This window comes from Myotis daubentonii, chromosome 2 (genome assembly GCF_963259705.1).
Source record: "Myotis daubentonii chromosome 2, mMyoDau2.1, whole genome shotgun sequence".
In the NCBI taxonomy this organism is placed as follows: Eukaryota; Metazoa; Chordata; class Mammalia; order Chiroptera; family Vespertilionidae; genus Myotis; species Myotis daubentonii.
This window is the reverse complement of record NC_081841.1, coordinates 54,439,898-54,559,678: the sequence shown is the minus strand read 5'-3', so window position 1 is coordinate 54,559,678 and position 119,781 is coordinate 54,439,898. Positions and strand designations below refer to the sequence as shown.

Below are 119,781 nucleotides of genomic sequence, written 5' to 3'. Positions count from 1 at the left end.
AGGGCTACCTATTTGGAGCTACAAAGTGATCCGTGGTTGGTAGTTGCCTGTCTTGCACTTGGATGCACATGGGAGGGCCCACACTGTGAACCAACGCCAGCTGGCACCAGTCTTGGGCTTGGGGGAGGTCATCAAGAGGCCCAAGGGAGCCTGAGACCTGCTGCCACTGAAAGCATCAGTCAGTTCAGTATGGGAGCTGAGTGAGGCGGGTCTCAGGGAGTCACGAGGGTGGGCAAGTGCTGTTCGCCAGGTTAATACAGATTCAAATTTTGCACCAGTGTTTGGCCCTGAGACCACTCAGCAAAAGTCTCAGGGTACACCAAGGCCAGCTGACACCGCCGGGGGCCTGCAGACCTTTGTGGTGGGGCAGGGTTTTATAGAGTCATCAGGGTGGAGCTAGTGGAGCCAGGCTAAGGCAGATTCAGATTTGGTCATGTGGTGGGAGGGCTCACAGGGACAGTGCAGCTGACCCTCCAGCCCTTGCCCTAAAGCCACACAACTCAGTCTCTCCTTGCATATCTCTTGCACACCCCCAACCTGAACCTGACCAAAATTGCTCAATGGTTTTTTAAAAAGTATTTTGATACAGACCCAGGCTGGTGGCCACCAAAGAGCCTCAGGCCATGCACTTGGGATAGGACTGGGTCTCAGAATCATCAGGATGGAGCTAGTGGAGTTCACCAGGCTAATGTAGATTCAAATTTAGTCTTGTGGACAGAGGGCTCACCCACAGGGACAATGGCAGCCATCCCTCACCCTGGAGCCACACAACTCAGTTTCTCTCTGTATTTTTACGATGGCCCCTGAGCCACTGTCACTCCACCCAAGGTGAGTGCTGACAAGTGCGAGTTTGTGTGTTGATCCTTTAAGAGGACTCCTGGGTTTCCAGCAGCCTTCCATCTTACCTGGACAGACAGAATCCCCACTGGTTATCACAGCCAGATGTTATATGAGTTCCTCTTCCCAGCACTGGTGTTCTGGGCTGGAGAGCCTGGCCTGGGGCTGAGACCCCTTGCCCCTCAGAGGGGACCACTGCAGCTGCGATATCCCTCCAGATTCTCAACTGCTACAGGTGGATGCAGGGCCATTCCATTTTGCAGCTTCACTTCACATCTCCATATGGCTGCTTCTTCATATCCTTGGTTACAGGACTTCTGTTTAGCTAGTCTTCAGATGGTTATCCAGGTTGATTCTTCTATAATCTGGTTGTAATTTTGATGTAATCACGGGAGGAGGTGAGTTCAGCATCCACCTTCCCCACCATCTTGACTGGAACTGTTCATGAGTTATGTTGTAATTATTTTCTAAATGCCTGTATAGCAAGTTTGTCAAACTCTCGGTCCCACAATGAATATTTTTGCGGCCCAGGCAATATAACAGTATGTAAGTAACATTTTAATAAAAATTTTGTAACTTAATTTTTACAATATCCTGTTATACATAATTATTAATAACGAATTATAATGTTTGCTAATGACTGATTACTATAATTTTGTCGTATTCATTTCCCTTACAAGCCTTACGTGCAGTCACCCCATTTCTCTCCACTGATACTAGCAGCGAATATTTTAGCAGCTGATTTCCACATCATTAGTCTTAGACTGACTTGTTTGGTGTGCGCAACGGGAAATATTTCACTTTAGGAAAACAAGAAAAATAGGTTTATTTGCATTACGCTTATTAATCTGTGCAGTTTTGAGTGTCTGGTAAGTTAATGTTCAAAAAATATATTAATTATTATTAAAATGTTCTATTATTTTATGTTAACGATTACTCATTTATTTCAGCCCTTTGTATTCAGCATGTCTCTATCGAAATAAACCTACGTTTCTATGAAAATGGAAGCTTTTGTTTTTTTGCGGCCCACAGAACCTTAAACCTTGTTTATTTGGCCCATGTTAGCCTTTGAGTTTGACATGCTTGCTGTATAGGATTTAGAATAGGAAACAGAAGCCACTCTCAAAATCTCAATATTTTTAAGCATAAAGGAAATTTAAGACAGAATTATTAAGTGCTTACAAAACCATTTGAGTAGCTGGAGGAGCAGGTATATAGGAATGACTCTGTAGTACACTACCGAATGAATCCACCAAGGGAGAGCCAGCCTCTGGAACACTGAGTTTAACATGGCACCATAGCTACAGTCAGAGATCAGGAAGCTGCCACAAACAATCCCACAACATATATCAGACTTTTTGCAGAGCTACTGCATGGTCTGCAGAGAAAGGGAAAAGGAAACTGGATAATCAGTACCTGGAGCATTGAGAGTTTGCTCGAGTGTGTTGTGGTTTTTGAATATTTGTTTTTGTGACAAGATTGAGGTCAGCCTTTTTTTTTTTAAGGAAATAAGTTACTTTCAAAGTTCACAGAAAAAGGTACCATTGCCAACCACCCCACGTGCCTCCCAAAAAGCCAAAAATGTGTTGCTATAGTACCTGCGTACTAAGTAGTCATGGGCAGGCAAAAACTACTTGAGAAAAGTGGTTATGAAAGCAGTTAAGAGAGGTAACATTAACTAGGAGTTTGACAGGCTTATCTTGATTCTAAGAACAGTCCTGTGACATTGGGTACGTCATTTAAGCTTTCTGTACTTCATTCCTCTCTTCTATAAAGTGAGATTGAACTAGATGACCTCCGTGGTTTGGTCCAACTGGAAAATTTTGTTTTTCTAGTTATTCAATTGGAAAAAAAAAAAAAGCATTTTTAAAGAGGATGAGGATTATGCAATCATTTCTAGGGCTTGCTTTGCTTTTGATCATTCTGTAAAATTTTCCTATCAGCCTGAAACTATTCTCAGAGACCATCCAGCTGAGGTGAGAGAAGCAGTGGGGGAAGAAAGGAACCTAGAGAGGAACAGGGTTTTTGCCTTCCCCATATTGAATCGAATACAGTCTTTTAAAACACAGGGAGCAACTTTGGAAGCTTCCTAGTTTCCCATTTTGGGGTTTCGGTTAATTTGTCCGCAGGAGTTAAGGGAGAAGAAAAATTTTCAAAGAACCATCACTGATTCTAGGAGCTAGAAGGCTCTTCACAACCTCAGAAGCCAGGCTTGTTATAAAAAGTGCATTAAAGGCGTCCTCTAGGCTGTTAGCAAGGCTGGGGATTAAATAGTTTTCCACCGGGTCCCTGCAGCCTCCTCCGGGCTATTTGAGGTGCTTGCTATATTTTTTGGCCCAATTTTTTTTTTTCCTTTCTTTCTTAAGATTTCTCCTTCATTGTCTTCTCTGATGTAAACTGCTTTTCAAAACATCAATTCCAAACAAACCCAGGGTCGCTTTGCCAATACTGTTTTTTGTTATTTCCTTCAGAATAGGAAACAGCCAGCAGTGACTGGTGCTGTCTTCAGAGAATGCTGTGGTGCAGGAGCTGCGTGCAGCCCTTCATTTCTCCCCACGAAAATGCTCTCTTCGTTTGCTTCCAAGCTTGTTTTGCAACTCTAGCTTAGCCCCTGACTCTCCTCCCTTTACCCTGCCCGCTGCATTGTGCATTTCAAAAGGCAGAGAAAAATAATACTATTTTCTGCCCTCTTCAGTGAAGACTGAAGAATCACTAAAGCCAACATGTGAAAACTGTACAGCCTTCATCAAATCTTTGCACAGAGATAATTCAAATTTTTAAAAAACCACTTATAACATATAACATAGCCTCTTTTCTAAGGGCCTCTAATAGATAGGGCTGCCTCTCCTGGGTGAAAAATATATCAGAGTGACTAAGCAGTGTTTAGTTCTTAGCCAAGGATGATACAAACCCCAGTGTTACATCTATTGCTACATGCAGCCAAGTTAAATGGGATGTACACATGAATATTTGTTATAGTTATAGTCCTACTTTCAGGCCATTTATATTCAAAGACAGTGTTTTTCAAAACATAATCCATTGCCAAAACCGGTTTGGCTCAGTGGATAGAGCGTCGGCCTGCGGACTCAAGGGTCCCAGGTTTGATTCCGGTCAAGGGCATGTAACTTGGTTGCGGGCACATCCCCAGTAGGAGATGTGCAGGATGCAGCAGATCGATGTTTCTCTCTCATCGATATTTCTAACTCTCTATCTCTCTCCCTTCCTCTCTAAAAAATCAATAAAATATATAAAAAAAAAAAAAACATAATCCATGAAACGGCCCTGGTGAGGTTGAAATGGCCCCGGTGAGGTTGAGATGGCCCCGGTGGGGTAGGGACGGCCCCAGTGAGGTCGGGATGGCCCCGGTGAAGTCAAGATGGCCCTGGTGAGGACGAAACGGCCCCGGTGAGGCTGGGACGGCTCCAGTGAGGTTGGGACAGATAATGGGGACCAGTATAGACTGATGAACAGGGGTAGATGCAGAGGCAGAGCAGCATTGAACAGACTGTCAAACTACAGGGGGAAGCCTGGGGAGGGTTTGGCGGGGGGGGGGGGGGGGGGGTCGTTAAGAGATCAACCGAAGGACTTATATGCATGCATATAAGAATAACTAATGGACACAAGATAGTAGGGGGTAGGGGCCGGGGGAATGTCAAAGGGGGGAAAAAAGGAGACATATGTAATACTCTTCGTAATACTTCAAGCAATAAACATTATTTTAAAAGAATATTAAAAACAAACAAACATAATCCAAATATCACCTACATCACAATTACTTGGGGACTTTTTTTTATGACTTATTTACAAAAGTTTACCACATAGCTATCTTTAAGAAAGGAAGGAAAGGAAAGGAAAGGAAAGGAAAGGAAAGGAAAGGAAAGGAAAGGAAAGGAAAGGAAAGGAAAGGAAAGGAAAGGAAAGGAAAGGAAAGGAAAGGAAAGGAAAGGAAAGGAAAGGAAAAAGAAGGAAGGAAGGAAGGAAGGAAGGAAGGAAGGAAGGAAGGAAGGAAGGAAGGAAGGAAGGAAGGAAGGAAGGAAGGAAGGAAAAGAAAAAATAAAAGAAAAAAGACAAGACAGCATTGGACCTATAAAAGGCCATTAGGATAAACTGTTAAGCTTACAAAAGTTGCCTTAGTGCCGCTGTTCTCGGGCATATTATTGTTAAAGAAAATCTAATTCCAAAGCCCACATGTAGTTTCTAATTCTGATTATACTCAGTCATTTTGAAGCACAACCGAATTAGATTAACAGGGGACAGTGGAGGACGCACACAGTCCTATCAACCTCTATAAGAGGTACTTGGGTGCTAATTTTAAAATGCAGATTCCTGGGCTTTAGTCCAGATTTCCTGAATCGGATTATCTACAAGTAGCACATTGGAATCTATTTTTAGCAATACACCTTATATAATTCTGATGCATCAAGTTTCTACAATCACATATCACTTTGAATAAAGGCTTTTTTAAAGGCATTTACAAGGAAGATAATTACACTGAGTTTTTAAAGACCCAAATAGGTCCTTTAAAAATCTACACACTAATCACAAAGTAAAGGGTATAGCATAGTAGTGATTAAGAGCAGGAGGATAATAAAGGTACAGTACCTCAATCATACGATGATTTAAAGGTATAAGTGGGGGAAATGCGTTAAAATTTTTAAGAGGGTTAACACTAAGCACTCAATACACATCAGCTCTAATGAATAAACTGAGGGTACCTAACACCGAAATGACATGAAATACATGCAGCATAAGATTGCCCCCGTATACTGTCTTAACTCCTTGACATCTTCCTTTTAAGACAAAACTAGAGACATTTAAAGGGTATTTTCAATCAAGGTTAGGCATCCAAAATTTTTTTTTTAATGACTGCGTTTTACTCAACGTGGATAAGTCAGAATGGAGAGTAAATTTCTGGATCTGATTTGTTTTCCTAGCCCTGTAACCTCCATGGATTGATGTTGGACATCCTGATCAATTTTAAGGGTGTTTATTGACATTGTCCCATTTCACCAAAAAAAAAAAAAAAAAAAAAAAAGGTATTAATTTGAGAGCTTTCCCTGCCGAAGATGACCTTCACTTCTGAAGCTGTAGCCCCAGGGAGTCTCAGGATTCCTGGCCCATGGTTTCAGCATGGACTGAACCACTGCTAATGGTTCTAAAGGAATGGGAAGAGGAGAAGAGTAAGTATGAAAAAAATGTAGGCTCTCCCATATCAGAAACAGATAGGGACAGAGATAATAAAAGTAATTGCTTCTCCTTCCCATAAGGCTAGCAAGAATCCTGTGATCTATGTCCAAGTAAAACATCACTACCTGCTGCTTCTCTCTGTGGGCGTAGTTAACCAGGATGCGGAGGGGCATAGATTTCAACCACCCTACACCTAAAGCAACGGAAGCAAGGAGGTGAAGTGCTAGCCTCAGAGATGTTTTGAAAGGGAAAGGACCCCTGGAAGTTATAGCCAGGTCTCCCTACATTCAGTCTCCTGAAAAGGCAGTTTCCCAAAAGAGAAAACTGTAACCTCAACAGATTCTGAGAAGGAAGAATTTAACCTTGAAATGAAGGTGGAGTAGTTTTTTCGTCTGTTAAAGAAAGAGCTGAGACAGAGCTGTTGGTCTCTTGGTGACCAGCAGGTGGAGTTACAGTCTAAGGCTGCCTGGGACTGCAGTGGAAATGGCTACTTTCTTTTTTTTTTTTTTTTCTTTTTTTTTTATTAGTTAAGGTATTACAAATGTGTCCTCATCCCCCCCATTAACCCCCAACCTCCCCCCGGAAATGGCTACTTTCGTAGTCTTCTGAAGCCTGTGGGAGAGTAAGCAGGGTACTTGGCTGCTTCCTAGTCCCCACGCATCCTAACCCACGTATGCCCATTTCTCTTCCTTCACTTTCTTAGAAACTTTGGCCTGAGACTGTCACCTGTCAGCTTCTGGTTTCAGGCTAGGAAGAGTGATACAAAGAACTCTATGGTGGAGGAAAGATGAGAAGAGGAGGGGCACTGCTGAGACATTTGAAGCACTTCCCTGAAGTCCAGGGGGTCCTGTGCTGTTTATCAGAGATTCTAGGTTGGCAGTGCCAATCAAGAAATGCCAGTGTCTCAAATCCATGGAGGGACCACCCTCCTAAACACAAACAAATCTAAAAGTGACACAAACCAGGCCCAGCCAACCGGGCAAAATGCAGCATAGGTATCCAGCCAGTCAGCCGTCTGGCACCCACAGATGCCAGGCATCAAGTTAAAGCATGGATGGGAATCCGCCCTGCCAATGGGCACTAGGCCATGACCACCAGTTGGGTACAATTAGCCTGCCAACATGGAGGGCATCCCAAGGCATTGTGCCCATCAGCTTCTCCGCCACAACTGAATGGAGCCCAGAACTTCTGAGAATCCTCCTGTGTATGGAGAAATAGACTCAGTTCCTCATTGAGAACAACAGGAGAAAGGGAGACAGGGAAAAGGAGTAATGCTCTACCTAAAAACAAAACAGAAGCTTTTTACCCTTCCAATGGGGGGGAAGGGGGGGGATAGTCTGGAAATGGACCTTCCTGAATGAGACCCAGAATAAAGTTGGTAGTTAATGGGATAAAATGGAATATATAATGAAAGTAAAGTGAAGGTAGCCCTGGCCGGTTTGGGTCAGTGGATAGGGCATCAGCCTGCAGACTGAGGGGTCCCAGGTTCGATTCCAGCCAAGGGTACATGCCTGGGTTGCGCGCTTGATCCCCAGTGCGGGGGCGTGCGGGAGGCAGCCGATCAATGATTCTCATCATTGATGTTTCTATCTCTCTATCCCTCTCCCTTCCTCTCTAAAATCAATAAAAATATTTTTTTAAAAAAAGCAAGTAAAGTGAAGGTAAGTGTGGATGGTGGAAAGAGCTAACTGGGAATAAGGACACCTGGATTATATCCCACATTGGCTGTATGACCTTGGGCAAGGCATTTCTTTTCCCTGAGCCTCAGTTTCCTTGTCTATAAGATAAGGACATTGGGCTATCCATAATATCTTCCTTCTCTAACATCTGCTATTCAATTTTAAGAAGTGACTGACTTTCTCTTGTTGAGGGTTACCAGTATAGCACTCATAGAGCCCCCTGTGACCCAGGCATAAGCTATGTCCCAGATAAGGGAACCATGTACTAGACGAGGGGGGAAGTGAAAGGTTCTGAGTTCACAATGTCCCTACTCCCACTGTCTCCATTCCCACACGAGGCACCCACCACCACAGGGATTTGAAGGTCAGAGGTCCAAATCTCTTAATCTTCTATACACTGAAAGGCTGGAGGCTCTAGTCAACCTTGTAACTAAAAGAATCTAAAGCTACCATGTCAGAAAGGAAATGATGCTCATCTGGGTAACATCCATTTATTACCCAGTAGAGTTTGGGTTTAACGTGGTTCTGTCTCTCATCTCCTCTTCATTGTCCCCAGAGCTGTCCTTCCTTACTCAGGTCCCTTCCTGCACATTCATATCCACAGTGGATGACTCTGTTGGTTCGGGGTGCCAGAGCGGTGTTTACCTGATCCCTAAGAAAGGACTGGTGCCTGAATTATCCTGTGAAGAGAGACATCCCTTTACTTTCCCTCCAGGCATCGTCGCACCCCCTTTGCCTAGGTGAGTTTCCGTAGGCTCTTGAAGATTCCCCATTTACCAAAGCTTCCCTATACCCAGGCTTAAGAGAATATTCCACTTAATAACAGAACAGAGAGTTTTGGGAAACTCCAAAATGACAAATAACAATACTCACCTGAGTTCTATTCCCTTTTCCTCACCTCCACCCTGGGGGATCTTAAAAACCCTCAGGGAAGAAAACAATGGTCAGAATATTCTGACTGATTAACATCTTGTGTTTTTTCATTCTAGTTGTATTACGCTGAATTTCAAGGGCAATGTCATTTCACCTCTCATATTCCACCAGATGTTTAAATATGCTTTAATCTCCAATACAGGGGCAGGGAGATGGTTGATGCAATAACTTGAAGTAAAGTAAGTATAAAACAAATGCTATTTTCAAGGAATTTATAGTCTATATTAGTTATCTATTGATGCATAACCAATTATCCCCAAAATTTAGTGACTTAAAACAACAATAAATTTATTCTCTCACAGTTTCTGTGGGTCAGGAATTCAGAAACAGCTTAGGTAGGTGGCTCTGGCTTGATGTCTCTCATGAGGTTGTGGTCAAGGTATCATCTGGGGCTACACTTACCTGAAACTTGATGGGTTGGCCACCTTGTCCTGTAAGATGACTCATGTAAGTGAACTCAAACTGTGGCAAGTTGGTATGGCTTTTGGTGAAAGAAAAGGCCTCAGTTCCTCTCCACTCGGGCCTCTCCATAGGGCTACTTCAGTGCCATGGCATGGCAGCTGCCTCCCTCAGAGCAAGTGAACCAAGGGAAAGACCAAGATGGAAACAGCAGTATCTTTTCTGACTAAGCCTGGGATGTTACCCGGATGAGTATCGTTTCCTTTTTGTCGTGGTAGCTTTAGATTCTCTTCCACAGTATTGTGTTGATCACACAGGCCAGCCATGATTCAAGGTAGTAAGGGAACATAGAAAAGGCATGAATACCAGGAGATGAAAATCACTGGGCCATCTTGGAGATTGGATACTACATCATCCATCTTGGATTTCAAAGTTATCATATATAAAAGATTAGGCTAAATAGAAGAGATAGGATGTTTGTGAACCTGCAAGAAATTTGAATATGCTCATGCTAGAACAAATTTCAGTTTTCACTAGACTTTAGCAGATTCTATTTTCATTGAAACTTGGTTCGGTGTTGTTTTTTTAAGACTTTTCTTTGATTTTTAGAGAGGAAGGGAGAGAGAGAGAGAAACATCAATGTGAGCGAAACATTGATCAGCTGCCTCCTGCACACTGCCCTCCCCCTCTGCCCCCCACCTTACTGGAGATGGAGCCCACAACCCAGGCATGTGCCCTGACCAGGAATCGAACTGGCAATCTTTTGCTGCACAGAACGATGCCCAGCCAACTGAGCAATACCCGCCAGGGCTCATTTTGTTTTTGAGCTCCGTGAAAACATTCTTCAGAGTAGGCTAACAGATACATGGTGATCTTAATCTTTATTCAAAGAATGTAGTCCATGTCGCTATAACAAAGAGCTCCACAAATAGAGGGTGGTTCAAATAAAGTGATAGTTCAGAAGTAGATGGTCCTTGGCTAAGAGAAAAGGCTTGCATCTCTTGGTTTAAGGTGGTTTCCTTAATTTGTCACTGTGCCCCAGCAAGCAAAAGGAAGAAAGAGGAAGTAGGGGCAATCAACTTTCCCTTTTAAGAACTTGACCCAGAAGTTACACACACAACTTCACTCACATACCATTGACCAGAACTTAGTTATTTGGCCACCCCGTACTGCAAGAGAGGCTGAGCAGACTAGTATCTAGCTGGCAGCCATGTATCCTGGTAAAACTCAGTATGTGGGAGACAGGGTGAAGGGGTCATATTTACTAAACAGAAGAAGAGGAGACGATGCTGGAACATGGGTCTCTGCCACACCTATAAAATATAGTTCTATAGGGACTGGTCAGGTTAACAAGTAATTGGATCACATTTCCAGATACATTTCAAGAATTGCATGGACATTAAAAGCATGATAGCAAGAGATGCTATCTTGCTAGAAGACTCTCTTGCTAAATAAAAAAACTAAAATTCTTCATCATACACTTCAGAAATCACTGTGCTATGTTTACATTGCTTTTTTAAGGCTCAATTTATTCAAATAATATTTACTGATGTAGGCAATATGCTAGGCAATGGAAAAACAGGAGGAAACAAGATCCTTAGCTCACAGAACTTAGTCTAGTCTGGAGATACATTAAACAAGAAGATACAATGCAGTGGGATAAATGCTATGACTAGTGAAATCTGGGTACTGGGAGGAGATTAGGAAGGCTTTTAATGTCTGTGCTCAGAACTGACCTATAAAATACATTCCATTCCATTTGAATAGATTTCAGATTTATCAGACAGATTGAATGAGGCTGTAGTATTTGCAGTCAAGCACTGTGGTAGGTAATTGTACATTTAGTACATTAGTTTAATTCTCCCAACAAATCTGTAAGGAAGGTATTATCTCCATTTTACAGATTAAAATACTGAGACCCAGGGAGGTTAAGTAACTTGCCAAGGTCACATACCTATCAAATGAGAGAGGCAGCATTCAAGCCCAGGTCTTCTTTCCAGTATAACACATACTCTTCCTGTGCAAGTTAAAAGCACATTAACAAAAAGCAAACGTTAGCATTAAAAATTTTATGGGCTATGCTTTCATAAAATATTTATAGTTGCTCCTATCATATGCACATCCAAATGTATTCAGTTTCTAAGTTACACAAGGACTTTATAAATACCCTGTTATAATTAAGTGTTAGACTGTCTAGTCCAGACTATGAATGCAGGAATTTAGAAGAGTGGGACATTACGGAGAGTTAGAATGAGCTGGAGAAATGTATGCAGGGCTTGGGTGGGCCTTGATGAATGAAGACAGTGCATTCTGGATGCTGGATTCTCAGGAACCAAGTGAGACTGGGCATATCAGTGAGACAGTACTCAAACACTGGGACTCACGTGACTGCAATAGAGGGTGTATTTAAAAGAAGCCTTTTCTGGTTTGGCTCAGTGGATAAAGCATCAGCCCGCGGACTAAAGGGTCCCAGGTTCAATTCTGGTCAAGGGCACACACCTCGGTTGCAGGCTTAATCCCCCAGTGGATATGTCTCTGTCACATTGGTGTTTCTCTCTGTCTCTCCCCCTCCCTTCCACTCTCTCTAAAATTCAATGGAAAAAGATCCTCAGATGAGGATTATTAACCAAAAAGAAGAAGAAGAAGCTTTTTCAGGTTCTCAGAGGTGGGAGAGCAGGGAGGCCTTGGTGTCAGTTTACCTCCATTTCAGTGGCCCACCCCCTCCCCCCTCCCCTTTTCTTGGAAAAAATATATTTGAGCATTCCCAAGATCTTTCCTCCTCCAGTATTATTACATTGTCTCTTTGCATATCAAGAAACGTGTACAGCCCTAGCTGGTTTGGCTCAGTAGCTAGAGCATCCACCTGTGGACTGAAGGGTCTCGGGTTCGATTCTAGTCAAGGGCACATGCCTGGGTTGCAGGTTCGATCCCCAGTAGGGGGCGTACAGGAGGCAGCTGATCAATGATTCTCATCATTGATGTTTCTATCTCTCCCTCTCCCTTCCTCTCTGAAATAAAAATATATATATATTTTTTTAAAAGTGTATAAGTGAGGCAAAAGTAGGTTTACAGTTGTGACTATGGGAGACAGTTTATTCCTGTATTATTATTTATTAACTAGAGGCCCAGTGCCTGAATTCGTGCACGGGTGGGGTCCAGCCAGCCCCAATCAGTGGATCAAGCTGGGCCTGTTGGGAGGAGGGCTGATTAGGGCCAGCCTGCTGGGGGAAGGGGCCGCGGTGATTGGCCAGCCGCCCTGCCCCTGAATTGGTGTGGGGGGGTGCCAATGGGGGGCAGAACTGGCCTGGGGGAGGGGCCTCGGGCCGATCAGGGTGGTGAGGGCTGATCTGGGGTGGGGCCAGCCGTGGGGAGGGGCTGTGGGTAGTGGGCCAGCTGGCCTTGCCCCCAAATGGGGTGGGGGCTCTGATCAGGGACCAGCAGCCTGGAGGAGGGGCCATCTATGGGTGGTTGGCCAGCAGGCCCTGCCCTTGATCAGAGTTGGGGGAGCCAATTGGGGGTGGAGCTGACTGGGTGGAGCATCTGCAGGAAGTTGGCCAGCAAACCCCACTCCCTATTGGGGGGTGGGGGGGACGATCAGGGGCGTGGCGGGCCAAGGGGAAGGGCTTCGGGCTGATGGGGTAGGGTGGCTAATTGGGCCATTCGCTGGCCACTGTGGGCATCATAGCGACTGGTCGTTAAGGTCGCTGGCTTTTTATATAGAGAGATTATTGAATTATTTTCCATAGGAACAACTGTAAACCTACTTTTGCCCCTCCCTGTATTACTTTCCTAATGCTAGTCTGGGGCTGCGCCAACTGACACACACACAATTCTTGTTCCATTAAAGCTTCCAGTCTAATGGGGATGTAAGCAGACAATTCAGAGAACAGAATGGGCCAAACTTAGCCAAAATAAAAGCATCATGGTTCCTATTAGATGTCAGATGCTTATAGTTATACCATGATGGGGCCATGACAAACTCCCTTCCATGGAGGAGAACACTAGGCAAGGGCGATGGACCCAGGCTGGATGCCTGCAAGTCCCTGTAGTCAATCCAGAACCGTCACCTGGAAAAGTGCTGACAGAAAGGGTGCCTGTCCTCCAGAGGAACCCTTTCTCTCCTGTCTTACCCCCAAAATGAGCACTGAGTGTGAAGCTGACCAAAGAAGGAAGTAGGAGGGGCTATTAGGGTCAGACAAGACCCAGCAGCCTGGACCCAAGCCAATGGAAAATATCATGGAGTAGCTTTCTCAACTTTCTGCCCTCAATGCCCCACCCAACATGCATATTCCATCTCAAGCCTCCTGCTCCTCCTCCTCCATCCCTGTGGTTCAGATGTACTGCACACCAGGAGGACAATAGACCGCTTTCTCCTGAAGTGCAAGGGAAGGTCATCCAGACCTGTCCCAGGGGGAAGGGCAAAAGAGATGATATAGTACAGGCCGGTTAGATCACTAGAGCAGTATGTCTCTGGTTTTGTTTGTTTGTTTGTTTTTGTTCATCTTCAACCAAGGATATTTTTCCATTGATTTTTAGAGAGAGTGGAAGGTAGGAGGAGAGAGACAGAGAGAAACATCCATGTGAGAGAGACACATTGATTGGTTGCCTCCCACTTGCAACCTGCAACCAAGGTATATGCCCTTTACCTGGATCAAATCCAGGACCCTGTCCACTGAGCCAAACTGGCTAGGAGGAGGAGGAGGATGTTTCTTAATGAAAATCCAGGATACCTATCCCTTTCAACTCCCACTCCTTTTTCCTAGTGCAGATTGCTGCTCCAGAAGATATGGGGGTTTCTGGCAAAAGTGAGCAGCAGTTGGATGAGGGAAGAGTAGGAAGTGTGTCTATGTAGTTGTCTGTGCCTCTAGGCATGTCTCAGCGGTTTTGTTTGTAGGAGAGAATTCAGCAGACTGGGTGTGGCTGTGGGTGTGTCCCAAGGGGATGAGGAGCCTACAACCGGGCTCCTCGTCCTACCAGCCCTGGCCCTGAGCCCATTTCATGACACCAAGGAGACCAGATTTGTAGTCCCAGCTAATTCCTACTAATTCTAGTTTCCAACCACTGGCTTCCAGCATCTTGGTCCCTCCCCCATATCCACACACTCCTCTGGCAGGATAGCTGGGCTTTTGGCTGGGAACTGAGCTCAAAGAGGAAATGGGCAGTTGGGAGGCATGATTTATGTCTCTGACTTCACCCCTGGCTGGAGCCCAAACACATGGACCCTCCCCCCAAGTGCCCTTTTGGCAAATTTCCTCAGAAATCTCAGGCTCTTCTAACAGGTCAGAGGTCAACCAGGGAAACCATCTCCACTACCATCCCCTTCTCCACCATCACTAGCACTCACACCTCCACCTCCCGCTGAAGAATGCCTTTACTCGACAATCACTGGAGGACTCAAAATCCTCCCATCAGCCCCAAACAATAGGGAAGCCCCACTACTATTTAATTTCCTTATCTCCTTCTGTTGGTGGAAACAAAGGTAGCTAGTTGAATCAGAATTCTGCCTCTGGCCTTTCAAGATCCTTTTGCTGATTTAAGGTTCCTATCCACCAACTTCTCAGAAACATTCTCAAAGATATCAGATTGCCATTTTCTTCTGACTTGGAGCAGTCAGTGACGTTAGTCTACATCTTCATCTCCCAGCTGTCAAGAGCTGGAAAGCCAGCACACCAACCCTCCCTTCAGCTAAGCCGATTCTGAACCCAGAGTCAGAAAAGATCTTCCCCTTATTAACTTTAGAGGGTTGTTGTGAAGACCAAATAGGTAAATTGGTGTGAAAGATATGTAAAATGCTGCCTCATAGGTTTATTTCAAGGTTAAATGAGGTAATATATGTAAAATGCTTAGATCTGTAACTGGTACTTGTCAGGTGACATTGGTGCATATCTTTACATGCTAATTTTTCTCATAAAACTTCAAAAATTAGGGAAGGGACCTGAGAGTTTGCCTTTCCTAGACATCTAGAGCTCATACTCTCATAAGTCCCTGAATGGGAAGTTCAGGTTCCTAGATTTTAATTTCTGAAGGAAGAGTTGAATGAATGAATGAGTTTTGTCCATTCACTTTTCTGGAGTTGGGCCTTGCCTGGCCTGGCTTCTTTCCCATCACCCCCTTCAGAGCCTTTCCCCAGGAGCCCTGAGCTCATCCTAGTTACCAAGTGTTTGTTTAGTCCTGGCCCCACACAAGGACTCCAGCCCCCACTTGGTTTTCCCCACGGTGATCCTATGTAGGAAGCTAAATGTGTTGGAGATGAAACCTCAGGGGTCGTCTAGTTCAATTCCTTCAGTTTAGGAAAGACAAAATTGAGGGTCAGAAAAGGGCAGAGTCTTACTTAAGCTGGAACTTCCAAGTCAAGTACCTAGATCCACCCCAGGGGGTCCCTGTCTGCCTCAGGACTAGGAGAATTCTCAACCCCTTCTTCCTTTCTCCCCCTCGCTGGGAAGAATAAATCACCATTTTTAACCGCCTGGAACATAAGAAAAGGCTGGAAAAGGGCCCACGAAAGTCCCTCCACACACTCCTGTAGTTTTTTCTTCATTCTCCCAGCTCGTCCCTAACTCTTATTTTGGCCTCTTCTTTCATCCCTCCCACCCGGCTCACTTATTTGGCTTCTGTGTTAGCCTGCATATCGTTTGCATGTCACTCAACAACAGATTTGTTTTTGTTTTTTTAAACATGGGTCAATGGCTCTCTGGGAGTGTTTAGTCTAAATCCATGCAAACACCCAAGGGTCCGTAGTGGGTCACATTTGAGTGGCAGCTTCTGTGAGCATCACCACCTTATAAGCCACTTGGGCATTCCTTATGCCTCCAACAGTGAGGATCAAGTACTCCATAGACAAAGCATGTGGGTTGATTTCTCCTAAAGTGAAGCCAAATTGCTTGGATTTGAATCCAGCTTTTCCACCTGCCCTGAGCAAGTTTCTTAACTGAATCGCTGTGCCTCAGTTTCCTCATCTTACCAGATAGGTCAATAGCACCTCCCGCATAGAGTGGCAGTGCCAATTAAATGAGTTAATACACATGTAAAGCTCTTAGAATACATAGCATGTATTATAATCTGTGTAATAACATGTAAATCCTATATAATAAAGAGGTAATATGCAAATTGACCATCACACCATGGCACAAGATGGCCGCCCCCATGTGGTCACAAGATGCCTGTCACTAGGTGGCCGGCAGGGGAGGGCAGTTGGGGGCAATCGGGCTGGCAGGGGAGCAGTTAGGGGGTGATCAGACAGACAGGCGAGCGGTTGGGAACCAGCAGTCCCAGATTGTGAGAGGGATGTTCAATTCCCTGTGAGATCGAGCCTAAACCAGCAGTCAGACATCCCCCAAGGGGTCCCAGATTGGAGAGGGTGCAGGCTGGACTGAGGGACACCACCCCCCCTCCCCCATGCACAAATTTTGTGCACTGGGCCTCTAGTGTATAATAATATGTATAATATATATATATATATATATATATATATATATATATATATATATATTATAGTATGTATAATAATAGCATAAGCTATTATTATTATTATTGTTCAAAAAATCATAACTCCAAGAAGCTGTGTCTCCATCCCCACCCCTGTATACCTACATGTGGCCTTATTCCCCTCTCTTCCTGAGATCCCATTACCCTTCTCTAAACCTTCCCATATGGCCCCTGTGCAGTCTTACCCTCACCCAGCCCCTTCTCTCCCCTGGGGCCCAAACCTAGGTGTGGGGGATGAAAGAAGAAAGGGGAGAAGGAAAATGTGGCCATTTTAGGGCAGAGGAGCCGTTACAGGGGAGAGGGAGTGGGGGCAGCAGGGGACTAGACCCAGAGTTGGGAGGCTCCTTATTGGGAAAGGCCCCTGTCTGATTCTGTGAGACAGAGGCCAGGCCTGGGCACTCAGCCAAGTCCAAAGAGCAGGCCCTAGGCCCTCATTCTGGCCCCAGAGCCAGCACCGGTGAAGAGACTAGATGCTCTGTTGTTTTGGGTCCTTCTCCACACACTCCTCTACTTCAACCCCAGCCCTTTTGCCTAAACCTCTGTGGCCATTCAAGTAGCTACAGCCAGGAGTATGACCTCCTTGTGCATGTGTATTGGGGAGCGGGAAGGGCTGCTGCTTTGGCTCTCTCTAAGACACTGTCCACCACCCACACCCCCCACTACCTCCCACCCACGTCCAACTCTGTGAGCTCCTCCTACAGGAATTCAGCCAGTTCTGGGGAGACGACTGCTGGTGAGGGGGGGCCCAAGGGTGAGTAACGGTTCCCTTGGGGATCGGGGTGCCCATGACTAATCAATGAGAGAGTGAGAGAGGAAACTTACATTCCTTGACTTGTAGGGCAGTGGATGGAGGTGGGAGGTGGGGCAGGGGCAGACTGAGGCAAGGACAGCCAAGTAGGGACACAGAGAGGGGAGTGAGGCCAGGGTGAGGGAGGGTGTCTCCCCAGTCTGTTCTCTCCACATCCAGGCTGAAGGAGAGGAGTCCCCAGGTGACCAAACACCTGGGTCCCTGCGTTGCTCAGAGCACCTCCCATCAGCTGAGCCACTCCATAGCTCGTTCAGGCCTGGGCTGCTGACCTTGAATGGGATGGAAGGGCAGACTGGCCTCTCATTTGCTTCCTCAGCCCCTATTCCCACTCATCCAGGGCTCTCCTTTCCCAGAAGAGCCAGCTTGGAAAAACTCCTCCATGCCAGACTAGGAGCTGTGCTAAGGGGCAAAGAGTGGAAATGAGCTGGGAGCCAAGGTACCACAGGGAGGAAGGAAGCCAGTCTGCCGCCACAAAGGAGTCAGGAAAGAGAGGGAACAAACAGCCAACGCTTCCTGCCCACCCCTCCCCTGCCTCCCGCCTAACACTCCCTACCAAGCTCCTCCTCTGTCCCAAGATCTCAGGGTCTGGGGGAGAGGGGAAAAGGGGTGCAGAGACCCATGCTGGACACCCTCTAATGCTTCCAGTTCAGTGGCCTTCGTGACAGGGGCCACAGGCTACTCTCACTGCAGCCCCTGCATCCATTCCTGGGGGTAAGAGGGACTCTCATCTCAGCCGGTCCAACTAGCCCCTTGCCCCAATTTCTTCTGGAGAGGATAGAGACCCCTTCCTCTCTCTGTTCTGTGGCACTTTCTCTGGCCCTCCTGTTATCTGTGGTTGAGAGAAGGCCATGGGTTAGAGAAGTGATGGAGTGGTGGGGAGAGCAGGCAGCTGTCTCACCTCCCCTGCACTGGGAAGAGAGCAAGGCAATCACACACACACACACACACACACACACACACACACACACACACACACAACTTTGACCTATTGACCACTCTGAACATAGATGCCCCCACCCACGCATGCATGCACACCGTCAGAAGCATGTTCAGATGTTCGGACCACACACAAACACATGTGTTTTTACCTCACATAAACATTCACATCACACAGTATCTTTTCCCAGCCCGGCCAGCACAATGTTGAACATTCATGTGCAGGGATAGAGAAACCTGTGCCAACTGGGGCCCAAAAGCCATCCCAGCTTTGGCTCTTCTCCAGCCCTGAGTCTCCTCTGTGCAGGGCTTCCCTGCAGAGCACAGCAGAGGTGCGTGACAGCACCTGAGGGCTCCTTCCCGAGCCTCAGACTCCTTGTGAAACTGGTCAGCTCTGTCTGAGTTCCTGGAGCCCAGCCCTCCCTGAGGTGATCACATGGAAAATGTCCAGCTGTGGTTGCTTGGAGAGATGAGCTCAGCCAGTCTGACAGGGGCTGGGGGCCTGGACTCAGCGTCAGACTTTCCACCTCGGACCTTACCCCTCCTCCCACCCTCAAATACCACCCCAGGGATTCAGGAGCAGGAAAGAGGCCAAAGGGACTTCAGACACAAACATCTCAGCCCTGGACCAGTGTGGTGGAGGAAGAGAGACTCTGAGTTGAGAGCAAACCAGAGCTGGAAACACCTCCACTCTGTTTCATCCCCAAGCTCCCAATACTGGGAAAGAAACCTAGAGAAGAGGGACAAGGGAGACTGGCCTGAAGTGTGATGAGCAAGGAGGAAGTTGCCTTCAGAAATCTGTACATAAGAGGTGAAGCCAGGGAGGGCAGGGAACCAGAGAAGGAAGAGAGGCAATTCAAGGACCCAAAAATGGCAAAGGGCACAGAAAGCTGGATCCTAAATGGGAAGGGGGTGGGGAGCAGACCCAGTGGCCTGCAGGCTTCCTGCCCACTTCAAACTGCCTCTCACTGGCCAGCAAAGAGTTTCCAACCCAGCAGGATGAAAGGATTGCCCGCCCCCCCATTTCTATCCATCTCCTACACTCCATGACCCCATATTCCATGACCTCACACCCCTGCCTGCCTCTCTCTCTCCACATCCCCGCCTCTATCCCCCACTGAATTGGGTCAGTGGCACTGCTTATGTGCCTTGGTGCCGTTCTAGGCACTTAGGAGTAGACAGAACTTTATTGGTTAAAAAGGATGGAGCCATGGAAGGTTTTGAGCTGAGAACATCATCAGAGCCTTGGTTTAAGATTAATTTGCCTGCACTGAGTAGGGTGAATTACAGAGAAAACAAACCCTCTTTTTTATTTCTTCTTGCCCTCTCCAACTGTGTGGGGTTTCTAAAAAAATACATTTTTTATTGATTTCAGAGAGAGGAAGGGAGAGGGAGAGGGAGATAGAAATATCAACGATGAGAGAGAATCATTGATCAGCTGCCTCCTGCACGCCCTGTACTGGGGATTGAGTCCAAAACTTGGGCATGTGCCCTGACCGAGAATGGAACCACGACTTCCTGATTCATAGGTCCACGCTCCTCAGCTGGGCCACACCAGCTGGGCATTCCTCTCCAACTGTTTATCTCCCACTCTTCATCTTCACAGACTTGCCAACCTGACCACCCTTCCATGAATCTCCCCCTCCTTCCTTCAGGTTTTCTTCCCTGTACCCCCTATCTTCCCTTTCTCCTTTCAAACCCCACCCCTTTTTTCAGAACATCTGTAAACAATCGGCTTGGGGGATAGGGTTGAGAGCTCTTCCCAATGCAGGCTGGGTGTGAGGGTGTGGTCTAAAGAAAGGGCTGAGCTGGTAGTAAGGGTTTAGAGCTCCATCCTACCTTTCCCTCCCCCAGCCACTCAGCTCTCTTCCCAAACCCCAAACTTCCCAGGCCAATCTCTATCACACATTTCTCCTCTATCTTAGAGACCTGAAGGCCCCAGCCCTACAATTGTGTCAACTGGGACCCTCTAGCCAAACCTATATCAGAGACTGGGACAGAGAGGCCTCTGGCCTCTGAGCTGCTGGACAGCTATTGAAAAGGCTCTAAGCCAAAAGGTCAGAAATCTCCTCCCCTTGGTTTCACTCCTTGGGGTTTTTGAAGTCCAATCAAGGATTGAGGCCAGAGATGATAAGAGATGGAGGCTCAAAAGGCATAGCCATTCAACTTTCGCTGCAGGTAAGGCAGGAAACCCAATTTTGGTAAATTTGACCCAGAAATAAAACACTTGTGCCCACCCAGTGTGGCTCAGTGGTTGAGCATCTACCTATGAACCAGGAGGTCACAGTTCGATATGGGATCAGGGCACATTCCTGGGTTGCAGGCTCGATTCTCAGTAGAGGGCATGCAGGAGGCAACCATTTGATAATTCTTTCTCATCGTTGATGTTTCTGTCTCTCTTTCCCTCTCCCTTCCTCTCTGAAATCAATGAATATATGTATATATATATATATATATATATATATATATATATACACACACACATTTTTTTTTAAGACTCTTTTAAGGCTTGGTTCCCCCCTCCTCAAGCTGTAGCTGTGGAAGAAAGAGAGAGAGAGAGCTTTGCTCCTCAAGAGTGCTCCATATCACTGAGCCTGAATCTCAGCCCCAGAGACTTTCCATCTTACCCTGAGGGGGTGGCTTCAGGGGATCCCTGGATCCCTTGCAGAGGCCACTGTACACCCATTTACCTCCTAATTCTGCACTCCAAATGGTTAGATCTCCCTGAGGGGAAGGGCAAGAGCGTGGACCTATTCTTAGCCCTGGGTATGATCCCTGGAAAACGAAGTGCTCATTACAAGGTGATGATGGACAGGGAGGAATTTGCAGCTGAAGGAGGAGTATGTGTATTTGTTTGTGGGTAGAAGGGTGAGAAGTGCCAGAGGTCCAGAGAACTCATGGGAACTCATCGGGAGGACTTAGGCCTTTTCATGAAAAGCAAGGGGGGGACGTGCTGGTTCCCATCCCCAACCTGATGCCATAGCAAATATATTATTGTGTTAAGGACAAATGGCACACTTAAGCTGTACACACACACACACACACACACTCACACCCTGGTCCCTATCTGATCAGAGATGCTGTCACTTCTGTAGAGTCAGAAAGAGATGAAGCTAGTGAAAAAGTATGTCTGGATTTGGGTCAATCCCTGGCCCTCTTGCCCTCCTCCTGGCCCTTTCCAATGCCCTAACTTCCTGTCTAGGATTGGTAATCCTTCCTATGAGAGGACTAGAAATGGCAGGCAAATTTGTGGGGGTGAGTGGGAACGCCTGTCTCATCCTCAGAGCCTCACAGCCTCGATCAGATGTGTATTGAGAATCCTGATGCTCCAGGTCCCTCCCTGATGGGCTCCAGATGTGCTTACATCTGTGAAGACCATCCCAGGAAACTGATGCTCTGGCCCACAGCTCCCACCCCGGAAGATCTCTCCTCCAGTTTCCAGGCCCTTGAGTCCAGAAGCTCCAGACACTCGTTTCCTCTCCAAAGGTAGGTACATGGCCGCCAAGCGGAGAAAAAGAACAGAAAGCAGTGAGGGTGGGTGGATGAGCAAATCAAATGATGTCAGCGTTAGGACACCCCAGAGAATCCTATTTCCCTTTTAACTTCCTATCTGGGGTTGTTACATTCTATTGCTGAATTCTATTGCCAAAAAAGAAAAATAGAAAAACTGAAGAGGGTTTGGAAGAGCAGGCACTAACTGGAGTAGGGGAATTCCTTCTCATTGATCTGCTTGTTTTGGACCCCTGGGTCTTATATTTTTTTACCCCAGTATCCCCTTAGCCCTGCCCCGCTCCAGTCAGCGCCCTTCCCCCAATCCCTGTCCTCCCGTCCCTCCCTAGCCTAGCCTAGCCCAGCCTGGAAACACTCCCCATTTGGTCCTTAGAGAGATGTCAGAGTCCTGGAGCACCAAGTGAACCCAAGCATCTCATCCCCCAGGCCTGATCTTGTCACCCTGCAAGATCCTTCATCCATCCCTCCAGTGCTCTGAGCAAAGTGGGGGTGGGAAGGGGAGGGAGTTCGGGGTTATTTTAAGTCTGGGACATGGGGTCAGACAGGAAGTTTAAGTGCTGGGTGGTGACTCACATATGATGGAGCCATCAGTTTCCCTAGACTGAGACCTTGAGTCAGGGCAGCAACAGAGCCCCAGGGTTCAAATGACCCACTCCTGTACTTTCCAATTTCTCTCTCTTAGACACACTCACACACACACAGCACTGCCCCAGCTTTAGCTGGCTCTGGACCCAGACTCCCGGGATAACCGGGCTCTTGTTCTCCTTCCAGGAATCCCCTTGCAGCTCTATAATCTTCCATTAGTATCCCTCCCTCCTTCCCTCTTCCCATTCATCACCCCACCACAGGGCAGGAGTGGGACCCCAGGCCCAAAGCCAGGAGCCACAAGCCAACAAGCCCCTCTGGCCCCTTTGTCCAGCGAACTCTTCCCAGTCATTTTTACATCATATCATATTGACGTCATATCTGTACCGTCCTCTGGAATGAGCAGGAGAGGTCGCTCTGGCCAGAAGCCACCAGCCCCGGCCGGCGGCTTTGGCCAACTGCAGGGACTGAGGGGATTGGCGTGATCTCAGCGCACCTACACCCTATTTGCGTAGCTACCACACACCCGTTGGGAAGTTTAATTTCATGAAGATTTCACTCAGCTAACGCCACCAGCCAGGCTTTTTACAGGCTCAACAAGGCTCAAGCCTATTCCTGATGTCAGGACATCCAGCCTCCGAATTTCCAGGCATTTGAGAATCTAAGAGAGGCAATCGAGTCTCACTCCAGAGAAATCACGGTACATACACACACAAACTTCCATCCAGTTCCAGAGGCTGAGTGGATGATGCACCCAATCTTCCCTCCACCCCACACTGGGAATAATGGACCTGGGTAAAAGTCTCTGCTCCACAATCTTCCCCCTGTAGAAACCCAGCCTAATTTAGAGGACTAAAGTAACAGTGCACTGGGACAAGCAACAGGCTTTGGAATCAACTGGGAATGAATTTGGATTCCACCTCTGCCCCTTTATTTCTGTTGATCTTGGCTCAGTCACTTTATTATCTGGGACTCAGTTTCCTCACGGTAAAATGAAGATCCTAATATTTTTAGTGCTAGATAGTTGGGAAGATTAAATGAGATAAAGGCAGGTTACATGTCAAGGCCAGAGCCAGGCATATGGCATATGCTAAATAACATTATTAATACTCCCACCCTGTTGAAACTCAGCATGGCTCCTGGCTTTAGAATTTGCACCTCTATGGAAATCTCTATGGAAATTCACTCTTCTGGTTCTAAAGCTCCAGCCTTCTGGGCAGGCAGGCTGGTGACAGCAGGAGCCTGGTGCGTGTCCCGCCCTTGCCCTTCACCCCTTCTGCTCCTCTGTCAAGCAGACCATGATTAATAATAGTCTGTCATCACAGCAAATCATTCCTACTGAGAGATGAAGAGACAGAGGGTACCAGAGAGGTCATGTCCTAGAAAGAAAACAGAGACACTTGGAGACACACAGGCTGGGTCAGAGACAAGCTGAGAGATACACAAGACAGAAAACACTGAGAGAAGATGGAGCATTTCGAGGGCAGTGAGCTGAGAGGAGAAGGCATTGGGCTGAGAATCCAAACACTTAGGTTCTAGACTCACCCCTAACTGGCTAGCCATGGGACCTTGGACAAGTCACTTAATCTTTCTACACCCATTTCCTCCTTCTGAAGCTGGGCTGATGACCTCTAGGGGCCCTCCTGGCTGATGTTTCTCGGCCAGCTTCCAGACCCGGAGGGCTATGCCGAAGCAGCTCCAACTAGGAGGAAACCCCAAGTTCAGGCCTGGCCTGGAGCAGGCATGGGGAGAGGGAAGGCAAGAGGTGTTGGGGCAACTGGGAGAGGACTTATAAGGGCAGAGAGAGCCAAGAGAGGAGGGATATTGGAGAGGGTGGAAAAGCCAGCCAGAGAATGACTAAGGGGCTACCCGTGTAAACAGGAGCAAGGAATGGACAGGGAGGGGGCCTGTTTGAGTTGGCCAAGGCTGGGGGGCGGTGGAGTTGGGAAGAGGACTGGAGTAGGACGCTATGTCCCCTGTCCCCTACCAAGGCTCCTGGGAGGGGCTGAGTCACACACCTCCCTCCTTGTACCCCTCCTTCCTCTGCCCCAAGCTCCTAAATCCTGGGAAAATCTAAAGAGCTTGTGCCTAGGCTGAAAAAAGGAGAGAGCTGGGTTCCCACTGGACTGACTATACAGCAGGCAGGCCTCCGCTCCTCTCCTCCCAAAGGGGGTTCTCACCCCTTGGCTTGAGTAGTTTTTGCCTAGAGGTTACCTTTGTGGTAGGGCTGTGCTTAAGATCCTGACCCAGAGATTGCTGGGGTGCCTCACCTAAGAAAACATCAGGACCTGCAGATGTGAGAGTGGGCTGGGGGCCAGCGTCATCCCACAGTCTAACCAGCTGGCTTCTCCCTTGGACTGCAGCTGGCTCTAGAGACGGGCTTTTAAAAAGGGGGGGTTGGGGGGAAGCTGGATGATTTGGGACAGAAAGTAGAGTAGCAGAAGGAAACTCAAAGCGAAAGAAAAAGCATTGATTATGGGCACTTTTATTCTGAGTCCCTGCGGCAGAGTGGGGCAGGGGCCTGGGGAACAGAGGGAGCAGGGCTTGATTCAGAGAATGATTGTTCTGGAGGGAAAGAAGTCCTGGAGAGAAAAGGCCGGATGGGGGCTGGAAAGGAGAAGAGGTTAGGAGAGAATCTAGGCCCCTAGGTCCCCCTCCCCCAGACTAAGATAAAGACTAGAATCCTGAAAGGTGATCTCATTACACCGAGCCAGGGTTGGAGGAAGGGGTGGGCAGGGGGTTACTGCCTTCCCTTGCTAGGGAGTTCCTTCCTCAACATCCGCAGGGGGTCTGGGAAGAATGGGGTGGCCCCTTTGCAAGATAACAACCCCATCCCCCCACCCCATGCTACAGTTCTCCAGGTTTATAGGAGTCACGTGGGTTTTATCAAGAAGACACTGAGGGGCCATAACACCACCCTCCCTATCACTCCCAGGCTCTTGGTCAACTGCCAGATTCTAGGACGGAGCTCAACAGAGGTTTCCATGCCCTACAACCGAGAAGGCTGAGACCGGGCGCAGAACCCTCCTGGTGAGTGACCCCAAACGACTTGGGGTGAGGGGCAGCAGAACTCGAGGAGCCTGTGGAGGCCCTCTATCAGATCGGGACCACTCTGTCCCTCAACTCCTGAGTCCCAAATCCAGCTGGCAGGCACCCAGGCACCCGGTGGCCCCTGTAAGCAAGGGGGAATCCCAGCTGGCCAGACGCCAGAGGTGTCTCCTGTCTCTTTCGACCCAAAAGTCTCCTCCCTGGAGAAGTGAGGGCGACCCCACACACACGCGCAGGCTCCCTCCGCCCTCCAGAGGTGATTCTTTTCCTCATTAGGAAATTCTCGGCTCCCTTTTTCCGACTCCTTTTCCGAGCGTTTACGTTGTACATCTGGAAAGGAGGGGGGAGGAGAGAGGGGGAAGCCGAGGGAGGAGGGCGAAGAGCCCAATCCCGCCCAGTCTGACCCAGTACAAACTACCGGCCTCCAGCTGGGGCTGGGAGAGGGGAGTGGAGAGGTGCAGCCCCCCCACGCCCCTCCGGGGTGGGGGGCTCGGGTTCAGCGTTCCAAGGACCCAGGAATGCCCCCCCGCCCACCCCCCTGGCGGGCGGGGGGAGGGCTCAGCCGGGAGTTTGGCAAACTCCTCCCCGCGTTGAGTCATTCGCCTCTGGGAGGTTTAGGAAGCGGCTCCGGGTCGGTGGCCCCAGGACAGGGGAGAGCGGGCGCTATGGGGAGCCGGACGCCAGGGTCCCCTCTCCGCGCCGTGCAGCCACGCTGGGGCCCCCGGCACCGATCCGCGCCGCTGCCGCTGCTGCTGCCCCTGCTGCTGCTGCTGCTGCCGCCGACACCCGGGGTCGGGGGCTTCAACTTAGACTCGGAGGCCCCAGCTGTGCTCTCGGGGCCCCCCGGTTCCTTCTTCGGCTTCTCCGTGGAGTTTTACCGGCCGGGGGCAGACGGGTGAGTAAGGAGAGTTGGCGGCGGGATGGAAGGGGTGGGGGGGGACGCCTGGAAAGTGGGGGCGCGGCTGAAGTCTGGAGGGGACCGAGGCTTGAGTTGGAGAGGCGGAGTTTGGAAGGACTGGGGCTGGAGTTGGGGGCCCACGCTGAAGTTGGGGGCCTGCGCAGGACTAGGGAGGAGACAGGGGCCGGCGTGGAGGGGGCCTGGAGTTGGAGATCAGTGGAGAGACATGTGTGGGGTGGGGAGAGGACACGGAGCTGGAACCTGGAGAAGTCTGGGCAGGGGGCTCGGGGCCAAGGGAGAGGCGGGCGCGTGGACGGGGAGCAGAGGGTCTCCGGCTGAGACCTGTGAGCCGCCGGGACCCGGGCGGATGCGGGCGCAAAGGGGGCGCGGAGGCCGGGAAGGGCTTTTCCGAGGACTGGAGGACCTCAGGTCCGCAAGGGCCATTGTGCGGAGAGGAAACTGGTCGAAGCAGCATGAACTGTGTGTAGTGAGAGGGGAGTCGGAGCCTGAGAGGGCCCAGAGGTTACACGGGGGCCAGCCTCATCCTCCCCTCCCCCCTCAACTCGGGCTGGGAAAGACCCGGGAGCGGACGGCGGCTCTCTTCCCTTTCTCCTTGGTCTCCTACTCGCCTCCACCCCCATCTCTGTTCTGATGAGGGGATCCTGGAACTTGGGGAGAGTGCCGGAACCCTGGCACTGGGGGCGCCGGGGCTGGGGGTGGGCTCCGCCAAGGGCGGTGCTCGGATGTGTCGGGAGGGGTGTGTGTGCGCGCCTGAGGGGGGTGGGCGGTTTCCCTCTTCCTCTGGCTCTGGGGAGGAAGAGAAAAGCTGGTTTCCTGTAGCTTGTGGGCTGGAACTGAACTGAGACCGGAATTCTGGGGCTGGGGTCGGAAGCTGGGGAGGCGCGGGCTCGCTGGGCCCAGGAGCGACAGACACAGGGCATCAGAGATGGGGGGAGGCTCAGAGGAGGACCCCCATTCCCAGCTCGGCAGGGCGACCCTCAGACCGGACCCTGCGCGCCTGGAAAATGGGGAGACATGGGGGAACCGAAGCTGGAGCTGAGGCAACATTGGAACTAGGGCTTTTATTTAAATGTCCGGGGTTGGGAAGAGGGGAAGGTAGCTGTGCCTGGGCAGCATCAGGGACTCCCAGATGCCGGACTCCTGATCCTCCACAATGAGCCTCTCTGGGCTCTGAGCTTCCCACGGCCCCCCACCACCACATTCAGGGTTTGATAGGACCTCTGCCGGAGGTGAGCTGTTTTTACACCTGATACAGTTAACTGATCTCTACTCATTTTCTTTAATGTTTGGGGAAAAGGATTAATCTAGCTAATTCAGTTGTGGGGGGAGGCGGGGACAGGGGTAAGTTTCTCTATTGTCTAGAGGACGTGGAGATGGAAAAAAGGTAGTTAGGCCCTAGCTGTTGGTTCTGGGCTATTCAAGGTCCCCACCCAGCTCCCACCCCACCCCCCTGGCCTCTTGCCCAAACCCCATTGCATCACCCCTGCCTGGAACTTCTGCCAGATCTGGCCTCCCCCAAGGCCCCCTTAAACCGCTGCTTACCACATCCCTAATGGAGTCAAGAAGAGGAAGGGAAGGAGAGGTGGGGATCCTGCCCCATACCTGGGTTAACCTTCCTCTTACCCTGCCCCACACCTAGCAAGTGTCATCTCCCTTTTCAAAGACTCCTCTCAAACATCTGGGCTTTCACATACTTCCGGTTCCCTAGGTGTCTGCCTGGCCCCTGGCCTGATGCCGCAGTCCCTAAAGCCCTCTTCTACAATAGGACCCAGCATTTTCATCCCTCCCCCCTCCCCCTTCTTGTCATCTTTCCTTCCAAGAGAGCCAGGTGTCTCGCTCGCACTCCTCCCCCTCTCACTTTCTCTTTACAATACCCTCTTAGAGTGGGACTCTGCACATTCCACCTCCCCATGACCTCCCTTCCACTGCAGCTAGACCTTCAACCCCCTCCTACACCCAGGGACCAACATAGCCCTCGCCTGGGGCCATCGCTGGAGAGGGAGGGCCTCTGTGTTCTTGGTCCCTCTGCATCACCTCTCACCCTGGACACCAAAACAGCATCAAAGGGCAGGGTGAACACAAGAGAGTCTGCAAGGTAGGCAAGGGCCAAGCCTTAAGTCAGGCAGAACTGGGTGTGCACCTGGCCCCTCACTTGCTCTCTGTGTGACCTGGGGCCTGTTCCTTAAGGTCTTAGAGCAGTGGTTCTCAACCTTCCTAATGCCGCGACCCTTTAATACAGTTCCTCATGTTGTGGTGACCCCCAACCATAAAATTATTTTCGTTGCTACTTCATAACTGTAATTTTGCTACTGTTATGAATCGTAATGTAAATATCTGATGTGCAGGATGTATTTAGGCGACCCCTGTAAAAGGGTCGTTCGACCCTCAAAGGGGTCGCGACCCACAGGTTGAGAACCGCTGCCTTAGAGCCTGGTGTTCTTATGAAAGTCAGACACCTAACTTATGAGGCTGTTCTGAGGACTAAATGAGATGATACAGATAAAAGGCACCTGGTCCATGGGGGGTGATCGATACCTGGCAGGCATGATTTGTATGAGGTAACTGTTTTTCTGTCTCTGCTTCTCTCCTAACCTAGATACCGTCTAGTCCTTTTTCCAAGTTTTCCCCCATTTCTTACTTGCTTTTAATATTTGCTTATAGCAGTTTTAGTAATAATAGTCCCTCACATTCCTTAGCACTTTCATATCTGTTTTTTCATTGGATCATTACAAAATCTTTGCATAAGGCAGAGGAGGCATTATTGCTCCATTTTATTTTATATGTATATATATACTGAAGCTTCAGGAGGTACAGAAGTTTAGAACTAGAGTTTGTTTCAGGGACCATTCAAGGGCAACCCATGACTTTATGGGTAGAGAATCCAAGGCTTGGGAGGGAAAGTGACTTGACCTAGGACACAGACTTAAAAGGTGCACTAGCCTTAGCCCAGCTCTTTATTCCTTTCGGATACTTAGTTGGCATAGGTAGAGGCAACTCTCCCTCCCCCACCAGCCAGGCATTGTCTTTGAGAATACACTGTAGGACCAGAACTAGGTGTCCTTCTCTGGCCTGGCCAGGGCTGCTGTCAGACCTGCAGGGTCTGGGCCCTGGTCCACTTGCTTCTCTCCGCCCCCGACCTTGTCAGGCCAACAGAGTCAAACAGTAACCATATATTGAACAGGATCCTGGTTAATCAGAAGCCTGGCTGGGGGGATAGTGGAGAGGAGAGGAGATAAATTGGCAACGGGGTAAGCCAGAACACTGGCCTAGGAATCAGGATTCCTGGCTTCTGGTTTTGTGGAGAAGGATTCAGAGTGACCTTAGACATGTTACTTCACTTTTGTGGGGCTTAATAATTTTCCCATCTGTAAAATAAGGACATGGGACTCAGTCAGCAGGTATTTTTAATTAAAGTTTTTTTCTTTGTTTCCTTTTTAAAAAATTCAAATAATATCTTAATAGGACATTCTATATAAAAAGGGAAAAGAGGTTGCTCTAAAGCAGCGGTTCTCAACCTGTGGGTCGCAAACAATGAAAATACATCCTGCATATCAGATATTTGCATTACGATTCATAACAGTAGCAAAATTACAATTATGAAGTAGCAACGAAAAGAATTTTATGGTTGGGTCACAACATGAGGAACTGTATTTAAAGGGTCGCGGCATTAGGAAGGTTGAGACCACTGTGGAAGATGAGGAGTGTCAAGACCAAACTAGCTCCTGACTCCACGTGGCAGCCCTGAGGCTTCTACAAGAAAGTCTTCACACCAGAGGGTGCCCTCTGCGGTGCCTTCCAGCGGTGGCAGCCATGTCTCCAAGAACCAATGCTAGAGTTTCAGAGTCCTAAGGCTTCAAAATAAATGATGGCAATTATTTCTTCCCTTGAACTCTGTATTTTAGAAGGGTTTATCTGCCCAACTGCATTTAGTAAGAAATAATTCTTTTTTCTCATTTTTTTATCAGCTAGAAGTGAGAACAAGAAGACATCTATAGCTGCCAATCAGAGCTTGTGACCAATATGAGATAGTCAGGCTCTCTACATGAGTTGATATAATTCCAGCAAAAGCAAATATACTTGAGGTTTTAATTAGCCTGGGCTGCCTTATCAAGTAAACGCATGTTTCCATTAGGCTTTCTGAAAAATTGAAAATAACCCAGAGTTTCTGGCTGGTGTGGATCACTGGTTACAGAGCACTGGCCCACACACCGAAGGGTCTAGGGTTCGATTCCCGGTCAAGGGCACATGCCTGGGTTGCAGGTTTGATCCCTGGTCCTGGTTGGGGTGCATGCTAGAGGCAACCAATTGATGTGTCTCTCTCACATCAATGTTGCTCTGTCTCCCTCTTCTCCTCCCTCGCTTCCACTCTTTCTGAAAAGCAATGGGAAAGATATCCTTTGGTGAGGATTTTATTTTTTATTTATTTTTAAAATATATTTTATTGATTTTTTACAGAGAGGAAGGGAGAGGGATAGAGAGTTGGAAACATCGATGAGAGAGAAACATCGATCAGCTGCCTCCTCCACACTCCCCACTGGGGATGTGCCCGCAACCAAGGTACATGCCCTTGACCGGAATCGAACCTGGGACCCTTGAGTCCGCAGGCTGACACTCTATCTGACACTCTATCTGCTGAGCCAAACCGGTTAGGGCTTGGTGAGGATTTTAAAAGATAAAGGAAATAGCCCAAGGACCTTCCATTGTTACCTTCTTGAACCCCTGAGGGGCCCCAACTGCTCCAGGATTTAGGAAGCAGGAACTAAAAATGGGAGAATAGGATTAGCTATGTGAAGTGCCATCCCTGACACCAGGTGCCTCCCTCGGCACATAGGCAGGGGCACTAGTTATTAGACTGACTTGGAGGAACTAGATTAGAAGGGCCACTGAACCCTTGGGTACAAGCCATGGGTGGTGGAGGCAGGTCTGGATCGGAGTCTGTGGGCTTACCTGCAAGAACGGGTCTGCTGAACCTTCATACAGCCACGCACATGCCCCTGGCCCATGAGCTTGTGGGCTTTACAATCTTCGTAAGGTCTCTCTCTCACCTTCCAACCCTGTCCGGCAAACTCCAGGCTTCTTCCTCGGGCCATCCCAGGAGAACTCAAGCTCAGCTCCTCCTCAAGAGCTGGGGGTGCTGTAAAATTGGGAGTGGACCCTAGCCGGTTTGGCTCTATGGATAGAGCATTAGCCTGTGGACTGAAGGGTCCCAGATTCGATTCTGGTCAAGGGCACATGCCCGGGTTGCAGGTTCGATCCACAGTGGGGGGGGCGTACAGGAGGCAGCCAATCAATGATTTTCTCTCGTCATTGATGTTCCTATCTCTCTCCCTGTTCTTTCCTCTTTGAAATCAATAAAAATATATTTTTTTAAAAAATGGGGAATGAGAACTGGGTCCCTTAGCCATAGCCTTGTGTTCTCCTGGAAATAGACTATCAGAGCTCCCTGAGACTTTGACATAACCTCTGCTCCCAGAGAGAGGGGAAAAGTATGGCCCAAGTCCACACTGAGCCAGTGCCTGCCCCTCATCCAGGGCTGACTCCTGGTCCAGTGCTCTTTTTAAAAAAAAAATTTTTTTTTTATTGATTTCAGAGAGGAAGGCAGAGGGAGAAAGAAAGAGATAGAAACATCAATGATGAGAGAGACTCATTGATCTCCTGCCTCCTGAATACCTCACCCAGGATGGAGCCTGTAACCCCGGGCATGTGCCCTGACCAGGAATCAAACTGTGGCCTCCTGGTTCATAGATCAACGCTCAACCGCTAAACCACATCAGCCAAGCTGGTCCAGTGCTCTTTTCACTGCCTCCTGTACCACAACTTTCCTGGGGCTGCCCCAGCGAGGGGAGGGTGGTACCCCTCTCTCCTCACCCAGCCCCAGGACAACGTAGCCTCTCCCCATGACCAGCCTTACCTCCTGGGCCTGGTAACTGACCAGGTCACTGCCCATGGCCCACCCCCCAGCTGTATGTAGTGCCTGAGTGAAAAGGGTGGGGCCCGGCTGGTGGGAGACAAACGGAGAAGTGAGAGGTTGGAAAAAGACAGGAAGCCACAGGCAGTAAACATTTCCTGTCCCCACAGTAACTAAGGCTGGCACCCCACCCCCCATCACTCCAGGAACTCTCGCACTCTCAGCACCCGCCCGCCCCCCCCCCCCCCATCTCCCTGGACCCTGGCCTCTCCCTCCATTCTCATCCTCTGGACTGCTCACTCCCCACTGCAGTCCCTTGGAGCTGTTTCCTCTGTGGTTGCCATCCCCTATTTCTCTTGGACCCCACCCCTTTCACTCCTTCCCCACCCGGTCCTCTTGGAAGGCAGACCCAGCATTTGTCACCTCCAACATAATCTCCCACTTGGATGCTCTTTCCTGGTAAGAAAGGCTGAAGAAGGTATCCTAATGACAGGAAGGAGTGGGTACGGGAATGCTCAAGCCGAATGGGGACAGGAATCAACAGATATGGAGAAGCCTAAGATCTGAGATCAAGAGAGAGAAAACTCAAACATTGAAACCAAGAGAGCAAACAGTCATAGGGGCAGAGGATCAGAGGTTGAGAAGCCGGAACAGAGGCAGGTATGGGAGGAGAGCAGAGGCCAAGGCCCGCAGGGACCCTGGCCCAGGGCCAGGGCCAGCCCTGGTTGTCAGATGCAGTCCTCATGGGAGACCCTGGAGGAGAACGCCAAGACGGCTGACTGCTGTGCAGAAGCCTCAGAGGCAAGGCACCAAGAAATGGAGGAGACAGAGCCAAAGACGGGAAGATTATCCAGGACCTTAACTATGATCACCCCATTACATGGGCCCCCCGACAAAGGCAACCCTCTCCTCGTGGTTTCAGCGGGGACTGAGGGACGGTGTCTGGAACTAAGACTCCAGTACAGCAGGATCTGAATGCAGACTCCTAGAGATGGTGTGTGGAAAAGGGTTCCGGGGCTGAGATAAAGGCCCAGCCCCAGCGGGGAAGTTCACACCAGAGCCCAAGGAGAAGGCAGGCCCAAGCCCAGGGGAACGGTCTGTTTTCACCACCATCCAGCTCTTCTCTCCACTTCTGCCTGATTTCCAAGACTCACATTTTCCTCCTACACGCCCCAGGGCTGGGCGGCTGGACAGCAGGGCAGCCGGATGCCTGGGTCTTGGCCCAGAGGAAGGCTCTGGCTTGGGACAAGAGGGTACGGGCTAGGTGAGAGGACCCTGGCTTCCGGAGGCTGCACATCCAACCTTGGCAGGTCCATAGAGGGATGGAGACGCTGAGGCCAGAACCTCTGGCCCCCGTTCCCTTCCCAGAACTGACTCTGGCTCCTTCTCTCTCTAATAGCAGGGGAAGAAGGTAGGAGAGGAAAGAGAGTGATGGGAGGAGGGGAGGGGTTGTGTTAGTGACAGCGGCACATGGGGACCGCCTGACTCCAGCCTGTGCCTCTGGCATCTGTGGCATCTTCTGAGATATAAATACAACTCAGGGGGCATCCACCCCACCCCCAGCCAGCCCCTGGCCCAGAGGACTGGGTCCTTCCTGCCTTGGGAAACTCAAGAAGAGCTAGGAGCCTCCCTGAACTGCTTCTCCATTCCCCTCACAGGGTCAGCGTGCTGGTGGGAGCACCCAAGGCTAACACCAGCCAGCCAGGCGTGCTGCAGGGTGGTGCTGTCTACCTCTGCCCCTGGGGCACTAGCCTGGCACCGTGCACCCCTATTGAGTTTGACAGCAAAGGTAACCAACCTCCTCGGCAGGCCTGGGAAGTTCAAGGAGGGACTGGGGGTGGGGCCCGGGTGGGGCCTGGCGTGAAGGGCAGAGCCTGCCCAGTTCCCTGGCCACGTGCCCTCCCAGCTCTGATGGTGGTGCTCCAGTTCTGTGCAGCGAGCAGCGGCTCCCCGTGGCACTCACACCACGTTCCCAGTCCAGCCCAGCCCAAGGAGGGCGGGCATGATTCAGAAACATGTGGCTCTCATTTCCCCTGAATCACCCACAACTCGGGGAGGCCAGGCCAGTAACACAGACAAAGACAGGGAGAGTCACACAGGCTATTTGATTCATTTAACTAAGCACTGACGAAGTGATAGTGCATGCCAGGCCCTGTGCTCGGACTGCGGGGGGTCGAAGCATGATTTAGCCACTGCCCTCAAAGAGCTCAGGGCCCAGGGTAGATGCAGGGATCGGGGGGGGGGGGGGGGGGGGGAGACAGACAGAGACCAGAGATAAACAGTAATAACAGCTCACACTTCAAGAGCACTTGCTCTGCGCCCAGCACTGCTATAAGCACTTTATAAATATTAACTCACTTAATCCTTTCAACAACTGTATGAGATATTATTATCCCCATTTTATAGCTGAGGAAATAGAGGTTAAGTAACTTGCTCAAGGTCACACAACTAGTAAATGGTGGAGTGAGGAAATGAACTGCTGAGCTATATCTGGCTTCAGAGATAAAGACGGGTGAGGGGACAAAAAGAGGAGCGCATAAACAGATGGAGACAGTGGGGGGTGGGAGATATGATCATGAAACAGATGGGGTGTTTTTTTTTTAAGCCTGAAAGACAGGTAAGAATCAGAGGAATAAAAAAGGATGCCATGTATGATGTATAGATCCATACCCCATGGACACAGACAGTGGTGTGGGGAAGGCGGTGGCTAGAAGGGGTCCATGGGCAGCAATGCAGAGATGTGAGAAAGATCGAGAAAAGAGCAAGGTGCTTAGAGATACGGCCCAGGTACAGACAGAGGGGTGCCATTCTTCCCCCACCACCTCCTGCCCCCACCTCACTGCAAGCATCCTTGGTCGCTGGACCAGAGCGACAGAGCCAGGCAACTCCAGAAACCCCAGGTGTGTGCGCAGAGAGCGGGGGTGAGTCAGGCTACACCGAGTAGAGCCTGAAGACCCTTTGTCAGTCCCCTCCCAGTAAGTCCTGGCTTCAGGCTTACAAGTGCTTGGGCGCCCCCAAGCTGAGGGTAGGGGCTGTGCTGGGCTCGGTGGCCCACTACCTGCATGACTCCCTTTCTCCCTTCCCCAAGGCTCTCGGATCCTGGAGTCCTCCCTCTCCAACCCCGAGGGGGAGGAGCCTGTGGAGTACAAGTCCTTTCAGTGGTTCGGAGCAACCGTTCGCGCCCATGGCTCCTCCATCTTGGTGAGGGGCCAGCCGGCTGGGGTGGTGGGGGCCCGGGTAGGGCGTGGCCGGGCACAATGGAACCCAGGCCTGGCGGGAGGAGGGTTTCTGTCGGTCTAAACCTAAGGCTCCCTCCTCCGGGGCCGTCCCAGGCCTGCGCTCCGCTGTACAGTTGGCGCACAGAGAAGGAGCCGCTGAGCGATCCCGTGGGCACCTGCTACCTCTCCACAGACAACTTCACCCGGATTCTGGAGTACGCACCTTGCCGCTCAGGTAGGGCCAGAGTGGGCCGGCGCCTTGTCTGCCTTCCCTCTAGGACAGGGGCCCTCAAACTACGGCCCGCGGGCCACATGCGGCCCGCCGAAAACATTCATCCGGCCCGCCGGGTGTTTTTGCCGCCGCTGTGTGCATAGGAATTTGTTCCTAGTTTTTTTTTAAACTATAGTCCGGCCCTCCAACGGTCTGAGGGACAGTGAACTGGCCCCCTGTTTAAAAAGTTTGAGGACCCCTGCCCTAGAAGGTGCTAAACCTGCCCCTTGTTCGTCTCATGTTCATTGTCTGGTTCAGGGCGGCCCTTCCCCAGGGTCCTCTCCCACCTCCTTCCCCAATCTCTCTTCTTTCCTGCTCAGCCCACCACCTTCTCCCCCACAGATTTCAGCTGGGCAGCAGGCCAGGGTTACTGCCAAGGTGGCTTCAGTGCTGAGTTCACCAAGGTGAGAGGGTGACCTGGGAGGGCCGTGGCTGTGAGTGGTGGACACAGGGGGGTCAGGACCTTACGTAGACTCGCCTCCTTCCCCCCACAGACTGGGCGCGTGGTGCTGGGTGGACCAGGGAGCTATTTCTGGCAAGGTAAGTCCTGCTGTGCTGACTCCTCGGGCCCTGGCACAGGCCTCTCATCCCGCTCCGGGCCTGAGGTCGCCATCTCCCCTCCTGTTGGCCATCCCAGTTCTCCTCTCCCTTTGTTGAGACTTACGTGTCCTCCTCCACCACCCTGCACAAGCTTGCCTTCCTTGAACCAGACTTCCAAAATCCTACCCAGTCACCCCCACCCCCAGTTCTCTCCTCCCTGCCCCTCCTCCTCCGTCCATCTCCTCCTCATCCCCTTCCCAGGCCAGATCCTGTCGGCCACCCAGGAGCAGATTGCAGGGTCCTATTACCCTGAGTACCTCATCAACCTGGTTCAGGGGCAGCTGCAGACGCGCCAGGCCAGTTCCTTCTACGACGACAGCTATCTGGGTGAGTGAGCAGGTGGGAGGAGAGGAGGGGGCAACCTCAGGCGCCCGTGCCCTGTCCTGTCCTCACACTCCCCTGCCTCCTCTTTCCCACTCAGGCATCACCAGCCCCGCTGTCAGACTTGTCATGTGCAGGCTGACTGTGAAGGCCTGCAGGGGTGGGGGACGGGGTGGAGATGGGCCTGGGCAGATGGGTCCCCGAAGCAAGAATATTAATACCCACCCACCCTGTCCCCCAGGTTACTCTGTGGCTGTGGGTGAATTCAGTGGTGATGACACAGAAGGTGAGTGTGTCCCCAGACTAAGGCCAAGGGAGGGGGTGGATGGAGACCCAGGAACTGAGACACTTACCATTCTTGTGACTCCTTGTTTCCCACCCTTAGTCCACAACTTTCTCTTCTCTTTGCAGACTTTGTTGCTGGCGTGCCAAAAGGGAACCTCACCTACGGTTATGTAAGACCCTGCCTGACCCCCTCTTCCCCCCCCCCCACCCCCCGCCCCCGGCTGCTGGCTGATGACAAAAAAACATGTGCCCTAGATGGTTTGGCTCAGTGTAAAGAGGCCCCATACTAAAGGGTCCCGGGTTTGATTCTGGCACTGATCCTGGAGCATGCAGGAGGCAAGCAATCAATGTGTCTCCCATTGAAGTTTCTCTCTCTCTGTTTCTCCCCCTCCCTTCCACTCTCTCTAAAAATCAATGGGAAATATCCTCTGGTAAAGATTTATTTAAAAAAAAACAAAAAACATGCAGGGCAGTTTGAGAGAATTCTAAAAGGGGATCAGAACATGGGCTCTGGGGTCAGACCTGGGTTCAAGTTCTTGGTCTTACTCTAGATGCATCCTTCTGTAATTTTTATTTATTCATATTCTACCTCACTCCGTAAACCCTTGAGCCTGCTTACCCTCTCTGAGCCTCATCCTTCCCTGTAGAATGGGATAATAATAGTTCTGACTTCACCGGGCTCTTGTAAGGATGAAATGAGGTAACGCATGTGAAAGTGCTTAGTGAGCTGTGGAGCAGTGTACAACTGGTAGCTGTTATTATTAGGCCATGACAAGTGCTTTAAAAAGGTTGCAGATAAGAGTGCCATAGGAGTTTGTTCAATTAACATTTATTAAAGCAAGGTAAGAGATAAGAAGATGAATAAGACATCGCCCCTCATCTCATAAGGTGCCTGCGATCAACTATGGAAGATAAGACACATATAATTACAACCTAAGGGACAGCTCCTGTTCAGGAGCCCCTCGGTGGGTCGGGCACGGTCCACTCATGATTTCTATTCAAGCCGGTGGGGGTAGATGTTACCATAAGTTGTTTAAGGTCACACTGTTAGGAAGTGGCTGGATGGCGATCCAGAAGCAGGTCTGTCTTGTTCCAAGGCCGGCCTTCTCCCTGCACTGCGGTCAGTTTCAGGAAGTGGGCACGATGGTTATCAGTTCAGGGAGAGGAATTACCTCCTTTCCGGGCAGGGGTGGATCAGAGACGGGCCTGTGAGGGTCAGTGGCGATGAGGCCAGAGCATCCTATGCAGCAGCATGAAGAAAGGCGTGGGGGGAAAGGAAAAACATCAGGCCTGTTTAGCAGACTCTGGGCTGACTGAGGAGGAGGAGGAGGAGGAGGAGGAGGAGGAGGAGGAGGAGGAGGAAGGGTTGAGCAGAAGCAGGCAGGCTGGAACCAGTTATCCAGAGCCTCACAGAACCAGCCAAGAAGTCCAGGCTTGGGTAGTGGCTGCAGGGACCCATTGTGGATTGGTTTTTTTGTGTGTGTTTTAACCCTCGCCCAAGGATATGCGTTTATTGATTTTTAAAGAGAGAGGAAGGGCCCTGACTGGTTTGGCTCAGTGGATAGAGCGTAGACCTGTGGACTGAAAGGTCCCGGGTTCGATTCCAATCAAGGGCATGTACCTTGGTTGTGAGCACATCCCCAGAGGGCGTGTGCAGGAGGCAGCTGAATTGATGCTTCTCTCTCATCGATGTTTCTAACTCTCTATCCCTTTCCCTCTCCCTTCCTCTCTGTAAAAAATCAATAAAACATATTTTTTTTTTAAAAAAAAAAAAGAGAGGAAAGGGTGGAGAGAGAGAGAGAGAAACATCAGTGGGTTGCCTGGACTGGGGATCAAACCCACTACCTTTTGCTGTATGGAACGATGCTCCAACCAACTGAGCCACCGGCCAGAACACTCCTGTGGGTTTTCAAACCGGGGGGGGGGCGGGGGCGGGGGCGGGGGTCCCTCCTAGGCCCTGCTGCAGTGGGGAGAGGGTGCTGAGGGGAAGAGAGAGCCTGAGGCAGGGAGGCGGGCAGGAGGCTCTCCAGCAGTCCTGTGAGAGGACTCTCACCAGACAGCGGGGAAGAGAGCAAGGAGTCAAAAGACTTGGTGACTGATAGGGCCAGCCACTCAGAGGGGACGTCAGGAAGATGTGAGTGTTGTGGTTTGGGAGGGCTGGAGGATAAAGAATGAGTGCGGCCTCAGAGTGCATTCAGTCATTCAGTTAATAATGATTGAGCGTCTGCTACTTTACTAGTAGGCTCTGGGGAGAAAGCAAAGAACAAGACCAAGCTCCTGCCTGCATTGATCTCCCACTCTACTGGGTAGGCACGGGCAATAGGTAAATATTCGATCTGACAGTCGTTGATAAGTGATATGGAGAAGAAGAATGTTGCTGTGGGACTGAGCTGCTGGCATAGAAATAGGGATATGAGGGCAAAGCTCAGGAGGGAATTAGGGGACAAGTAATCTGTGTCTCCACAGAATGCCTCCCTTTGGGTAGTCTGGACCTATCTGCCCTCCGTCCAGGGGCTGGGAGTCCAGGGCCAATGGGCATCTCTCCTCATTCCTAGGTCACCATCCTTAATGGCTCAGACATTCGATCCCTCTACAACTTCTCAGGGGAACAGGTGAGGACACCCCCAACCCCAACCCAGTTGGGTCCTCTGCCCACCAAGCCCCAGCTCTGACCCAATAAGCTCAGCCCCCTTCTCCCTGGAGTCTCTGACCTCCCTCCATAGCCCCTGTTGATTCTGTTGATTGAGCCTCTAGTTCTGACCCAGAACTGCTCCTCTGTCCTCCCCAGATGGCCTCCTACTATGGCTATGCAGTGGCTGCAACAGACCTCAATGGGGACGGGTGAGTAGTGGGAAGAGGCACACCACGATGGAAGGAAGGAAGGAAGAATGGGGACAGGAAAACTCAAGGAGTGTTTTTTCTCCAGGCTTCTCCCCTGAATTCTCCTCACGGTGCCTACATCCCTTTGCCTAGGGTAGGGGTCCTCAAACTACGGCCCGCGGGCCACATGCAAATACAAATATTGTATTTGTTCCCGTTTTGTTTTTTTACTTCAAAATAAGATATGTGCAGTGTGCATAGGAACTTGTTCATAGTTTTTTTTTAAACTATAGTCCGGCCCTCCCAACGGTCTGAGGGACAGTGAACTGGCCCCCTGTTTAAAAAGTTTGAGGACCCCTGGCCTAGGGCAAGGAGAGAGCTGAGCACTAAGACCAGAAGACCTCAGCTCTTCTTGCTCGGGTGGGAGGGAGCCTGGGATCAGGATGCCTGGAAGTTCCTGGCACTGGACTGGGGAGGGGAGGCGGCCAGGCAGGGTGACAGGATGCCTAGATTGTTGCCCTGCCCCCAGGCTGGATGACTTGCTGGTGGGAGCACCCCTGCTCATGGAGCGGACAGCCGATGGGCGGCTCCAGGAGGTAGGCAGGGTCTACATCTACCTGCAGCAGCCAGCCGGCATGGAGCCCACACCCACCCTCACCCTTACTGGCCATGACGAGTTTGGCCGATTTGGAAGCTCCTTGACCCCCCTGGGGGACCTGGACCAAGATGGCTACAATGGTAAGTACAAAGACCTGAGGAGGAGTCAAGAGTCAGAAGGGATTTAGGAAGAGAGTGGCTAAGATACCCAGACCCCAGTGTCTTCCCACGATGTGTAGGTCTGGAGGCTTTGAAGGAATTAGAATACGGGGGACGACAGCCGGGAAAAATAGGGTCCTGGGTTTTGGTGGTAAAGATTTGAACTCTTGGCCCTGGGCCTGCTGACTGGCGTGTGTTGTGTGTCTTGCAGATGTGGCCATTGGGGCTCCCTTTGGTGGGGAGACCCAGCAGGGAGTGGTGTTTGTATTCCCTGGGGGCCCGGTGGGGCTGGGCTCTAAGCCTTCCCAGGTGCTGTTGCCCCTCTGGGCCGCCGGCCACACTCCAGACTTCTTTGGCTCTGCCCTTCGAGGAGGCCGAGACCTGGATGGCAACGGATACCCTGGTGAGTTGTTCCCTAGGCCCTGTTCCACTTAGAATTCCCTGGTCACTAGCCCCGCTTAACCCCTCTGTGCACTTTCCTGAGGTCCTTGGGTGCAGCTCTGGGATACTGCCACCAGGTGGCGATGTTCCCTCACTTCGGCCTCCTTGAGCTATGAAACTAGAAGGGTTAGAAAGGAAGGATCCTACTTTGAGGCTTGCTGTAAAGCGTAGTTTCTTGACTTCTTGCAGATCTGATTGTGGGGTCCTTTGGTGTGGACAAGGCTGTGGTATACAGGTATGAACTCCCGGATGGGCAGCCTGGGAGAAGTGGGAACTGGGGAGTTCCTCAGTGGGGCTGAGGTTGGGAACCTGGACAAAGGACAGGGGGATCCTGGGGCTTGAGCATCAGCTTCTTGCCCAGGTTCCACAGGGTCTGAGTTCTATTGTCCCCCCATCCACTCTTGGCAGGGGTCGCCCCATCGTGTCTGCCAGTGCCTCCCTCACCATCTTCCCTGCCATGTTCAACCCAGAGGAGCGCAGCTGCAGCTTGGAGGGGAACCCTGTGGCCTGGTGAGCTGGGGCCCAGGAGATTGCAGGGACCAGTCTGGGTGACCTCGGTCTGTGCCTTGGAGAAGGCAGGGAGACCGGGTCTGCAGCAGGGGACAAGGGGGTTGTCCTAGTCTGGGTCTGTCTGGGAGATAGGCAGAGGACATAGGATCCCTGTCCAGTGGGTGCATCAGCTCTCCCCTTGGTCTTCCTCCAGCATCAACCTTAGCTTCTGCCTCAACGCCTCTGGAAAGCATGTTCCTGATTCCATCGGTAAAGGAGACTCCCTGAATCTCTCGGTCCCTGGGAGGGGATGGAGGGACTGGGGACGTGGACACTGCCCTTCTCCCTGAATAGATGAAGAGGGAGAGGCAGAATCTCCTAACACCCCCCCCCACCCCCCCACCCCGCCCCCCCCCGGCTGCAGGCTTCACGGTGGAGCTCCAGTTGGACTGGCAGAAGCAGAAGGGAGGAGTACGGCGTGCGCTGTTCCTGGCCTCCAGGCAGGCGACCCTCACCCAGACCCTGCTCATCCAGAATGGGGCCCGGGAGGACTGCAGAGAGATGAAGATCTACCTCAGGGTATGGCCTCCAGGGCAGGGTCTGGATGGGCCTGGGGAGGCTGGCCACAGAGAACTGGGGCCTTTCCTGAAGGGGAGGGAGATTGGGAGGCTCCAGGCAAAGGCTCGGGACTTTGGTGGAGCCGAGGAGGGGGACCCTCTGCCAGAGCTGGGAACCAGGCTGCCAGGGCCTCTCAAGCAATGAAGACGGTCACGTTTGGACCCCTGAATTCTTGAAGGCCCTGAGTGGACAGAAGGAAACATGAGAAGCACTGTCCCCTGACTTTGTGAACCCTCTCCCCTGCCCCAGAACGAGTCAGAGTTCCGAGACAAACTCTCCCCGATTCACATTGCCCTCAACTTCTCCCTGGACCCGCAAGCCCCCGTGGACAGCCACGGCCTCCGGCCAGTCTTACATTACCAGAGCAAGAGCCGCATCGAGGACAAGGTGAGGACAGGGTGGGGGGGAGCCAGGAGGAGAGGGGCCTGGGCACCTTCGGCAGGACCCTGAGTGGGGGAGCCTACCTACAGCCCAGGAGAGGCTCTAAACTCCCTCTCTCATGGCCTCCCTGCTTCCCAGGCTCAGATCTTACTGGACTGTGGAGAAGACAACATCTGTGTGCCAGACCTGCAGCTGGAAGTGTTTGGGTAAGCGAAGACGAACATCAGGCGGGGGTTTCAGATGCCATGGTCTGGAAGCAGGACACAGGAAACATGGAAGGACCTGAAAAAGTACAACAGGGACGTACTAGCTAGCTGTGTGACCTTGGGAAGCTACTCAAATTCTCTGTTTGCTTCTTCATCCGTGTAGTGGGAATAATAGCATCTATTTCCCTAGCCTTTTGGAAGAAGTAAATGAAACAATTTACTAAAAGCAGCTAGCCCAGCGCCTGCCATAGAGTTGGAACTGAGTAAATGGTGTCTGTTATTATATCATTATCACTGTCCTGGTTTGGAGATTAATTCCAGTGTCCCTTACTTTGTGTGCCCCCTCCAGGGAGCAGAACCACGTGTACCTGGGTGACAAGAACGCTCTGAACCTAACCTTCCACGCCCAGAATGTGGGTGAGGGTGGCGCCTATGAGGCTGAGCTTCGGGTCACGGCTCCTCCGGAGGCCGAGTACTCAGGACTCGTCAGACACCCAGGGGTATGAACGGGACTCTCAGGGGGGTTGGGGAGCAGCCCTGCCAGAGGGGCACCAAAACCTTACCTGCACACCCGCCCCACCTGCAGAACTTCTCCAGCCTGAGCTGTGACTACTTTGCCGTGAACCAGAGCCGCCTACTGGTGTGTGACCTGGGCAACCCCATGAAGGCAGGAGCCAGTGTAAGTCTGGGGCAGGAGAGAGGACCTAAGGGGGCAGTGGCCAGCCTGCTCAGAGCAGTGCTGTGGGACAGGGAAGGAGGCCTGGGGTTGGGATAAGGCAAAGGCCCCATCTAGCAGCCTCCCTGTCCTCCTGCCCGCCCCGCAGCTCTGGAGTGGCCTTCGGTTCACAGTTCCTCACCTCCGGGACACAAAGAAAACAATCCAGTTTGACTTCCAGATCCTCAGGTAGGTGCTGGGTTGGGGCGGGGGAGAAGGGTGCGGGCGCCGCGCAGGCTGCAGCCGTGTTGGGAGCGGGGCCTGTGCCAGCGGACTCCTCTCTGGCTGGGCTCCAGCACCAACTCAGTCTCTCCATCCCACAGCAAGAACCTCAACAACTCACAGAGCGAAGTGGTTTCCTTCCGGCTATCGGTGGAGGCTCAAGCCCAGGTCTCCCTGAACGGGTCAGTGTCCAGGGGAAAGGGGGCCTCGCTGGGAGTGGGGAGACTTCCAGGAAAGTGTGCATAATAGCGTCCCTTCCACTGTCCTCTAAAACCACCCTCCTTCGTAGTGTCTCCAAACCTGAAGCAGTGCTATTCCCAGTGAGCGGCTGGCATCCCCCAGACCAGCCTCAGAAGGAGGGGGACCTGGGCCCTGCTGTCCACCATGTTTATGAGGTGAGGACGGATAGAGGCAGGGAAGACTGGGACCAGGAGGGGTGGGGCCACAGTGAATGATAGGGAAGGAGGAGCTGGGATGAGTGGCAGATGGTGGGAGCAGAATGCGGGACGGAAAGGATGCATGGAGGGAGGAGGAGCGCTGTCAGGCCTGGGCAGGGTCAGTTGGAGAGACGGAGAGGAGGGACAGGCCAGCTGAGTGACTTGGAAGGGATTATGGAGCTACCTCAAAGGGTATTGGTTGGAGAGGATTTCGTCACTGCCCACTGATTTCCTCTTTAACTCTTTTTTGAACTTTCTCACTAACTTTTTTAAACTATATATTTCATTGACTTTTTTTACAGAGAGGAAGGGAGAGGGATAGAGAGGTAGAAACATGGATGAGAGAGAAACATCGACCAGCTGCCTCCTGCACACCCCCTACTGGGGATGTGCCCGCAGCCAAGCGCATACCCTTGACCGGAATCAAACCCGGGACCCTTCAGTCCGCAGGCCGACGCTCTATCCACTGAGCCAAACCGGTCAGGGCTCCTCTTTAACTCTTGAGACAGGAGACTCGCAGCAGAGTGTAGGGGCCATGGTGAGCCAGGGTCTCGATGGAGCAGGATTGTTCCCTTCCTTCTCGTGATGACTGTGCTCCCCTCTCCTCTCCTCAGCTCATCAGCTGGGGCCCCAGCTCCATTAGCCGGGGCGTGCTGGAGCTCAGCTGTCCCCAGAGCCTGGGAGGGCAGCAGCTCCTCTACATGACCAGGTTTACAGGACTCAGCAACTGTACCTCCAGCCACCCCCCCAACTCAGAGCACCTGGAGGTGAGAGGCCTGGAGTCGGGTGGGGGGCAAGGATCCAAGGCTGAGAGGTTTGGGGAAGGTCACGGGGGCGGGGGGGGGGGGGGGGGGCCTGGAAGAGCGGTATGGCTGACGGTGTGCCTGAAGCTAGGACTTAGGCCATGGGAAGGGCGTGAAAAGGCCAGATACCTCGAGGCCCTAGGCAGGAAAAAGACTCTGTTATGCACTGCACTTCTGTCATTCTGCCTAAAATCTCCCCCCTTATTTCAGCCCTGGCACACTCTGAGAGCCCAGCTCCATGCCACCTCCTCTGGGAAGCCTTCCAGTTCTGCTCCTCTGGGCCCCAGGGGAACAGCCTCCCTGTCCTCCTGGATCAGAACCTGAACCAGATCATGGGGAGCCTTATGTTTACTCATTAATAATATTTAATTAATTGAGTGCCTTCACTGAACCCTATTATAGGCTCAGGAAATATCGCACTGAACAAAATTAACAAGGTCTCCACTCCCATGGAGCTTATATTTTAGTGGAGGGCACTAAACAATAAAAATTAAAGAGAGAGGCTAACAGGTATTGAAAAGTGACAAAATCGCAGCGCTAACATTCTGAGTGGGAAGGGAACTGGAGGCTGACCCATCAGGGAAAAAACCTGGAGGCCTGAAAGAAAAGGATGTGGAAGACTTTGGGGAAGAGCATTCCAGGAAGGAACAGCCAATGCAAAGGCCCCAAGGCCGCAACAGGGACCCACGTATTTATTTACACATCTTTCCCCTGTAAACCCAGGACCCAGCCTTGTTCGTTTCCATGTTTCACACTGGGCTTGGTGATGTGCCACCGGAGGTGGTCAGCTGAATGGATGAAAGAACAAGCTGAAGCTGCTCTGGCCCAGGTGCAGGCTGACTTAGCTGCTGTAATGAGGGGACGAGGCAGCTAACAGTCTCTCTCTTTCCTCTTCCAGCTGGATCCCGAGGGTTCCCAGAACCACAGGCTGCAAAGACGGGAAGCTCCAGGCCAGAGCCCTGCCTCTGGGCCTCAGGTCCTGGTAAGTCGCCCTGGGAATGAGGTCTGGGCCCAAGCGCTGAGCGCCTGTTTGAGTTCTCAAAGGGCAGAATTCCAGGTTCAGGCTTCCTCGTTCTCCCCAGAAATGCCCAGAGGCCGAGTGTTTCAGGCTGCGCTGTGAGCTTGGGCCACTCCACCGGCAAGAAAGCCGAAGTCTGCAACTGCATTTCCGGGTCCGGGCCAAGACCTTCCTGCAGGTAAGGGAGCTTTACCTCAGCCCTGACCCCACCTTTGGGCCTGCCTGGTCTGACCCTCCCTGTCCCCACTGTCCTAGCTACATCCTTTGGGAAAGGGGCCTCCGGCATTCCCCTCCCCTCCTGCCCTTGTTTAAACAGAGCTGTGTCCTTGGCGCCACCTAGTGGCCACACTGAGAAGAGTAACAGCTTCCCTTTCCTGGCCCATTCAAAGAAGGTGGTAGGGCTGGAGGGTGATCCGTGTGCAGAGAACGCAGAAAAAGAGATGGAAGATGAATCTCTAGTGGAGAGACAAGCAGCTGTAAGAGTAGTAAATAAAGAGCAGTCATTTATGAAGTGCACACTACGGGCCAGGTGTTGTCCTAGGTGCTTAACCCACATTAATGATTTTTTTAAAAAATATATATTTTATTGATTTTTTACAAAGAGAAAGAGAGAGGGATAGACAGTTAGAAACATCAATGAGAGAGAAACATTGATTAGCTGCCTCCTGCACATCTCCCACTGCGGATGTGCCTGCAACCAAGGTACATGCCCTTGACTGGAATCGAACCTGGGACCTTTCAGTCTGCAGGCTGATGCTCTATCCACTGAGCCAAACCTGTCAGGGCAACACATTAATGATTTTTAAAATTCTTTTTTACATGCAGTCATCTAAATATGTATTATTTAGTTATAACTATTCAATTACACATTTATTATCTCAGGTAAGGAACACAGAGATTCAAGAGAGAATGAGCCCAAAATAGAGAAAGATCAGAACCTGAACCAGACCATGGGGAGCCGTATGTCCTCTAGATCCCAAGGACAGGGGTGGGGGGACTGCCCTGAACACCTTTCCTCCACCCACAGCGAGAGCACCAGCCATTTAGCCTGCAGTGTGAAGCTGTGTACGAAGCTCTGAAGATGCCCTACCGGATCCTGCCTCGGCAGCTTCCCCGAAAGGAACTCCTGGTGGGTCCAGGGCCAGAGGTCTGGGCCAAGGAAGATGGGGCTCAGAGTGCTGGGCCTGGTGCTAGGACAGGGACATCGATGGGGGGTGGCCTTATGATTGTAACAAATATTTATTGAGCATCTACTATGTCCTGTTCCAGGGATATAATGATAAGCCTGATGGACAGGGCATCTTTACTCCTAGAGTTCATGGCCTCGCAGGCAATAAGAATACAGTGTGCTGAGGGCCAGAATACTTACGGGATCATATCACAGGGACACTTGAACACAGTCTTGCAGGGTCAGGAAAGGCTTTCTGAAAGAAGTGATGTTTAAGCTGAGGCCTGAACTACCAGGCTAACCACTCAGGGAAGGAATATTCTCTGGAGAGAGGAAACCAGCAAGTGTGAAGGCCCAAAAGTCAGCGACAATAACGCACTTTTTAAGAATTTAAATTTTTAAGTTCAGAATTCTGTTAGCCCAATATGCGAGGTGAGAGGTGGGTCTCGGTCCAGTGGCAAGTGGGAGCCAAGTGTAGGTGGGAAGGACTAATGGCTTCTCAGTGACCTCTCCTGCCTTGCTCCCTAGGTGGCCACAGCTGTGCAGTGGACCAAGGCAGAAGGCGGCCACGGTGTCCCACTGTGGATTATTATCCTCGCCATCCTCATTGGCCTCCTGCTCCTCGGTCTGCTCATCTACATCCTCTACAAGGTCCGACACATCCTACCCTCTCATCAGGTTCTGCCCTTGACCCAGCACAATCCCAAGCACCTTCCTCCAAACCAATTCTCTAGCCACATGCCCCCACCTGTGCGCCGGCCACATGCACCCCATCCTGACCCTGCCTATAGGAGCTTCCCCTTCATTCTTCAGCCCCTATCTTAGAGTCTCTTGAATCAACCTGATAAGTTTGCCTCTACTTACAAAATCAGTGTTCCTTGCAGGTGGCAAATTTGGCATTTGTGCTGTCACTTCCTCCAAAGACCCATGGCAGGTGTCACTAATTGGTCAGACCCTAGCAGTGGCCTCAGAATCCTCCTCCAGAGGCAGCCAATACTAGGCAGTCCGACTTGGAACTTGAATTCAAACCTGTTTGCTATTCCTGGCTCACCCAGGGGCACTTTTATGGCACTGATGAAAGATCCCTTTATACCAAAGCACCCCCAGCTTTAGCCCTCCTGGCCCATTGGGCCTCTTGGAGAGGTAGACATGACAGCCTGAATTTAGGCCACTTTTGCAAGATGGGGAGATTGGAAGCACTAGAGAGTCCTCTTCATTCCCCCTTGGCATAAGATCTGGGGAGAAATGGGAGCCACAGTATCTAAACTCTCCCTCCTTTCCCCATCATTAGCTCGGATTCTTCAAACGCTCCCTCCCTTATGGCACCGCCATGGAAAAAGCTCAGCTCAAGCCTCCAGCCACCTCAGATGCCTGACGCCTATTCCCAGACTCCAATCCTGAAGGCTCAGTCCCCCCACCCTCAGTCTACTGACGGGGAGGGGGCTGGGTGCTTCCTGAAGGTGCTGAGGGCCAGGGAGACGCTCCTCTCCCAGCCCAGAGACATACTTGAAGGGCCAGAGCCGGGAGGTGAGGAGCTGAGGATCCCCACCCCCCATGCACTGTGAAGGACCCTCGTTTACACATGCCCTCCCCACGGACGGGGGAACTGAGATCCAGGGACAGAGGCCTAGCCTCCCCACAGCCTTTGCATTTTGGAGAGAGTTTCCTGAAAACAACTTGGAACCAGAACTGGGGAATCCAATCCCAGTTCTCTGGGCCAGACTTGCCACCAGGACTTGCCACCAGCTCCAGCCTGCAGAGATCTGTCCACAGCCTTGCCAGAGTTCCACAGGGGCCCCGGCTAAGAACCTGGAACCTGGGGAGTGAGCCCTGGCAGCTCTGGACAGCCCCCACCTCGGTGGGCAAATAAGGAACACTAACTGTGGATGGTGCCCAGGACCAGCTCAGGACAGATTCCAAACAAGGATCGATGCTGGCCCAGAACCAGCTCCAAGGAGAATCCGAACTCAAATGGGGCCAGATTGAACCTGGGGCCTGGGGTTGATCTGGGACCCAGGCTCGGCCATTGATAACCTAGCCAGGCAGATTCAGGACAACGTTTGAACCTGCACCGGACACCTGGGCCTGGAGGCCCAATCCACCTCTGACTCGGGAGAAGTCAGGAATTGCCCAGGACTCTGAAGGGGCCATGATGGCAACAGATCTGGAACCTCAGCCTGGCCAAAGGCAGGCCCTCCCAGTCCCCCAGAGAAAGGGGAGCCCACTCTCCCGGGCCTGCAGGATTTGGGTTCTGCCCGCCAGCTGCACTGACGCTGCCCTTCCTCTCTTTGCCCACCCCTCCCCCCCCCTCCCCTCGGCTCGGGACACCCGGGACTTATTTAAACTCTGTTGCAGTGCAATAAACCCGGCCCGGTGCCCCCACTGACCAGAGCTGGAATCTCTTTTATACATTTTCCAAACCCATCCTGGTACCAGACAGCTTGGTGGGTAGGAAAAGCCTGTGTTTCTCACAACTTCTTTCCACCGAGGGCCAGGATTATAAACCCCAGGAGTTGGGGAACTTGTTTTGGGGTTCCCTTCTCTTAGGTGAAAGAAATGATGGGAGGAGTGGAAGAAAGACTTGACCCCTGCCCATCTCTCAGCCCCACAGACCTGGTCCCTCACACCTCCCAGAGAGAAGGAGAGAAACCCCTTCTCCTTGAGGGTTAGGGAAGAGGGCAGAGGGGGAGGTCCAGGTTGAAGTTGGGAGAAGATGGTCCAGAAGACTCACTTGGGCTTCCCTAAATCAGATAATGAAATGGGTTGAGAGAAAAGGTCACAAAACTAAGAAGAAATCTGCTAGGGTTTTGTTTTGTTTTTTTATTGCTTATTGTATGGTGGTGGGTAGAGGGGGGTGTGTTAAATATTCTACATTATCCCTTTAATTTCTACAAATAATCCTGTGAAGTAGGTACAATTAACCTCATTTACACAAGAGGAAATTGAGGTCCAGAGAGGTTATGTAACTTGCCCAACTCACACAGTGAGTGCCAGAGCAGAGTCGAACTCGGCCTTGTCTGACTGTGAAAGCCCTCCTCCTTCACCAACATGCCATAAGGTTCAGGCCTTTGAAGAGAAATAAAAGTGAGAGAGCCCCTCAAGGTCCTCTGCCTCCTTAAGGCCTGTGCTAACAAGCAGCAAGAGAAAGGAGAGGGGTGCTAAAATCTAATAGGATTGTCCATGTCATGCTAGACCAGAATTCAGCCACCAGAGGGCAGCAAAGCTACAAATTTATGGAAATTTGGGGAAGGGAGGCTATGAGGTCCATCTCACCCTCTTCCCACACCACCAGGACTCTTCTTTTTAAGGGAGAGAGACATCGATTTGTTGTTCCATTAATTTATGCATTCGGTGGCTGGTATGGGCCCTGACCGGAAATCTAGCCCATAACCTTGGTGTACTGGGACAACGCTCTAAACAGAGCTACCCGGCCAGGGCCAGGACTAGTCTTATTACCTTGGGCTCCTGCCTAGCAATGACTGCATCACCTCATAATCTCCCTCCTGAAAGACCAAGGTTGCTCCACACTCCAATCTGTGGCTTCTTGGTAATTCTGTCCCTCAGGACCTTCTAACCAGAACCTATAAATGAAGAGGGACTAGTGGGGAAGAAGAGACCCGAAGAAGAGCCACCCAGCATTTCCAAGAATAGCAGCTGTGGCATAGCAAGGCACCGGGAATTCTCAAGGAAAGAAATTCCGTACTCCCCCCTCCTGGGGGAGGGGTGGGAGTGGCATCAGCGAAACCTCATGGGCTAGATCTGAGATTTCTTACACTATCTGAGAAGGAAATGAGGAGGGGAATTGGGCATTGAGTTTGGGGTTGGTGTCATGGGTCTGTGTCGGGCCTGTAGCTTCGAGTCTCAGAGAATGACAAGGTCTCTCACAATATAAGAAAGCAATTCCTTAGGCTCAGAAACGCTGCAGATGTAATCTAGCACCAGCCACTCTGTCCCTGGACTGTCATTCTCAGGCTCTGGTCTGCTTCCCCTTCCCAATCTCCCAGCCCCTCCGGCTCTGTCTGCCTCCCACCGTAGAGACTTGAGTGATCCAGAGGGACTAGGGTGGGGGACTGGGAGGCCTGGGCCCTTTCCTTGTCTGTTGGTAGAGATGGAAAGGAGGCCCTGGGAAGGGAACAGAGCAGCTGGGGGTGCAGGGAGGGGGAGGAGGCCCAGGAGAGGCAGCTGGCAGGCGGGAAGCTGATCTGGGGGTCTCAAGTTTCTTGACATCAATTAGAGCAGCCGGCCTGGGCTCATTAGTAGCCCGGGGTGCAGGGCTCATCAATAATGAATTCACCCCACACACTACAACCCCCGCCCCCCCAGCTGCCTGCAAGGTCACCCCGCCCTTTACCAGCTGCCTGCCCTTGGTAAGCTAAGCCACCCCTGCAGAGACCTCCCTAACTCAGAGTCTCTAGGGCAGTGTGGGAAGGTGGACAAGGCAAAGGGGTCTTTATCACCAATCAGCCATCCCTGCTTCTAGGAGTCCACCCAAGAGGAGAAGAGTGGGAAGAGACAAGGAGGGATAGATGTGGGGGGTGAGAAGTAGGCTTTGTGATGCTAGGGTTGGATGGCATAGTGGGAGGTCAGATCCAGAGCAAGAGGACCTCCTCTGATGGGCTCAGAGACCCCACATTCTCCCCCAAGGCCAGACTTGAACAGCGGGGCCACAGTACCCTGAGATCTCTGGCCTCTAGATCAGAACAAGCTCAAGGCATTGGCAACCCCAGTATTCTCGTGCCCTTGAGTTGGAGCATCTTGGCAGGTGCAGAAACAGCTTTCCTTCAAAACTACCAGATCAGTGCAGTGAGGGCAAGAGACTGCTAAGGCTCAGAAACAGGAACTTGAACTTCCTGTACTTTAATTAGCCATCTAGTCCCAGCTTCCCTGCAGAACCCAGGAATGCTGGTCCCCATTCTCCTTCCCTTGCCAGAGTCTTCTAAGATTCTAGTCCCACCACCTTTCCACCAACCTATTCCTTCCTGCTGCCACCCTCCCTAAATCTTACGTGTTCTGATTCCCAGTCACACCTCCTTTCCCTCCGCCTGGGGTTGGCCTGATGCTGGCTGCTTGGCATTGTGGGAGGCCTCCCGCCACCCTCCTACTTGGGGCAGGTACAGACAGGTCCAGGCTGCGGCAGCTGCATCTTCCCCAGACACCTCACAGACTCACAGGCTCCAGGCTTATGATGGCGTCCCAGTTGTCTGCCTTCAGCCACGTCCCTTTGTTGGTCTTTAGGGTACACCCAGTGTCCCGTACTCCGCCCCGCCTCTGCGGACGTTGTCCCCAGCCCATACATTCTGTCCTATCCTCCATCCTCCCCTCCACCTCACCGAACACCTCCCACCAGTCCTCTTCAACCCAATTCACCTCAGTGGGGCGGGCCCTGAGTTCAGGCCCTGGATAGATACTCCTACCCCCACCCCACCCCATGTCATCCCTACAAGGTTGAGCCTCAGTTCTGGATCTTCTGGTTCCCCAATGATCTCAGTTGCCAGCTTCTATTTCCACCTTTTGGGATCCATTGATTACAGGCTGTTCACTGGAACCTTCCCTGAGGACCTAGGCATTTGGATTCCAGTCACAGATCAACTTGGCAACCATCTTCAACCCCACAGTTCACCTGAGACCCAGCCCCCCAGGCACCCTGCTCTGAAGTGAGAGAAACAAGTAGGACCCCAACATTCTCTGTGCCCCACCCTCACCCCCACCGCCCAACCCATCACTTTGGAGAGGATCAAGGTGACCCACCCAACTCAGGGCCCATGCCTCCCCAGAGCACTTAGCCATCCTCCACCCCATGTCAGCCCCACGACCAGACTTCCCGCCCTCAGACCCAGCCCTTCCCAAGAACTCGGGCATCTTAGTTCCAGCTTCCTCCATCACCTCACTCCGTCTTCCAGATGTCTTGCTCCCCAGCCCTGGCTGCAGTGACACCGCAAATCCAGGAGACCCCGGGGCAGCCAATAGGAAAGAAAGCGGGAGGAAGAGAGGAGCCACCAGGGCGCCCCCTCACGGAGCCCTGGGCGCCGGTATCCCCCCTCCTCCCGTCTTCACCTGCTGCGGGCTCCGCCCCCGCTCCGCCTAGACCGGCCTCTGCTCCTCCCCCGACTCCTCCCCCCGTACCCCCAGCCCGGCCAGAGCGGCCCCCGGGACAGAGCGACGCGGAACCCCGGGCGCCTGGGTCCCCAGCATGATCCTCGGTGAGTGGGCTCCGCAGCTCCAGGCTCCAGGCTCCTGGGTCCCTCTCAGTAGGTCACCCCCCCCCCAACCTCCCGGCACCGCGGTGACTGCGGCCGCCCGTCAGCGACCGGTTCCCCCTCCCCCTTCTTCGGGCTCCATAGCTGGGGTCCCCCCTTCCCCTCTTCCTGAAGCTGCTGCTTCTCCCGGTAATCTAGGGAATGCTAGAGGAGCAGACAGCTAGGTGAGACCCCCTCCCCATAATGAAACATTGCGTATTCATGAGGCTCATGAATATTATATGACCGTCTACAGGAGGCTGGGGAGGGGGCTGGGCCCCGCTGGGGGAGTTGAGGGGAAGGCTCTGACCGGCTCCCCCACCCTGAGCTCTGGCCCTCCGACCTCCTTCTGGGCCCAGGGTTAGGAAAAGGAGGAAGTAGGGGGCGGGCGAGGGGAGAAGATGGTGGGTGTAGCTTCGAGGTGTGAGTGGTGGGGGGTGGCGATTAGGGGGCTGGGGAGAAGACGGGGTGGGAAACTGTCCATCCCAGGGCCCCTGCGGTTCAGATCCTGCCTCCGCAACCATCCTGCCCCAACACGCCAGGACCTGCCCCCTCTCTCCTGCGCTGGCGGCCTGGGCCCTTCCTTCCCGGCTCGCTCCCTTCTTCCCTCGTCCCCTACCCCACCCCCACCTGCCTCGGGGGGCCGGGGAGGCCCCGAGAGGAAGGGGCAGCGGAAGGGTACGGGTGGGGGAGGGGAGCTCCCGCGGGGCTCTGACAGCCCTCAGCCACAGCCACCCCATCCTCATGACCTACATCGGAGGGAACCCCGAGGGGAGGGGGGGAGAGAGGGGCAGAGGAGCTAGCTGTGTGCTGGGCTCCAGGCCCCTGCCTCCAAACCGTCTGCAGGCCTCCTCTGTCCTCTGCCCTCTGCCCTCTGCCCTCCGCCCAGGCTAAGGCAGCTCCTGGGCCTGCTTAGGTGGGAGCCCTACCATCCAGGCCCAGACACCTGTGGTCTCCCCACCCGCCGCTGGGGACACCTGGCTCCAAGCTGGTGCCCCAGGCTCCGCCTCAGCCTCTGCTGTGCGTGTCCTTGGCTCTTCGGCTTTTCTTCGTTCATTTGACCCCTGTTGACTTCCCACTACCAGTCTTTGTTTCCTTCTTTGCATCTTCCTCCATCTCTTTCTCTCCCCCTCCTGAACCTCCTCACTCGCACCACTTAATGTCTGACCGTCTCCACCTGGCCCTCCATCACAGCTATTAAATGAATGAGGGGAAGAAGGCATGGCGGGCTGGTTGCCTGCCTTCTTCCCAAGGGTGTCCCGGGCAGGGAGAGAGTCCCACCCACCTGTGAAGATGACCTAGAGGGACCCTCACCACCACAACTTGGACTCAGGTCCCCAGAGCACAGGCTCCACATTCCTCCGTCCTGTGCAATCCCTGTGCCCTGGCCCCACCCTGGGAACGGCCCCACCCTAGGTGTGAGGCCCGGGGGCAGCACCGTGTTTGTCCAGAACAGGCCGGTGTGAGCCATACTCTCCCTGATCAAGAGTTCTTTAAAGAGGGCTCCCGGGACCTGCCCAAACCGGACGAGAGCCCACCACAGGGAGCATGCCTGGAGCCACCAAGGGGACCCCACCACATCTCCCTGGAGGGCACTAATGAACTCTCTCCTGTGCCCACCCCACGGGGTTTGGGGGGTGGGGCGGGAAGCCTGGTGGCCTGGGCCCCTGCAGCTTAGCCCTCTTCGAGGAAAGAAGGGGTTGGGCGCAGGGCCCGCACTAAGGTTTTCGGGTTCTGCATGCTGAGATCTGTGGAGTCAATGTGCAGCAGGTAAGGCCCAGGCTGCTGGGCCCCGGTTTAAGGCGGTGGTTCTGGGCTCAGGTTCCCTGGTCCAGGTCCCTCTTACTGCCCTCTCTAGCTGCGCCCCTCGTGCGGTAGAGGGGGAGCCATTGAAAGAGGCCCTTTCCTGTCAGATTGGGAAGATGGCCCAGGTAGTTTTTCTCTCTTCCCTTCCTGGCTACCTTCTCCCTTTGGCCCTGCCCCCACCCACATCTACCCCAGGGTTATTAGGGCTGATGTTTTGAGTTATTGTTCATAACCATCCCCTTGTTGCTTTCATCTTCGACTTCAAAGCCTTTCCAGCCCTCAGCCTGCCTCTTGCCAAGATGGGGGAAATTGAGGCAGAAGGGGACACTTCCATGGGACTTGCTCAAGAAGGCAAGACCCAGGGTTTCAAAGCTCTCCTCTCAATCCCCAATATTAGGCATTTCTGGGGCGGGAGAAGAGGCCAAAAGGCCTGAAGAGAAAACGAGATGAATTAGAGAAAAAAAATCCTAATTCAGACTCGAATCCAATTTCTTCTTGGCCCCAGAGTCTAATTCCTCCGCTTTTCACCACTGTGGGCCCTAGCACAACCTGCAACCGTAACGCAGATACCTCTGACTAACCTGCATCTCCTCCTGGCCCATTCTCCAGACCAGCACTAACCAAGCCCTAGCACCTTCCTGGCCGCTCTTCCCACGCAGCCACTCGCTGAGCCAGCTCACAGCGGTCACTCCCACTCTTTACCACAAGGGCTCGAAGCCCCAGACCCAACCTAAGCTGGCCACGGCGCTGGGACTCGGACCAGGCCAGAACTTCTGGGGAGCAGAGGAAGGAAAAGACGAGATCTCAGTGAGATGGAAGGAGTCAGCTGTGGCTTGGTGCTGGAGGGGAAACCTGAGCAGCATCCAAGTGCCTGGGGCAAGGTAGGGCACAGAAATGGACAGATGGACATCCACCCAAGGGTCTGAGAGTTCACCCTCTAGAGTTCATTGGGAACTGTCTTTAATAGAGCATTTGGCAGTTCCCCACAGAGATGGGTGAGGCTCTATCCGCAGGAGGTAATTATGTACTCTAATGAGCTAGGCTCCGGAGTGGCCTGCCCCAGCCAGGCCCCAGTTCTTCCTGCCCTGCCTGAGGTGTGTGACACACACGTGCGCACACACACACACACACACTCCAATTTGCTCTCCACCCCCTTCCCCAAACCTGCCTGAAGCTCTCACCTAGCCAAATAGCAGACCTAAATTTCCTACCTCATTTCCTGATTCCCCAGTCCTTACTTCATTCCTGCCTTTTCCCCCCTCCCATCCCTAGTCTACCCAGACATGTGTAGTGCTTGAAAGCCAGACACACAGATTCACATCCCTCACTAGTTGTGTGAACTTAGTCAAGTAACTCCCCTTCTCGGAGCTGTTTGTCATCATCTACAAAATAAGGGTTCATTTATTTAGCAAACATTTATGCACTGAGCTCCCTGGTGGCATGCCAGTACTGTACATGAATTTGTTCAATCCTCTCAACAACTCCACGAGGCAGGTTCTGTTGTTCTCATTTGATAAATGAGAAATGAATCCAAGAGAGTCCGAGAAACTAGCTAGTCACCCAGCTGGTGAGCAGTGGCTCCATCACAGAGAGACTATGGTCGTCAAGTGTCTGGCATATAGGGGCAACTCTATCCCTCCAAAAGTAGCAACTGTTCTTATTCCCCAGAAAGGGGTGGGGGAGGAACTGAGTCTTGGACCACCTGAAACCAAGAGCCCTGCTCCTGCCCATTGGTCCTATCAGCTGCCATCTGCCCCTGTGGCCTTGCGTCCCTTCCTCACTCCATCCTCATTTCACCCCTTCCTCCCACTTCCCCTTCCCTCTCTCCCCACTACCCCGGGGGCTCCTGTCAGTGGGAAAGATGAGTTGCTGGCCGTAGGAAACTGAGTGACTGCAACCTGTTTTCTTCCAATCCCAGCAAGTGCTTGGAACTTGCTCTCCCCTTCCTCTCCTTGCACAAGACGGAAGGCAGCGCTCAGATCTCTGCTTCAGAGTCAGACCGAAGTCCTTTGGGGTTATGTAGCAGAGAAAGACTTTACAGAGTGCGACAGATCCTGATTTAAATCCCAGCTCTGATACTGATACGCTGTGTGACATCAGTCAAGTTTTCAACTTCTCTGATCCTCCGTTTCCTCCTGTGAAAAATGGGGAAAGTGGGATCAACTGCCTCCATAGAACTGTCACTGCCTCGGAGACTCAATGTGATAATACTCAACTGGAGAGAGGGTCAGGAGCTGAGCTGCTGCCTCTGGTGCTCTGGGGCGGGCAAGCGCCAGCCCCAGACCAGCTGCTAAGGTGGCTGCTGGGTGCTGGGACGCTGGGAGTGCTCAGGTTTCTCTCACCATTCCTGATGCCACCCGGGGCTCGTTAAGGCTGCCCTGGCCTTGTGTGCCAGGCAGGAGGGTGGGGTATAGAGAAGAGAAGCTATGAGAAGGGGAGATGGTTGAATTACCCCATCAGTCCGTCTGTCCCTGTCTGTCTCTCCCTGTCCTGCTGTGCTTTCTGTCCTTTGGTGTCTCTCTCTCCTAGTCTCTAGCTCTGTATCCAGCTTTTCAGCAGTGGCCCTGTTTTTCTCTCTCATTTCACTCTCTTCCATCTCTCCGTTGTTCTCGGTCCTTTTCTATCTGTGTCTATGTTCCATTTCTCAGTCACTTATTCCTGCTTCTGTGTCTTTTCCATTCCCTCTTACTCATTCGTGTCTGTCTGACTCTCTCCCTCCCTCCTTTCCTCCTACCCTATCCCAACTCCAAGGGAATGGACACAGGGTGTACAGAAAAAGAGGAAATGGACTCGGGGTATACAGACCCCTAGATGTCCGAGGGCCAAAGCCAAGCATCCTGCCCTTTCCTGCAACCTTTAGACACTGGAGTCCAAGCTTCCCGCAGTCTTGACCCCCCTCTGCCTCAGGCACCATGGCTACCCAGTCCTAGCTGTGGGTGGAAGAGACAGACCCCTCCAGCCCTTTCTGGACCAGCTCCCTGCCCCCAGCTGTGCCTGAGCCCTCCCCACCCCCTCCCTCTCTTCCTCCTGATTCCCCTAATCCCTGCTCCCCCGCCCTCCCCTCTGCCCCACTTTTGCAGGACTCTGATTGGCTGATTCTACTGACTGGACTGGGGGGGTGCTGGCAAGGGAGAGGGCAGGGGGCAGAACCAAGTGAAGGGGACGCTGTCAGGCCCAGGCCCCTGGGGGGCCAGGGGCAGGCCACTGCCTGGGGGCAGCGGGCACCAGAAACTGAAGGTATGAAAAGGGGCCGTCTCTATGGAGGGAGCAAGAAAGGATCTGAGGGACCCTGTGCCCCGTGGGTCAGGGGAGGACAGGGCCAAGCTTGCAGCCTCCTGGGTGTGCCTTTGTTGCTGGGAACCCCTGTTGCTGACGGGGGGGCTTGCTCAAGCACTGAGGAGCAGCCAGAGTTTCCCAACTGGTGGACCGGGAGGTCGAAGAAGGGAGCTGGGCCAACGGGAGCCCAGAGGGTCCTGAGGGCCTTTGGGCCACCCCTTCGGAGCCTGGCGGGGCTCCTCCCATGGCTCTGGAGGGAGGAGAAGGAGGTTTGAGTGGGGGCGGGGGCCAGTGGAGTGGCTGGCCTGGACTTTCATTTCCCATTTGGGTTAGACCAAGGCATTCCCCTCCCAGAGGCCTGGTTGTGGTTCCTCCTGCAGAGCGAGCTGAACACTCCAGGCTAGACAGAGGCCATGGGAAGGCAGGAAGGGAGTCCACCTCCCAGAGCCAATGCCATGCCGGGCACCTATTACCCACCCCCAGAGGTGTCGACGGCTCATTAAGAATTTCAAAAAAATCATAACTGTTGGGGTAGCCTGAAAGATTACTTAGCCCTCCTCCAAATGGAGGCCTCAGTCTCCCCCTCTGGGCAGTGGGATGAATCACCCACAGGACTGTTCTTCCTGAGGTGAAACCTGGCTTTGGGATTCCCTGGAAAAGCAAAACCAGAAGAAGGGAGTGGGGCTCAGGGTTCCCAAGTCCTGTGGGTCCCGCAGGCAGTCTGCAGAGGTCTGTACTCTTCCTGGTCTGTTTAATGCCGAATGGTCTTGGAGGAGGGAGGCTAGAGAAAGGGGAAGTGAAACCACCCAGAAGGGAAGGACTGGCCTGCACCCTCCCCCAGACCCACAGGGACCGCGCTCCATTGCTCTGGAGCCAGCCAGCAGGGGAAGTGTGTGTGCATGGGGGTCGCACTTCTGAGTGTGGGGGCCCCCGCTGGGGAGTGGGACTGACAGGCTTCAATCTTCCTGCCTCACACAATGTTTTTTCTGCCCTTCAGGCAGCCTGAGCCGGGCAGGGCCCCTCCCTCTGCTTCGGCAGACCCCCATCATGCAGCCCCCGCTGGACCTCAAGCAAATCCTGCCTTTCCCACTGGAGCCGGCCCCCACCCTGGGCCTCTTTGGCAACTACAGCACTGTGAGTAGCAGCAGCCTGTCTCCCAACCCTCCTTTGACCTCCGCTCTCCCTGGACCCACCCTTGCTCTTTTCTCTTCTTCCCCTTGTATCTAATTCCTTGTCTCTTTTTAGAATCCCATCTCCCTTGTCCTAGCTGGTTTAGCTCAGTGGATAGAGTGTTGGCCTGTGGACCAGAGGGTCCCGGGTTTGATTCCAGTTTCAATTCTGGTCAAGGGCAGATACCTTGGTTGCAGGCTCCTCCCCGGGCCAGGCAACCAATTGATGTGCTTCTCATATCAATGTTTCCCTCCGTCTTTCCCTCTCTCTTCCACTCTCTCTAAAAAGCAATAGAAAAAATATCCTTGGGTGAGGATTAGGATCGCATCTCCCTTACTTCTAGTCTATTACAAATATTGTTGGTTATATGGTATATTATTTATACCAATAGCTAATATTTGCTGAGGTCTTGCTATGGGCTAGATACTGTGCTGGGTGTTTTATACGACTCATCTCATCAAGTCTATCATCTAGAGAAGTATCAATACTTAGATTGGTGGTAGTGATTACAAGGAGGTGGGAGGGGTGATAGGCTATCCATAAAGACAGAAATATCCAGAAAGAGGAAATAAGCAGGGACATAGCGTGCCTGTTTGTAAGTTCCAGCTCTCTGGAGTCCACAGTTGGGTGGGTATGGTCAGTGGGGTAGGTCTTGGAGGGCTGGCAAAGTTGTCTAGATTTAATACCCTATGAAATAGCCATTATCCACTCTTGAGCAGGAGAGTGATTTGGCAAGAGCAATGATTAAGTCCCCAGCCATCCTGATACACCAAGATTGCAGGTTTGAAACCCCATCAGGGCACATACAAGAATCAATCAATGAATGCATAAATAAGTGAAACAACGAATCACTTTCTTCTCCTCCTTCTCCTTCTCCTCCTCCTCCTCCTCCTTCTCCTCCTCCTCCGCCTCCTTCTCCTTCTCCATCTCCTCCTCCTCCTCCTTCTCCTTCTCCTTCTCCTTCTCCATCTCCTCCTCCTCCTCCTCCTCCTCCTCCTCCTCCTTCTCCTTCTCCTTCTCCTTCTCCTTCTCCATCTCCTTCTCCTCCTTCTCCTTCTCCTCCTCCTCCTCCTCCTCCTCCTCCTCCTCCTCCTCCTCCTCCTTCTCCATCTCCTTCTCCTCCTCCTCCTTCTCCATCTCCTTCTCCTCCTCCTCCTTCTCCTTCTCCTTCTCCTCCTTCTCCTTCTTCTTCTCCTTCTTCTCCTTCTTCTCCTTCTTCTTCTTCTTCTTCTTCTTCTTCTTCTTCTTCTTCTTCTTCTTCTTCTTTTTTAAAATATATTTTATTGATTTTTTACAGAGAGGAAGGGAGAGAGACAGAGAGTTAGAAACATCGATCAGCTGCCTCCTGCATACCCCCTGCTGGTGATTTGCCTGCAACCAAGGTACATGCCTTTGACCGGAATCAAACCTGGGACCCTTCAGTCTGCAGGCTGACACTCTATCCACCAAGCCAAACCAGCTAGGGCTCCTCCTCCTCCTCCTCCTCCTCCTCCTCCTCCTCCTCTTCTTCTTCTTCTTCTTCTTCTTCTTCTTCTTCTTCTTCTTCTTCTTCTCCGTCTTCTTCTTCTTCTCATCTCTCTCTCTCTCTCTTTCTCTCTCTCTCTCTCTCTTTCTCTCTCTCTCTCTCTCTCTCTCTCTCTCTCTCTCTCTCTCTCTCTCAAATTAGTCAATAAAGAACAGTGTTTAGGAAGGTGAGTGGAACAACTGGATGGAAGGGAGCAAGGCTAGAGGAGGGCAGCCAATGAGGAGGCTGTCCCAGCAATGTGGGCCTAAGGGAAGCCTAGAGCACCAGACTAGTGGGCGTTTAATGACAGTGGCAGTGTGAGGAGAGCGGAAGGGAGATGGGCAAGGTACTTCCAAGGAAATATTGACAGACCATGGTAACCAACTGGTATTTGGGGATTGGGGAGAAGAGAGAGGATGAGTCAACGATGACTCCAGTGTTCGGGATGCTGTGATTTGGAGGAAGAACTCACCTTGACAGGGGCAGCGAGTTGAAGGAGGAAGCTGACCCCTCATGGTGCTGCTGAACCCCCTTGAGGACATGGAGCCCAAAATTCGAACATTTAGAATTTGGGGCCTGGAGACTGGGCTAGAGCTAAAGGTTTAGGGGAAGTCAGCTTTATTCAATTTAAATAACCACCATCAAACCATATTCAGCTATAAATATCTATTGAGCATCAACTATGCACCAGGCACTGTGGTAGATGTTTCTATACATGCTCTCATTTAATCTTCACCACAACCCAACAAAGTAGACATTATTATTCTTGTTAGACATATGAAAGACAGAAACTAAGGCTCAGAGGGTTTAGTAATTTATCTAAATTGACACAGTATGTCCCTAAGGTATGATTTGAACCCATAGCCTGTGACTCCAAATAGAGTTCTCTTAATACCAACTGCTTCCTCCGAACTTCTCCCAAAGAATCCAAACCAACATTTGTATTGCTCTTTGAAGTTTACAAAATGTTTTTCATTTCTCAATCTTGATAGTAACCCTAAGGAGTAGCTGTGATTTTATTCTCATTTTACAGATGCGAAAACTGAGTAATTACTATAAGCAAGGTACTGTTCTAGATATGATGGAGACATGAGAATGAAATGAGATGGCCCAATCTTGAAAGAGCCATTCAGGGGAGATACATTGACATGACTGTAGCAATCTGCAATGCAAACCAGAGGAAGAGTTAATAAATATTGTGAAACAGACACTAACAATCCAAGTCTACAAAAAATAAATTTATTTTGAGCATCTACTATGTGCCAGGCACTGTGCCTGGTGTCAAGGACACAAGACTCAGTTCACACCCTTGTGGAATTCACAGTTTAGTAGGAAAGATAACAAGTTAACAGTTACCCTATAGTGTGAGGAGAGCTGTGTCAGAGGCATTTAGCTTGCATGGGAGCCCAAGAGGGTGTCAAGAAAAACTTGCTGGCTGTGGTGGTCCCCATGGGACCAACGTGAGCTAAGCAGGAGAAAAAGAGAGAAGAGGAAAAATTTGCAGCAGGTGACATTATTTGAACTTTGAAGAATTCATAGTAGGATTTTCAAAGGAGTCTTAGAGAACATTTCAGACAGAAGCAAATAGCATGAACAAGGTCTAGAAAAGAGCACTTGAGAAAGCACAACCGGTTGTATGTAATTAGAGCAGAAAGTGCTGGGAATACTTTCTCCCACGTAAATACCTGATTTTCACTTACCCTCGGATCTCCCATCATTTCCCCCATTTTATTTTTTTTAATATATTTTTGTTTATTTCAGAGAGGAAGGGAGAGGAAGAGAGAGAGAGACACATCAATGATGAGAGAGAATCATTGAACAGCTGCCTCCTGCACATCCCCCACTGGGAGGTCAAGCCTGCAACCGTGGCATGTGCCCTGACTGGGAATCGAACCGTGACCTCCTGGTTTATAGGTCAACACACTCAACCACTGAACCACACCAGCTGGGCCCTCCCATTTTATAGATATGGAAATAATGACCAAGAGATGTTAAATGACTTGTCCAAGATCACAGAGATACTTGGTGATTCCCATGAATAATCCAGAGTTTCTGACTTCCCTGGGTGCATGGTTCCATTTCCTCTAGTGGGGGTTGAGGAATAGCAATATAAAGCCAGGAGCAGAGCTTGGAGAGTGCAGCAGGGTATTTTGTATCTGACTGGCAGGATTTGAATTGATGTTATAAAAGCACTTGCTGTGTGGCCTTAGGCAAATTACTTAACCACTCTGAACCTCAGTTTTACCAGCTGCAAAATAAGATAGTAATAGTACCAGCTCACAAGGTTGTGAGAATCACATTATATAATCATAAAGCCCAGCACAAAGTAAATATTCAATTAGTATTAGCTGCTATGATTATTATGTTATTGCTATTATTTTTATTTAAGGGAGGATCAGAGAGAGAACGATAGTATGGCCAAGGCCTCAGCCTTGGGGAATAAGCAGAAATAGGTAGTGGGAACCGGAGGGGGCCACAGCAAAAGAAATGGAGGAGCCACTGAAGGGGGTGGAGTGGAGAGAGAACCAGGTTCCTATAGGGTTGGAGAAGCCAAGAGAGTGAGTGTGGTGGGCTGCATCAATAGTGTAGGCTTCTGCAGCCGGGGAACGAGGACTGCAGAAAAGCTGCAGACAGGCCTTTGGCAGCTCTGTGCAGCAGTTAAGAACATGGCTTTGCAGTCAGGCTGCCCAGGTTTAAATTCAAATCTCAGTTCAGCCACTTCCTAGTTTACGACCTTGAGCAAATTATTTAACCTCAGGTCCCTCATCTATAAAATAAAGATAATAATCGTACTTAGAATAGTGGTTGTGAAGATTAAATTAGATAATCCATGCAAAGAGTTCACAGTACAGAGGCTGGCACATTCCAAGGGCTCAACCAACATTAGATGGTGGTGGTAGTGGAATTATTATTATTTATGTCAGAGTTTCTCCCTCCCTGGACTAATACCTCCAGATCCATCTCCTAATTGGACAGTTCCTATCCCTTAGACTCCTCCCTGTATTATGTGTCCCTCTGCCCTTGGACATCCCTCATGTCTCCCAAAGACAGTCCTTTTCTCTCTCTCTCTCTCTCTCTCTCTCTCTCTCTCTCTCTCTCTCTCTCTCTTTCTCCATCCAGTCCTCTGCTCCACTAATCTCCCTTCCCTAGGTGGAATGGGAGGTGATGAGATCCAGAAGTGAGAGAGGGAATCCTAGAACCTGTCCAGAGAGGATGAGGTGTCTAGGGGAATGGGCTGCTTTCTCCTGCCACCCTCCACCCCCACCTCCATCACCCAATGCTGCCCCACTGGACCGCCAGAGGGCAGCAAGTGCATGAAACATAAAGTCTTAGGGAACCTGGTTCTCCAGCAGGTGGCGGGCGAGGGAAGGAGGTAGGAAGAGGTAAGGACCGAGGTCCCAGCCTGAGGCCGGTTCTGCCCTGGGTGCCCGCAGCTCCTGCCGTCCAGGGTCGCTGAGAGAGCAGGGCCTGACGCCTGGCTACCTGGGCTCGTTTCCCATCCCTAGCAGAGAAAGTGGCATGTAAAAGGGCACAGGGCCCGTGTGCAGAGGGAGCAAGGAAGGATCGTCTGGGAACTCGGAAGAGAGCCTGTCAGCAGGGGAGAGAGGGTCAGGGAGGACAGGATGAAAAAAAGGAGAAATGTCCGAGCTAGAGAAACAGGGTCTCCATAGGATTGGTGGGAACACTAGACCCAGCAAGGGTCCCCAGTGGAGGAAAGCCAAGGTCATCTGGTCAATGCCCCATGCCAGGCCGAGTGGCCCCTCACACCACGACTAGGTCTTCCCTGGAATTAGTGTCAGCCCAGGGACTCTCCCTCCTCTTTTCGCCCGAGCCCCTCTTCTTGCCTCTTACACTCCCGATGCCCGCCCCCGCCCTCGGCCCGCCCTCGGCCCCGCCCCTGGGGCGGGCCCGGTCCCTACCGGCGCCGCCTCCCCTCCTCCCGGCCCGCCCGGCCGCACAGCCCCGAACCACCCGGGCAACGAGAGCCGCTTCCCTGGGCTGCCCAGCCCGGCCCGGCCCAAGGCCCCCGCCCGGGTCCGCCACCCCGGGCCATGGAGCCGCGGCCCCCAGGGTCCCGCAGGGTAAGCCACCCGTCCCCTCCTCTCTCCCTGGCTCCCGCCGCTGCCGCAGCGCCCCCCACCCCCACCCCATCCCCGCCCGCCCGCCCCTGCGGGGCTGGCTCCCTCTCCCTCCGCCGGGTCCTCGGGTTATCCGGCCCATCCCCCACCACCGGCGGCGCGGCCCCAACCAATCTCTGGGTCCCAGCTAGTGCCCGCAGACTGCTGCCACCATACTGGATACCCCAGACTCAGCTTTTCAGGTCCTCGGAGTCCCCCAGATCTTCAAACATCCCATCAGGTCCTACACCCACCCTAAAATTACCATGCCGCTCAGATCCCTCACCCAGCCTGACCCCATCCCAGCATCCCTCCCCCACCCGCTTCCACCTGCTCTTCAGATACCCCCTAGCTCCTTCTCCTTCCTATTTCTATCTGTCCTGTCCCTCAGGTCTTCCCATCGCTAAGATTCCACCCCCTTCCCTTTTCACCTTTATTTGGGGGGATGGGGAAGTAGGGTGGTCAGACAAGGGGCAGCAGTTACCAGCAGATAAAGGGCAATGGAAGGAAATATAATCATAGCCCCCCCCCCCCCCTCGTGTTCCTGATCTGGTTTCCCCCTCCCCTCCCCTTTGCCCTTCCCAACTCATTGTGCCCCAGCTTCAGGGAGCAATTCCCCTTCGCGTCTGCTGGTGGAGGGCAGGTGGGAAGGGACCATTTTGTGGACTTTCCTAGGCAGTTCCTAGGCCACAATCCCAGGGAAGGGGCTGTGGAGTGGAATGGGCTCTGGGAGACGCTGGCCTCCTCCCCTCCCCAGAGAGCCCTCATCTAGGTCACCAGGGCCTCTTGACCTTGGCCTGAAGCAGCACTTCAGTGGCTCACATTCCACCTGCACAGGGATTGGGCCCAGCAGCCCTCATCTTCAGCCTGGTGTCTCCTCAGTTCTTGGAGGAGAGGATGGGAAGGACACACCTGACTGGGTTGGTGCCCTCTTCCCTGCCTGTGCCCACCCCTAGTGGGTATTTATGGACTTGTACCTGGGGAGTGGGTTGTGCAAGAGAAAAGGCTCTGACCCTGGAAGAAGGACTCAAGGAAGGCAGGGACCAGTCTCAGGGGGTGGATGCTGGGGTAATCAGCCCGCAAGTCATCCTCAGGGCGCTGGGTCCTCAGCCACTCAGGGGAGCAGGCTGGGGTGACGGGGTGGGGCGTAGACAGAATCAGGGGCCTCCCCTCTCCCCTCTCCATCCTGCTCCTCTCTCCCTATTATTTTAATCTACTTAAGTTTCCTAGCCCAGATTGGGTTTCTGTTTGGGCTGACTTCCATTCCAGCATGTGAGGAAGCCCAGGGACTGAGAACCCTGGGGCAGAGGTGGGGAGGGGGTGTCTCTGGATAGGAAGGACCCGAAGACTGGAGACTGGGAGCTGAGAGCAGTCATCCGTCTCCTTTTTCTGATTAAAGTCCGTCTCCAGTTTGATCTGTCTTTCTTTCTGCCAAACACATCATCCATTCACACAGATAAACACCCAGCTGAAGATTACACAACCTGGCTACTCATGGCGTCAGCAGAACCCCCGACACAGAAATGTTGATACATAAATGATATACACACAGCACATGATACTCTTTCACACTCCACCCATGCACAGATTGATCACAGCCTGCCTAGACACACACACACAGACACACCCATTCTTCCCATTTGGCTATTCCTGGGCTTTCAGGAGGTGAAAGTGAGCCACTAGAAAGGCTGCTTCCAGCCAATGGCAGGCAGGCCAAGAGATTGACGCTTGTCACTAAGACCAGTGACCTGAACCTGGTCATGGTCCTGCCTCTACCACTACCACCTGGGCAGCACATTTCCCAGGGATGCTAGAGCCCCTTTCCTGACATTCCCCACCCAGCCGGGGAGACTACTGGGAGAGAGAGGGAAGACAGGATGTGTGGGCTTTCCGACTTGAACCACCTTCCTCCCGCTGCTTCACATTCCTGCCTCTGGTGTCTTACTTGGAACCATGAAGTCCTAGGCCCAAGGAGGGGCTCCGCTGAGGAGCTAAGGACCTCCCAAGTCCCCACCAACTGTTTTTTACTTGAGCCTTCCACCTGGAAGATAAGGTTTCAGCTCTAATTTGGTTCCATTTTTATGAGAAGTGCAGAGGATCACCCAGCCCTCCTCAGCCTCAGCTGCATTCCAGTCTCCCCTTTCCCTGGCTGCCAGGGGCCAGAAGGGAGGAGGACTGTGCAGAGAGGCAGTGTTTTTTTGTGTGTGTGTTTTTGCCTCCAGGCCCCTGGCTTTATCCCCTGATAGCGGAAAGCCTCAGAGAGAAACTCCCCTCCTCATGTGAACTCTTGGCAAGAGACTGCAAAGACATCTGCTGACCCAGGGTGGGGGCAGAGCCTGCTTCTGACCCCGCCCAGCCCCACAGCCCTGCCCCAGAAGCCTTGTGGTCAGGGAAGGTTCAGGCCAACCCAGCTTCTTAGGTTCCCCACTTATTCCCCATTATCTGCTAGAGCCCCCTACTCCCTCCTGAGTATTGACTCCTTCTAGAAACTCTTGCCTTAAAGAGGTCCAGGGAGTGAGTATGTTAAGGTAACTTGGAGCCCAGAGATGGACTCTGGGATCATCTGTCTCCTGGGACCAGAAGCTTAGCTTAGTAGACAGTCTTGCCCCAGAGAGGAGGTAAAAAAAAAAAAAAAAAAAAAAAAAAGGCCTTAACTGAAGGCTCTAGGATCTGGGGTGCTTTGAGACTTCCTGTCAGTGTGCCTCTGGTGGATCAGCCGAGCTGTAGGAGATAGGTCTTCAGCGTATGAGGAACCAAGGCAGGAGTCCAGGTTCAAGTTCCAGCTCTCCTATTAACTCATGGTGTGACCTTAGGCAAACTGCTCCCACTTTTTGTCAAATGGGAGTCCTGGGCCAGTCTATCCCTCAGGTCCCTTCCAGTGCTGTGAAGATTGGGCTGGGAGGAAATCAGAGGATGGAGACTCAGAGCCCCCAGGATACTGAAGGATAAGGAAGAGGCCCTGGCGATTTTGGTTCAACCCAGCTCCTGCCACTGGGGGGATGATGGACATGAGCTTGTGCTGGGGCTCCTGGCTCACCCCAGCCTGCCTCCACAGATGGACCCTGTACAGAAGGCTGTGCTTTCCCACACTTTTGGGGGACCCTTGCTCAAGACTAAGAGGCCCATCATTTCCTGTAATGTCTGTCAGATCCGCTTCAATTCTCAGGTAAGAAGCCCAGCCACCCACCCACTCAATGGGTGGAGCAGAAGCAGCCAGGGGATCTTGGGAGAGGACATAGGCTGGGAACTCTGGGTAAGGGGCAGGGATTAAGGGACTATCAGGGACAGAGCAGGGAATGGGGTACTGTAGGAGGGCATGAAATGACAGAAGGCACTTGAGAAGTCTGCTAAGGCGGAGCCCTCCTCCCTGAGGACTGCTGTATCTCGGGCTCAGAGCTTCTTGGAACACAGGTGGCCATCGGTGTCCGGGTGGGAATGTGGCCTCTGGCCCACTGGTCCTTGGGTGCAGAACTGAGTTAGGTTATTGGCTCCCCTGCCGAGCCTGTGCCCTCCTTGGCCTCTGCTGAACTCTTTCCCTGGCCCATCCACTTCCCTTTAACCTCCTGGCTTCCTCCTTTCTCCCCCTCCTCCCTCCAAATCACACACAAAGCCTGACCCCCACTCCCTCCCATGGGACTTTCCTATGGGGAGAAGCCACCAAGAACTCAGAACCCGGGTGTCTGGCCTCCCAGATTTCCTCCCTCCAAGGCTCCCTTGGGACTTCTGTGTGGGTTTAGAGGGGGCTTTGTGAGGTGCAGGTTCCAAGAGCTTTTGGAGAAAAACAGCAGAGCCTCATTCTGCTGAGTATGGGGAAATAAAGCATATTCTGTTTGTCTACCCAGCCCACACATGTACACACCATGCTGCCAGGCTCTGAACACCACTGCCCCACCCCTAGGCTGTCGGTCTTTTTTTCTGCCTATCCACGCCTTTTATTTCTACTCTATTCCTGTCTGGGTGACCTTGTAGCTCCAGGATTGTGTGCTCTTAGCAGGGGGTACACATGGGGGTGGGGGGAGCCAGGACCAACCCAGCTTTAGGCCTCCCCTTCACCTCAACTCCAGGCATCCCCTCTCCCAACCCAGGCTCCACTCATTGGTGGAAGGTGGAAGACCAGAGGGGTGGGGGCCAATGGCAGGCAGCCCTCCCTTCTGTTTGCCCTCCCTATCCTTCCCCAACCAAGAGGCTCTGTTTTGACAGCTGTCTCTGCTGCTTTTCTGTCTCCAGAGCTGGGCTTGGGGCCAGGGTCCTCCAGGGTGTCTGCAGAGGCTACAGGGAAAATGAGACCCAGGGGACAGTAGCCAGTGTAGTGCCCAGGCCCCAGAGCTTCTGGGGTTCCCAGGCTGAGGGTAGAAACAGCACAGGCTGGATCCTGGGACCAGGGGACACAGGCCCGGGGTCTAAGAGGATGCTAACTGGCCTGATTGCTAGGCCCCTCCCACTTAGGATTCTGTAGGTGTGATGCCCTCCCCTCTCACCTCAGGACTAGGTGGGAAGCCTGAATCAGCAACCAGGCCCTGGGTGTGGTAGTGGGTGGAGTCTGGGCTCAAACTTGAGAAGCTAGTCGGAGCCCCAGGAGTAAGCAGGTCTCCTTGGCATGGGGCTTTATATCTCACTGGTGTAGGGAGAGATTCCCTGCATCCTGCTGAGACCACCCCAGGACCTGGAAGAGCTCTGTGGGCAGAATTGTCAGATGAAAGGTGATCTCAGTTTCCATTTTCTTTCTCCATCCCTACAGAGCCAGGCTGAGGCACACTACAAGGGTAATCGCCACGCCCGAAGAGTCAAAGGCATTGAGGCTGCCAAGACCCGAGGCAGGGAGCCTGGCATCCGGGAACCTGGAGACACAGCTCCCACAGGCAGCACCCCCGCAAATGGAGAGGGAGTAGCCCCCCACCCAGGTATGTCTGACTCTCCTACATTCTTCAACTGATCTTGTCTCCCCTGTCCTTTCCCCACTTCCCAGAACTCTCCTCTGCTTTCATCTCTCTCTTCCTCAGCCCCCACCTCACCCCCACCCCCACCCAAGGTGAGTCCTGGAGCCAAGTACAGTGATGCAAAATTTCCATTCTGTCACCCCACCCGCACCCCAGGTCCTCTCAACAGAGTTCCCACTGTCTGTCCTCCCCACTGCCCAGTGACTCAGAGAGGGGCTAGGGTGAGGCCACCTGGCAAACTTCCTCAAGAAAAAGGGAACCATCCGATCCAGGGAGAGGCCCCTCATCTTGGGAAGAGGGGCAGGGGAGGGAGTCAGGATGTCTGAGGACCTGCACATGACGGCTGCCCTCAGGAAAGACTGCACGGCCAGGACCCCCAGGCAATTTTATGGATAATCTTGGGTAGATCTTTTGACCTCTCTGGGCCAGAGTTTTCTCTCCTGGGAAATAGGGGAGGGAAACATTAAGATCTTTGAGGTCTTTTCCGGGTTTACAGAAGGCAACTCTGAGATTCTTTCTCCCTCATGGCTAGTGGCCATCTTCAACCATATTCCCAGCCAAGAAACTGGGAAGAAGGAAGATCATGACTGGAAGATATGAGCCACCCCCATCCTAGGATTACCACATCAGATGTCAGTCATGGCCAACTCCAGAGAGACCCAGCAGCCTAGTTCCTCCTTATCCTTGCCTGTCCTTCCTGCCCCACTAAGCAGAATGAGAAACAAGCATCTGCACCACCAGCTTGGGAACCAGGCGCACACACCCCTAGGGGACGCACAGATAGGGTGGGCAGGTGAGCTGAGTTTTAACTGTGCTCTGGCTGCTTCTTAGCCTAATCATCTTGGGTTAATTTGATAACATCTCAGTAAAGAGGGGATGATGGTGGTGGTAGGTAACATTTCCTCAGTAGCACTGTTCTAGGTGCTTTATGCATGTTACCTCACTCAGTTCCTATGGTACTCTCTCTAAAGAGATCAGGATACCTGCCCCGCTTTTGTAAGCCATTAAGTCCTATCCAGCCTGAGATGTGCTGTCTGGATCGAGATTGAGATAAAGGATGTCAGAAATGAATAAGTGAAATAAAGGGAAACGCCACCCTGTGCACTAGCAAGCGGACACCTGCAGGGGTCAGGAGGTCCCCTCCCATCAGCTTCCCACCCCCACCGCCAGCCTCCTCAGGAGCCAGCCTCCCCATGACCCGGAAACTGGATCAGCTACTGGAGCAAGAATGGGAGCGCTAGAGTTTCCCCTGTACAGAGGCCAGAACCCAGAGCTGAGGCCTAGGCCTGTGCATCTTTAATCGAGTCATGAATTATAGAGCAGCCCGCATCCTTGTCTCTATCCTCTCCGGTTCTGCTGTCTCTGTTTCCCTTTACGATGTCTGTGTCTGTCTCTCCCAACCTCTCCTTGCTCATCCCGCCTCTGTGCCTTCCTAGAGTTCTTGGGCATATGCCTCCCTGGGTACTAGGCAGGACTCCGGGAAGGGGGCTGGCCAGGCAGGGAGCCCAGGCTGGCTGGCAGGCCATTGAGGGGTGAATCCTTGTTCCATGCCTCTCCCCCTGGCGAGGCTGGCCTCTCCCCCCTGGCGAGGCTGGCTACCAGCTTCACCCTGAAGGGGACACCAGTGGAGCTAGACCTCCCACCATTCCCAGCTTATGGAGAGTGAGCCAGGCCTCAGTCTCACACCCAGCCTGCAGCAGCTGGACCACATCTGGCTCTGGCCCAGGGCATGAGAGCATGCATGTTGTCACAGGGTGGGGACTCCTGGGCTCTTGCCCTCCAGGAAATGGGGTGGGTCTCCTCCACATAAAGAGTCTTCTCCAAAAGCCACCTGGAGTGATCCCTATGTCTCTCCCCCAACAACAGTTTCCATGGAGAATGGACAGGGTCCAGCCCCAGGATCCCCAGAGAAACAGCCTGGCTCCCCATCCCCTCCCAGCGTTCCGGAGACTGGTCAGGGTGCAAGCAAAGGTGAAGCGGGGACTCCAGCTTCAGCTTCCCTGCCTGGGGGTAGCAAGGAAGAGGAGGAAAAGGCCAAGCGGCTGCTCTACTGTGCTCTGTGCAAGGTGGCAGTGAACTCCCTGTCCCAGCTTGAGGCACACAACAAAGGTATGGACCCCCTGCCCCCACCCCAGGTCCCCTGTCTCAGCCCACTCCTGCTCCCTACATCCTGACTCTCCCAGCTTTGAATACCCATGTACCCTCCCTCCCTCCCTCCCTAATCATCTCCACCATTCCTTAGTCCCTTACTGCCTCAGTCCTCCTCCCCACCTTACTTCTTTCACTTATGACTCTCTCCGGACCCACCCTTTGCTTACTTGGGTAGGAGGATCCCAAGGGACTTGGAACCACCCTCCCCCCTCCTACCCTCCCCCCCCCCCCCACACACACACACACACTCACACTCACACTTGATGCTTCCCATACTGTAATTGGGAATGTGGGTATTTGAGGCCTAGTAGGCCGGGAGAACTTTTCCTTCGCTCCTCACCTTCTGCTCTCTGTGGGTTTCAGGTACTAAGCACAAGACAATTCTGGAGGCCCGAAGTGGGCTGGGCCCCATCAAAGCTTACCCTCGGCTGGGGCCTACCACTCCTGGGGAACCAGAGGCCCCTGCCCAGGACCGAACCTTCCACTGTGAGATCTGCAACGTCAAGGTCAACTCGGAGGTCCAACTGAAACAGGTGGGTCCAAGGCCCTTCCCAGGAATTCTGGGGAGTTCCCCCCTCTAAGAGGGAAGGGAGAAGAGGGAATTTGAGTGAGGATTCTTGTACGGGGCTGCCCTTGGTGCTGCAGAAGGGGCGGGGCCAGGCACTCGGGCTGTGATTACCCGTCTTATGGCCCTGCCTCCCGGTAGTTGCTCCTTTCCTGGGGGCTCACAGTCCCTTCCGCACTCACCCCGCAGCACATTTCCAGCCGCCGGCACCGAGATGGTGTGGCCGGGAAGCCCAACCCGCTACTGAGCCGTCACAAGAAGCCTAGGGGCGCCGCGGAGCTGGCGGTAAGGCGCTCGCTGGGGGCTGCAACATTCGGAACCGGGGAACCGGTGCAGGGAGAAGAAGGGGCACCGGGGAAAGGTGGGGTTTACTGGGCCAAACAATGACTTCTCCCTCTCTTCCCGTCTCCTCCCCCACCCCTGCAGAGCACATTGACTTTCTCCAAGGAGCTGCCCAAGTCCCTGGCCGGCGGCCTGCTCCCCAGCCCCCTGGCGGTGGCTGCGGTAATGGCAGCGGCAGCAGGCTCCCCGCTGTCCCTGCGCCCAGCTCCAGCAGCTCCTCTTCTCCAGGGACCGCCCATCACCCACCCCTTGCTCCACCCGGCCCCCGGGCCCATCCGAACGGCGCATGGACCCATCCTGTTCTCCCCCTACTGACCGGAACCCTGAACCCCCTCCCGCTCAATGCCCCCAACTACAGCCGGGACCCAGGCTTCCTCCTGGCACTCCCTGAATGATCTCTCTCCTCCCCACCCCCCACCCCGAGGTACGGGGTTCCAGGAAAGGGGAGGGGTGATGGGGGAGGGGGGCTTTAGAAGGGGGGGAACACCCCAGATCTCAGGGAACCCCGCCCCCTGCCCTTTCCTCTCCCCTAGAAAAGGGGGGGCCGTCTCACCCGGAGCCCCCTTGGAGACACCCCCCCTCCCAAAAGCCATGTCCATCCAGCCCTTCCCCCCAAACCTAGCACAAAACGGGGTTCACAAGCCATGGTCGGGGTCCAGGGGGCAGAAATGGATTTTCTTGGCAATAAGCGGACTCTGGGACTCCGGCCCCCTACCCCAAAATTGAAGCGCTTCCGTGAACACCCCCGTCCTCCACAGGGGGAGGGGAATAGGCGGGATCCCTCATAAGCACTTTGGTTTTACCGCCTGCAACCTCACTGTGCCCGCCCCGCACCATGCTCCTGCCCCAGGTCTAGCTGGGCCCATCGCAGGTGCAGCACTTGGAGGCATCTCTGGCACTTGGGTGGGACCAAGTAGATGCCCCTATAGACCCTTCCCTCACCTTCCTCCCCAGTCCGGGTTCCATTCTTTTCACCAGCACCCATCGCCCAAGGGGTACCGAGGGGGGCAAGGGGTGTCCAGTCCAAGCCCACCCCCGCCTCGCCTTCCGCAAAACTGTGAGCAAAAAGCAATAGAAGCCTCGCCCCCGCCCCCCGCCCCGCCCCTTTCCGCAGGATTTGCAGTCTGTAGCCTCCCCCATCCCAGTCCCTAGACCTAATAGCTGTCCCCTCCCACCAGACACCACAGTACGACTTGGGCGGGGGCATGACCTCCCCCCACCCCCTGTGATTTCCGTATTGTCAGCCCTTCCAAACACTGACCCGGGAGGGGGACGGCCCCCCACTGGCCTTCAACTCTTTCTGCTTGATAATGTAGCAACCCTGACCCCCGCCCATGTCTTTCCCTTTTCCCTCTCCCTGACAATAAAGTCTGGATTCGTTGCCCTCTGTTCTCCAGACTCAGACTTTCAATCTTTGCCCGCTGTTTTGGGGAGCAAGGACACCGGGATATGTATCTGTATGGTGAGGGAGACTGACACAGGAAATGGGATCAGAAGGACGGGGTTAGGGAAATGGGGGTGGGAGGAGGCAAGATCTGAGGCTTGTGCAAAACGAGCAGGGGTTCCCCATCCCACTCACCCACCCTTGGGCCCAGCTCAAGTGTAAACTTGGCCTTAGGGAATCATTCTGAGCCCAGGTCTCGGATTGCAGCCACGGCTGTTGCGAATTCTCTGCAACTCCACCAGGCGGCGCCAACCACATGAAAAAGGAGTCTCCCCTAGTCTAAGACGCCTGCAGTGTGTCTCACGATTCTAGGGAGACAGAGCTAGACCCAGTCTCAGACAAAGGAAAGAATCAAGATTTTGTGCTTCTGGACTGTCAAACTACAGTAGGAAGGCTGGGGAGGGTTGGGGGCGGGGGGGGGGGGTGGTAAGAGATCAACCAAAGGACTTGTATGCATGCATATAAGCATAACCAATGGACACAAGACACTGGGGGGTAGGGGAAGCTGGGGGAAGGTCAAGGGGGGGAAAAAAGGAGACAAATGTACTACTCGTTGTAATATTTTAAGCAATTAAAAATAAATAAATGATAATACAAGAACAAAACAAAAAAAAAGATTTTGTGCCTCTGGTGGGAAACCCATGCCAGAGACACGCGAGGCATGAGAAGTGGGGGCAGGGAATGGGAATCTGAGCTCTATGCTCTGCTTGGCCTCATATAAATAGTATCCTGGGGTTAGTCCTTCCCCTCTCTGGACCCCAATTTCCCCATCTGCAAAATAAGCAGCCTTGGGTCTCTTAAAAATTTATTGAGACTTCATGTATCCAAGACCAAAAAACTGGGACCATGCTATTTAAGATATGCTAGAATGAATACCTTCTCATCTGGTCCCCTAAATGGTCTGTGGGACAGGAGAGCACACTCTCACATAACGGGGGTGAGGGGACATAGGTGTCCTATTCCCAGAATCTCCAGAATTCAGTTCAACCACACACTCCCAAGAGTAGCTAGTGACTCTCTCTAGGCCTGCTGGGTGACAAAAAAAAGAAACAAAAAAAGACCAGACCAGCCATGGCTGGTGTGGCTCAGTTGGTTTGAGTGTCCTCTGGTACACTGAAAAGTCATGGGCTTGATTCCTGGTTAGGGCACATACCCAGGTCAGGTTCGATCCTTGGTCTAGCTCAGTGATGGCGAACCTTTTGAGCTCGGTGTGTCAGCATTTTGAAAAACCCTAACTTAACTCTGGTGCCATGTCACATATAGAAACTTTTTGATATTTGCAACCATAGTAAAACAAAGATTTATATTTTTGATATTTATTTTATATATTTAAATGCCATTTAACAAAAAAAAATCAACCAAAACAATGAGTTCCCGTGTCAGAGGTTCGCCATCACTGGTCTAGGTGCCACGAAAGGAAGGCAGCGTGTCCTTGCCTCTGTCTCCGTCTCTCCCTCTCCCTTCCTCTCTCTCTGAAATCAGCAAGACCATCTCCTCAGGTGAGGACTTAAAAAAAGTCCATGGGAGGGGTGGGTACAGGGTGGAGGGGGTCAATAGGAAAAAAATGGGAGACATCTGTAATACTTTCAACAATAAAGATAAGGCTTTAAAAAGAAAAAAAAAGGCCAGACTAGCCCTAGCTGGTTTGGCTCAGTGGATAGAGTGTTGGCCTGCGGACTGAAGGTCCTAGCTGGTTTGGCTCAGTGGATAGAGTGTTGGCCTGCAGACTGAAGGTCCTGGGTTCGATTCCAGTCACAGAGCACATGCCTGGGTTGTGGGCTGGATCCTCAGTGTGCGGCGTAAGGGGGCAGCCAATCAATGATTTTCTGTCATCATTGATATTTCCATCTCTCTCTCTCCCCCTTCCTTTCTGAAATCAACAAAAAGATTTTTTAATTTTTTTTTAAAAAGCCAGACCAGAACTCAGAATGGCCATGGGTCCTCCTGAGTGTCATCTTTGCTCATTTCTCTCTTTACCCCCTTTTCGGCCTTAGAGAAGAAAAGGAGGGCGGGTGATGGCTCTGAAAGAGGAAGGAAGGGAATAGGGGCTTCCTGGATTTGTCAACTGTGAAGTCAGGTTGGAGCTTACTGTGGGTTCATGGAACCCAAGAATGACTTTTGGGCTTGCTTGTTTGTGTTAGGTCTTTCTAGCTAAAAATAATCTATATAATAAAAGCCCAAGCAACCATCTTGGCAGAATGGCCAGAACAACAGGTCGCTATGATGCGCACTGACCACCAGGGGGCAGATGCTCAATGCAGGAGCTTCCCCCTGGTGGTCAGTGTACTCCCACAGGGGGAGCACGGCTCAGCCAGAAGCCAGGCTTACGGCTGGAGAGCGCAGCAGCGGTGGCAGGCAGCACTAAGGAGCAGCAAACCGAGTGGTAAAGAGCCTTCTGCTAAGGATCAGTGAACTGAGCATAAAGAGCGAGGGATCCCGGATTGTGAGAGGGATGTCCGCCAAGGGGTCCCAGACTGCGAGAGGGCGCAGGCCGGGCTGAGGGACCCCCGCCTCTGCCACAGTGCACAAATTTCATGCACCAGGCCTCTAGTAATAATAATAATAATAATAATAATAATAGTAATAGTAATAATAATAATTACAGGCAGAGACTGTATATGCAGAAGTCTTGCCCTGTATATCCAGAAAGGCAGGGTCAGGGTCACATGTGGGGAGAGATAGGGGTGCTGGAAGAAATTGGGGTTAGAGAAGCTGGGATACTAGCATTGTCCACAACCACCTCAAACCTAGTCTAAAACTGACTTCATGATTTAATTCTTCCCTAAACCTGTCACGCTCCCCACATTCCCTACCTTATTAAGAGCACCACCACCCACCTGGAAAACTGGGATTCATCCTAGTCTTCCTTCTTTCCAACCCTTCATCAAAGGAGTCACTAAATAAGTCCTGTTTGACTTCTTAACAACCTGCAGGTCCTGATCACTGTTCTCTATCCCCACACCCACTGCCCTAACCAGGACTGGCCACATACTTTGTGGGGTCCAGTGCAAAATAAAAAAAGCAGGACCCCGTGTTCAAAAAAGATCTCAAGACAGTGACTGCAGAACATTAAACCAAGCACTGGACGTTGGCCCAGTGCAATGAACAGGTAGCATGCTCATGAAGTTGACTCTGGCCCTAGCTCAGGCCCTGTCGTGCCTGTCTCTTGTCTGAACTGTAGTGCCTCTACTGCTCTCTCTCATTTCTGATCTGCAAGCTTTCACTTCTTCTTTTTTTTTTTTTGGCTTTTAAAATAACATTTATTTATTTATTTTTAAATATATTTTATTGCCGAAACCGGTTTGGCTCAGTGGATAGAGCGTCGGCCTGCGGACTGAAGGGTCCCAGGTTCTATTCCAGTCAAGGGCATGTACCTGGGTTGCGGGCACATCCCCAGTAGGAGATGTGCAGAAGGCGGCTGATGGATGTTTCTCTCTCATCGCTGTTTCTAACTCTCTATCTCTCTTCTTTCCTCTCTGTAAAAAATCAATAAAATATAAAATATATATTTTATACTGGGGATGTGCCTGCAACAGAGGTACATGCCATTGCCCAGGATCGAACCTGGAACCTTTCAGTCTGCAGGCCGACACTCTATCCACTGAGCCAAACCGGTTACGGCTAACATTTATTTTTTTAAAGTTAACATGTGCATATATAGGAAACTGAAAAACACAAACATAGAACTAAGCCATCCATAATCACAAGCAGTTTATTTTTTTTTAATTAAATCTTTATTGTTCAGATTATTACATTTGTTCCTCTTTTTCCCCCCCATAACTCCCCTCCTCCCAGTTCCCGAATCACAAGCAGTTTAGTCTGATGTGTCCAAGTCCTGTGTATCTACACAACTTTCATTTTTATGTAATTAAGATGGTACAGTTATGTATCATGCTTTCTCACACATCATGAATATTTATCATTTCAAAGTCCCAAAGCTATGAGTATTTTGATAACCAAGAATACCCAACATCAACTCAATCTGGAAGAAAATGTAATCCTGCCTTACTTGGTGACAAAAATTTCATAAAGGACAAAAATAGCAACAAACCTCTAGATAAAAGATATTCACAAAGTTACAATTAATATAATGCGTTCCCTTCATGTTCCATTAAAAATGAGACCCAAAGCAAGAGTACACAAAGTATAATGCTTCTAAGAGAATCATGATTTATACTTTAAAATATGAGCAAGGTGGCAAGTTTTGACGGAAGCACTTAACAACATATTCCCATAGCCGTCTAAAGAGATGCACGCACATCAGTGGTTATCCCCACAATGGGAACACGAACACATCCACACACACCCCTCGGTGTGAACAAGTCTGATGTCCATTTCTGAGATGGTTCAGCAGCTCCATGTCCAAGACGCCTCTTTTGTAACAATGACAACAAAAAGATATTTACAAATTGGCTAATTCACTAGCTCTACTTTTTATCAGACATTGTCACCTCAGGACATCTAAAAGGCTCCAATGTTGCAAAATAAAAGAACCTTGTCCACAATGAACACAGGAACTTTACAAAAAATGCATATAGACCTATAGTTATAACCTAAAACTTTCTTCTAGGTATGGAGATATTAGCAAAGAGCCCTTCCCTTCACCCTTCCTCTTCTCCCTCCTCCACCACGTCAGTGACTAAATACAGAACACCTGGCTCCAAGAGGCGGCTTAACAAAGGCACTCCAGACGACAGTCCTTCCTAAAAACTAACAAGAGGGCTTTTATAAAGGGATTATTTTACTACCTCTACTTTTTATATACTTCGGGCTTTATCCTTGAATGCACAGCAATATTAACTAATATGCACATATGTAACAATGGTTAGATAATTTTAATTTCTCTAAAGACTCATGGGCACAGAACCCTTTTTTCTGTACTTCCTTCCCTCCCCCTTCCCTTGTGAACAGTCAGCATAATCTCCAAGACATCAAATTTAACAATTCCATTCCTCAAATACCACCATTCCTATAAATTAACAGAAAAAATACTTAAAGGGTGTTACTTTAACTCTTTTAATGTATGTTGTGCACTTTAAAACATCTAGAAAGACTAGCCATCTCAAATAAGGATTTGTTTGATTAAACTGCACATAGAGGCTATAATCTGAAAGTGTCTTCTGAATAGGAAGGAACTTTCTGGCCTAAAACCCTTCCCCTTCTCATCTCTATCAACACAGTGGACAGCACAATAAGCATCTGTAATGCTTAGAGAGGATTTTAACAATTTTACTTCTCATGTTTTCAGAACAGTTCTTCTTAGGAATCTAACACAAACTGGACAGCATGTATTTGTTTACTAACTACTTCTGTCATACACTGGCAACCTCTGTAACATCTAGAAAGGCTAGATGATGTAAATTAGAACAGTTTGTCCTTCACATACAATATATGCACAGCTAAGTAAAACACAATGCACAGGCACAGGGAAGATGGTTAATCTTGCCTAACTATGAACATACTGGTATAAAGCCCTTTGCACTTTCTTCTCCTTCCTCCCTGAACCAGTACAAATATAATAATGTGTACTGCTCAGAGAGGTGGTTTGATCATCCCATTTCCAAAACATAGTATTTGAAATGAATTTTAACAAAAGGATATATACAAAATGTGTCATTTTACTACCTCTACTTTTAACATACTTTGTGCACTTCTAAACATCTAGAAAGACTAGATGTTTCAAATAAGGACTTAAGTTTGTCCACTATATACACAGTAGTGTTGAATAAACTACACACATGTAACAATGGTTATATCTGAAAGTGTCTTCCTTATGGGAACATTCTAGTCTGGAACCCTTCATTTCCTCCTGACCACCATCAACTCAAGGGGTTGAGTAGGCACATGTGTCACTTACAGGTAGATTTCACAATTTGATTTCCAAAGTCCTTTTCAGAAGACAGCCTTTCTTTTTAAAAAAATATATATTTTATTGATTTTTTTACAGAGAGGAAGGGAGAGGGATAGAGAGTTAGAAACATCGATGAGAGAGAGACATCGATCAGCTGCCTCCTACACACTCCCTACTGGGGATGTGCCCGCAACCAAGGTATATGCCCTTGACTGGAATTGAACCTGGGACCCTTGAGTCTGCAGGCTGACGCTCAATCTACTGAGCCAAACCGGTTAGGGCAGAAGACAGCCTTTCTATGAATTTTAACACAAAGTGTACAAAATGTGTTCGTTTACTAACTCTACTTTTGTCATACACTGGCAACCTCTTTAACATCTAGAAAGACTAGATGTTGTAAATTAGGACTCATTTGTCCATTATATACAGTATATACACAGCTAAGTAAAACTAAATGCATGAACATAAAGGACAATGGTTAATCTGCCTCCTTTTGAAACACACTGGCATCCAGCTCTTTGCCCTTCCTTCTCCCTTGAACCAGTGCACAAATGTATACTGTCAAAGAGGTGGTTTGGCCATTTCCCAAAATAAGAGTATTTGATATGAATTTTAACAAGGTATTTATTAAAATGTCTTTTTTTTTTTACTACCTCTACTTTTATCAGGCACTTCAGAGCATATAGAAAGATAGGTATTTCAAAAAAATACTTGGCATTGTCAACTATTACACAGTAGTGAGAAATAAGCTGCACACATAAAACAATGGTTATAATATGAAAATGTCTTCTAAATATGACCAGTCTGGCATAGAACCTTCTTTTCTTCCTCCCCAAGGTCTTCTCTCCGGGTCCTCTAACCCACGGGGCGAACGTGGCTGTGTCCCTTCGGGTGTCGCGCGCCGTTTCTAGAGGTGGTCTGACGATTCCATCTCAGAGTCATTTCCAGAAGACATTTCTTTTGATACATTTTTTTAAATGGGCGTTTGCAAGAGGTGTGATTTTCTAACTCTACTTTATCACACGTTGGCAGCCTCTTTACATCTAGAAGGGCCTAGATGTAGCGAAGTTCTCTTGGAAGGTGAGGGGGGAAGTTGAGAGCAGCTTTTTCGTATCATACACACGGGCGCCTATAAAGGGCCAGTAAATCTTCGCAAAGGGCGGCGGGCCCTTCCTAGTAGCCGGATGTGGCATGTTCTTCTGCCATGTCTCTTCCGAAATCAAGGTTTACAGTAGAACGAAGACCAACCGCCCGAAGGCCCGCTCACCGCTCCACCCGCCACGGATGGGGCTCCGCTCACCTTCGGCGGTGAAGGCCTTTGTCCATCGGGGTCCAGACAGGTGAGGTCTCCTCCCGCTGGGACGGAGGAGTCACCCCAGGTGCCCATCCGCGCCGCTTCCAGCCCTGAGGGTGGGCGAGCTGTGTCCACGCAGACCCGCCTCTGGGCCTCCCGCTGCGCATTCCAGCGGCAGCCATTCCTCTCGCCCGCCACGCCCCTGGCCCAAGGCAGCGCGGCCTCGGGGGGCTGGTCTCGTCCAGGGGCTTGTGGCGGTGGCTTGGCGGGGCTCCGCTTAGGCCCGGAGGGTCAGGCTGGAGATCCTGCGGTGCACAGGATGCCCCTGGGGGAGGCCACCGCCCTCAGGTCGCGGAGATGGAGGTGGGGGTGGAGAGAGAGATTCGCTGCCGCTTCCGAGCTTGGGCCTGGGCAGTGGGCACCCGCAGGGAGGGCTCCGGGTCTGCAGGACAGAGCCTGCTGCTCGTCCGGGGCCCCCCAGTTCACCCGCCGGCCGGGCAGGAGGGCCTGGAGGGGCCCGGAGGAGGACTAAGAGGGTTGGGAATCTTGAGCGCTTCTCACTGCACTCTCTGCCGGAACTCAAGCTTTCACTTCTTCCTCGCAGCTCTCCTAGTGCCAGTCTCCGCAGCACCTTTGGGTGGTACCCAGCTGCTGCCCTGACTGGTGTGGCTCAGTTGGTTGAGCATCATCCCAGGCACTGAGAGGTTGCCGGTTGGATTCCCAGAGGGGCGAGTGGAGGACAGTTGATTGATGTTTCTCTCCTTCTCCCTTTCTCTCTAAATTCAAGAAAAACATTAAAAACAACAACCAAAAGAAAAAAAAACAACGCCCAGCTCCTCAGCAGGATGCACAAGGCCTTTCTTAATCTCAGCCTTGCTCACCTCTCCAGGATCTTCTCTGTTGCTTCTTACCTCACACTTTTTGTTCACCTCCACTAAAGCCTCTGTGACTCTGCACCCTGTGCCCTTTGTCTCAAATGTCCTACATGTGCTAGGATATCACATGGGATTCTGACTTGAACCATCACCAAGTCCTGGAGAGAGGGAAGGTAGTACTCCCCCAAAACAAAGTCAAGGCCTCTGGGGTACCCAGAATTGCTCCGGAACTTGGTCTTGTCTGGTGGCCCCGTGAGAAGTGGCCCACATGTCCTGGTACTCTGTCTCCATGCCTCAACAATTCTTGGCAATGATCTTACGGGTGTTCTGCTAGGCAAAGAGAGGAAGGAAACATAGCGTGGGCCTCAGAAAAGAGAAAGGAAGGAATTGATATGGCTTTGGGGTAAGTAGCAGGGGAATTTCAACAGAGAGGCCCAGATTTCACTAGCCAAAGCAGAACAAGTAGAACCAGCGACGAGGAAGGAAGTGGCTCAGGTTGGGTAAGTGAGGAGTTTCTTACTCTTTCAGCCTAGTATAAAGAGACCTGAGCAGGGTTCCTCCTGTGTGAAGCCTGACTGCCCACCAGAAGGGACTGCCCTTTGAGTGAGTTTGATTTCTTCTCCCATTGGAGAGAGAATTGAAGGCTGGGAGACTCAGGTGAGTAATTTTGTGGTGGGTGTACTTTTCTTTCTCTGTCTCTGCATCTCAGAGGTGGTAAAAACAGAAACACACACACACACACACACACACACACACACAACACTGAGGCCAGCATGTGTGTGTAGCAAAGCACAGCAGAGAGGATTATGACAGTATCCTAGGTACAGACAGGGGACTCCTGGGTGGTCTTAGAGGACAGGGGAGGAATTAAAAATGTGGGAGGGCACTGGGGTTACTACGAGAATGTGGATAGATACTGAATAAGGCCTGCAGTTTGAAGTGTGCAGAGATTAAGGTATTTAGATAAGAATTTGGGAGAATCATTGAGAATGGGACAGGACTAAGAGGGTTGGGAATCTTGAGATGAAGCGGCCGGGGAATGGCTCAGGAGGCGGGTGAGCTCCCAGAGCAGTTCAGGGGTTTAGGGGAGCAGAGTAGTTCAAGCGATCCAAATTCAAAGTCAAGCTCTGACTCCCTCTTCCTCTTCTACTCACTCCCTTCAGCCTCCATCATGTGGAACACCTCTGATGCCAACTTTTCCTGCTACCACGAGTCTGTGGTGGGCTATCGTTATGTGGCAGTTATCTGGGGGGTGGTGGTGGCTGTGACAGGCACCGTGGGCAACGTGCTCACCCTGCTGGCCTTGGCCATCCAGCCCAAGCTCCGTACCCACTTCAACCTGCTCATCGCCAACCTCACGGTAGCCGATCTGCTCTACTGCACCCTTCTCCAGCCCTTCTCCGTGGACACCTACCTCCACCTGCACTGGAGAACTGGCGCCACTTTCTGCAGGGTGTTTGGGTTCCTCCTCTTTACGTCCAACTCTGTCTCCATCCTCACCCTCTGCCTCATCGCCCTGGGACGCTACCTCCTCATTGCCCACCCTAACCTCTTTCCCCAAGTGTTCAGTGCCAAGGGGATAGTGCTGGCTCTGGTGGGCACCTGGGTGATAGGTGTGGCCAGCTTTGCCCCGCTCTGGAATGTCTATATCTTGGTGCCCGTAGTCTGCACCTGCAGCTTTGACCGCATCCGAGGCCGACCCTACACCACCATCCTCTTGGGCATCTACTTTGTGCTTGGGCTCAGCAGTGTCGGCGTCTTCTATTGCCTCATCCACCGCCAGGTGAAGCGAGCAGCACAGGCGCTGGTTCAGTACAAGCTGCACCAGACAGATGTCCGCTCCCACTATGTGGCTGGGACAGATGAAGCCGTGCCGGGTCATTTCCAGGAGCTGGACAGCGGGGTGGCATCAGGAAGGCCCAGTGAGGGGATTTCATCTGAGCCAGCCAGTGCTGTCACCACCCAGACCTTGGAAGGAGACTCGTCAGAAGTGGGGGACCAGAGCAGCAGCGAGGTAGCTCAGCAGATGGCAGGGAAAAGCCCTCCGGAGGCACCTGCCAAGACCAGGCCAACTAAAGGAGCCCACAAAGCTCAGGACTCTCCATCAGAGTCTGGGAAGGTGACTCGGATGTGTTTTGCTGTGTTCATCTGCTTTACCGTGAGCTACATCCCTTTCTTGCTGCTCAACATCCTGGATGCCAAGGTCCGGGCTCCCCGGGTCGTCCACATGCTTGCTGCCAACTTCACCTGGCTCAATGCTTGCATCAACCCTGTGCTCTATGCAGCCATGAACCGCCAGTTCCGCCAAGCGTATGTCTCCCTCCTACAACGAGGACCCCAGAGTTTCCGCAGGCTCCGGAGTTTCCGTAAGCTCCCTTAGAACTGTGTTCAGCACCAGAATCTGAGACTGTTTCATCCAGAACTAGAATGGCCAGCTGGTATGGAGTAGATGAGAGTAAAACCTGTGGGCATTTTCACGGACAACCTCCCCTTGACCCCCAAACCAGACATCTCTATCCCTTGCTCAGTGTTGCAGCCCCAGGCTGCCCAAGGTGCATTATTAATTATTAATAAATGAATTCCATCCTTTTAATGTTCAGGTGTGGTCTTTGGAGAAGAAGGAAATAAGCCAGTGTTGGTTTGCAGCTGGAACTTAATAGTGGAGGGTTTGGGGCGGGGGGGCAGGTCAGAGCAGGAGCAGGAAGCAGTGGGCCTTGGTCCGGACATCGCCTTCAGCTGAGGAGTTTCCAGGTAAAAAAAACACATGTGAGTTTGGTTTAAGAGGATTAGCCTGCCTTTTTTTTTTAACTTCTCAGAAATGGCTCCTATCCCTAACTACTGCTGCCAGGATCCCCCTCATCCCTGCAAACAGATGTTTTTCAGTTTAAAAAAATATTTTTTTAAATTCAGCTTTTTTAAAAAATATATATTTTATTGATTTTTTACAGAGAGGAAGGGAGAGAGATAGAGAGTTAGAAACATCGATGAGATGAGAGAGAAACATCAATCAGCCGCCTCCCGCACATCTCCCACTGGGGATGTGCCCGCACCCCAGGCACACGCCCCCGACCGGAATCGAACCCGGGACCTCTATCCACTGAGCCAAACCGGTCCCGGCCTTAAATTCAGCTTTGATAACCACTTCAAGTAAGGCTAGCCCCCTGACTCTTGACTTATCCAAAGAGAATGGTCCTGGGAGAGGACTCTCACTCTGTGGAAATAAAACTGAGCTTAGCACAGTGGTTCTCAACCTTGGCTGCACATTAGAATCACCTGGGGATCTTTTTAAAATCCTGATTTCTGGGCCTCATCCTCCAGAAATTCTGTTTCTTTGTTATGGGGTGGGGCCACAACATTAGTAACAACGAAACAGAATTTCTGGAGGATGAGGCCCAGAGATCAGGATTTTAAAAAGATTCCCAGGTGATTCTAATGTGCAGCCAAGGTTGAGAACCACTGGCTTAGCAGAAGCAATGACAGATAGTTCTAGTTACCCTAGCAGGGCCACACTGGTTGGAGCTAATTCACCTGACCCCGAACTTCCCCCAGACTTGCTCTGGTCTGCCTGGGTTATGAAAGCAGGACAGAGACTCTAGTTAAGAGGGCTCAGGGGCCAGGCTGAGGGGAAATCATACCATTCCCTTCCTCCAGACTGCCCAGCTTCCTGTCAACCTTTTGCAGGCTCACTCTCAAATGTTAAGCACCTGTCACCACCAGGTGACGCTGGTTCTCTGCGTTTTCTTTCTGGTTTCCCTGTGGAGGACACACGGTGTCAGAGGGACCGGGAGTCCAGAGATACCCGCTCCCCTCTCAGCCCGCAGGGGTGGAGACCCAGGTATCTGCATCCCTCGCTCTTCCTTAAACTTAGGGAGAAAAGTAAAGAATTAATTATACATGTATTATTCATGAGATGTTTACTGTGCACAGTGCTTGGTTAGGGTGGTGGATCAGGGTGGGCACTGGGGATGGAAGGTGAGTCATGCTGACAGCCACACTGCCCCCCAGTCCATGGACTGAGAGAACAAAGTCAAGTCCAGAGAGACTCAGAGAGTGGGGTGGACAAATCTAGACTCTCACATTTAACACTCCAAGGGCCCAGGAATGCTGCCTCCTGATCTGGAACATGTGCTTCTGAAGTATCCTCTTCCACAAAAATCACAGCAGCCTAAACGGAATCAAGTTCAGGCGTTCAAGCTACTGAGGCAGGGGCCCAGGCAGGTGGAGTGAACAATAACAAGGACCAAAAACAACACGTGCCCAGGAGCGTAGGGACCAGGTTCCAGTCCAGGTTCTCTGATAATTAGCTCTGTGAACCCGGGCAGGACCCATTCTGGGCCTCAGGCTTTATTATCTGTACAAAAATGAGGGAGGAGTGCCCTCTTTTATGTGCCCCGGGACTGTCCTAAATCCTGTAAATGTATTTTGTGTAATCCCCACAAAATTGACCATAAGGTATCTATTATAATATCTTTTTTACAAATGAAAAATAGACAATTTGGGTTAAGCAATTTGTCCAAAGTCAAAAGGCTATTAAGTGGTATGACCATGAGTTGAGGGCAGAGAGTCTGACCTCAGTCAGTACCAGCCCAGGTGTCGAACAGCAGCCTTTCTAAAACTAGAATCACCTTAGCCAGTTTGGCTCAGTGGATAGAACGTCAGCCCTCAGACTGAAGGGTCCCAGGTTCCATTCAGGTCAAGGGCATGCACTTCAGTTGCAGGCTTGATCCTTGGCCCTGGTTGGGGGTGTGGGAGAGGCAACCAATCACTGTGTCTCTTTCACATCAATGTTTCTCTCTGTCTCTCCCCCTCCTTTCCACTCTCTCTAAAAAATCAATGGAAAAATATCCTCAGATGAGGATTAAAAAACAACAGTCCTAGCTGGTTTGGCTCAGTGGATAGAGCGTCCGCCTGCGGACTGAAGGACTGAAGGGTCCCAGGTTCGATTCCAGTCGAGGGTATGTATGTACCTTGTGTTTGCGGGCACATCCCCAGTGGGGGGTGTGCAGGAGGCAGCTGATCGATGTTTCTCTCTCATCCATGTTTCTAACTCTCTACCCCTCTCCCTTCCTCTCTGTAAAAAAATCAATAAAATATATTTAAAAAATAAAAACAACAAAACTAAAATCAAGTGACCAATTGATCCCTAAATGTCCTTCCTGCTCAGACCTTCTAAGATTCTGAAAGTTGACAGTTCTCTGAAGGTTTGTAAAGTGTTCCGTTTTCATATTCCATGAAAGCAATTTAAAAGAGTTAGTAGACATGAACAGCAATGGGGATTGAGGTTAGACCTCAGGAGGGACTTCCCAATTATCAGTCGCTGGAAAATGACTCAAAGGGACACAGAAAGGCACCCTGGAGCCTGAGACCGAGAGGACAGATCCCCTCGTCCCTCACCCTCCACAGTTCACACATCCACCCCCTCCCTAATCTCCATTAGGGCTGAGGGGAAAGAGGCAGAAGATGCCCTCTCAGGCTCTCTCTCTCTCCTGCGGGTGCACACTGTGCGCGAGTCCAGCCTTAAGTCCCTCAGGATGCGGAGCCCACGCGTGTCTGGGGGAGTATGTGCACTGGGGGGCCTCCTGAGTGTGCGTCAGTGTCCGTCTCCGCCCGAGCCCGCGCTCAGTCCCGGACTTTCTGACGCTGTCTCTCAAGGCTTCTCTTTGTCTCCCTCCATCTGTCCGTCTGTCCTGCGGCTGTCTTCACCTCTTAGTACCTGTGTTATCGCCTTCTTGCGCATAGGCTCCTCTCTCCCCCCCTCCCGCTCCCCGCCCTCCCCGCACTCAGCTCCCCCGCCCCCGCGCCCGCCCCCGCCCCCGCCGCTCTCGCTCGCCCGCACACTCTCTCTCCGTCGCTGTCTCCTTCAGGCAGATTTATGGTCAACCCAGGGCCTTTCATTGGCCGAGCGCTGACAGGACTTGATTTAACGCCACCTCTCATTGGCTGAGCTTGACAGGCCGATTTACGAGTCGCTCTACCATTGGCCAAACTGCCTCGGCCCTGATTTACGGCTCAGTGACTGCGGGGAAGGGGGGCGCGCCGGGGAGTGAGATGCCCCTCCCCTCGCCCCCGCTTCCGCCCGCGCTCCCCCTTTTCTCCTTTCTCTCCCTCCCTCCAGGCCCCGCGCTCCCTCTACCTGCGCCTCAAGCCCCCTCCCCCTTCCCTTTCACCCGGCGGGAGGGGAACTTGGGGGTCGGAGGGGGTAGACGCGGGCGGAGGAGTCTGAGGGGGGGAGTGGGGGGAGAGGAGAGACGATTGAAGAGGGGGAGAGGATACTGCGCTGAAGCGCTGAGGGGAAACTGAGGAGGCCAAAGGGGTGATTTAAAAAAAAAAAAGGAAGGCTGAGGAGCACAGACTGAGGGAGGGAAAACGGAGGTGAGGTGAGGTGAGGGGAGGAAGGCGGTTGGAAAGGAAGGGCACTGAAGGCGGCAAATGGCCGAAGCGGGGACTGAGAGGGACTTTTCAAGCAGCACTGCCCAGATTGAATAAGACGGAAAATGTGCTCTTCAGACAATGAAGGGGCGAGGATGAGAGGAGCAGGGACGTAGAGACAAGCTCAGTAGAGAGGCGAGAGAGGAGCAGGACAGGACTAGGAGGCAATCGCCAAGAGAGGGAGGGAGGATGAGCACTGATGGAGAAGACGGCGCCAAGGGTTTTATTTGTGGGGGGGGGGGTAGTGAGAAAAGCCTCCCCCCAGAGTGACTACTGAGGGAGACACCATCCCTCCCCTCGGAGCCCCGGGCGCTGGCCGGGACGGCGGCGCCTCCTGCCCGAGACGGTCCGCTTCCCCTGGGTCGCAGTGGGCTCCCCGTTCCCGCGCACCGCGCCCCTCCCCCGTGCCCATCTCCCCAGTCAAATTTATGAGCTCGGGGCTGGCCTTCAGGATTAGGAATGCGTATTTATGCTTCTTTGAGAGAGGGGTTTGGAAGGCGATAAATAAGGGGCTGGGGGTGCCGTTGGGAGCCCCTATTTTTAGCGTGGCCACCTTCCCCAGGCCCCCACCCAGCATCTCCCTCTCCTCCTGAGCCAGAGCAGGGGGCCCTGAGGGCGGTGGAGAATGAGTTTCACAGATCGGGCAGGGGGTTGACTCCTGGAGAGCCCCTCGGAGGACCACAGATCTTTGCAGCAGAAAGGATGGAAGGCAGATGGGAGAGGAACTTTCCAAGCATCCGGCATTCACATAGCCCCTGGAGTGCAGTTACAGCATTTCTGCAGAAGATAGAGAGAAATCGGGAGAAGCCAGTTTCCCCTCTGCTGCCCTGAGCTCCGTTGCTGAGGAATAGAAAAATGGCCAGGAAATGCAGAGGCAGGTTTCTTTGGCAAGTCACCTCCCGCACAGGGAGAAAGATTTGAAATCTTCCACCACCACCCCCCCCCCCCCCACCACCACACACACATCGCAGCCTGGGTCCTTGGGAAAGGAGGCTGGGAATGGGGGGCTGGGGCATCTCCTAGGAGCCTCAACCCCCAACCGGTCCACCCCCACCGCTGGCGGGGAATGAAAACACCCGGCCCCGGGCCTCCAGGAAATGAGGGAGGAAAGAGGATCTGCCCAGGGATCCACGTGCCTTCCCCAGCACTCGGCTCCAACAGCCATGTGCTGTGACCCCCAGCCCAGGCAGAGGGCTTGCTCTAGGCTTGGGTAGGTGGTACACAAAAATGGGGTCCCTGATATAAGGGGAGGGGGACCTAAAGAGAACAGAGAAAGCTAGGGAGGAGCTCTTCCCCCCAAAGCACACACAAGCGCCAGACAGTGCTGCTTCGAGCGGGAGAAGGGAAGGAGAGAAGGGTCTAGACTGGCCCTTTAAGAGCCACTTAGGGTCAGAAAGCCTGGGCTACAGAAAGGGGAAGGAGCTGATGTCAGAAGACGGATGGGCAGCAAGATGGGGATTGATGCTAATGGGGGAGTTAAAGCTAAGTACCCAGACACTCAGAGGGCAGAACTGCAGATCTGTCTTCCTTATGCTCGCCACCCCCTCCCCAAACCATGGCTGTAAATCTGCCTTCTCAATTGGGGGGAGGGGGAGTAGGGAAAAAATGAGAATCTTTTCTTTTTTCCTATTTTATCCTTACCCTGCGCCACCCCTCCCCCCACTTCTTTTGTGCTCTCTCAGTCTCTTCCCCCCAATTTATAACCCCTTCCCACTGAAATTTCCAAATTTTGGCTTTCCATCAGGACCGGAAGGAATGGTCCCAGCTTGCGAAGCATTTAGAAGGAAACCACAGAAGTCTCCCTTACCAGGCCCGGATGGGAACGGGTTGGTGGGATTGTGGTGAGACTGGTAGGCTGGAAGCTCTCGGTCACCTCAGTTTCTCTTCCCTCCACCCCCTTCTCCATTGGGACCTCTGGCAGCTTCCTCCCAGGACAGGAGGGTGAAGGCAAGAAGCAGGGCATTGGGCGTAGGAGCTGAGAGGCGTGTGGGAGCTTCAGAGTTGGGTTTGTGGAGGCTTCTGATACACCGAGCTGTTGGAGGGGCTGGGGGGCCTCCAAGGACAGCTAGGAGAGCTACAGGAGCTGTCCGCTAGAAGACAGATGGTCTGGTTTCTCGGAAACTCCTGGATCATACCGTTCCTTCCCTCTGCGCACACGCCCTGCCTGCTGAGTAGAGAAAATTTCAGGCCAATCGTCTATTTACTGTAAAGGCAGGGTCCAGCGACTCCTCATACCTCTCAGGAGGCAGGTGGGGGATCTCAGGAAGGAAGGCTGCCTCAGAGGGACTGGAGCTAGTAACCCTTTTCTTCCAGGTGAGACCCTATCTCCCATCTTTCTGGACCGAGAATCACCTTTCTCTCTCTCTACTGGTAATCAGGGCCTGTTCTTGAGAGAAGTTCCTCTATTTTAAAGGAAGTCCCTCTCCATCTCATCTGTTGCAGTGCTAAACCTGAACTCTTCTAGGCTTGGAAATAATCGTTTTCTGATTGCTCCCTGGTTTCCAAATCCTCCTCAGTATCCGTTAAGAGAATAACCCTAAGACATCGATCTCCTCCCAGGTTTTCCTTCAGAGGCCTAAAATCATCTGGAGGCCATCCTCTCTCTGTTCCCTAAGTTTCCAGGGACAGGGAAGAGAACAAGGTTGGAATGGGAAAAGGTGGGGGTTGTTAGCAAGAGCCATTGGAACCCAGGCTTCCAGCCCCCCGGCATCTGGTGAAGCACTCCCTCCCATCCCAGGAGGTCAGCCACTGCCCTCGCCCTGGTCTCTGGCTGCTTCTCTATCCCGGTGATAAATCCTGTCTTTGTCTCCCCTCCAACCTGGGCCCCAGCCAGCTAGGGGTAAGAGGCTGGGGGGAGGGTCACTGAGGAGGAGGGAGAGCTACAAGGAGTGGGAGGAGAAGATGGACAGGAGCAGCTGGTGAGCAGGCATGGGGGTGGGCAGTGAGGGGATGGGGCCTCTTGATTCTATAGATTGTGACTGCACATTCCAGCAGGTCTGCATTCCAAGTGGGAAAGCCAGGATTCCTGAGATGTGGAAATACCTTGGGAATGGCCCCTGGAGCATCAGGAATGTTGGGAAATGAGGGGTTGGTGTGGGGTGCCTCAAGGAGGGAGACTCCTGAAACAAATGAGAATGAGGATATTGTGGGAATCATCCCTCTGCCCACCACCAACCCCTGTACACACGTGCAGTGCGTGCGTGCACATAGATGGACAGACAGACACCAGTGTGCGCACACACAGATTTATGGCCCATCAGAAGGAGGGAGCGAGCCCAGGAGAGCCAGCCTGACCCATGCCAGCCCTCCCCAGCTGCCTTCTCTAGCTGTGACTTTCCCATCCTTCTCTCTCCATTCTTTTTCTTTTTCTCTGCTCCCAGTCTCGCTGCTCTCTTTCTGTTTCTCTCACTCTCCCAGCTTGTTATGCTGGCTTTCTGCTAACTCTTAGCCTCTGCCCCTCTGTCTCCCAGTCACTTTTTCACTCTCACTGTGTTTCTCTTTTGATCTTCCTGTCCTTCTCCTACTTCACTGGACTCTCCATCTGTCCTGTGTCTGCCCTCTTAGGCCCAGCCATTCCCCTACCTCAGTGCCACCCCAGAGACCTCTGGCCCAGGTGGACAGTTGGATTTCAAGGAGGGATGGGGAAGAGAAAAGAGGCTCTGAATGAGTCCCTGCCTTGGTGGGCAGTCTGGGATCATATTGTGTTATGATATGGGATGAAAGTGGGAGTGGGGGAGCAGGTGACCAAGATAGCTCAACTAAGGGAGAAGGGGTGAAATGGGAGGGAAGAGAGATTTATAAAGACAAAAGAGAGAGGAAAAGGACTAAGAGTCCCCTTTAAGTGTGTGATTTAGGTCTAGAGAGGAGGAGCTGAGGGGCATCTACTGAGTCATATTGAGACACAGATCCAGAGACAAGATCTGGAAACCAGCCAGAGAAACAAAGATATGATGTCTACCAGGCAACCACAATTCTGAGCTCCCTTGCCTACCTGGGTAGATCTGAGACCTCTTTCTCCTCTGCAGTGTTGGAGTGCTGGTTCCCTCCCCACTCACCTCCTCCTCCCTGACCGCCTCCCCTCCCCACCAGTGAGAATGACATCAGCTCTGGCTGCCACTGTCCTCAGCCCTGCTGATGTACTCTCCCATGGGTGAAACAGAGGCCAGTCACCTCCGCCCCACCCATTCGTTCCCCAGTCCAGGAGCTGGGGCTTACACAGCCAGCCGGGTCCTCAGAGTGGGAGTGGGAGGAGGCAGTACCAGAAAAGCCTCTGCAGGACTTGGTGGAAAAGAGGGGGAGGGGCATGGGCACCAGGGGGAGGAAGAGCAACTGGAGGGGGCACTTGAGGAAGAGGGGCTGTGGCACTAAATCACCCTGTGGGGGGGCTCTCTCTGCCTGAGCTCAGTGGGGTGGGGAAAGGATAGACACTTGGGGAGGGGGAAGAGAAGAATGAGGAATCGCCACATCTGGCAGGCAGGTGTCTGGCACTGTTCAGGCTGCAGTCACTTTCCCAGCCAAAGAGGAGGAAGGGGGCGAGGGGAGGAGGGGCTTCCCAGGATCCCCTGGGGAAGAGGGAAAGGCTCATAAACACAGACAAGAGGCCCCAAATCAGACAGACAGGGACCAAAGGAGGGAGATCATCAGACCCTGCTCCCCAGTCTCTGCTTAGTCAGTGCTGGGGATGATTTGCTCATAGTCTTGAAAGAAAATTGTTGGCCAGAGGACTGGGTAGGTCAGGGGACCAGAGTTCCATTCCTAGTGGGAAACAGAAAGCAGGAAAAGTTCAAACCAGGCCAGGCTGGGAAAACAAGCTCTGAAAAATTTCCAATTTGAGAACTGGATAGAACTCCATTCTCCACACTATCAGTGATCAGCACCTACCGATTCTCACCCTGACATGCCCCCTGCCAGGGCAATGCTGAGTGATGAGCAGGAAGAACAGGAGGGTGATGCTCTTCCCCACTGCGGACAGGCAGACACGTACCGAGCCCTCATCCAGCCCCTATATCCCAATTTTCAATGCAGGACTGCAGGGATGGCATTTCCAAGCATTTTTCTATCTGCTGAGGGGGACCCCAAGCATAGGTGCCCCATAGCTGCTCAGCTTAATCGCCAGGTTCTCACGGAAGAGCAGGCAAGACTGGACAACGCTAGGTTTCATGTCTTGACGCTGGAGAGGCTCTTCCACTCGTTACCTTCTTTCCCTCACACTTTCCTATCTGAGGTCCTAAATGCAGTTTCTCCTGCTGAATTCTGGAATTGCAGGCCCATTTTATGAGCAGTAGAGGTGACCGAGAAGGAGACCCTTCAAACAGCAGTGCAGAGGAGACTTCCCCACACTTTCCCCTCCTTAAAATCCTGCAGAGGAAGGGGGAAAGAAAACCAAAGCATTCTCTTGTCGCCGCGGCAACCATAAAACCCCCAGCTAAATCCATCTTGTGAGCTCACTGCCCCATTAAGATGCAGGGCCAGGCTCTGCGCCAGCCCAGCCACATTCATTTGTGAGAATAAAGGTGGAGGAGGGGGAGGGGAGCAGGCTCTGGAGGGACGGGGAAATGGCGAGAAGAGGTTATTTACACCACCGTCCTGACCTGGAGCAGCACTGGCTCCGATAAATAACCCGCTCAGCGCCATTTCAGAGCAGGAGTGGGAGGTGCAGGAAGGGAGCAGGGTCTGGAGGAGAGCCCCCACGCCGGTGCGCGTCTCTGGGTTACTAATGGCTGAGGCGGGAGCAGGCAGCTGGCTTTGGGGGGTGGAGGGGTGGGGGTGGAGGAGAACTGTTCCCTGGGACTCCCACTGAGAAAATACCATCTCACCCCACCCCTGGCGCCAATTTCCAGGCAAGGGGACTGAGAGATGCCAAGGAGGCAAACAGGCCAGTAAATTAGGGATGGCAGTGATGGTGGGGGAGAATGCTGGGGAGTCTCTGAGGTAAGAGGGAAGAAATATTATAAGATGGGGAGTGAGGGGGAATGCTAGAGGAATAGGAGCAGCTGCCAAAAAGAGAGGAAGAGGAACAGAAACATCACACAAAGGCAGTTTGGAAAAAGAAATCTGTTTTATTCCACTTCGCACAGAGCAGTATATGAAGGTGGCAATCCCCTGACGCCAGACATCTCTTACACAAAAATGCCCCCTCAAATATGCCCAGTTGTGCACCCACTTCAGTCTTGGAGAAATAGCAGTTAGTGGGTGAGGCAGAACCCTAAGTCTCAGGAAGAAGGTTTTTTGAGACATTTTCCTGGGAAGTTTTGGGTCAAGAGGAAAGATTAGACTCAAGAGTGGGTATTCCATCCTCCATCTCCATGGGGAAATCCACATCCTGAAGGTTTTCTGAAGAAAGGTATCTCTCTTGCAGCGACCTAGAGAGGGAAAGAGCCCAGACCTACTGCCTGGATATAAGGCTGAGGCGGAGAGAGGATAGGGTTAAGCGGCAGAGACTGCAGGCCCAAGGCAGGGGAGTGAAAAGCATGTGGGGGAGCAAACAGGACTGAGAGAGCCCAGAGGCCCAAGTCATAAATTCCACCCCCTCCCTAGTTCTGAGCAGAAACTCTTCCTCCCAAGACTAGAATAGAGTTTTAGTTCAGGGACTGGCTTTCCTCCAGGGTACAGAGAGGACAAGCCAGGCAAACATCCCAGGGGAGTGAAGGTAGAGTTAAGGTATGGGACCAAGAAATGGACACTCCCACAATGAACACACAGACCACAGCAGTTTTGAAGCTATAAGCCAGAATCAGGGTAAAGAATGCAGCTGTGACTGAAATACAGAATTTTATAAGCCCTATCCAGTAAAATTTAAATAACTTCTTCCACTCTGTCCCCTGCCTTTGAGCTGTTCCAATCTTTTTTCCAAGACTGGAGGATGGGGCAGTAAGAAGGAATGAGAGAAAATGCTGAGGCTAGAAGGGGGGCGGTGGCTGAGACTAGATATACCTATCCCCACCCCACCCCCACTCATTCTATAGAAAAGAATTCTCCCTCTCCCTCCCCTTGCTGGACATATGGACTGTTGGGATGAAGGCTGGATAAAACTAAAGGGAGATAAACACTCAGCACATTCTTTCTCCTGCTTTGATCTGACGTGTAGCTGCAGCAAAGGGCACAGAAGTGAAGAAGAAAATAAGTGGGATAGGAGGCCATGGGAGCATAATCCAGTCTAGAAAGGAAGAGGTGCTTCCCCTGCCCTGCATCCACATCTCCTGGGAGCTTAATTCCCAGAACTGCAGAGAGAGAGAGAGAGAGAGAGAGAGAGAGAGAGAGAGAGAGAGAGAGAGAGAGAGGCGCGCCTAGGGTTTGGGGGCAGCAACCACAGACAGGATGGTGATTTAAGGATCCCTTGTGATCCCCGAGATGATCCTGAGAGCATCAGTTGGGGGACTGGATGAGAAGTCACGGCAGACATGTGGATTTTTTGAGGGGGTGAGGAGCCAGGAAGAGTGGGGTCTTCACCGAAGAAGTGACCACTTGATCTGTTCTTTGGCTGACTGCAGCACCTGCAGGGACAAGGGCAGCATTGAGGGGCTTGCTGGGGGAGAGGGTGGGGATGGGGATGGGGGCTTTCTTTGCCCTCACTTGCCTTCCCTGTCCTTAGAAGAATGGCAAGTAGAAAATCCCCAAAGGTAGAAGAATGGGAAGAAGCTCTCTAAGACCCTAGAAGATTGTCAGTTTGGGAAATGGCAAAAAATTTCAAATCCATTAGGAGGATGAAGAGAGAAGAGGTATACCTGGGAGGAAAGAAAAAAACTGGGGGTTACTGGGCATATGTTCAAAGGGTTGTATGTGTGTTACCACACCCAGATGGACTTCTTAGTGAGAATTCCAAATGGCTAGAAAACCGAATCTCTCCCTTGCTCCCCCCATCAGGTAGACAAATCTATTTGCAAAGTAGCAGGATGGATCTGTAAAACCTGCATATTCTAGAATATGCATTTCCAACTTAGCCCTCATTTGAATAATAAGAGAGAGAGATTGTGTGTGTGTACACACACCGACCATCTGCTTAAGGCAAGCCTCTGCTGAGGAATCAATCACTGAATGAAGCATCCAGCAGGGGGGGTTTGAAGGGTACACGCCAAGGCTGATAGCCACTGCTCACAGGAAACAGGTGGAAGTTGGGGTGGGGGAGGAGAATTTGGCTGTATGAATCCCAATTCTCTAGAACAAGAGGGAGTCCAGGAAGATGCGCCTTCAATCTTTACTTTCATTCAGACTTTGTGGAATGCTATGCTAGCCTCTTTAGCGATCCAGTCCAGTGGAAGAAAGGAAAAGTCATACCTGAGACACGGTCTGCTCTGTGAGGGGGACATCTTCACCCTACAACACAGAGGAAACAGCACTGAGTGTGAGAGAAAGCTGGAGCAAGACCCGACTGACGTTTGGTAGTGGGCAAGGAAGAGATGGTCCTTTAAACTGAAGCAAAGGGCAGATACCTTAAATTTCTCAGTCCTTCCTAGGGACTAGTACAGTCACGATTTTACTTGGCCAGAGGGCCTGTGAGCAAAAAATGGTCATTTCCTCCACCCTCTATTTTAAGGCAGGAGGACTTCTTAAAAGATTTATTCAATCCCAAGTAATCAGCAGGTTATGTGATCCACAACTTAGGAGGACCTGATTCCCTAGTCAGAGAAGACCTTCCCTGAATATCAATATCACTAGGGAAAGGATGAGGGGGAGCCAGGGATAGTTTAATGGATCCTGCAAGGCCCGATGGGTAACGACAGCATGTTAATTTGAAGAATAAACTGCTGCAACAGCAGCCTGAGAAGGGGAAGGAGGGAGTTGGTAGGGGGCCCCTCTCTCTTGCCACATAGAGACATATGTTAGAGGAGAAGATTAAACTATGCAAATGGAGCCCTCGGCAGTTAAGGGAAAAGATTTCCCATTACCCAGCACTGTCAGCCTTCACTCTGTGGAGGTCAGAGATGGGACATTCTGTGAATGGGGAGATTTGCTTTGCTCAGACATCTCTGCACCCCCACAATTTGCTGGTGGACTCTCTCAGCACCCATCATTATCTCCCCAGCAGACCTGGAGCCTTCTATGGTTAACTCAGACACCCCTTTCTGCTATCACTAGCACCAAAGGGGACTGAGGTTCTAGCAAATAAGTACTTCCTGATGAAGAGATGTTATCTTCATTTTATAAGACCTTAAAAGACAAGGAAGACTCTCTTCAAATGACTGTGAACCATCCCCAAAGGAAGAATAAACCAACTTCAGGTTCCTTTATAGTTTCAGGACCAGCAATATTAAAACCTCTTTATTTCATCCTTGACTCAATGAGTATGTATTAAATGTGCACTCTATGCAAAGACCATATGAGGTGCTAGATACTAGGTTAGGGGCAGAAATAACATTCCTCTGCTTCCCTTCTTTGGGACAGTGAGAATTTGAAAAAGCAGAAGACTGTATATATTCTACAAGCCCAGACCCTTAGATACACTCAGCAAATCTGGCCCTGGAAAGTGAGTAGAGGAGGAATATAGAGGAACACTCCTGCTTACCCTTAATGCCACCCGGTGTACCACTTGCTGGGGATCGCTCTCTAGGATCACCCTACAAAGACAGAGAGACCATCATTCACGCTCTCCTGAAGGACCAACTCATTGTGGAGATACTTTGGCCACTCAGCCCACTTGCCTTAGGATAGGGCAGTTACCCCCGCCCCCTACACACACACACACACACACACACACACACACACACACACACACACACACACCCTAGATCCTGGGAGGTCCAGGCAAGTCAGAGAACTCACCCTCCATCTACGATTTCATCCACTGCCAAGAAGAGCCCCTCCATGTTCTCCAGCAGAGCTCGCTTCTCTACATTTTTCCTGAGTCCCCAAGAAAAAAGAAAAACGAGCCCATGTGTGAAAGGAAATCCTAGGACATTGTCCTAGTTGGGATCCTACACTAGACCAATAAATGTCTCCACCAACCACACAAAGAAATAAGGTAAATAAGAACCTTTTAGCTAATCCACTCTAAACCCCTTCCTACTCTTGTTTGCTGAGAAAGGATCAGTAATGTCAGGAAAGAGATTCAGAAAATACAGTTAATTTCTGACTATTCAAGGGTTGATTATCCAGAGCTATTGTTTCTTTCCTACCTGCCATGATGCTGCTCATGACATAGCTCATAAATGCTGACATCAGTGGGTGGAAAAAAGGAAATAAACAGAGCTAAAACTCAATCTAGTGGTGGCAGGAGGTGGGGAGGGGTTGAGTGCAAACTCTATTTGCACTCAAGCTCTGACAAACCTTCTAAGCCTCTCTCTGCTGCTTTTCCTCCCCTTCCTCCGCCCTCCCCCCACTCCCCCCCACAGCTCTGCTCAGGTCTTGAAAAGAAGCCCAACAAGGGGGTTGGGAACAGTCAGGGCCCACAGCACCCACCAGCCTCAGATCCGGTGGTTAGTGCTTGTGGCCAGTCACATCCGTCAGTTTGACTCTTTCACTAGATTACCCGAAATGAAGTCTTTCATTCACCTGGCTAAGAAATTAATCATCCCCTTCCTGAGGAAATCTGAGCCATTCACCCTGCTGATTTTGTGAGGCTGAGAATGCCTGCTGTTCTGCTCCGGATGGCTGTCTGTGCTGGGTTCACTTGGGAGCCGCTGGGGGAATGAAATTCAGAGCCCTTATATTTTCAGGAAGAGTATCTTACATCTACTGCCCATCTCCATGGGGAACAGAGGACTGGTGGAGTGATGGAAGGGAGGAGAGGGTAACTGGCACATTCTTCCTGTTCTACAGAAGGGAAAAAACTAAGGGCTAAAGTGAAAAATTGGGAGCGCTGACTCCATTCCCAAGGTACTGAGATGTTTTATCTGAGACATTTCCCTATGCTTGCCCCTTTCCGATCTCTAATGTAAAGAATGAAGTCCAGGAGAGCATTTTGAGGGTGCTTAGAACTCTGGCAGAGCCACTGGGGAACAGAGTAGTCACAGAGGGGAAGACTCTGCTCCCTTCCAATCCCCTTTTTCTTAGGAGAATTATTCCAGAGGGACATACTCTCCATTCATCCAGTCTTCCCCATCAGTGTGAGTTACTCTGAAATAATAAGCCCAACTTCTGAAGGTAAATCAGCTCTCTGGAGCCTCTGCTGATTCCCCACAAATCCCTGGGCCTGAAGAATAGTTACTTCTCTCCCAAACACATGTCAAGAATGGACTGCTCACCTCAGCATCTGGCTCAATGAGTCAAAGAGGCAGTTCAGAACAGCCATGAGCATCAGCTGTTGGGAGACAGAAGAAGCAGAAGGATAAGGTTTGAGACTGAAAGCTGCTACTTGAAAATAAAACCCTCAAATTGGTTAAGCATCAAAAGACACAGGCTTTCACAAGGATCAAAAGCATAAGGTGGAAGTGAGAGCAAAACAGAAAGAGGACCTGTGGTTTCTCCCAGAAATAAATTCTGCCACGTGATCTTACAATTTGATGTCTCTCTTTGACCAGACTGTTTAAATAGAACTTTCCTGTCATAATCCTCTACATCAAGCATGTCAAACTCGAAACCCACTGGCCATGAGTTTGACATGCTTGCTCTGCATGTATTTACCAACTATATATGTTATCTGATATCTTAGATAGAGAAATCATTAACCAAGCAATAGCTGAGATCAGAAAGTTGGTCAAAAGAGCATGGGCTTTGAAGTCAGACAGATCTGGGATTAAATTCCAGCTGAGCCATTTTCTAGATGTGTAACCTGGGAAAATTAGGTTGAACCACATGAAACTGCCACTTTTGTAGTTCAACAGTAGTTAAATATTAGTAATTTCATATGGTTCTTCATGTACAAAACAAGGGCACCAATGCCTACAACTCAAAGAAGTGCTGTAAGGTTTCAATAACAATGTACTTTACAAAGTACTTACAGCAACAAGAGCTCAGTAAGAGTTGGTTCTCTCAAACTTCTAATTTTGCCTCAAATTATGTGCTTATTTTTACTTATCTATTCTCCTTCCTAGAACTTGTTACCTGAGGTAGTTTTTCCTGAGCAGAGGAAGCAGGTTAGGACTACACCCAATCTTCTCAAGTGTACAAGTCTCCAGTCCCAAGGACTACACCCATTCAGAATGTATAGCTTCAACATGACCCAAAATGTTGGCTAACTGATCCAAAATCAAGTCAGGTATGGAATCTTTATAGGAGGAGCAAGCATCCCCCCAACCTTGACCATATCTCAGAAATCCATCTTTAAAGACATTATCCATCCAGCCCAGCTGGTTTTGCTCAGTGGTTGAGCATCAACCCATGAAACAAAAGGTTACTGGTTTGATTCCCGGGGTGCAGGCTTACTCCCCAGTAAGGGGTGTGCGGGAGGCAGCCAATGGTTCTCTCTCATCATTGATGTTTCTATCTCTCTCTCCCTCTCTCTTCCTCTCTGAAATCAATTTTTAAAAATTATTTTAGCCCTAGCCAGTTTGGCTCAGTGGATAGAGCGTCGACCTGTGAACTGAAAGGCCCCAGGTTCAATTCAGTCAAGGGCACATGCCAGGGTTGTGGGCTCGATCCCCAATGGGGGGCTTGCAGGAGGCAGCCGATCAATGATTCTCTCTCATCATTGATGTTTCTATCTCTCTCTCCCTCTTCCTTCCTCTCTGAAATCAATAAAAATATATTTAAAAAATTATTTTAAAAAACCAACACATCTCCTACATTTGTTGGGAAAAAGATCTGGGAAAACTCCTTATTCTAGGTTGATTCGTTTGCGAAGCCAGCAGGAATCTCTAAAAACTTCATTATCACAGTCAGAAGCCAGAGGGATGTGGTACTCCTTAAGGCCCAGAAGCATTAACTATGTCCTGCCAGTGGTTTAGGAAGTAGGATCAGAGATAGCAAAGGGGTGGGGATTCTCACCTCATTTTCATAGGAGCTGCCAATCACATAGAAATAGAGATCAATACTGCTTTTGTAGACTACTGTTAGGCCTTCCAAGAGGGCGATTTCACCTGGGGGGGGGGAAAAAGATGGAAACAGTAGGTGGCCTGAGACAAGAAAGTGGGACAGAAGGAATTAGCATGAAGTCCTGGTATCCAATTGTTTTGGGCTGAGATAATGCAGGTCGAATGACCCCCAAAGTTGATCTGCTTTTTATTTATAGGTGGTAGCAGAAGGGAAGTATAAATTTGGGGAAGTCTACCAGTAAATGTATCTTCTCCTCTAACCCCTCCCCCACTACTCTCATTTCCCTCCTTGTATAAGAGACAGGATACTAGTCGATCCTTCGGAGGTGAAAATGCAGAGCGGTCACCTTTACAGACTTCCATTTACCTGCCCTAATGGATGCGGTACAATAAGCAGAGCTGCAGTTAAATTTGTCAAGTGAGGCTCATAAATCCAGAGACTAGACAGGTAGCTAACAGCCAACCTTCCAGCACGGTATTCCCGCGTGAGGTACACTCACCTCCCCATTACATTTCTGAAGAGTTTATTATATGAGGGGAGGAGGAAAAAAGAGAAAAAGGAGGCAGAGTCATTTTATCCTTTCTCTGCAGTCCTGCTGCCACCCCCTTCCCACCATGGTTCCCCCAACACAGGGAGTAGTGAAAAGGAAAATGACCTACTGTCAGTCCGATGAGTCTTGTTGAAAATGTTCTTCTCAAAGGCCTTCTGCTCCTTGACACTGGGGTAGGTGTCGTCATAGTACTGGCCAGAGGGAAAGGAGAAGGGTTGGGTCATTAGAGCTGAGCCCAGAATGATTAGTGATTGTGTTTTGCCCTGGATCTTGGATTTCTCTCTTTTAAGGCATGGGGTAAGGGAGAAATGCTGACATAAAAAAGGAAGAACTGCTCTAGCCGGTGTTGCTCAGTGGATAGAGCTTGTGGACTGAAGGGTCCCAGCTCGATCCCCAGCAGGGGTGTGTAGGAGGCAGCTGATCAATGATTCTCTCTCATTATTGATGTTTCTATCTCTCTTTTTTTTTTTTTTTTTTAAATATATTTTATTGATTTTTTACAGAGAGGAAGGGAGAGGGATAGAGAGTTAGAAACATCGATGAGAGAGAAACATCGACCAGCTGCCTCCTGCACACCTCCCACTGGGGATGTGCCCGCAACCAAGGTACATGCCCTTGACCGGAATCGAACCTGGGACCCTTCAGTCCGCAGGCCGACGCTCTATCCACTGAGCCAAACCGGTTTGGCGATGTTTCTATCTCTTTCTCCCTCTCCCTTCCTCTCTGAAAGCGATAAAAATATATATTAAAAAAAGAAGAAGAAGGAAGAACTACAGAGGCAGGGAATGGGCAGCAAGTAATCAGATACAAAATAATTTTTTAAGGACCCTGCTCCAAACAACCTCACCTTACATTTCTAAGACTGTAAGGGCAGAGGCCTACCAGTCCTATGATGAGGTTCTGCCCCTCGCTGTTTTCTAGGAGAGCAATCCTGAGGCCACTCTCTTCGCGTGCTCCCCAGAAGCTACCCCAGGTCAGGGAGCAGTGCTAGAGAACACAAACGGCCCGAAAGGCACAGAACACTTCTTGCAGACCCTCATTCACTGCATGAAGTTGAGGAATAGGGAAAGGCTACAAAAATCTCCTCTAAAGAAACGCAACCCCTACCCTATGTGCTCTCATATCTTAGCTTTCTTGTCTGCAAACTGAAAGAAGCAGGAGGCAATCTAGCACATTGCTGAGCCCACTCCCAAGCTCTCCCTGGCAAGGAGGCGGAGATGCGGGCTGCTAAATCGCTCTGCTCTTTAGGGGCTAATCCGTCGCAGTCAGCTGAAGACCTGTGACAGGTCTGGCATTTAGTAACTGGATAACTGTTTCAAAAGGTGTCCTGCATAGTTACATCCAATTACAGGGAGGAACAGCTGGTGAATTCTAAACTAATCTCTACCTGCTGATTGATTTATGCTATGCTTGCCCGGAGTTAATACACCAGGGACAGAAAAAATGTCTACAGGAGGGGGGAGAACATAGAGGAGAGCAGAGGGGTGTCCTTTCTCTTCTTTTTAATAGATCCAAAGTTAGAAATATCACAATGGGAAAGCCAGGAGGCAACAAGCTTGGTGGTAACTGCAGGCCTAGGGCTGGAACCCTAGAACTACAAGAAATTTCCCTGGAAAAATCGAGGCAGGTGAAAAGTAGAAGGGAAAGGGACTGGAGTGATGGGCTACTTCTCACATCTAGACACTGCTTTGTTCAGAAACCAAGGTTGCAAAGTTCTTCACCGCTCAGATGCTGATAACAACCGAGGTCAAAGTCTGAGGCTAGCAAGCAGAGAAACAGGGCAACTAAGGGACAGAAGCAGTTTAGGTTTTATCTGGAGTAGACATGGAAAAGATGGAAGAATTTTAAAAATTACAGTATCAAGGAATATCAGTTAATAGGGACAGTCCCAAGATTCAAATCTCAGAGTAAGTCTTTGTCTTGCTCCTAAACTAATTTGAAAGGGAATCTTACCTTGGCAAACAGTCGATCTCCATCATTGTCCAGAATCAGGATGGCTTTGACAGTATACAGGGAGGGTTCCTGAAGAGATAGGAACATACCTTCAGTCCTGAAGGCTCCTGACACCACTGGCAAACCAGATACCTTCTCCTAGTCCCACTGGGTACCTCTGTGTGTCTCCTATCCCAACCTGATTAGATATTGACATTTCCCACTGAGCATGACCAAGTGGTGAATGAAGTGAATTGAGAGAGGGGGCATTTTAACAAAGGACTCCAAAGCAGCATCAGATAAAGTTTCTCTGAGCCAGACCTACAGAGTGCTTAATCAAGGTAGGTCATGCTGTTATTTCCAAATATTATGCTACACTTGTTTCCAAATTACCCTCCCTCACAGGTGAGTATGGAATGTGACCAGATTAATTAATAGGCACTGCACAAGGCTATTTGAAAACAGGGCTGAATGCCCTGATGTACTTGGAAGTTTCCGCAGTCCCAATGCAGCAGCAATGCAGAGGCATAAAGCAAGCCTTCCCTAAACACCCACACACCGAACAGAGGGAAATGTCAGCGCACGAACACACACATACACACACACCCCCAACTCTGAATGCAGCCCAGTGAGTCATCCATCTCCCAAGACCTCCCCTATGATCCCAATTCTTCTGCTATACTCAGACCACCACCACTTAACTTGCCAGGACAAAAACTAATCTGAATTCTGGGGAAGTTAAGAAGCAATGAGAAGAGGATCCATCTAAGAAACACTCTGGGGACTGGAGATAAAGAGCAGGAGGGGGTGTTTCTTCACTACCAAGAATCAAACTTGGAGTACATGGGCTCTCATAAAGAAATCACAGCCTCAACCTTAATGGTCTCACCAAAACTCAAATAACTGCAAAGCGTGTCACTTTGCAAAAAGCTCCTCTACTCTTGCAACTTCTAAAGAACCTGCTAACCAGGAGAGGAAGAAAGAGAATGGGGGGAAGGCAGTGATATGTGTATAGGTGTTTACAGGCTCACACTCCTTGACTTTCTAATCAATATTACTTAACTACTGATATCTGTCCCCTGTGCAGTAAGACAAGGCTGTTGCTTTGCTATCTCCCTTTCCTGGCTTACTTAGGAAAACCACAGTCCTCAAAGGGGCCAAATATACTCCCCAAGCATGTGTTTAACAAAGACCCAAGAGAGAGGAGGAAAGAATCACTGCCAAGGACCCAGAAACTGCGTCTATAAAGGTAACCTGTCCCATGAGGCTCCAGGAGGTTTATGGTTCCATGCTATGAACCCTAGCTCAGGGAGTTAAGAATGAGAGGAAAGGCAACCCAGTCTTTTAACAGCAAGGTGAAGAGTATAAGCTTTCCCCACTTCAATTTTTGAGGATAGGAATTTTTGTGTTTTGTTCAGGTGTCCAAAACAATGCCTGACCCATACTAAACTCTCAATATTTTTTGAACGATTGTGAGACTAAAGTTTCAGAATAAAGTAAAAAACTTTTGATGTAGTATACATCCAGGGGATCCTCTTATAATTATACTTCCAGATATAGGTAGCTTATCTAGTGTGGCCATTTTGGGAGATATTACTACCAACTTATCTCTCCTCTGATAAGTACTCCTTAAAGATGCCCACCCTATATAGATTACTCTGGAAAATGAGGCACGAAGAACTCCTCTGTCAACCAAAGGAACTCTGTGTTTAGCAGAGGGAAGACTCTAGATTCTCATTTAATAGGTCAGAAATAAAAGCAGTTTCCTAATTCCCCACAGAAAGATCTTCCCAAAAAGCAGGCTCAGTTCTATAGCAACGTGGATCCTCAATTCACCAAAAGAGACACCATTGGGAATCGGTTTCCTTAAGAGAGGAAAAGAAGTCCACAAGGAGGGAAATTTAGAAGAAATATTTTCCCCTACAATCTTTTCCCTGGAAATGTTTGGCTCTGTTCCTCCATCTGCATTCACAGCAACCCTAGAGAGCTTCCTAATGGTCTAAACTGGGCATTGAGCTGGCATAGGTAACCAGTTCTTGCAGCCATAGAGTCTGGCATCCCTAGAAAGAATGGGATCCCAAAGAAAAGAAAAACCCTTATGGCCACCTGCCAACTAGGAGAGTCAGACAATGTCCTTTGTGGCCAACCAAGTGTGAGCACCTAAAACAGCCTGCAGAAAAAGAGAAACAGATTTCTGGCTCTTTTCGTGAGTTTTTTTAGAAGGTGCTATCAAGGAAACCCCCAAATAAAAATACTGGATCTTCCTGGGAAAGATAAAAGACAGGCAAAGGAAGTCATGGAGAAGACCAGATAGGACTTATTTTACAGCTCTGAAAGGGGTAAGAAGGCACGAGAGAAGAGGCTGGTCATTTCAAACTTCCAAAGGACTAACAACACGAAATCAGGCTGAGAATTTAGGCAAGAGCTTAAATGCTGCTTTAATTCTCTATTCTGCTACAGCTGGAGCCAGCAGCTTCTCCTTTACTTCTCCTGCCACCTCCTGACTGCAGCTGGTTACACTTCAGCCCGGGGCCTTTACATCTCAGGAGTAGGGAGGACCAGGAATTCCTCTCACACCATAAAACCAGCCAGTTTAAAGGCCCCAAAAGCCATTACTGATAATGTAATTTCACTTTTAAGTTTTAGCAAAGGGCAAGTTTATAAATAACACCCAGCTACTGAGAAATGGGCTTCCTCAACAATGGACTAGGCTTGACCTTCTAACACATTAAATGCTGATTATTGAGAAAGACCCTACAAGCTTAGGACCATGTTCAAGGGATTTAAAAGGTCTATTCTTCCCTCCCACGCCCAAATGGGTAGCTGCTAGAAAGCTTTCGAGACAAAGTTCTGTGATGCACTGACTTTCAGAGAGCCACAGCCTAAGTGTATAACAGAACTTCACCTCAAATGCTAATGGTGCCTGGAAATGATGTGTAGGCAGATTAATTTGTAGTAGGAGGTTGGGTGGCTCAGAGAGATTTTTATGTTGCTTTTTATTACCAAGAAAAACCGAGACTGGAAAAAAAAAAGAAAAGAAAAACCGAGACTGGATTCCTCAGGAGAGCTAAAACAACACTGAGCAAGCAAACAGCCTGGTGCAAAAGAGACTTGGATCTCAATAAGGGGATTCTGAAGCCAGATGGGGGGAAAAAAATCAACATCTCCCAGTATTCCCTCTCTCAGCACAAAGGACTAGAGGGGAAGAGTCATTCCTAGTGCTGCCCCCTGTGGGCCTTCCGATGACCTGCAGTTTCCTAAGGATTATAATCATTAGCAAAAGTATTTTAAAAAGGCAGCTCTGTACAAGAGCTATTTGTGTGTCTTGTAAGCCAAACTAGGAGAGATGGACTCTGGAAAAAGCACTACATTGCCCTGGCCAGAGCTGCTCAGTGGTTGAGCTTCGACCCATGAACAAGGAGATCACGGTTCAATTCCCGGTCAGGGCATATGCCTGGATTGCAGGCTTCATCGCCAGTGTGGGGTGTGCAAGAGGCAGCCGATTAATGATTCTTTCTCATCATTGATGTTTCTGTCTCTCTCCCTCTCCCTTCCTCTCTCTGAAATCAATTAAACATATCAAAATATATTTATTGTGTTCTTTATTTTTAAAAATGCACTAAAGTGTGTTCACAATGTATATAGTAAAAGAACACTTTGGGGAAAGGTCATAGATATGCCATCAGAAGATGACTGGGGGAGTGTTTGGAGCAGGCAGACAGGCTCTTTGGGGGCTCTAATTACTTTACTTGATTCACTTGGAGGAGGGGGACCAAGAAGCCTTGGAGAAGTCAGAGGATGCTATCCACGAGCTGAACGGGCACAAGAATCTGGCTGAGATTCCTAGAAAGTTCTTCATTCCCCACTTATAAAGAAATCTTTATGGTCATGCCAAAAAGTAGTACTCTGGCTTGGTAACAGATCTTTATCAACTAGAAACAAGATGCTCTTCCTCCAATCCTATTTATAAAGTAAAGCCAAGACAGTAAACACTAGAAGGAGAAATTCCTAGATACCAATCCCAGCTCTACATGGCCTAAGCAGGTATTTGCTCCCTGACTCTGTGCTGACTTCTTGAAAATGAAAAGCTCCCCTGGGGTTGAGGGCTCCACTTTGCCAGCCACAAGCCTAGGGACTTCAAATGAAAAGAATTAGGTGAATGCTTTGACAGGGAAGAGCAGTTTTCATATACTACCCAAGGGTTCCTTAGATTCAAGAAGCACAGCTCAGACAAGAATGCTCAGGAGCCACAGGTACCACAGAACTGGATGACACAAGACCAAATATTGGTTATACAGGACACTGAGCATGTCATGGGAAGGAAGAACTGACAGCAGAAGAGATACCTGGAAAGAATCTTCCTGTCTGAAAATAGATACAAAACGTGAATGCCCAGTTACCAAGAATTCTGACACTACAGGAGAAATGTCTCTAAACTCCAAAGAAATCCTTGTATTATAGTCGGATCCGCCATCCATCACGTCACGTTCTACATTTCTCTAGGACTCAGCTTCCTCATGGAGAAATGAGAGGCCTGAGCTACATCAGTTCATGTTAATACCTTTTTTGAAGTAGAGCAGACCCCTCTGATAAGCTTATGAAATTTTTGGACCTTGTTACCAGGAAAATACACATCCACAAATTGTTATGATTTGAAGGAGTTCATCGACCTAAGTTTAGAATTAAATGAAATTCTCTCTGAGTAAGAAGGTGTGGGGAGGGAATGGAAAAAGAGGGAAATGAGTGATACGTTGATAAATCACTCCTTTTCCTCTGCCTGGCACCAATTAATGACTTCAATAAATATGTGTATGGCTGCCTGGCCAAACATGGCTCAGTGGTTGAGCATCTACCTATGAACCAGGTCACAGTCCAATTCCCAGTCAGGGCACATGCCCGGGTTTCTGGCTTAATCCCCAGTAGGGGGGTGCAGGAGGCAGCCGACCAATGATTCTCTCTCATCATTGATGTTTCTATTGCTCTCTCCCTCTCCCTTCCTCTCTGAAATCAATAAAAAAAATATATTTTTAAAAACACAAAAAAATATATGTGTGTGACCTTCATAAATTAATCAATGATTTATAAAACTAACACAGCCAGCAAGGGGAGCAAAGATCAGCACCACACCCTGCAGCTTTTGAAGACTAAATTTGGTTGCTCTGAGGCAGGCAGGACAAGGATAACCAAGCTGTTCCTGTATTAAAACTCAGAAAGCCAGTCTGCTAGAGAATTTTATGCCCAGAGGCCACATAGTCCCTAATTCTTAAACTGTTATGGAAGTGAACAATTCGAGCAATGTGGGACAAAGCAAGCAGTACTTACTAGGAAGAGAAAGGAATTGAACCAGCAGAAATCAGAGTACTCTCCACCTGAGGCTTGGGGGCCACATTAGAACATTCTGCTTTCCCAGTTTGGTAATTCAGGAGCCCTCATTTAAATATCACTCAGCAAAGGGAAAAATCAAATGGGGATAGATCCATTTCTGATGAGTCCTTGATCATGATCGGTATCCTAATTTATTCCCAACTCTCCCCTCCCCTCCATCTGCTCCTGAAAACAAAAAGCTGGTCTTTTTTTTTTTTTTTTTTTTTATTTTGGAGTACTTCATGAATTTGTGTGTCACCCTTGTGCAGGGGCCGTGCAAGTAATCTCTGTATCATTCCGATTTTAGTCTATGGGCTGTTGAAGTGAGCACCAAAAAGCTAGTCTTAAAAAGACTGAATTGATAGCCTCTGTGTTCATCTTTCAATCTATTTGCTCCCCCAAATCGACCCTAGAGGCAGAATTGCTAGCCTCTCCCTTAGTTTCAGTCTTCTTCTAAGAACTACACAAGAGAAAAAGAGGGAGAAAATTGGTAGACAGAGCTTTCCAGGCCAACTGGCTATAAATGGGGATTATCTGCCTTGATAATGGGAAGGTTAAAAAGTCAAATAAGGCCCAGCCTTGGTGGCTCAGTGGTTGAGCATCGACCTATGAACCAGGAGGTCACAGTTTGACTCCTGGTCAGGGCAAATGCCCGGGCTGTGGGCTCGATTCCCAGTGAGGTGCGTGCAGGAGGCAGCCGATCAATGATTCTCTCTCATCATTGATGAGATATCTCTCTCTCCATCTCCCTTCCTCTCTGAAATCAATAAAAATATATTTTTTTAAAAAACAGTCAAGTAAGACCTAGGCTTCATCTGCAGCATGCAAGATTTCCTTGAAAGATTTCCTGAAGAGATGTGGTCAGACACCAGAAGAGGTGACCAGGCTAGGGAATCTAAAGACAAGAGAACTCCGATCTGGGAGAAAGCCTATTCTGTGCAAAATCAGGAGAGGCAGAAAGAGGGTGGGCATCTTAAAATGTTCATGGACTTAACCTCCCAATCCATCTTCATCGGCTGCCCATGGGCACTCTGCCTTTGTCTTTCTAATTGCTCTAACATAGATGGGTAGTTGGGCACTGGTTCTTTATTCCTGTTCTATCCTTTATTTGCTTCTTCAGTTCCCTTTTCCATAACTAGTTTGCTTGTCAATATCCTGTCTAAGCAAGTCATGTTGGTGGAGTAAAGTAAAAAACAGTAGCAAGCATCTAGATGAGAAAGACTTTAAATCTGCCACTATGCTCCTTCAAATATTTGGATAATTGCATTCATCCTCTGCCTCCCAGGGAAGACCTGGCTTCTCAAGGGTCTGGCTCTCTTCATGTGGAGACCCCTCCTCCTCTTCTGACCGTGACAGCTCTCCTAGACCTTTGATGTAATTTATACCTTGCCAGGGACCAACTCTTTCCCACCACTATGAAGGAGAGGGAAAAAATATATATAAATACGTCGGAAATCTATAACGAGGTCTTCTTGGAGGGCAAGACATGGGGAGAGTTAGAAGCAGCGTCAATTGCTCTTTAGGGGTTTTAGTTCAAGCCGAGGTCTGCTTCCAGCAATCAACCATTAAAACAAGCCGGCCAGAGTAACAGCACAGTTTATTCTGATCATTTAATTTGAAGTGTCAATAAATTAAACTTCAATCAATTAAACTAGGTGTGCAATAACCCAGATGGACACCCCGACACCAACATAATCACAATAAAAATTTTTATGGCTGCCAGGGACCTCACCGGGGGCAGTGCTGGCACTGCTCGCGCCCTAGCTGAGAAATATATCTCCACAGTGCAGGAACGAGGAGATTGTTTCTCCTAACGAAATGGAGGGGCCAGGCACCAGCAAGGACACAGCTGGGAGAGGGGCGCAGGGGACTGCCAGGAAGGAGATGGGAGTGCTTTGGGGGCTTAATGTAATTGATACCTTTGCCCAGAGCAGGAGGAGGGGACATTTAGGCCAAGTACCTCTACTGTTAGTGCCAAAGGAATTTAACAAAAGCCCCATTAAGATGATTCAGGGAGCGAAGGCCACAGAGCAATATCAACCTTTAAGACTCACTGATGTATTCTGCATAGTTTCCTCCTCCATATGTGCATACTCTTGTGCACTTTGGACGCCCTGGTGTTTGAATGAGGTTTACAATTCTGGATTTGGTAATTTTTTTTAGGACAAAAAAGTTATTAAGGGGAGAGAAAAAGATTCAAACAAGAAGTCTGGTCCATAAAGCACTGGAAAAGCACTCTGAAAGTGAATCCAAAGAGGACTGAGAAATGAAATATATGAAGGAAGATTTAAGGATCTAGTCTGCTAGAGTAATTCATTTTGAGAAAAAAGGTAAACCAAGGAAGGAAGGGGATAAGCCTTTATCTTTAAGATTCCATGGGTTATTAAAGGAGAATGGGGACCTGAAGGGATCCCTCTCCATTCACAAGGAAGGGATAACCAGCAGAAAATAGCAGGAGAGCCCTAACCGGTTTGGCTCGGTGGATAGAGCATCGGCCTGCGGACTCAAGGGTCCCAGGTTCGATTCCGGTCAAGGGCATGTACCTTGGTTGTGGGCACATACCCAGTAGGGGGTGTGCAGGAGGCAGCTAATCGATGTTTCTCTCTCATCCATGTTTCTAACTCTCTGTCCCTCTCCATTCCTCTCTGTAAAAAAATCAATAAAATACATTTAAAAGAAAGAAAACAGCAGGAGAGAGAAAGCTAAGTCCACAGATAAAGGCTGGGAGCATCATTACTAAGTACTAGGAACAGAAGGCGATGAAATGTTGTTTCCTTAGAGACTACAAGGAGACCTGAGAAAGATTAGATGAATGTGCTTGAGGGCTAGGGCTGGATTATTTAATTAAAAAAAGAAAAGTGCCCTGGCCAGTTTGGCTCAGTGGATAGAGCGTCGGCCTGCAGACTGAGGAGTTCCAGGTTCGATTCTGGTCAAGGGCATGTGCCTTGGTTGTAGGCTCCCCCTCTCTCTTCCACTCTCTAAAAGATCAATGGAAACATATCCTCTGGCGAGGATTAACAAACAAGAAAATTTTAAAAAATTAAAACAAAACGAAACAAAAAGAAATGTGACCCATTGTAAAATCCTTAAATGAAGAGAACCTAGTGATATTTAGATATACTCATAATCAGATCAAATTTCAATTGATGGTTCTTCTTGATCTCCTCTAGCTTACCCTTCCTTTCTTCTCAATATTCTACAGGTATGTGCTTGCAGAGGTGAGGATAGAATAGCTTTGATCAGATTTCTGAAGAGGTTCAGCCAAACCAGGTAATAAAAATGTGAAAGGAGCCCAGCTAACATGGCTCAGTGATTGAGCATTGACCTATGGGCCAGGAGTTCAGTGTTCGATTCCTGGTTGGTGCACATGCCTGGGTTTCAGGCTCGATCCCCAATAAGGGGCATGCAGGAGACAGCCTAACGAAGCTTCTCTCTCACACTGATGTTTCTCTCTAAAAAAAAAAAATAAAAATAATTCTTTAAGTGAAAGGAGGAAGCGTAAAGGAACTTTAGAAGTTGTCTCCCTTTCTAAGGAGTGGTTTGTTAAATACTATGCAGTTACAGTAAACTCTTTAGTTCAGAAGAAAGCTAAGTTCAGATCCAATGATTCTTCATATTTTTCATAATGAAGATGATGACCTAAGAATCAGGAGATACTGCTGAGTAGACAGAAGAGGGGAAGAGAATAAAAGGAGCAATGACGAAGGGTGATTCTGAATCAGATGGAGCTAAATTTTGTAGGCCAGTATGTGAGAGTAGTGAGAAGAGAATTAAAAACTTAGGAAATATCACCTAAATCCCAACAAGCGTTCCTCATCTGAACCACTGAATGCTGAAAATTATTTCCATGACTATTTTCTCACTTCTCTGAAGCACGTTACAGAACTAGTACCATTGTGATAAAGAGAAGTTGATTCATTACATACAATGCCTCAGGTTATTAGGGCTTAATTTTCTCCAGGAACTCCAATTGAGAAGGGCTAGAATGGTGAGAAAGGTATATAAATTATTCATTGGGAGCCCAAAATAGATTGAAATTGTAAAGAAAAAAAAAAGGTTGGAAAGAGCTGACACAGATAAAGGAAAATACTAGTTTAATATCCTAAGAACTCTGGAGATCAGCACAAGAATTGATACCAGTTGGTACTTTACATAACTGATGGTCAAAGTACAATTTTGTATATTGAAGAGGTGGAAGCTGATGATGAGGTAATGTTAGAGAATTAGTCTGGGATTAGGAATCAAAATCTAATCTAGTTTTGACAATGTACGTATCTGAGCAAGCCCTTTTCCCTATACCTTGGTTTCTCCTAACCCCACTATATAGGCTCATCATGACAGAGAATCAGTAGGGGTTTTGTTTTGTTTTTATATTTTTATTGATTTCAGAGAGGAAGGGGGAAGGAGAGATGGAAACATCAATGATGAGACTCACTGACTGGCTGCCTCCTGCATGCCCCCGACTGGGAATGCAGTGGCAACCCGGGCATGTGATGTGCCCTGACTGGAAATCCAACTGTGACCTCCTGGTTCATAGGTCGACACTCAACCACTAAGCCACACCAGCTGGGAAAATCAGTACGGTTTCTAAAGCAAAGTTCAGGGGTGGGGTACCTGACCAGGTTATCAGGGATCTGTGAATGGGGCATCGTAGGTAATAAATATAAGAAAGAAGCAGGTTGAAATCTACTTCACTGAGGAAGCAGAGACAGAGAACTGAGGTAAGAGAAAATGTAAGAGATTTTACATGTCAGTCCTTCAACTGACCATTACACACAGCTCCCCAAGTATCATCTCCCTCACTCATTTACCTATAAACAGGCTCCCTTCTAAACACATGTAGGAAAGTCTAAAAATTTCTAAGAGCTTCCCAAGAAACCAATTCCCTGGAACTTATCCCACATCTGTTAATTGGTACCAGGGATTGACTGCTTGGGACAGACAATAGCTCATTAAAAACTACTCAGATTAAAAAAATACAAACTACTCAAATGTTAAGCTTTTTACCTAGACTTGACCAATTATCTCTATCTTTGCTACTTTGAAAAAGATAACTGAAACTGTTATTCTCTTTTACCTGATGAAGATCTGAATGTGTACATGTTTTAGAGCTGAAGGAAAGAAAAAAAGACAAGAAAAAGGCCTAGAGCTCAATTCAATTAAGGAAGGAGCTGGGAGCTAAATTCCCATACACACCTCCCAGTTGCGAAACAGATGGGGCACTTTTGAGAGAAACTCTCTGGTCCAATTTTAAAAGAAGAGGTAATCGTGTTTTATTTGTTTGAACAAGCATAAAAGAGCATGTGGACATACACCCCTTTAACCACCAAGATTCCCCTGCCTGTAACCTAAGAGAGAGTTAGCATCCCAGGTCCTACAGGAATAATTCCTCAAGTTTAAATGGGCAGGAAAAGGGAGAGCAGAATAAGGAGTCTGGAAAAGCGTTCCACAAGCCATGCTAACTCCACCAGGTATTCCAGAACTCTGATGGAAGACTGATTCTTTAGAATGACAAGTCTATCTAAAGCGGATTAACAGGAAACCGAAGAAAGAGAAAACAGTTTTCGGGAGGAATGTGAAAGGCAATTATCAAAGGAGTGTCAGATTGTGACAACTCACAGAAGAAGCCTGCACTCTATTCTTACAATTCGGGGCGAGTTTGGAGATTTGGGGAAACTCAAATCAGGATATCATCCACCAGGCTCAGAATCGGGGAAACCTGAAAGATCCCAATTCAGTTCGCTCATGAACCTTTGCGTCCTCAGGACTCCCTGTGCTCCCTGCAACTTTCCACCAACTCTACCTTCTCCCCGGCAGAGCTTCCCACTTTAAACCGAGGCTTTAGCTCCTGCTCTAGGCCACACGCTATTCAGGGGCTGGCCGCGCCTTCGGCCCCCGAGGGTTACCCGGAACTCCCCTTTCTAACCCTTCCCAATCAGGCTGAACCCCGACTCCCGACCCCTCGGGACACCGCAGCATCTCAGCTACCCCGGCTCCTACCAAAATCAGCGCCTCCATCTTGCCCCGCAGCTGGTGCCGACGTGGAGCCGCAAAAACAACGCCGCCGCTGATTGGCCCGACGCCCTCATTAGACCCCGCCTAGCCTGGGGATTATTGGACGGCCGGGTGCCAGTTATTGCTTTATTGACCAATAAATGTACTAGTTTGCTTACCGAAAGCAAGGTGTCCAACCGTAAGGCGCAGGTATTTGATTGTCAGCTGAAACACTCAATAAAATACCAAAACCTCATCACTGAATGAGGCGGGAGGTCCATGGGGCGGGGCTGTTTCCATGGGGAACAGAGGAAGCGAATAGTAATTTTCAATTGGCAGGGAGAAGAGCACGTGATATCGTCCCCTGAGTTAGCCGCTTGAATACGCACTTCCTTTAGGAGGCGCTATGTCTCCTTAGCCCTTAAAACTGGCAGCTCGCGTCAGAATCCTACCCGAATCTCTATTCCAAGAGCTCCCATTAAGTCCCTGATATCCACGGTTGCTCTGGCAAACACTGCTGCTCTTCCCTCAGATTCGCTCAGATCACTTAAGCATCCTCACAAAAAGGCTGTACAGCCATAGAATAAAGCCAGGGGCTGCCCAAGTGTTAACTAGATAAACCGAAGCCTCCAGAAAGTTGATTGAAACAGGAATAATCTCCCCAAAGTGGAGTGCCAGGCTGTGCTAGACCCGGGAAGGACCCAGAGAGTTTGTAAAAGCAAATTTTATTTTATTAGAGCTTTGGAGAAGCAGAGAGGAGAGTGTAGGAAGGACAGAAAGGTAAAGGGTCCAGGATAAAGAAGGCTCTAGGGCAGGGGTGGGCAACCCCTGGCACGGGTGCCAAACATGGCACGCCAGTAACTTTTGCTGGCACGCGAAACCCTCTCATAATCTTCCATTTACAATTGTGAATCTTTGTTCTCAGTGATGAATTTTGTTAAGTCTCCTAATGGAGTAACCTGACGGATGGAAGTAGTAGTTCGTGCATATCTCTGAAGGTCACGAAATATAAACCTGATGTAAAATCTCTGTCATCAGTGATGCAGCAGCAAAAGTCCCACTGATAATATCAAATAGAGTCATAAAGTTTTCTGTCGGACTATCAGTGTACATGTATACATTAAAAAATAAATGTATTTTTCATCATCATATGCTGTGTTTTTGTCACTCGAATGAATTTTATTATTTCTTCAAGGTTCTTCACATACGTACACCTTAAGAGATATCAAGTAGGCATAACATGTTCTCAAAAAATTAGGGTTGGCACGCAGAAGAATTTTGAGTCAGAGATTTTGCTGGTTTTGGCATGCACTCACAAAAAAGGTTGCCCACCCCTGCTCTAGGGAGTAGGGTCTGCAGTCCTCCATTAGGGACAAGCCGTTGCAAAATGAGAAAAGAGAAGTTTACCGAATGCAGGGATTTCACAATAGGGAAGGGTTTTGAGATCAACCAAAGAACTTAGATGCATATATGCATAGCCCATGGACACAGGCAATAGTGGGGTGAAGGCTGGGGAGGACAGGAGTGGGAAGGAGGGAGGTCAATGGGGAAATAAAGGGGGACATCTGTAATACTTTAAACAATAAAGATTAAAAAAAATTTTAAGTTTAACTTTTGCCCAACCAGTATGGCTCAGTGGTTGAACGTCAACTCAGGAACCAAGAGGTCATGGTTCGATTCCCAATCAGGGCACTTGCTCAGGTTGTGGGCCCGATCCCCAGTGTGGGGTGTGCAGGAGGCACCCAACTAATGATGTTTCTCTTTCATCGATGCTTCTATCTCTCTCCCTTCCTCTCTCTAAAAATCAATTTAAAAAAAAAGAAAAACAAAGTAAATAAAAATCAATAAAAACATATTTTTAAAAAAAGTTTAACTTTCCCCTACTCCTCTGTTCCTTGGTCACACACACACACACACACACACACACACACACACACACCTCTTCCCCCATTCTCCTATATCACCAGAGCTATCCGCCCATCTCTGATATTATGTCTTTAGGAGTTCCCCTAAGAAGAGGAGTTCCAAACCTACTCAGGAGTTTTTCTAATAATTTCAGAGTAGAGTCAGAGGGCCTAAGAGTAAAGTATAGAGCAATACAAAACAAATTACAGAGGTAGCATTTGCTATGAAGGAGTGTATGTGATGTACCAGTAAAATCCAAGGGAACAAGCCTTTTATCTGGAAGAATCAAGGGCTTAGCCTTCATCTATTCTGACTGGGGAGTTATTCAAACATTTAGCATTGTGCCTGGCATCAAAAGGTTATCCTTGGCTTAGCAGCCTAATGATAATACTAACATTTATTGACCACTTATTATGGGTCCTGCACATGATAAATCTTAATACATTACTAAGTACATGAGAATGGTGGAGCTGGGAGCAGTTAAATAATTTAATTAAGGCCATACAAGTATTAATTGGCAGCGATACATACATTTGAGCACAAGGAGTCTGGTTCTAAAACCATGTTCTTACCCACAATCCATTCCTCTGATTGTGGTATAGCCTGTTCTGGTCCTATCTTAAGTGCCCTACACCAGTTCCAGATGATCTGTAGAGACCATGAAGAGGAAACGCGTGTGATGTTAGTTGGTTGGGGAGGGAGTTGGCTCCTCTTTCTTTGATTGTGAAATAACTTGACAATTTTTTTTTCTTTTCTTTTAACTTGACAAATTTTAATAGTCAGACATTGTTTTAGTAGATGGCTGATTCTTAGTTCTTCAGCCTATTGGGTAACTGTGGAGTAGGGGTAAGACAACTAACTGGATGGGAGACATTAGTTCTTGTCATGACTTTGCCTTAATAAGTGCGAGAATTCTGGCAAATCCTTGTACCCTCTCTGGATTACAGCTGCCACTTCTGGAAAATGGGAACCTAGCATTAAAGTCCTATGATCATTCTTGTTCCTTTTGCTTCCATCCCCTCTTCAAATGGAAAACCCTTAAGAACCAATCAAATGGAAAATGCATATGTTCTCCCCACTATATATATATGTGTGTGTGTTGACCCTGAAACAGCATGGGTTTGAACTGCGCAGTTCCATTTTTGTGTGTGTGTTTTTCAATAAATACTGGAAATGTATTTTATTTTCCTTATGATTTTCTTAATAACATTTTCTTTTCTCCAGCTTATTTATTATAAGATTATATATATAATACATAGAAAACAAAATATGTTAATCAACTGTTCATGTTATTGGTAAGGCTTCCGGTCAACATTAAATTTGGGGGAGTCAAGAATTACACCTGGCCCTGACCGGTTTGGCTTAGTGGATGGAGCGTCGGCCTGCGGACTGAGGGGTCCCGGGTTCGGTTCCAGTCAAGGGCATGTGCCTTGGTTGCGGGCACATCCCCAGTGGGGGTTGTGCAGGAGGCAGCTGAATCAATGTTTCTGACTCTATTCCTCTCCCTTCTTCTCCGTAAAAAAATCAATAAAATATACATTAAAAAAAAAAGAATTACACCTAGATTTCTGACTGCACAGGGTGTCAGCACCTCTAATCCCTGCATTGTTCAAGGGTCAACTGTAAATATATATATTAAAAGCATGTATATATGGTTACAAACAATTTACTGAAAATGTGTAGAGGAGCCGAAACCGGTTTGGCTCAGTGGATAGAGCGTTGGCCTGCGGACTGAAGGGTCCCAGGTTCGATTCCGGTCAAGGGCGTGTACCTGGGTTGCAGGCATATCCCCAGTAGGAGATGTGCAGGAGGCAGCTGATCGATGTTTCTCTCTCATCGATGTTTCTAACTCCCTATCTCTCTCCCTTCCTCTCTGTAAAAAATCAATAAAATATATTTTTAAAAAAAGAAAAGAAAATGTGTAGAGGAAAAGACAGACTGGAAAGAAATATACCAAAAAGGAACCAATGGCTGTTTTAAAGTGCTAGGACTTTTTTAAAATGTTTCCATATTTTCTAGGTGTTTTAAAATGTCTGGGTGTGCCCTAGCCGGTTTGGCTCAGTGAATAGAGCCAACTGAAAGGTCCCAGGTTCGATTCCGGTCAAGGGCACAGGCCCAGGTTGTGG

At 50.3% G+C, this 119,781-nt stretch overlaps 4 protein-coding genes, 1 long non-coding RNA gene and 1 other non-coding gene across 17 annotated transcripts; 3 read left to right on the top strand and 3 right to left on the bottom strand.

The window, feature by feature from the left end:
• The first annotated feature begins 25,844 nt into the window (after positions 1-25,844).
• ITGA5 (integrin subunit alpha 5) lies at positions 25,845-49,394 on the top strand. The gene is made up of 30 exons (XM_059683135.1): positions 25,845-26,302; positions 33,893-34,023; positions 35,323-35,435; positions 35,567-35,687; positions 36,066-36,127; positions 36,218-36,263; positions 36,525-36,650; positions 36,886-36,930; positions 37,056-37,099; positions 39,485-39,541; positions 39,718-39,770; positions 40,279-40,487; positions 40,717-40,908; positions 41,136-41,181; positions 41,355-41,456; positions 41,650-41,705; positions 41,860-42,014; positions 42,303-42,440; positions 42,573-42,640; positions 42,990-43,140; positions 43,227-43,319; positions 43,465-43,544; positions 43,679-43,759; positions 43,867-43,972; positions 44,629-44,781; positions 45,716-45,799; positions 45,900-46,013; positions 46,863-46,964; positions 47,532-47,654; positions 48,295-49,394. Exons 1-30 carry the CDS (start codon positions 25,926-25,928, stop codon positions 48,376-48,378), a joined length of 3,312 nt encoding a protein of 1,103 aa, XP_059539118.1. The 5' UTR covers positions 25,845-25,925; the 3' UTR covers positions 48,379-49,394.
• A 3,719-nt stretch (positions 49,395-53,113) lies between these two features.
• ZNF385A (zinc finger protein 385A) lies at positions 53,114-74,506 on the top strand. Of its 11 annotated transcripts, none has more exons than XM_059683137.1 (8): positions 53,114-53,203; positions 59,319-59,455; positions 68,169-68,279; positions 69,852-70,014; positions 71,917-72,159; positions 72,565-72,734; positions 72,956-73,051; positions 73,193-74,506. In XM_059683137.1, the coding sequence occupies exons 1-8, from the start codon at positions 53,194-53,196 to the stop codon at positions 73,421-73,423; spliced, it is 1,161 nt and encodes a 386-aa protein (XP_059539120.1). In that variant the 5' UTR covers positions 53,114-53,193; the 3' UTR covers positions 73,424-74,506. The 11 variants fall into 11 exon arrangements, with proteins under 11 accessions (XP_059539120.1, XP_059539127.1, XP_059539129.1 ...); XM_059683146.1 differs by having other exon boundaries at positions 53,143-53,203; positions 59,323-59,455; XM_059683136.1 differs by having other exon boundaries at positions 53,155-53,251.
• A 7,968-nt stretch (positions 74,507-82,474) lies between these two features.
• On the top strand, positions 82,475-85,165 carry GPR84 (G protein-coupled receptor 84). The gene is made up of 2 exons (XM_059683134.1): positions 82,475-83,229; positions 83,736-85,165. The coding sequence occupies exon 2, from the start codon at positions 83,744-83,746 to the stop codon at positions 84,950-84,952; it is 1,209 nt and encodes a 402-aa protein (XP_059539117.1). The 5' UTR covers positions 82,475-83,229; positions 83,736-83,743; the 3' UTR covers positions 84,953-85,165.
• A 4,282-nt stretch (positions 85,166-89,447) lies between these two features.
• On the bottom strand, positions 89,448-92,663 carry LOC132227703 (uncharacterized). Its single transcript, XR_009451225.1, has 2 exons — positions 92,044-92,663; positions 89,448-89,778 (listed from the first exon to the last, which is right to left on the bottom strand). It is a non-coding gene; the product is annotated as an uncharacterized LOC132227703 (long non-coding RNA).
• Positions 92,664-95,040: 2,377 nt separating this feature from the next.
• COPZ1 (COPI coat complex subunit zeta 1) lies at positions 95,041-115,866 on the bottom strand. Of its 2 annotated transcripts, XM_059683133.1 has the most exons (9): positions 112,300-112,410; positions 104,414-104,482; positions 102,570-102,651; positions 101,863-101,954; positions 100,182-100,237; positions 98,761-98,838; positions 98,504-98,555; positions 97,276-97,314; positions 96,310-96,494 (listed from the first exon to the last, which is right to left on the bottom strand). In XM_059683133.1, the coding sequence occupies exons 1-9, from the start codon at positions 112,393-112,395 to the stop codon at positions 96,447-96,449; spliced, it is 612 nt and encodes a 203-aa protein (XP_059539116.1). In that variant the 5' UTR covers positions 112,396-112,410; the 3' UTR covers positions 96,310-96,446. The 2 variants fall into 2 exon arrangements, with proteins under 2 accessions (XP_059539115.1, XP_059539116.1); XM_059683132.1 differs by lacking the exons at positions 98,504-98,555; positions 112,300-112,410 and adding an exon at positions 115,757-115,866 and having other exon boundaries at positions 95,041-96,494.
• LOC132228941 (U6 spliceosomal RNA) lies at positions 109,981-110,087 on the bottom strand. Its single transcript, XR_009451540.1, has one exon. It is a non-coding gene; the product is annotated as a U6 spliceosomal RNA (small nuclear RNA).
• Positions 115,867-119,781: the final 3,915 nt, after the last annotated feature.

What these genes read in the sequence shown, in the direction of transcription:
- ITGA5 (XM_059683135.1), top strand. Translation starts at nt 25,926, where the DNA reads ATGCCCCCCCGCCCACCCCCCTGGCGGGCGGGGGGAGGGCTCAGCCGG. An exon ending in ACAACTTCTCAGGGGAACAG is followed by an intron (nt 39,542 to 39,717) that starts GTGAGGACACCC and finishes TGTCCTCCCCAG; the next exon opens with ATGGCCTCCTACTATGGCTA. An exon ending in GCCCAGGTCTCCCTGAACGG is followed by an intron (nt 43,760 to 43,866) that starts GTCAGTGTCCAG and finishes CCTCCTTCGTAG; the next exon opens with TGTCTCCAAACCTGAAGCAG.
- ZNF385A (XM_059683136.1), top strand. Translation starts at nt 53,194, where the DNA reads ATGATCCTCGGTGAGTGGGCTCCGCAGCTCCAGGCTCCAGGCTCCTGG. An exon ending in AGATCCGCTTCAATTCTCAG is followed by an intron (nt 68,280 to 69,851) that starts GTAAGAAGCCCA and finishes CCATCCCTACAG; the next exon opens with AGCCAGGCTGAGGCACACTA. An exon ending in GGGAGTAGCCCCCCACCCAG is followed by an intron (nt 70,015 to 71,916) that starts GTATGTCTGACT and finishes CCCCAACAACAG; the next exon opens with TTTCCATGGAGAATGGACAG.
- GPR84 (XM_059683134.1), top strand. Translation starts at nt 83,744, where the DNA reads ATGTGGAACACCTCTGATGCCAACTTTTCCTGCTACCACGAGTCTGTG.
- COPZ1 (XM_059683132.1), bottom strand. An exon ending in GATGAAATCGTAGATGGAGG is followed by an intron (nt 97,315 to 98,760) that starts GTGAGTTCTCTG and finishes TCTGTGTTGTAG; the next exon opens with GGTGAAGATGTCCCCCTCAC. An exon ending in CAGAGCAGACCGTGTCTCAG is followed by an intron (nt 96,495 to 97,275) that starts GTATGACTTTTC and finishes TTGTCCCTGCAG; the next exon opens with GTGCTGCAGTCAGCCAAAGA.